The sequence below is a fragment of the Myotis nattereri genome, assembly GCF_964212035.1.
Source record: "Myotis nattereri genome assembly, chromosome: 9".
Lineage (NCBI taxonomy): Eukaryota > Metazoa > Chordata > Mammalia > Chiroptera > Vespertilionidae > Myotis > Myotis nattereri.
Genome location: NC_138084.1, coordinates 19,785,838 through 19,928,580, shown reverse-complemented (window position 1 = coordinate 19,928,580; position 142,743 = coordinate 19,785,838). Strand labels below are relative to the sequence as shown.

The 142,743-nt window shown below is 40.6% G+C and overlaps 5 protein-coding genes and 1 pseudogene across 9 annotated transcripts; 5 read left to right on the top strand and 1 right to left on the bottom strand.

The window, feature by feature from the left end:
- The first annotated feature begins 11,862 nt into the window (after positions 1–11,862).
- On the top strand, positions 11,863–23,629 carry LOC308525273 (glycine N-phenylacetyltransferase-like). Its single transcript, XM_081100067.1, has 5 exons — positions 11,863–11,943; positions 15,731–15,838; positions 20,004–20,130; positions 20,865–21,036; positions 22,522–23,629. Exons 1-5 carry the CDS (start codon positions 11,866–11,868, stop codon positions 22,922–22,924), a joined length of 888 nt encoding a protein of 295 aa, XP_080956193.1. The 5' UTR covers positions 11,863–11,865; the 3' UTR covers positions 22,925–23,629.
- Positions 23,630–29,006: 5,377 nt separating this feature from the next.
- LOC308525243 (glycine N-acyltransferase-like) lies at positions 29,007–52,787 on the top strand. 2 transcript variants are annotated; one of them, XM_081100034.1, is made up of 8 exons: positions 29,012–29,107; positions 29,440–29,729; positions 32,832–32,968; positions 34,065–34,160; positions 46,845–46,952; positions 48,364–48,490; positions 51,312–51,483; positions 51,696–52,787. In XM_081100034.1, the coding sequence occupies exons 4-8, from the start codon at positions 34,083–34,085 to the stop codon at positions 52,096–52,098; spliced, it is 888 nt and encodes a 295-aa protein (XP_080956160.1). In that variant the 5' UTR covers positions 29,012–29,107; positions 29,440–29,729; positions 32,832–32,968; positions 34,065–34,082; the 3' UTR covers positions 52,099–52,787. The 2 variants fall into 2 exon arrangements, with proteins under 2 accessions (XP_080956159.1, XP_080956160.1); XM_081100033.1 differs by lacking the exon at positions 32,832–32,968 and having other exon boundaries at positions 29,007–29,107.
- A 15,239-nt stretch (positions 52,788–68,026) lies between these two features.
- On the top strand, positions 68,027–78,116 carry GLYAT (glycine-N-acyltransferase; the record flags this gene model as incomplete). The annotated part of the gene is made up of 4 exons (XM_081100045.1): positions 68,027–68,104; positions 71,676–71,783; positions 75,989–76,115; positions 77,941–78,116. 4 exons carry the CDS (start codon positions 68,027–68,029, stop codon positions 78,114–78,116), a joined length of 489 nt encoding a protein of 162 aa, XP_080956171.1.
- An 11,350-nt stretch (positions 78,117–89,466) lies between these two features.
- On the top strand, positions 89,467–142,283 carry LOC308525181 (glycine N-acyltransferase-like; the record flags this gene model as incomplete). Of its 3 annotated transcripts, XM_081099966.1 has the most annotated exons (6): positions 89,467–89,622; positions 94,228–94,323; positions 95,423–95,530; positions 99,490–99,616; positions 101,191–101,362; positions 101,575–101,977. In XM_081099966.1, the coding sequence occupies 6 exons, from the start codon at positions 89,467–89,469 to the stop codon at positions 101,975–101,977; spliced, it is 1,062 nt and encodes a 353-aa protein (XP_080956092.1). The 3 variants fall into 3 exon arrangements, with proteins under 3 accessions (XP_080956092.1, XP_080956093.1, XP_080956094.1); XM_081099967.1 differs by lacking the exons at positions 89,467–89,622; positions 101,575–101,977 and adding an exon at positions 141,138–141,540 and having other exon boundaries at positions 94,246–94,323; XM_081099968.1 differs by lacking the exons at positions 89,467–89,622; positions 94,228–94,323; positions 95,423–95,530; ... (1 more) ...; positions 101,191–101,362; positions 101,575–101,977 and adding exons at positions 128,827–128,907; positions 129,943–130,050; positions 136,942–137,068; positions 138,861–139,032; positions 141,138–142,283.
- On the bottom strand, positions 127,066–128,216 carry LOC308524676 (large ribosomal subunit protein eL6-like; annotated as a pseudogene). Its single transcript has 2 exons — positions 128,139–128,216; positions 127,066–127,894 (listed from the first exon to the last, which is right to left on the bottom strand). The product of its transcript is annotated as a large ribosomal subunit protein eL6-like (transcript).
- Positions 134,157–135,773, top strand: LOC308525174 (histone deacetylase 2-like; the record flags this gene model as incomplete). Its single annotated transcript, XM_081099958.1, has 1 exon — positions 134,157–135,773. One exon carries the CDS (start codon positions 134,157–134,159, stop codon positions 135,621–135,623), a length of 1,467 nt encoding a protein of 488 aa, XP_080956084.1. The 3' UTR covers positions 135,624–135,773.
- Positions 142,284–142,743: the final 460 nt, after the last annotated feature.

Here is a 142,743-nt window from a genome sequence, read left to right as displayed (position 1 = left end):
GAAGTATGTGTTCCTGATCATTGTCATAGTTTCCTTATATGGAATTAGAAAGAATGATAGTTTTATTTTATTTTGTGGAATTCAATTTTAAAGGAAATAGCCTAAATGAAGTGCATACCACTGTATAGCTTAGAAGATTAAAACTGTTTATTAAACCATCTTCTTGTTTGTGTCTGGAATAATTACTTTAGAGCAATATTAGATTCTAGAAAACAGCATTCTTTTGTTGACTATGAACCATCATGTAATTCTTCCCCTGTATCCTCCCCATTTTAGAAAAGTCTCCCAGGTAGTCAGCAGGCTTAGTTTATAATCCTTTAGCCAATCAACTTTGACTTGCCCTACAAATGGAATTGAACAAGGCTCAGGTACTTACTCCAATGCCTGCAAGGTTTGGGTTGGCTTAATAGCTTCTCTTAGAGGAGTTCCAACACCAGATATTGAACTCAGATATATGAAGTTTTTATAGACCTTTTTGGAACTCCTTCTAGTGTCCCTAATTCCAGATAATACAAAACCTAGAAAATAACTCAAGTCTTATTCTTTCAGGCAACACATGGTAAATGATGCATGGAAATTGCTTTCCTTGCCTTTAACCTCTTGACCCTAGCTAATAATTATTAAAAGAAGAGGACCAGACTCCAAAACACTAACTGTGGCTAAAAATGTACCAAATTGTTAGATTAATACTATTTAGGTTCAAGGAACAATGATCAACTTGAGTATTCTGAGCAAAACCAAAATGTTTCATTTATATGCATGAAAAACAGTAGGTCCCCAAAGGAGTCACTCAACCCTTAATGCCTAGACTGTACTTCCTGCCTCTCCCAGGAGTGGAACTTTGACCCAATCAGTCTGGAATTTCTTAGTCAGCACTAGTGACTACTCCATAATACCCTCTGCCTTCCATTAAGGGAAGGCAGGGGAGGGTAAAAGTAGGTTTACAGTTGTTACACAAATAAATACAATAATTAATAAATAATAATTAAGAATAAACTCTGCTTTGCATATGCACAACTGTAAACCTACTTTTCCCAGCTCCTGTATAAAGAGATATATGCCACAACTTCTGTAGCCATTCACCAATTGATAAACACTTAGGTTGCTTCTAGTCTTGGCTATTGTAAATAATGCTGCTATGCATGTGGGGTACAAATATCTCTTTGATGAAGTGTTTTCACTCCCCTGACTGGGCTGGGATTGGGGTGGGGCATGGAAGACCAGCCTCTATGGCTGTATTGCTCTTTGATAACTCAAATCAGACCAACCTGTGCCCCTGTGAGTTCCCCTGTCAGATAGCTCCTTGTCTTGGCTCTGCACATGAGCAAAATGCTACTACTTGAGCCCTGTAGACAGGAACTCAGACTGCCCAGATCCCAGTGCTACCTATTGCAATCCCTGCCCACTACTCTATCACAATCAGATTCTCAGTGGTTAAGACCACAGATTCCCTGGCAATCCCCATGGGGCAAGATTGGAGAGGGGCTCCACAACGGTAGGGGCACAGAAGGTCATCCCTGGGTCCAAGCTAGTCACAAACTCTATTTACTTATAATGAAGCTGCACCAAAGTATTGCTAAATAGAAAACAACTCCACCCTTAGGTAAGGAGAGAATTTATTTGAAAGGATTATTGTAAGAGGAGAAAGGAAAGGGGGCTGTGATGATAGGGAGGGGGAACTATTTCAACATGGAGAACCCCAGACCATCTGAAAAGTCAAGCAGAAATGACTGTTCTTTTGTAAAGAGGATTAAGCCAGGTACATGGGTCTTCCCACTGCCAATTTCAGCCCAGGCCAAATGTGGGTCAAAGTTCAGTTCTAAGCAGAGGATAGAAGTTTAAGTTTGGTTAAGTCCACTAACACTTTGCTAACACATCAGAACTTTGTTCTGGTCGATTGGTGGCGTTGAACAGTCAAGCTAACCATTTATGAGGTGACAGAAACAGCTAGAGCTCTGCCAGAGCACTGCTGCTCGGAGTCCATATACTCTTCTGAATTCTGCAGTGCAGGTTCCTTCTCAAATCCTGCCCATTGCACTAACTGTTGGGTCCAAGCCCCTCTGCCAGGAGCTAGGCCTTCTGGAACACCAGGTCTTAGATGGAGAAGCCATGAGAAGTTGTGGGTGTATAAGAATGAGTCTTTATTGCAGGAGCTAGTGGCCATATAGCCATCAGACAAAACAGTTCTTTACAGCAAAGTTCCATATAGGTCTCCACACATCAGCTGATAAACCAAATACATCTTTCCTACAAAAGCACTATCCTCTTCTGTGCCCACAGCTATTATCTGAGCAGCCACATGCTGCCCCTAGATTCACCACTTCACATAGTAGTAGCACCTGAGCTCTCTGCCTCAACAGCTTCTCCAGCCTCTCCAGCCTTACATAGTAGCTACACCAGTCTGTGCCTACCTCAGCTTCTCCAGCACGCTCTAGCTGGTCATTACCATGTATTGTACCATTTAAACAAAAGAGGCCTTTAGCCAACAATGACGTCAATCATTTGGGCTATAGAAAGGCATGCGTTCACAGTATACCATGAGCTCACTGTGGCCTTGCACCTGCTTATGGTATCTTAGGTTTGAACATTTTGATTAAGATTCCCATGTTCAGAGTGGCCTTGGCCATTCTGGCATACTAACAACAAGGTCTTGACTATCTGGGGTCTCTGGTGTGGTTCCCACATTTAGAGGTAAGTCTAAACAGGGCTAGAGAGAAGCCTGAAAGGAAGGGAGGAATGCAAGAGAGGCAGGATGGATACAGCTCAGAGAATGTTTTTCCCTGAATTCAGCCTCTTCTTGGTAGGGACTAAGAATGGGGTTATATGCTGACTCATTCCAGGGGAAGGAGAGAAACTGAACTCAAGTTTGGTTAACAAGCAGTTTGTTCTGAAATGTCAGTGGGGATTCACAGTTAGCTAATCATTCATGAGACAAACACTGGAAATTTGGAGCATCAGCATCTGGCTTTATTAGAGGTAAACAAGGAGGACAACCATGTGTCTTAAGTCAGATGGGGGAAGGCTGGTTCCTTGCAGTGAGCCATTTCAGGAATGCATCAGCCAGAGAATTGCATCTACTGAAATACGCTTTGACCTCAGTCTTTTGGCTAGCTTTGAGAATTAGCTCTATAAGTCTTTTTGCTTTAATTATTTGAAGGGTACTGTTGAAGATTTTAACTGCTATGTAATGATTCTGAATATGGCTGCATGAGAGAAGTGCTGGAGGGAATGTGGAGCACATGGAAAGCCCCTCCACTGCTATAGGAACATAAACTAGTGCAGCCACTTTAGGAAAACACTTTGGCAGTTTCTTATGAAGCTCAACATACGTGTGACTGTGCACATGCACGTCTATGCATTTACCTAGGAGGAACAAAAACGTATGTTCAAATATTTGTACATGAATGTTCACAGCAGCTTTAGTTATAATCATTAAATATGAGAAACAACACAAATATATTTTAACAAGTGACCAGATAAGCAAATTTTGGTAGATCCTTGCAATGGAATACTATTCAGCAATATAAATAAATGAACTGTTAATATAGATAACAATTTGAACTATTCTCAAAGGCATTTTACTAGTGAAAGAATAGACTCAAAAAGATTCATACTAAATAATTAATGATTGTTAGGAGCTGGGAATAAGAGAAATATGGATTGCAAGGGACATTAGTAAACTCTGGGGTATTCAAATTGACTATTATTATTATGTTACAAGTTACATAAATATGTACATTTTTAAAAACTCATCAAGTGTCCACTTAAAATTGGTAAATGTTATTGTATGTAAATTATATCTCAATTAAGTTGAACAACTTAATTTTCTGTATAAAAATAGTCTGAAAAAATTAAATATATAATTTAGACCTCATATTTCCATAAGATGTTCTAAATACCAAAATACTAGGAGCAGGATTAAATAATTTTAAATATTTTTCAGATGGCTTTAACACATAGTTGAGTCTGGAAAATGTTTTACTACAGCATTTGTTTGTCTTCTATATAAGGGTTCTTTTATTTATTTTTATTTTTCGGCTCTAGAAGCAAGAAAAGATATGCTTTATTTAAGTTAAAGTGATAGCAATAATAAAAATGGTTGACACATACTGATTACTACTCCATGCCAGGAACTCTTTAGATGTAAAATTGAATGTCTCATTTACCATGAGCCAGATTGCATGGAGACACTCAATAGACATTTTGGATGATAGTGTGGAAACTGTTGCTTCTACTAATGATAATAATAGACAGGATACTAATAATTATAATAATTAATTGAGTGCTTACTATGTCCCCAGCACTGTTCTAAGAACCTTACATGTATTCATTTATTTAATTGTTCAACTACTCTATGGGGCAGTTGCTATAGTCATTGTCATTTATAGAAGAGAAAACCAAGGCAGAGAAGAGTTAAAGTAAATTGCCCAAAGGCATATAGCTTCTAATTGGCAAAGTGAGGCTTGTCATGAATTAAAGTTAATCTCAAAGGATGCTCATTCATGCTTAGAGCATATATTTGTTCATCTCAGTAAATCCTTAATTATTGGAAAAGTGGATAATGTAAAAATCAAAATGAAAATTTAAAAATATTTTTTAAAGATTAAAATATATGAAAAATAATTTTAGAAAGAGGCACCTGTGCTTTCTGCCAGATGTATTCTTCCTTAGAGTTAATGAGGAGTTTAGTGAATGGGCACCAATGAAATGGCTGGGATAAAGTCCAGGCCATTAGCTAGAACTGCCTATTAGTTCTGTTTTGTGTCTTAGTATGTCTTTTAGCACTTCTCATTCCTTGATGCTTCTTGATCCCCTCTTTAGGATAAGGTACCTGCCAAGATGTTCCAATTACAAGACCCACGAATGCTGCAGATGCTAGAGAAATCCTTGAGGAAATTCCTCCCTGAGTCCCTAAAGGTGAGAGTGGAACCTTCTAGGGAAAAAAGGAATAGCAACTGCCTATGAAAAATGTGGAAAAGAGAATAAGCATTCACTGAGCCCCTGTTCTGTGCCAGGCATTCACTCATCTTGCATCTCACATAGTTCACATCATCTTGCTGCCAGGCAGGTATATTATATCCATGTAACCAAAGAGAATCTGGAGGCTCAGTTCTATGACTTGACCAAGATCACACAAGTTGTGAGTGGCAACACTATGATTTGAACACACTATGATCTTTGCTATGTGATGACCCAAGACCATTCCCTTCGGCCCTTCTAAGAACTATGTCAGAGAGCAATGCAAGGGTTTCCTGAATTGCAAAGTTGTCTGAAACTAACTCATTAGTGTTCTAATCATTCTTTCCAAAAATCAAATGAGTGGTGAAACATTAACCATTATGATTCTTCTTTGCAAGTAATAATGGGTCTATTTTTATTTTATCAAACTCAAATGAATTATATCTAATTTTAGATTATATAGATATTTAGTTTTAGAAATGGAACAATGGTCTCGTACCATAGAGATATTCTTTGTTTTTTGTTCGTGTTTTATTTTTTTTTCAATAATACATGTTGCAAAAGGACTAGAATATTTCCAAGTGCCTATGCCTGCCTGATCACCCCTAACTGCCCTCCCTTGCCAGCCTGATCTCACCCTCAACTTCCCTCCCCTGCTGGCCTGATCTCACCCCCAACTGCCCTCCCCTGCCAGCCTGGTTGCCCCCAACTGCCCTCCCCTGCCAGCCTGATCTCACCTCTAATTGTTCTCCCCTGCTGGCCTGATCGCCCCTAACTGCCTCTTCCTGCCTGATCACCCCTAACTGCCCTCCACTGCCAGCCTGATCTCACCCCCAATGGTCCTCCCCTGCCAGCCTGATCTCACCCCCAACTGCCCTCCCCTGCCAGCCTGGTTGCCCCCAATTGCCCTCCACTGCCAGCCTGAACTCACCCCCAATGGTCCTCCCCTGCCAGCCTGATCTCACCCCCAACTGCCCTCCCCTGCCGGCCGGATCACCCCTAACTGACCTCCCCTGCTGGCCTGATCTCCCCCCAACTGGCCTCCCCTCCGGTCCAATTTTGTTCTGATTGGTCAGTTTCTATGCCAGTCAGCTTCAAAAGCTCTACCTCCTAGGCAGCCATTGGATCCTCACAGTTCACCCATATTTGGTTCTGATTGGTTTGTTTCTATGCCAATCAGTGTCTCTGGGCCTATCTTTGGGCCTGATCAGAGAGGCAGGGCTGATCAGCTGCCCATGCGGAGGCCTGGAGAGAAAGAGAAAGAGAGGCGCGGCTCCTGGCAAAGTCCGGAGAGAAAGAGAGAGGCAATGGCTGATCAACGGATGCTGCAGATCAGACCCTGCCTTTCTCTCCCGGCCTCTCTCCGGGCCCAATCCTCAGCCCCCTTGGCAGTCAGTGCTGAGTCACTGTGCCCGCACCGGCAGCAGTCAGTGCTGGGTCACCAGGGCAACCCAGCACTGACTGCAGGACTGACTTCTGGTGTTCTGTCCAGCCTTCAGTCAGTCGTTACAGACCCTGGGTTTTCATATATTAGGATTATAAAGTCATTAAAATGATTATATAAGATTTGTGTTTCTGGACATTAAAATATGACCATTGTATAGTATGTGTATGTGTGTGTGGAAGGGCATAAATGTTAGACAAATGTATATTAGGTAATTTCATTATGAAAGCATTCTTGACAACTGTAAAAACAACCCGGAGAGGTTAAGAAACTAGTTTAAGATACAAGGGAAGGGGTAGAGGCCCTGGAACCTTCTGAGTGACGGAGTGACTGAGTGCAGGTGATGGCTGAAGGAGAGAGAGGACTGGGGGTCTGACTTCCAGGACTGGGCACAGGAGGGTCCCATTCTTTTGTTGTAATCAACTTTTGTGAGATACAGACCCTACTGGGACCTAGGAGTTCACTGTGTTGATAGTGACCGAATACTTCCATATTTCTTTGTCCTTGGAGAAAGAGTAATAAATGATTGTAATGACTTTAATCCAGGAGATAAGATTGAGAATTAATACTCTAAGAGGGACAAGACTCCTAAAAAGGGCAGAAAAAAATGCAAACATGTTCTGTACTGGTCCATGGACTGAGGGAGCACTCAAGCTTTTTGTACTTTCTCTGTTTTTACTTTCGCTACCCTGTCCCAGTTCCTTGAATTAGTTACTCTTGTTGACGCCATAATGAAACACTCTACTAATGTGGTAAACAAGGATAAGCGTGATGAGGACAAGATGGAGACAGCGCCAAACTTCCCTCCTTCGTTGTCTCACACAGTGGCATTGATATTCAAACGATCACTTCTATGAATCCCACCTTTCTTTTCTGAGGATGGTAGATCAAGGGTTAACGTGGGACCGTGAGCACATTGGAGTGAAGAGGCTCTGGGTTTAAATTCTACCTAACTCAGCCACCCTGAGCCTCAGTTAACTTCTCTACGAACGTGAGACTAAGAAGTGCCCACATTGAGTCATATTTAGGATGCTTATCTGCAGCCTCGGATTGGGCAGTGGTGAGAGCACAGCTTATACTAAAAAGCTTCAGTAACACCATTCAAGTGATATTCTGGTCTCCATACGTGTAAGAAAATAGATCTGATTTTGCAAATCAGATCTTATCCATATCTTTCCTACTACCTTGCTCTTATTACAGGTACTTGAAATGGGAAGGGAAAGAAGAAGGTATAGTCTACACAATCTGACCCTCCTTCTAGCATCAGCCTGGCAGTCTTGCACACGTTGCAGAGACATGGCAAGGCCCGTGGGGGCAAAGAGCAACCTGGCATTTGGTGGGGGTAGCTCAGATGGCACACTGTCAGCCTCTGAACCTTGCAGAGCCAGCTCCTTCACCCTGAACCCAGAGAAGAAGAGCGGGATTTCATGAGAGCTGACACCAGACGATTTTGCTTTGTGCACTGTCCACCTTACAAGCCTCAGCTCAGCAATTTCTGGAATGCACTCTGTTAGATCCTGTTGAACAGCCTGCATTAAGAGGTAATTGCATCATGGGGAAGTCTTCCATTCTTATTTATCTCTGGGGACACCTGTGAAGATTGGTGTGGAGACAACTCTCCAGGTAAGGACTCATGCTCCTCTCCTCCCCCCAAAAACATAATCATTGTTTTGTGATCCTCTCCACTTACATGACACAAACCTAAATGTCATATTGTGTTATGTTCAGAAATACCTTGTGCCTTAGGATAAGAAATAACTTCAACTTCAGTAATATACATCTAGCACCTGCTCTGTAACAGGCAACTTGTTAGGCACTGAAAAATTTCTTACAGATTTGAATAGATAAATGAATGAATGAAGAGAATTTTGGGCACTTTCTGGAAGTAGGTGAATGGAACACTTAATATGGGAGACACTGAAAACATGACCATATTTAATCCTCCTGGTTATATTATAAATTCTTTTGTGTTTTTTTCAATGGATTTTAGTTGCATCATACATTAATCAAAAAAAATGTACAAATTGACCCTTTTAATTTATTTCATTTTTTCCATCACCATTTATACTCTCTAAGCCAAGCAGGTCAAACTTGCGGTCCGTGGCCCACAATGAATATTTTTGTGGCCCAGCCAATATAATGGTATATAAGTAATGTTTTAATAAAAACTTCATAACTTAATTTTTACAATATCTTGTTATACATAATTATTAATAATGAGCTACAATGTCCGCTAATGACTGATTACTATAATCATGTTGCATTCATTTCCCTTACGTGCCTTACACGCAGGTGCACCATTTCTCTCCACTAATACTAGCAGCAAATATTCTAGCAGCCGATTGCCACATCATTAGGCTTAGACTGACTTGTTTGGTGTGCGCAACAGGAAATATTTTGCTTTCAGAGAACAAGAAAAATAGATTTATTTGCGTTACGCTTATTAATTTGTGCAGTTAGTATCTGGTAAGTTAATGTTCAAGAAAAAAGATTAATTTTTATTAAAATGTCCTATTATCTTATGTTAATGATTACTCATTTATTTCAGCCCTTTGTATTCAGCATGTCTCTATCGAAATAAACCTACATTTATATGAAAATTGAAGCTTTTGTTTTTTTGCAGCCCACATAAACTTCAACCTTGTTTATTTGGCCCGTGTTAGCCTTTGAGTTTGATAGGCTTGCTCTAAGCCCTCTTTCACCTCCACTCACCCCATCCACTGTTGTCCATGTCCGTGAATTTTCTCTCTCTCATTTTTTTTTGGGGGGGGGAGGGTGGTTCGATCCCTCCAACACTCCCAACACTCTCCCCCATACCAGAGCTGTCAGCCTGCTCTCTATCTATGAGCGAGCCTCCTTGGAATTCCTGTCTCCTCTTGATTAGTTCGACCTGCTTGTGCACAGGATATGTTGAGGAGAATACAGAAAAGTTAATGTGCCAGTGTGTGTTTCTTGGCATCTAGAAGGGTTCAGGAATCTGGAGAAGGGGCTGCTGTAAATTATTAAAGAGTCTAGAGACGAAACATAATTTTGGAAGGCATTTTGGGGAGCCAGAGAAGACTTAGCTAAAGAAACCAAGTCCTCTGTCTCTCTGGATCCCTTGCTTTTTATTAATACAAATTGTCCTAAGGCAAAGTAGATATACAGATCAAAGGCAAGGTTTAGTGCACAGAATCCATTGTCAGATTGGGGGAACTGCCTACCTATGGCTGTTCAGGTGTTTGGCCACTAGGAGGCAATAAAATGTAGATTAAAATGCCCTCAGCTGTCAGGCAGTAAGCAATCATCTATGCAGATCTTTAGGTGTGGGGAAATACCCTTAGCCATTTCCAGCAGGCAATCCTTAAGGTTCCATCAACCTTTTTTTTTTTAATATATTTTTATTGATTTCAGAGAGGAAGGGAGAGGGAGAGAGATATAGAAACATCAATGATGAGAGAGAGAATCATTGATCAACTGCCTCCTGCCCACCCCTGACTGGGGATCGAGCCTGCAACCCAGGCATGTGCCCCTGACCAGAATCGAACCTGGGACCCTTCAGTCCTCAGGCCAACGCTCTATCCACTGAGTCAAACTGGCTAGGGCTCCATCAACCTTTTGATGAAACGTCTCGCATTTATGACATGCTGGAATTAGCTTCCGGCATTAATGGAAGTTTAAAAGTCAATAAAGTGGTGGGACAACCTGATGACAGAGCCACGTCCTTGAACATGGGACCCAGGGGGAGGCTCTCCACCTCACACTCTGCTGCCTGAAGATTCCACAGCGTGCTTCACGGGTTCTATTAAGAAATCAGCTCACCTGTTGGGGGAGGAAACAGATCAAAGTACACTCTTCCAGATCACTATACTCAGAGGACATATTTCACCTTCTGGAATAATCTGCTGCTTCCTGTCTTTCCCTGAGGATCTCTGCAGAGACTGAATGAGAGAACAGCTTTGCAGGTGAGAACAAGGGAGAATCATTGCTCTGGGACCCCTCGTCTCCTTTTGCTTCCCCTCTGTAGGGGAGTGATTCAGAATGCTACTGCTGGGTGTGCGTGAACATTTCAGAATTCATTAGTAATCAGAATTTTGCAGGGAAAAATAAAGCACCTCCGTTTGAGGAACCTGCATCAGGAACCTACAGTGTATAGGGCAGTACCCTAGTTCTGTGAGAAATTCTTGACTGACTAAAGCCAGGCTTTTGCTCTGAATTGGTAAATAAATGCGAAAAAAAAAAAAAAACAACACAAGAGTTTTCCATTGGTAGATAAGTAACAGAAAATGTAATAGCCCCTAGGAAGGAATATGCTGATTCAGGTGACATTTATATAGCACAGTTTGTACATGTATCATGCAAATGTTATTTTTTTAAATCCTGGGTAACATTCTAAAGGTAGTCAGGTTTTTTCCCCCTTGGATAAATAATGACTAGGAAAATTACGTTCCCTGCTTAGAGCTTCGAAAGGACAATGTAGATTCTGGTACCAGGACTATAATTCAGATGAGATCAATTATTAACTGAAGGGCATAAAAATAAATGTAATTTTAATAATCTCAGATGAACTGTCATTTTTCCACCCTTTTTATGTTAATTTAAAGTTATCCCATATGGCACCATATATATCATAAACTTCATGTGAATGGGTCTTAGAGTAGGAAAATAATGGTAAGTCATACCTGATTTACCATGTGCCAGATTCCGTGGATTCTCCCCCATTTAAACCACATCACAATTTCTTGTGTAGAAAAAGAGTCACTCAATAGACTTTTTGGATGACAGTGTGGTTAAATGTTGCTTCTACTAATGATAATAATCAACAGGATACTGATTATAATTATTAATTGAGTGCTTACTATGTCCCAGACATTCTTCTAAGAACCTTACATGTACTGATTTATTTAACTGTTCAGTTACTCTGTGGTGCAGGTACTATAGTCATTGTCATTTATAGAGGAGAAAACCAAGGCACAGAGAAATTAAGTAACTTGCCCTATGGCATATAGCTTCTAATTGGCAAAGTCAGGCTGGCTTGTCATGAATGGAAACTTAATCTCGAAGGATGGTCATTCATGCTTAGAGAATATATTTCTTAATCTCTGTGGATCATTAATTACTAGAGTGCTGTATGATGTAAAAATCAAAATAATATTTTCAGAAATATTTTTTTATTATTGTCTACAGTTTTACATATGTTGTCTCTTTCCCCAATTGATACCTCCCCCCTCCCCAGCCATTCCCATCCCTGGAAAAATAACTTCAGAAAGAGGCACCTATGCTTTTTGCCAGACTTATCCTTCCTTAGAGTTGGTGAGGAGTTGAATGAATGGGGCACCAATGCAATTACTGGGATAAAGGCCAGACCATTAGCTAGAACTGCTTACTGTGTCTTCTTTATGCCTTTGTACTAGTATGTATTCTAGCACTTCTCATTCTTTGATGTTTCTTGATCCCCTCTTTAGGATAAGGTACCTGCCAAGATGTTCCAATTACAAGACCCACGAATGCTGCAGATGCTAGAGAAATCCTTGAGGAAATTCCTCCCTGAGTCCCTAAAGGTGAGAGTGGAGCCTTCTAGGGAAAAAAGGAATAGTGACTGCCTATGAAATATGTGGGAAAGAGAATAAGCATTCACTGAGCCCCTGTTCTGTGCCAGGCATTCACTCATCTGGCATCTCACATAGTTCACATCATCTTGCTGCCAGGCAGGTATATTATATCCATGTAACCAAAGAGAATCTGGAGGCTCAGTTCTATGACTTGACCAAGACCACACAAGTAGTGAATGGCAACACTATGATTTGAACGCACTATGATCTTTGCTATGTGATGACCCAAAACCATTCCCTTCGGCCCTTCTAAGAACTATGTCAGAGAGAAATGCAAGTGTTTCCAGAATTGCAAAGCTGGCTGTAACTAACTCATTAGGGTTCTAATCATTCTTTCTGAAAATCAAATGAGTAGTGAAACATTAACCATTATGATTCTTCTTTGCAATTAATAACAGATCAAGTTGTATTTTGTCAAACACAGATGAATTAGGTTTAGTTTGGGGTGACACAAACATTTTAGTTTTAGAAATGGATCGATGACCTTGTACCGTAGAGAGCTTTGTGTTTTTTGGCAATAGCATATGTTACAAAAGGACTAGAATATTACCAAGGATAAAAAATGCCATTGCATTATAATGAAGGTACGTATTTACTAAAAAAAAAAACAAAAAAAATGCTAAAATGTATACACCTAACAACAGAGGCTCAAAGTACCTGAAGTAAAAACTGATGGAACTGAAAGAAAAAATAGGTAAACCCGCAGATATAATTTTGTTTCTTTTTTTAATTGAAGTTCTTTATTGTTTAAAGTATTACATGAGTCTTTTCCCCCACTGACCTCTCCCTGGCCACTCCCACCACCACCCCCAGCACATGCCCTCACCCCCCTACTGTCTGTGTCCATTAATTGTGCTCATAACCCACAGATATAATTTAAGACCCCAACGCTTCTCCCTCAATAATGTTAAGAATAAATATAAAACCTGTAAGAATAGAGAAGAGCTGAACAATACTATGAGCCAACTTAAACTGACTTTTATGGAATACTTTCCTCAACAACAGTAGAATACATATTACTTTTTAAAGCACATTGAACATTTACAAAAATAGGCCATATTTTTAAGAATTTTAAAAGATTAGAAATTATATCCAGTATGTCCTAAACAATATGGAATTAAACTTAAAATTTAACAAAACCTGAGAAGTATCTGGAAAATATCTACACTTAGAAATTATACAATACACTTCTAAATAAATCATGCTTTAATGTCCCAGATAAGTTTTAAAATACTTTATTTGAGAGAAAAGGAAAGTACAACATCTATAAAGTTCTGGGATGCAACGAACGCAGTGATAAGTGGAAATATATAGCATTCAGTGCTTGTTCTATAAGAGAATAATGGTCTCAAATCAATCTTTCAAGTTTTCACCTTAAAAACTAGCAAAAGTAGAGTAAATTAATACCAAAACAAATAGAATTAAAGAAATTATAAAAGATAAGAGTGAAATCAATGAATGTGGGGAGAGAAGAGCAATTAAGAAAATCAATGACTTCAAAATTTTGTTCTTTGAGAAGATTAATAAACAAACTGACCAAGAAATTAAGAAAGAAGACAATTTACCCACATAAAGAATGAAATAGGGGACACTACTACAAACCCAATAGACATTACAAGGATATATAAGAACATACTATTATCAGAACTAGGCCCATAATTTTTACAATTTATGGCCTGTGAAAAGCACAAATTACCTATCACTGACTTATCACTTAATATGGAAATCTTTTATAGACTAAGCCACAGGCACTTAGTATAAATCTAAATCACTGATTGTTCTGACTAACATAGGATAGGGTAACTGTGGAGAAGGCAGGATCTAGAGTCAGACTGTTGTGATTCCACAATTTACTGTTTCAGGGAAACATTGCAGAAGTTAAACATCTATGATTCTCAGTGTTCTTGGATGTAAAATGAGTAAAACCAGAAAGTCTATATTTTTTGATGGCTGTTTCTCAATCTTTACCAGGGTTACCAAATAAAACATGATAAAATTAATATCCAACTCTTCTTGAAGAGTTACTATCAGGAGTTACAGCAAGTATTTTACATAAACTGAAAGGTCATACTTGAATCATACTGCCTCTCAATTAATTCCCAGGCTTGAACCAGATTACAAACCTAGACCCCTTGAATGAAGGGAAAAGTGGGTGCCCTTGAAAAAGAAATCACTACACTGTCAAAAATATGACCATTGTGTGCCACATCCAGCATGGCAAGAATTCAAGATCTGGAGAAGGGGCCATTCACAAATGAAAACACTAGACAAGAAATAGGAATTTAGAAGGCATGGGGGCCAGGCAGAAACTTCCCTCTAGAGGAGAAGCTCCCCAAAGCCCTGGACCTGTTAGCTTTTATTAAATTTTAGATACACATCTTGCCCTCAGTTAGGCATGGCAATCTGGTAGCAAACAGACTATCTCAAAGGTCAGTAAACATTAGTAAAGATTTACTTTGAGACTATTGGTCAGGAAATTGCTTCGAGCCACCACTCTCAAGGCAGAACAATCAGGGCATAGGTTTAGGCCTTGCTAAAACTCAAGGTTCATCAGCCTTCCAAGTTCCTTGTTGCACTTTCATGATAGTGTTTGACAATGGATGGTTTCCTGCAATTGTGCCCTGGCTGGGTGGCTCAGTTGCCTGGAGCATTGTCTCATACACCAAAAGGTTGCAGGATCAATTCCGTATCAGGGCACACACACAGGTTGCAAGTTAAATCCCCATTCTGGGTGTGTACAGGAGGCAACCGATCACTGTTACTTCTCACATCCATGTTTCTCTCTCCCTTCCTCTCTCTATAAAATCAACAAACACATATCCTCTGGTATGGACTTAAAAAAAGGAAAGAAAATATGATAATTGTGTAGTGTGTACTAGAGGCCCAGTGCACAAAATTCATGCATGGGGAGTTGTCCTCTCAGCCCAGCCTGCACCCTCTCTAATCTGGGACCCCTTGGGGGATGTCCGACTGCCTGTTTACGCCTGATCCTGGCAATCGGGCCTAAACCGGCAGTTGGACATCCCTCTCACAATCCAGGATTCCCTCCTCTGGCTGGTTGCAGGTACCCAGGACCTGGGCTTCCCTCCCTCTGGCTGGCCATAGGCACCCAGGACCCAGGCCGGCTTCTCCTGGGCTGGCCAAAGGTGCCTTGGACTGTGGGGCAGACGGCTTGTCCTTCTCCCGGGCCTCAGCCTGGCTGGTCCCCATTCCTCTCTCTTGAGCTCATTTGGGCCTGGCTGGTCCCATTCCTCTCTCCCCAGTGTTGAGCGTCTCAGCAGTTATGGTGTGGTAGCATGAGGGTGTGATGATACGAGGGCATGATGACCATTTGCATATTAGCTCTTTATTATATAGGATAGATGTGTGTATGGAAGAAGATAGATGTTAAATAAATATAAATTAGGTAATTTCATTATTCAAAAATTGGGTGTGACTATGCAAATAAGTGGAATAAAATGAAAAAATATGTCACAAAATTCTACAGTGTGATAGTGAATGATTTTTAATTAATTTATTTTATATATCTAGATATTTGACTACATAATTATCCTCAGGGCTCGACCCAAAAATCTATTTCTATTGGAGTAATAAAGTAAAACCTGAAGACTGTTTGAAGTAAGTGCCCTACCAATTACTTATCCTGATTTCATAGAAATAATCTTTATCCTGGTAAAACAGGGCACTGGTCATCCCTTCCTAATAAGCTAACCCTCACTTTCTCATGACGCTACAGGTTTATGGGACTGTCTTCCACATGAACCAAGGAAACATGTTCAAGCTAAAGGCCCTGGTGGACAAGTGGCCTGATTTTAATACAGTAGTTGTCCGCCCTCCGGAGCAGGTAAGGTGCCACATGTGAAATGCATGCACTTCAGTTTGCTATACTGCATGTGTCTACAATGCACATGGCAATGTAGACCCAGGGGACAGAGAAATAAATCACAATGCTGTTGAAAAGTTCCTTGTCCTCAAGGAGTTTACAGCCTGAAGGAAAATATAGGTAAGCAAATAAATGACAATATGGTGTGAAAATGTATGAAAACACTCATGAACATACAAGTAACAGAAGCAACACTGGATAAGAAGTGATTCAAGCCTAGATGTCAGGGTATGGAAGGAGACGAAGGGAATCTTCCTGGTAACCATTTCACCCAAACTGGATTTTGAAGATAAATAGGTTTTTGACAGCTTGACAAGAACAGAAGCAGAGAAAATAACACTGAAAAATAGGTTATTTAAATATGAAGAATGTTAGGGAAATGTAAAGAACAAATTGCAATGCCTGCATTTGGCGATACATTTTCAGTACCAGTTTTTAAACAATATCTCAAACTCATATATGACAATCCTATAGCTAACATCATACTAAACAGGAAAATCTGAAAGCATTTCCTTTAAGATCAGAAATAAGACAAAAATGTCCACTTTCACCACTCTTACTCAACATGGTACTAGAAGTCCTGGCTACAGCAATCAGGCACAAAAAATAAATAAATAAAAATAAAGGAGAAGAAGAAATATATGGATCCAAATTGGAAAGGAAGAAGTATAATTGTCATTATTTGCAGATGACATTATAATTTATATAGAAAACCCTAAATATTTTTTTAAAATTTAAATTCTTTATTGTTTAAAATATTACATAAATCTCCTTTTGCCCCATTGACCTTTCCCTGCCCAATCCCACTGCTCAGTAATGCCCTCGCGCCCCCCACTCCCATCTGTGTCCATTGGTTATGCTCATACAAGTCCTTTGGTCTATCTCTTACCCCCTCACCTCGCCCCCCACCCATCTTCCCTCATAGGTTGGATAGTCTGTTCAATGCTTCTATGACTCTGGTTCTATTTTTGTTCATCAGTTTATGTTGTTCATTATATTCCACAAATGAGTGAGGTCATGTGATATTTATCTTTCTCTGCCTGGCTTATTTCGCTTAGCATAATGCTCTCCAGTTCCATCCATGCTGTTGCAAATGGTAAGAATTCCTTCTTTTTTACAGCAGCGTAGTATTTACAGGGAACTCATACAACTTAATAAAAGGAAGATAAACAATCCAAACAAAAAATGGGCCACAGACCTAAGTAGACACTTTTCAAAAGAAGACATACAGAAGGCCAAGAGACATATGAAAACATGCTCAAAGTCACTAATTATCCAAGAGATGCAAATCAAAACAACAATGAGGTACCATCTGACACCTGTCAGAATGGCTATCATCAACAAATCAACAAATGACAAGTGCTGGCAAGAATGCGGAGAAAAAGGAACGCTCTTGCACTGCTGGTGGAAATGTAGACTGCTGCAGCCACTGTGGAGAACAGTATGGCATTTCCTCAAAAAATTAAAAATGGAACTGCCATTTGACCCAGTGATCCCACTTCTAGGAATATATCTCAAGAAATCAGAAACACCAATCAGAAAAGATATATGCATCCCTATGTTCATAGCAGCACAGTTTACCATAGCTAAGATTTGGAAACATCCTAAGTGTCCATCAGCAGATGAGTGGATAAGAAAATGGTGGTACATCTTCACAATGGAATACTATGCTGCTGTAAAAAGGAAATCCTAAACATTTTACACACACACACACACACACACACACACACACAGACAGACAAGTACTAGAACTCTCTCCCTTCTTCTCTCTCTCCAAATTAATGAAAACATATCCTCAGATAAGGATTAAAAATAAATATACATAAAATAAAAATAAATTCAACTTGGTCCTGGCATATAAACAAATACATCAATCAAAGGGACAGAATAGAGAGCCCAGAAATAGAACTCAACACATATACAAAAAGACCAATCTGATTTAAAAAAAAGGGGGTGGGGGTGGGGACAGCAGGCCTGAATAGACACTTCTCCAAAGATGGCATAGAGATGGCCAATAGACATATAAAAAATGTGCAATGTCACTAACCATTAGAGAAATGCAAATTAAAACCGTAATGACATATCACCTCACACCTGTCAGGATGTCTCTTATCAAGAAATCAGCAAACAATAAGTGTTGGCAAGTATGTGGAGCAAAGGGAATCATTTGGTGGGAATGCAAATTGATGCAGCCATTATGGAAAATTGTATGAAGTTTCCTCAAAAAATTAAAAATGGAACTAAGCAGAGAAAATAACACTGAAAAATAGGTTATTTTTATTACCCAGAGATTCCATTTCTGGGCATATATCTGAAAAAATCTAAATTGCTAATTTCAAACAATACATATGCACTCCTGTTTATTGCAGTGTTATTTGCAATAGTCAAGATATGGAATCAACCCAAGTGCCTATCAATAGATGAGTGGGTATAAAAGTGGTGGTACATATATACAATGGAATATTATTCAGCCATAAAAAATAATGAAATCTTACCATTTGTGACAGCATGGATGGACCTAGAGAGTATTATACTAAGTGAAATAAGTCATAAGTAATTCAGAAGAAGACAAATACCATATGATTTCACTTATATGTGGAAATGAAAGAGCCAAATAGGTGAGCAAACAGTGTATAAACAGACTCATAGATACAGAGAACAGACTGATGGTTGCCAGAGGGGAGGGATGTGTGAGAACTTGGTGAAAAAGGTGAATGTATCAAGAAGTACAGATTAGTAGTCACAAAATAGTCGTGTGGATATAAAGTACAGCATAGGGAATAGAGTCCATAATATTGTAATAACTATGTTGCTGCCAGGTGGGTACTGAAAACATCAGGGGACCACTTTGTAAAGTATATGATTACCTAAGCACTATGCTGTACATCTGAAACTAATACAAAATAATACTGAATGTAAACTGCCATCCTATATAATAAAGAGCTAATATGCTCATTAGACCAGAGGGCGGAACGACCTTCCGGAGCTACCAGTGGGCAGGGGGCGGGGCTGCAGGGCCAGGAGGCAGCAGGCAGGGCTGCAAGGGCTGAGGCAGCTGGGACTGTGAAGGCCTACCCTTGCACATATTTCATGCATTGGGCCTCTAGTTAATAAATAAATTTAAGAAGAGAAAAAATAAAATTACCCAATCTAAGTACTTCATACATTTCATATACAAGTATGTTATAAAGCATATCAGAAAATATAAAGCAAAAACTTATGCATGCAAGAATATATAACTATATAATATCATTTTAATATAAAATATTTACAAATAAAATGTAAATGTATAGTGCTTTTCAGAAAATACCAAACTAGACAGCATACAAAATGAAGATATTTAGCTTAGTTGAAATTTAAATATGAAAAAATGTTTATTTTTTAAATTGATCTTAAAAGCATAGATTGTCCTTGTATTAATGCAGTGGATTTCTGTATAACACTTTTTGGCCATTCTACCTTTGTTGAGTTGTTGTTCTCTAACTCCTTCCTTCATTTTCCAATAATTCCATTTCTTATATATTAATTTTGAGAATATACTTTTGAATAAATTTTGCATATCAATTTTGTTGGAAATGTAAATTATTTTTTAAATAATAGTGCATTGTGGTTTGCATTTCAAAGACATTGAGCCTCTATAATTTGTATAGCATTATCATACGTATGTGAGAATGCTAATTTGTTTAGCATTGTTTCCCTCATCTGTGTCAATTTTAATGTTGTCATGTTCATAATCCATTTGTTCTGAGACTCTTTAAAATGGAGTAAGATTTATTCTTGCAATGGAAACTTGCCTTTGATAAGAGTACTTTATTTTTCCCAAGGATTCCAGAATTACAGAAGAATTCTTTCTAAAGCAGTACATGTTTCATTGATTCAAACTTGTAATGCAAGATATAAATATCCAGTTCAGCAACTTTTTCTTAATCAGAAATTGAATAATTGAGTAAATACATAATGTGGTTTTATGATGTAAGCAATACACAGATATTGATAGCATGTTAAGAAAAATATCAATATTGAAGTTTGTAAAGTAGTAAAGTAGTATAATGAAAATCCTAAACTCAGGTATTCCAGTCCCTTGTTATAAACCATTTGATTTATCTCACATTACTCAATGAAACAGGAGATGACAGATGACTTTGATCATTATACCAATACCTACCAAATCTATTCCAAGGATCCCAAGGACTGTCAAGAATTCCTTGGCACATCAGACGTCATCAATTGGAAGCAACATTTACAGATCCAAAGTAAGTTAAAAACCTGGGATGTGTGTTAGCTGCTGGGACAGCTAATGTCTATACCTGGTGGATCACTTTTCATCCCAAGAATATTCATCTATTACATTTATTCCTTCTACCAAACCCTAGACACTCAACTTGATGTTCATTTCTTGTATCAGCTGCCACCACCTTTTTCTTCAGGGTGGTAGAATTCAAACTGCAAATTATGGGGTTCATATAGGGAAATGTAAGTAAACTCCTTGTTAGCTGAGGATATATTTTTGCAGTCATATTCTGGATCCCACAGGGTGATTAGGTATAAGAGCAGAGCTACCCCTATGGCCTCCATCCCCAGAATAAGAATGATAGCATCTTGTGCCATAAAGCACATCCCAGGTGACAAGGACAACTGTCATGCTTATGATCATACCCTCTAGAGTCAGGCTCCCTAGGGTGGCATCCTTGCTCTGCAGGTTAGTTTCTTTGTGATCTTGAGCAAGTGATGTAACTAGTCCATTATTCAGATTTTTTTGGATATAAAAAGAAGTGAGGATACTAAAAGTATGTATAACATAGGGTCAATGTAAGGATAAAATGTGGTACTAGACCAATACCTGGGCATGTTGTATGTGCCTATGCAAGCTTGGCTACTATTCTTAACTATCACTTCTCCTTTGATTTCACAGTCATAGAGTCAGGATTTCTAGTATTACCTCTGTTTTGTAGCATTTCACTTGTCTCCTTACTTTACCCCCCTCTAGGTTCACAGTCCAGCCTGGATGAGAAAATACGCAATCTTGCAGCCATAAAACAGGTCAAAGTCAAGCAATCCCAATGCATCCTCTATATGATGCCCAAGACAGCCAGAAGACTGCTCCCTTCCCTGCCAGAGGCAAACAACTTTACTCTTAAAACTGGCAAACCCAAATTCATGTGAGTTTGAAAAAAAGATGCTCTCACTACTCACATCTTTCACTACTTTCCTTCCTACATTCACTCTTGCCTCCCTACAATTCATTTCCAGTACTATGTCAAACAGGAGTGGTGAAAGTGGGCATTCCTGTCTTGTTCCTGTTCTTAGGCGAAATGGTTTTAGTTTTGGCCCATTGAATATGATGTTGGCTGTAGGTTTGTCAAATAAGGCTTTTATTATGTTGAGGTATGATCCTTCTATTCCCACCTTGCTGAGAGTTTTTATCAAAAATGGGTGTTGGATTTTGTCAAATGCCTTTTCTGCATTGATTGATATGATTATGTGATTTTTGTCTCTCTGTTTGTTTATGTGATATGTCAGGTTTATTGATTTGCAGATATTGTACCATCCTTGCATCCCTGGAATAAATCCCACTTGGTCATGGTGTATGATCTTTCTAATGTAATGCTGCATCCAACTTGTTAGAATTTTGTTGAGTATTTTACCATCTATGTTCATCAGGGATATTGACCTATAATTCTCTTTCTTTGTAGTGTCTTTATCTGGTTTTGGAATTAGGATAATGCTGGCCTCATAAAAAGAGGTTGAAAGTGTTCCTTCTTCTTGGATTTTTTGGAATAGTTTGAGTAGGGTAGGTGTTAGTTCTTCTTTGAATGTTTGGTAAAACTCCCTTGTGAAGCTATCCAAAATAGGGCTTTTGTTTGCTGGGAGATTTTTGATTACTGCTTTTATTTCATTAGTAGTTATTGGCTTATTCAGATTTTCTTCTTCCTTATTCAGTTTTGGAAGACTGTTTTCTATGAATTTTTCCATTTCATTCACATTGTCCAGCTTGTTGGCAAAAAGTTGTTCATAGTATTTTCTTACCATTCTTTGTATTTCTGTGATGTCAATTGTTACTTCACCACTTGCATTTGTTATTTTATTTATTTGAGTCCTCTCTCTTTGTGTCTTGGTGAGTCTGGCTAAAGGTTCATCGATCTTGTTTATCTTTTGAAAGAACCAGCTCTTGATTTCATTGATTATTTTTGTGGTGTGTGTGTGTGTGTGTGTGTGTGTGTATGTGTGTGTGTGTGTGTGTTGTCTCTATGTCATTTATTTCTACTCTAATCTTCATTACTTTCTTCCTTTTAGTTGCTTTGGGGATTTTCTTGTTGTTCTCTTTATAATTCTTTAATGTGTAGGGTTAAATAGTCTATTATTAATTTTTCTGGGGTTTTTTTTGAGGTAGGCCTATAATGCTATGAACTTCCCTCTCAGAACTGCTTTTACTAAGGATGCTCTTAATATCCCTATTTTATGAAGAAATAAATGGAGACAGAGAGACATTATGTTGCCCGCTAAAGATCGCACAGCTAAGTCAGATTTTGCATCCATGCATGCTGGCTATAGATGCATTACCCAGAGATAATTTTGAGGAAAATAAATATAATCCTACACAGTGTGTGTGATATTACAGGCTGTTCATCTCTCTTTTCTAACAGTAATGAAGAGCTGTTTAAACTCTCCTCCCTGGATGTTACCCATGCTACCCTGGTGGATAAATTCTGGCATTTTGGTGGCAATGAGAGAAGCCAGAGATTCATCAAGCGCTGTATTCAGACCTTCCCCTCCTTCTGTCTTCTGGGGCCTGAGGGAAGCCCTGTGTGCTGGAACCTGATGGACCAGACAGGAGAGATACGAATGGGGGCCACCCTGCCTGAGTACCGGGGCCAGGGTCTAATATCCCATATGTTGTTTGTCACTACTCAGGCTTTGGATAAACTTGGCTTTCCTGTATATAACCATACAGACAAAGCCAACAGTATCATACAGAAAGCCAGTCATAATCTGCACCATGTCCGCTTGCCCTGTGACTGGAACCAGTGGCAATGTGTGCCTCTTTGAAGCAGCCCTGAACACAAGACAGTGTTAAGTGGGTTGGTCCTACAGCAGGAGAAACATGTGGATGGATGCAAAGAAAAAAGGAATGATGATCAGCAATAAAGCAGTTCATGTTTTGTGAGCTCTGTAGAAGCAGTGTGGGTGGCCCAGAGGACTGACACAGTCCCGGCTCATGAATTTCCTCTGGGTCCAGCAGACCTGGAATAGACAGAACTTGCTGTAGTGAACCCTGATCTTGTTCTGTTTCCTACACTTCTGGATCTCAGTGATACTCTTTATTAAACTGCACACTGCCCTAACACTTCTCCTGGTCTCCTATCTCCATGTGGATTGTTGTTGTCAATGGGGAAATTGGACAGGTACATTGCAAAAAAAAAGAAAGTAGGCCTTCTTTATACCCTACACAAGAATAAACTCAAAATGGATCAAAGATCTAAATGTTATACCTGAAACCACAAAAATCCTAGAAGAAAACATAGGCAATAATATCTTGGACATTTCTCATAGCATTATATTTTCTGATATATCTCCTAGGGCAAGGGAAACAAAAGAGAAAAGTAAATGTGACTATATAAAACTTAAAAGTTTTGGACAACAAAGGAAACCATCAGCAAAAGGTAAAGACAACCCACTGAATAAGAGAACTTATTTGTGTATACATCTGATAAGAGGTTAATATCCAAAATTTGTAAAGAACTTATAAAACTCAACACCAATCAAACAATCTAGTTAAGAAATAAGCAAAGGACCTGAACAGGCACTTCTCCAAAGAGGATAAGCATGGCCATTAGATATATGAAAAGATACTCTACATTACTAATCACCAGAGAAATGCAAATTAAAACCACAATGGGATATCACCTCACCCCTGTCAGAATGGCTATTATCAAAAATCAGCAAATAACACATTTTGGTGAAGATGTGGATAAAGGCAAACCCTTGTGCACTTTTGAAGGGAATGCAGATTAATGCAGCCATTTTGAAAAGCAGTATGGAGTAAGCTCAAAAAATTAAAAATGGAACTGCTTCATGACCCAAGATTTCACTTCCAGGAATATATCTGAAGAAACTGAAAACACTAATTTTTTAAAATAAATCTTTATTGTTGAAAGTCTTACATATGTCTCATTTTTCCCCCCATTGACACCATCTAGCCCACCACTACCCTCCTCCCGAGGCCTTCACCACCCTATTGTCTGTGTCCATAGGTTATGCATATATGCATACAAAATCTTCAGTTGATTACCTCCCACCCACGCACATTCTCCCTTCTTCCCTCCAAGATTCTGCACTCTATTCTATGCTTCCATGTCTCTGGATCCGCTATGTTCATCAGTTTATTTTGTTAATTATATTCCACATATGAGTGAGATCATGTGATACTTGTCTTTCTCTGACTGACTTATTTCACTTAGCATGATACTGTCCAGGTCCCTCCATGCTATCTCAAAGGGTAAGAAATTCTTTTTTTCTACTGCTGCATAGTATTCCATGGTATAAATGTACCATGGTTTTTTTATCCACTCATTAACTGATGGGCATCTACTGATCTTAGTTATTGTAAATTGTGCTACTATGAACATAGGAGTGCATACATTCTCTGAAACACTAATTTGAAAGAATATATGCACCTTTCTTTTTATTATAGCACTATTTACAATAGCCAAGATTTGGAAGCAGCCCAAGTACCCATTAGTAGATGAGTGAATAAAAAAAGCTATGTTACACACAATAGAATACTACTTAGCCATAAAAAAAGAAAGAAATCTTACCTTTTGCAACAGAATGGATGGACCTGGAGAATATTATTGTAAGTAAAATAATTCAATCAGAGAAAACACATATCATAAGATTCCACTTAAAGGTGGATTTTAATGAACAAAATAAACTAACAAACAAAATAGAAACAGACTCATAGCTGTCAGAGGAGAAGCAGTAGGGAGGCTGGGTAAAACAGGTAAAGGACTTAAGCCAAAAAAAAAAAATTTCATAGACAGAAAACAATATAGCCATTCCCAGAAGGAAATGTGGATAGGGAAACCTAGAGAGGGTTAATGGGAGATAAATGATGATGGAAAAAGACATAGAGACACAACGTAGAATAGTGAACAAACAATACAATATATAGATAATGTATTTAGATTTGTACACCAAAAACTTATACAATTTTATTAACTAGCATAACCCCAATAAATTCAATAAAAAATAAAATTAAAAATAATAATGAATCTTAACAAATATTTAAGTGTTTAGCACAGTATTGTTATCTATATGCACAATGTTGTACAACAGATCTCTGGAACTTTTTCATCTTGCATAACAGACATATTTTGCCCTTTAAGCAAGTCATTATGCTTCCCCCTCCCCAGCTCCCAGTAAGTACCACTCTATCCTCATCTTCTATGAGCATCATTACTTTAGATACCCCATTTAAATGGAATCCTACATTCTTTGTCCTTCTGTGACTGGCTTATTTATTTAGCATAATGTCCTGAAGTTTCACCTATATTGTCACATATGGCAGGATTTTCCTCTTTTTCAAAGACTGAATAATATTCATTTATATATATATATATATATATATATATATATATATATATATATATATATATACTAGAGGCCCAGTGCACAAAAATTTGTGCAATCGGGGGCGGACGGGGGTCCCTCAGCCCGGCCTGTGCCCTCTCGCAGTCTGGGACCCCTCGGGAGATAATGATCTGCTGGATTAGGCCTGCTCCCAAGTGGCAGAGGGCAGGCCCACTCCCTAAGTGCAGCCCCTGGTCGGGCTCAGAGCAGGGCCAATTGGGGAGTTGGGGTGCCACCCCCTGTCATGCACAGAGCAGGGAGATTGGGAAGTTGTGATACCACCCTCAGTCACGTTCAAGGTAGGGCCGATTGGGGGGTTGGGGCACCGTCCCCTGTCACACTCAAGGCAGGGCCGATGGGGAGGTCATGGCTCTACCCCGTCACACACAGAGCAGGGCCCGTGGGGGGGGGGGGGGTTGGGGAGCTCCCCCTATCAGGCACAGAGCAGGGCTGATCAGGGGGTTGGGGCACCTTCCCCTGTCACAAACAGAGCAGGGTAGATAGGGAGATTGTGGCCCTGCCCCCTGTCACACACAGAGTCGCAGGGCAATCAGGGGGTTTGGGTGCTGCCCCCTGTCACGCTGATCCCAGTGCCAGGAAGCCTCACGGCTCCACTGATCCTGGTGCTGGGAGGCATATTACCCTTTTACTATATAGGGTAGAGGCCTGGTGCATGGGTGGGGCCGGCTGGTTTGCCCTGAAGGGTGTCCTGGATCAGGGTGGGGGTCCCCACTGGGGTGCCTGGCCAGCCTGGGTGAGGGGATGATGGCTGTTTGCAGCTGGTCACACACCATTCAGGGTAGGGATCCCCACTGTGGTGCCTGGTCAGTCTGGGTGAGGGGCTGAGGGCTGTTTTCAGGCTGGGGGTGACTGAAGCTCCCAACTGCTCCTTTTTTTCTTTTTTTTCTTTTTTATTCTGGGCCAGCTTTAGCTTTGAGGCTTGGCTCCAACTCTTAGGCCTCCGCGGCTGAAAGTAGGTTTCTGGCCTTTGCTTACAATGTTGCGAGTCTGCTGGCTGAAGTCCGGTGGTATTTGTTACATAGTTTCTTAAACTGCAGGCTCAGAGGCCTGCAGCCGCAGGCGGGGAACGTTGGAGTCCTCCGTCACTGAAGTAAGCAAGCCTCATGTCAGTTTCAAGCTGCCTGGCTGACGGCCGCCATCTTGGCTGACAGTTAATTTGCATATCTCGCTGATTAGCCAATGAAAAGTGTAGCGGTCGTACGCCAATTACCATGTTTCTCTTTTATTAGTGTAGATATATCAGTAGACCACATTTTCTTGATCAAGTCATCTGTTGAGAGACACTTAGGTTGCTTCCACTTCTTGGCTATTGTGAATAAGGCTGCAATGAACATGAGAGTGAAGAAAGCTATTCAAGGTCCTGATTTCAATTCCTGTGAATACATTCCCAGAAGTGGGATAGCTGGGTAATAAGATAGGTGTACTTTTTTGTCTGGAATTCTCATATTGATTATAACAGTAGCTACACTATTTTACATTCCTATCACTAGTGCACAAAAGTCCCAATTTCTCCATATCTTTCTCACACTTGTTTGTTTCTGCCCTCCCCCCCCAAAACTGAGCACAGGAAGAATTCAAAACCCTACCAAGTATTATTATTTACTGCTCTTCATATATACAGAAAAAGAGCACGAAAGATGAAAAAGTCTATCCAAGGTCACATCGTAGGTAAGTAATGCAGTCAGGATCTCAATCCTGTTAGTTTGGCCCCGTTGTTATCTCTCTGAGCCACTATGCTAGGCTGCTTCTATCATCATGGCCAGCACCTCACTCCATTACCCAGGGAAAAACACAGAGATGAAGACTGACACCAGAGCTCCTGAACCCCTTTCCTTGTACCTTATCCCAAAGAATGTAAGAAAATTTATATTCATTACTTCATATAACACAGCGAGGATGAAAGCACAGAGTCAAGGAAGAGCAGAATGACGCTTGGTTATCTGGTACGAAAGCACTCTTGACAGCTGGGGAAACAACCTGGAGAGGTTGAGAAACTAGTTTAAGATACAAGGCTTGGGGGTAGAGGCCCTGGAATCTTCTGAGTGACTGAGTGCAGGTGATGGCTGAAGGAGAGAGAGGACTAGGAGTCTGACTTCAGGTACTGGGCACAGAAGGATCCCACTCTTTTGCTGTAATCAACTTTAGTGAGAAACAGACACTACTTGGGGCTAAGGGGCCCACTCTATTGATAGTGACAGAATAGTTTCATTGGCCTTTGGCTTTAGAGAAAGAGTAATAAATGATCATAATGACTTTAACCCAGGAGATAAGATTGAAAATTAATAGTCTAGGAGGGACGAGACTCCTAGAAAGGGCAGAAAAAATATATGCAAACCTGTGTTGTGCTGATCCATGGACTGAAGGAGCACTCAAGCTCTTCTTTCTCTCTGGACACCAGTTACACCTGTCTCTGCTCCTCTAATTAGAGTTACTCTTGTTGCCTCCACACTGAAACTAATGTGCAAGCAAGGATTAATGTGACCAGGACAAGACAGAGATAGTGCCCAACTTCCCTTGTTAGTTGATTCGCACAGTGGCTTTGATATTCAAAATATCACTTCTATGAATTCCCCTTTCTTTTCTGAGAGTGGTAGAGCAAGAGTTAATGTGAGGCAGTGAGCACATTGGAGTGAAGAGTCTCTGCGTTTAAATTCTATCTAATTCAGCCATATTGAGCCTCCGTGTTCTTCTTTATAAAAGTGAGACTAAGCCCAGCCAGTATGGCTCCGTGGTTGAGTGTCTACCCATGAACCAGGAGGTAACTGTAAGATTCCCGGTCAGGGCACAAACCTAGGTTGTGGGCTTGATCCCCGGTGGGGTGTGTGCAGGAGTCAGCCAATCAGTGATTCTCATCATTGATGTTTCTATCTTTCTCTCCCTTTCCCTTTCTCTCTCTCTCTCTCAAATCAATTAAAATAACTTTTTTTTACACACACACAAAAAAAGTGAAACTAAGAAGTGCCTATATTGAGTCATATTTAGGATGCTTATCTGAAGCTTCAGAATGGTCAGTGGAGATGGCAGTGCTTACACTAAAAAAGGAGAGTTCTAACAGTTTTAGTCACTCCATACATGTGATATTCTGTTCTGCATATGTGTAAGAAAATAGATCAGATTCTATAAATCAGATCTCATCTATATCTTTCCTACAATCTTGCTCTTATTGAAAATGAGAAGAGAAGAAAGCATTGTCTACACAGTCTTACTCTCCTACCAGTATCTGGCCTGGTAGTTTCACACACATTGTAGTGTCATAGCAGGGCCTGTGGGGGCAAAGAGCAACCTGGCATTTGGTGGGGGTAGCTCAGCCTCTGAATCTTGCAGAGCCAGCTCCTTCACCCTGAACCCAGAGAGGAAGGGTTGGATTTCATGAGAGCTGACACCATAAGATTTTGCTTTGTGCACTGTCCACCTTGCAAGCCTCAGCTCAGCAATTTCTGGAGGAGACATACTTAAATGCACTCTGTTAGATCCTGTTGAACTGCCTGCATTAAAATGTAATTGCATTATTGAGAAGTCTTCCATTCTCATTTGTCTCTGGGGACACCTGTGAAGATTGGTGTGGAGACAGCTCCCCAGGTAAGAACTTGTGCTTCTCTTCTCCCCAACAAAAGATAGGCATTGATTTTGAAATCCTCTCCACTTAAGTGACACAAATCAAAATGCTCCTATTGTGTTATGTTCAGTAACTCCATATACCAAAGGAAAATACATGTGGCACCTACTCTGTAAAAGCAACTTGTTAGGCACTATGAACATTTTCCTGCAGGTTTCTGATCTGAACTGATAAATGAATGAGGAGAGAGTTTGGCACATTCTGGGAGCAGGTGGATGAGTAAAGCACTTCTGCTGGAGACACAGCAAACATCACTATATCTAATCCTCCTGGTTATAACTTTTTTGTTTAAAAGTTTAAAGGTCAGTAAAGTGTTGACACAACCTGATGATAGAGCCACGTCCTTGAACATAGGACCCAGGGGGAGGTTCTCCATCTCACACTCTGCTGCCTGAAGATTCCACAGCGTGCTACACGGGTTCTATTAAGAACCTCAGCTCACCTGTTGGGGGAGGAATCAGATCAAAGTACACTTTTCAAGATCACTATACTCAGAGGACATATTTCACCTTCTGGAATAATCTGCTGCTTCCTGTCTTTCCCTGAGGATCTCTGCAGAGACTGAATGAGAGAACAGCTTTGCAGGTGAGAACAAGGGAGAATCATTGCTCTGGGACCCCTCGTCTCCTTTTGCTTCCCCTCTGTAGGGGAATGATTCAGAATGCTACTGCTGGGTGTGCATGAAAATTTCTGGTTCATTTGTGTTGAGAATTCTGCAGGGGAAAAGAAAACATTTCCATTTGAGGAACCTGTATTAGGAACCTAGGGTGTATAGGGCAGTACCCTAGTTCTGTGAGAAATTCTTGACTGACTAAAGTCAGGTTTTTGCTTTGGATTGGTAAATAAATGTGAGAAGAATTGGGAACTTGCCATTGGTTGCGCAGAAAATGTAACAGCCCTTGGGAAGGAATATGCTGATTCAGGTGACATTTATATAGCAGTTTGTAGACATACTATACAAACGTTATCTTCTTTAATCCTTGGTAACATTCTAAGATAATCAGCTTTTTTTCCCTTGGATAAATAATGACTAGAAAAATTAATTTCCCTGCTTAACATTTCAAAAGGAGAAGGTATAGTCTAGTGCAAGGACTAAAATGCAGATGAGATTAATTGCTAACTTAAAATCATAGATAATAAATGTAATGTTAGTAATCTCAGCTGAACAGTAATTTTCCTAACTTTTTCATGTTCGTTTTAAGACTCTCCTATTTGGCACCATAAATATCATAACTTTCATGTGAATGGGTCTTAGAGTAGTAAAATAATGATGGTCATTCCTTATGTAAATTATCTTTATAAAGAGAAACAAATTGTGTGCGGTACTTTCCCATCTATCAATATTAATTCACAAAAGTTCATGGACATCAGAAGTAGAACAAGGGTGAACCTTAAATGGTCATTAAAGTAGGTAGATAAATGAATCTAGACAGCAGTGACTTTCTCCTGATATCTACAGGGGTTTGCAAATCCAAGTTTTAACACAATTGGAGCCTCATAAGAATACTTTTCTCCATAGTTCCTAACAGAGAGAGTTAGCCTATACTTCCCAGGAATATGGCAACTAACACCATCCTCCTCCCCAGTTCTCCCGTGAGAACCCTATAAACTTCCACTTAGAAGTAATGGCTCCCTCTTTCATAGAGTTTAGGCAAAACTCTTGATTTTCCTTGTCCACCATTTTTAGTCAGCATGCTTGATCCAATCATCTTGAGAATCCCAGTTTGATGCAGTAAATCAAAACAGACAAATGCTCTTCATATTATGTAGTAATATACACTATATACACCTCACCCTTAGGTTTAAGGACGGGATAAGGTTCAAGAAGAGGTAAGGATTGGGGATACGCTAAGTTAATCAGTTTTTAATATAATTTAATTATAAAATTGAAAAGAAAAATTATTTCTGTTTCAGACCACATCAAAATGTCCCCCATAAAAAAGGCTGTATCAAAATGCCATCAAATCCACAGCACATATATGAAGTAATTTAGGGTCATTTTCTTTAGTTATGTACCTGTCTTATTTCCTTTATTAGTTTATGAGTTCTTAAAAGGTAGTTTGTTCAAGTTTCTTCTAAGCTCACAGTTGCTCAGATTATTGATCAGAGTTGTGTGTTTCAGTCAGGGTTCAAAGATAAGCGTAAGTAGATGTGTCACAGGATTCAGCCATCTGCACGTCTGTGTGGTAGTTCAGCAATTTTGGTAGGCTGTTTCTTCCCATATGCTGCTGAAGACTGAATTACTAGAAGAGGTAGTTGGGAAAGAGAAATTAATTTAAAGTGGAAGAGAATAAGAACAAGCTAAACCCACAGCACAAGCTGGCCCTCACAGGAACAGAGACCTCGTCAATTCTTGCTGACTTTGACCTTGGGAGAATGGGTACCCTGCAGAAGCCAGGCTCCTTCATTAGGGAGCTGAACACCGCGCAGCTGATGACAGTGAAGGTGAAGGCAAACCCAGGGGACAGTGAAACCCTTGCCAGCCCAGCCACTGCCTCATGTCTCCAAGTCAGCTACAAAAAGCCTGTGGCTCCATCCTGCCTTCCAAGTCCCCCATAGAATCCCATAAAATCCAAAGGGAATTCCAGGAAATATAGTCCAGCCAAGCTGAAGTACACCTTACAAAGCCACAAGGGTAAAGTTCTCAATCAATAGTATGGTGATTACCAGAGGGAATTGGGGTGGCACAGGTGGAAGAGGTTAATGGGGGATAAATAATGTTGGAAGGAGACTAGACTTTGGATGGTGAGCGGATGTGCAGATGATGTATTGCAGAACTGCACAGTTGAAACCTACATAATTGTATTGACCAACGTAACCCTAATAAATTCAATAAAAAGTCTCAATCAGTGTTTACGGAGTGAATGAATAAATAAACAGGTTAATACTTAGATTCCCAGGCTAGTCACAAGTCCATTTACTTATAATGAAGCTGGGCCAAAGTATTGCTAAATAGAAAACAACTCTAGACTTAGGTAAGGAGAGAATTTATTTGAAAGGATTATTGCAAGAAGGAGAAAGGGGACTGTTATAATAGGGAGGGAGACTAGTTCAACAGGGAGAACCCCAGAACTTCTTTTGTAAAAAGGAGTAAGCAAGACACATGGAGTATTTTTCTGCCAAGAGTGGTCTTCTGCTGCCAATGCTGGACCCAGGCTGAGTGTGGGTCAAAGTTCAGTCCTGTGTAGAGGAGAGAGGCTTAAAGTTTAGTTAAATCCGCTAACACTTTGTTAGCACATCAGAACTTTGTCCTGGTAGATAGGTTTGCTAACCATTTACGAGGGAAGTGTAAACAGGTCTAGAGAGAATCCCCAAGGAAGCGAGAAATGCAAAAGAGGCAGGATGCATATAGCTCAGAGAACGTTTTACCCTGAGTTCAGCCTCTTCTTGGTAGGGACTAAGAATGGGGTTATATGCTGACTCAGTCCAGGGGAAGGAGAGAAAATGAACTCAAGTTTGGTTAACAAGCAGTTTGTTCTGAAATGTCAGTGGGGATTCACAGTTAGCTAATCATTCATGAGACAAACACTGGGAATTTGGAGCATCAGCATCTGGCTTTATTAGAGGTAAACAAGGAGGACAACCATGTGTCTTAAGTCAGATGGGGGAAGGCTGGTTCCTTGCAGTGAGCCATTTCAGAAATGCAAATTTGGTGGAAGAAATTCTTTAATCATTCATGTTTTCCAGGATAACAGGACTTGGGTAAAATTCAAAATTGTCCATCTGCCAAAGAATTGCATCTACTGAAATACACTTTGACCCCAGCATTTTGGCCAGCTTTGAGAATTAGCTCTACAAGTCTTCTTGCTTTACATATTTGAAAGGTATTGTTGAGGATTTACTGTATGTAAATTATATCTCAATTAAGTTGAACAACAGTAATAAAAATAGCCCAGAGAACATTTAAAAAAATATATAATTATACATCTCTTATTCCCTTAAGAACTTCTAAATAATAATATACCAGAACCAGGATTAAGTAATTTTAATTTTTTCAGATGGCTCTAACACATAGTTGAGTTTGGAAAATGTTTCATTACATCATTGATTTGTCTCCTATATATGGGCTCTTTAATTTTTTTTTTTATTTTTTTTTTTTTGCTCTAGAAGCAAGAAAGATATATGCTTTATTTAAGTTAAAGTGATAACAATAATAAAAATGGCTGACACATACTGAATACTACTCCATGCCAGGCACCCTGTAAAGATTTAAAATTAAATGTCTCGTTTACCATATGCCAGATTCCATGAATTCCCCCCCCATTTAAACCTCATCACAAATTCTTGTGTAGAAAAAGAGTCATTCAATAGACTTTTTGGCTGACAGTGTGGTTAAATGTTGCTTCTACTAATGATAATAATCATTATCATTAGTATAATCAGGATACTGATTATAATCATTAATTGAGTGCTTACCATGTCCCAGACACTGTTCTAAGAAGCTTACATGTACTGATTTATTTAACTGTTCAGTCACTCTGTGGTGCAGGTACTATAGTCATTGTCATTTATAGAGGAGAAAACCAAGGCACAGAGGGATTAAGTAACTCGCCCTATGGCATATAGCTTCTAATGGAAGCTTAATCTCGAAGGATGGTCATTCATGCTTAGAGAATATACGTCTTAATCTCTGTGAATCCTTAATTATTGGAATGCTGGATGATGTAAAAATCAAAATAATAATTTCAGAAATATTTTTTAAAGTTTAAAAACAGTACAAATAATTTCAGAAAGAGGCATCTGTGCTTTCTGCCAGACTTATCCTTCCTTAGAGTTGGTGAAGAGTTAGTGAATGGGCACCAGTGAAATGACTGGGATAAAGGCCAGACCATTAGTTAGAACGCCTCTTCTGTCTGCTTTGTGTCTCTATATGTCTTCTAGCACTTCTCATTCCTTGATGTTTCTTGATCCCCTCTTTAGGATAAGGTACCTGCCAAGATGTTCCAAGTGCAAGGCCCACAATTGCTACAGATGCTAGAGAAATCCTTGAGGAAATTCCTCCCTGAGTCCCTAAAGGTGAGAGTGGAACCTTCTAGGGGAAAAAAAGGAATAGTGACTGCCTATGAAAAAGGTGGGAAAGAGAATTAGCATTCACTGAGCACCTGTTCTATGCCAGGCACTCACTCATCTTACATCTCACATAGTTCACATCATCTTGCTGCCAGGCAGGTATATTATATCCATGTAACCAAAGAGGATCTGGAGGCTCAGTTATATGGCTTGACCAAAACCACACCAGTATTGAGTGGCAACGCTATGATATAAACCCACTGTGATCTTTGCTATGTGATGACCCAAGATCATTCCCTGTGCCCTTCTAAGAGTAATGTCAGATAGCAATGGAAGTGTTTCCAGAATTTCAAAATTGGCTGTAACTAACACATTCATGTTTAAATTATTTTTTCTAAACAATCAAGTAACTGATGAAAGGTTAACCATTATGATTCTTCTTTGAAATTAGTAACAGATCAATTTCTATTTTGTCAATCCCAAATGTATTATGTTCAATTTGAGGTGACACAGAAATTTAGTTTTAGAAATGGAACATGATCTTTTACCAGAGAGAGGGTTTTTTTGGTTGTTTATTTATTTATTATTTTTTGCAATAATATATCTTGCAAAGGGACTAGAATATTACCAGTGATAAATGTCATTGCATTATGATCACGCTATCAATTCACCAAAAAGAAAAAAAATGCTAAAATGTATACAGAGACTCAGAGTACATGAAGTAAAAACTAATGGAACTGAAAGAAGAAATAGGGAAACCCACAGATGTAATTTAAGACTCCAACACTCCCCTCTCAATAATTTAGAGAATAGACATAAAACCTGTAAGGATATGGAAGAGCTGAACAATACTATGAGCCAACTTGAACTAACTGATATTTATGGAATACTTCCCTCAACAACAGTGGAATACATATTATTTTTAAATGCACATTGGACATTTGCCAAGATAGATGATATTTAAAAACATTTTTTAAAGAATTGAAATAATATAAAGTATATCCTTGAACAATATGAAATTAAACTTAAAATTTAACAAAACTTGAGAAGTATCTGGAAAATGCCTACATATTTAGAAATTATACAATACACTTCTAAATAAATCATGCTTCAGTGTCATACAAAAAATTAGAAAATACTTTATTGGAATGAAAATGGAAATACACCATCTCTAGTTCTGGGATGCAATTTAAGCAAGGATAAGTGGGAAATATATAGCATTCAGTACTTGTACTATAAAAGAATAATGTTCTCAAATCCATGTTTTAAGCTTTCACCTTTAAAACTAGCAAAAAAAAAATGAGTAAATTAACTCTAAAGCAAACAAAATTAAGGAAATTATAAAAGACTAGGGGCCCGGTGCATGAAATTCATGCACGGGGGGGGGGGGTCCCCTCAGCCCAGCCTGCCCCCTCTCACATACTGGGAGCCCTCAGGGGATGTCCTACTGATGGCTTAGGCCCGCTCCCTGACCCCCCTTGGGGAGTGGGCCTAAGCCACAGTCTTGCCTCTCTTTGTGGGAGGCAACCGGGCTGATCAGGGGAAGGCACCAGCCCCATCACCCCGCTGCTGCAGCCACTGCCAGTCACCACAGCCACCAAGGTGTTTTCATCAACACGGACTCCAGTCCCTTCACCATGAAAAATATGACAACTTTCTTTAGGCATTTTCAAGATGTGTCTTTCTTTTTTTTAAAATTTCTTTATTGGTAAAGGTATTACAAATGTGTCCTCATCCCCCCATTGACCCCCAACCTCCCCCCCAACTCATGTTCTCATCCCCCTGTTGTCCATGTCCATTGGTTTGGCTTATATGCATGCATACATGTCCTTTGGTTGATCTCTTCCCCTTACCCCCACACTCCCCTATTTTCCCTCTGGGGATTGATAGTTTGATCGCGGTTTCTCTGTCTTTGGATCTGTCCCTGTTCATCAGTCTATGTAGTTCTCTATATTCCACAAATGAGATCATGTAGTATTTATCTTTCTCTGACTGGCTTATTTCACTTAGCATAATGCTCTCCAGTTCCATTCATGCTGTTGCAAATGGCAAGAGTTCCTTCATTTTTACCGCAGCGTAGTATTCCATTGTGTAGATGTACCACAGTTTATTAATTCACTCATCTGCTGATGAGCACTTAGGCTGTTTCCAAATCTTAGCTACGGTGAATTGTGCTGCTATGAACATAGGGGTGCATATATCTTTTCTGATTGGCGTTTCTGGCTTCTTGGGATATATTCCTAGAAGTGGGATCACTGGGTCAAATGGGAGTTCCATTTTTAGTTTTTTGAGGAAACTCCATACTGTTTTCCACAGGGGCTGCACCAGTCTGCATTCCACCAGCAGTGAAGAAGGGTTCCTTTTTCTCCACATCCTCTCCAACACTTGTTGTTTGTTGATTTGTTGATGATAGCCATTCTGGCAGGTGTGAGATGATACCGCATTGTTGTTTTGATTTGCATCTCTCGTATAATTAGTGACTTGGAGCATGTTTTCATATGTCTTTCAGCCTTCTGTATGTCCTCTTTCTAAAGTGTCTATCTAGGTCCGTTGCCCATTTTTTGATTGGGTTATTTATCTTCCTATTGTTAAGTTGCATGAGTTCCCTGTAAATGTTGGAGATTAAATCCTTATCGGTGATATCATTGGCAAATATGTTCTCCCATGCAGTGGGCCTTCTTGTTGTTTTGTTGATGGTTTCCTTTGCTGTGCAAAAGCTTTTTATTTTGATGTAGTCCCATTTGTTTATTTTCTCTTTAGTTTCCATTGCCGTAGGAGCATTATCAGAGAAGAAATTCTTTCGGCATATGTTTGCGATTTCGCTGCCTGTGGATTTGTCTAGTATTTTTATGGTTTCCTGTCTTACGTTGAAGTCTTTTGTCCATTTTGAGTTTATTTTATGTGTATGGTATAAGTTGGTGGTCTAGTTTCATCTTTTTGCATGTATCTGTCCAATTTTCCCAACACCATTTATTGAAGAGACTGTCTTCACTCCATTGTATGCTCTTGCCTCCTTTGTCAAATATTAATTGGGCATAGTGGTTTGGGTCGATTTCTGGGTTCTCTATTCTATTCCATTGGTCTATATGTCTGTTCTTGTGCCAGTACCAGGCAGTTTTGAGAACAGTGGCTTTGTAATACAGCTTGATATCTAGTATTGGGATTCCACCTACTTTGTCCTTCTTTCTCAGGATTGCTGCAACTATTCAAGGTCTTTTTTTATTCCAGATGAATTTTTGGAGCGTTCGTTCTAGATCTGTGAAATATGCTGTTGGTAATCTAATGGGGATTGCATTGAATCTATAGATTTCTTTGGATAATATGGACATTTTGATGATGTTGATTCTACCAATCAATGAACATGGTATGTTCTTCCATCTGTTTATGTCTTCCTCTATCTCTTTTTTCAGTGTCCTATAGTTTTTCGCATATAAGTCTATTACCACCTTAGTTATATTTATTCCTAGGTATCTTAATTTTTTTGGTGGGATGGTAAATGGGATTGCTTTTTTAGTCTCACTTTCTGTAAGTTCACTATTAGTGTAAAGAAATGCCATAGATTTCTTGACATTAATTTTGTATCCTGCTACATTGCCAAATTCATTTATTAAGTCTAATAATTTTTTGATGGAGTCTTTAGGGTTCTCTATGTACAGTATCATGTCATCTGCGAATAAGGACAGTTTTACTTCTTCTTTTCCAATTTGGATGCCTTTTATTTCTTCTTCTTGTCTGATTGCAACGGCTAGTACTTCCAGTACTATTTTGAACAGGAGTGGTGAGAGGGGGCATCCCTGTCTTGTTCCTGTTATTAGGCGAAATGGTTTTAGTTTTTGCTCTTTGATTATGATGTTGGCTCTGGGTTTGTCATATATGGCTTTTATTATGTTGAGGTATGATCCTTCTATTCCTATCTTGCTGAGAGTTTTTATCAAGAAAGGGTGTTGGATTTTGTCAAATGCTTCTTCTGCATCAATTGATATGACTATGAGGTTTTTATCTCTCAATTTGTTTATGTGATGTGTCAGGTTTATTGATTTGCGGATATTGTACCATCCTTGCATCCCTGGGGTAAATCCAACTTGGTCATGGTGTATGATCTTTCTGATGTACTGCTGGATCCGATTTGCTAGGATTTTGTTGAGGATTTTGGCATCTATGTTCATGAGGGATATTGGCTTATAATTCTCTTTCATTGTGTTGTCTTTGTCTGGTTTTGGTATTAGGGTGATGCTGGCTTCATAGAATGAGCTTCGAAGTGTTCCTTCCTCTTGAATTTTTTGTAGCAGTCTGAGGAGGATAGGTTTTAGTTCTTCCTTGAATGTTTGGTAAAACTCCCCTGTGAAGCCATCTGGCCCCGGGCTTTTGTTTGCTGGAAGCTTTTTGATTACTGCTTCAATTTCTTCCATAGTTATTGGCCTATTGAGATTTTTAGATTCTTCCTGATTAAGTTTTGGAAGGTTGTATTTTTCTAGGAATATGTCCATTTCCTCCAGGTTGTCTAGTTTGTTGGAGTAGAGTTGTCCATAGTATTTTTTAACAATCATTTGTATTTCTGTGGGGTCTATTGTTATTTCGCCTCTTTCATTTCTGTTTTTGTTTATTGGTGTCCTCTCTCTTTGTTTCTTGGTGAGCCTGGCTAGAGGTTCATCAATCTTGTTTATCCTTTCAAAGAACCAGCTCTTGGTTTTGTTGATATTTTGTATTGTTTTTTTGGTCTCTATGTCATTTATCTCTGCTCTGATCTTTATTATTTCTTTCCTTCTGCTTAGACTGGGCTTTTCTTGTTGCTCTCTTTCTAACTCTTTGAGTTGTAGGGTTAGGTAATTTATTATCATTGTTTCTTGTTTCTTGCAGTAGGCTTGTAGAGCTATGAACTTCCCTCTCAAGACTGCTTTTGCTGTATCCCATAGGTTTTGGATTGTTGTGTTTCCATTGTTGCTTGTTGCCATGATGTTTTTTATTTCTTCTTTGATCTCTCTGGTAACCCAGTCATTGTTTAATAGCATGCTATTTAGTCTCCATGTGTTTGATTTTTTTGGATTGTTTTTATTGTAGTTGATTTCCAGTTTTATGCCATTGTGATCTGAGAAGATGCTTGATATGATTTCTATCTTCTTGAATTTGAAGAGACTTTGTCTGTGACCCAATATATGGTCTAACTTTGAAAATAACCCATGTGCACTTGAGAAGAATGTATATTCTGTGGCTTTGGGATGAAATGTTCTGAAGATGTCAATTAATTCCATCTGATCTAGTAAGTCATTTAAGATTGATGTTTCTTTGCTGATTTTTTGTTTAGAGGATTTGTCCAATGGTGATAGTGGGGTGTTAAAGTCCCCTACTATGATTGTATTGCTGTTAATCTCTCCCTTGATCCCCTCCAGAAGTTTTCTTATGTATTTGGGTGTTCCTATATTGGGTGCGTATATGTTTACCAGAGTTATTTCTTCTTGTTGGATTGCTCCCTTTAGTATTATGAAGTGGCCTTCCTTATCTCTTTTTATGTCCTGCACTTTGAGATCTAATTTTTCAGATATAAGTATTGCTACCCCAGCTTTTTTTTTTCACTTCCATTCACCTGAAAAACCTTTTACCATCCCTTCACCATCAGTCTGTGTGCGTCTTTTTTTCTGAGGTGGGTTTCCTGTAGACAGCAGATATATGGATCATGTTTTCTTATCCACTCAGTTACCCTATGTCTTTTGATTGGGGCATTTAATCCATTTACATTTAAAGTTATTATTGATAGATACTTGTTTGTCGCCATTTTTATTCTTTACCCCTGTGTTCCTTCTTCATTTCCTATTTTTTCTTTTACAGCAGACCCTTTAGCATTTATTGCATTGCTGGTTTGGTGGTAATGAATTCCCGTAGTCCTTTTTTGTCTGTGAAGCTCCTGATTTCACCCTCAGTTTTGATTGATAGCTTTGCTGGCTACAGTATTCTTGGATTCAGACCCTTCCTTTGCATGACTTTGTATATTTCATTCCATTCCCTTCTTGCCTGACGCGTTTCTGTTGAGAAATCAGTCGCTAGCCTGATGGGGGATCCTTTGTAGGTAACTTTCTCTCTCTCTCTGGCCACTTTTAAGATTCTTGCTTTGTCGTTAGTGTTTGCCAATTTAATTATAATGTGCCTTGGTGTTGGTCTTTTGTGGTTCATTTTGTTTGGGACTCTGTAAGCTTCTTGGATTTGTGTGAGCTTTTTCTTCCTTATATCAGGGAAGTTTTCTGTCATTATTTTTTCAAACAGGTTTTCTATTTCTTGCTCAGTTTCCTCTCCTTCTGGCCCCCCTATTATGTGGATGTTGTTTCGTTTTGTGTTGTCCCAAAGTTCTCTTAGGATCTCCTCCTGCTTTTTAATTTTTTTTTCTAGAAGCTTCTCTGCTTAGGTATTTTTTCCTACCTTGTTTTCTAGCTCACTGATGTGGTTGTCTGCTTCTTCTAGTCTACTGTTGATGCTTTCTATTGAGTTCTTTATAGAAGTGATGTCATTTTTCATTTCTTCTTGGTTCTTCTTCATTTCCTCTTGGTTCTTACACATATTGTTGAATTTATCTTCCATTCTTTTCATCCACCTTATGACCATTTCTCTGAATTCTTTCTCTGACAGGTTGCTTGCCTCCATTGCCTCCATTTTGTTTACTTCCTTTTCTGGTGATGCCTGTTTTTCTTTCATATGCGGGCTGTTTCTTTGTCTCCCCATGATCTCTCTTTTCCAGGTGTTTGGTTATGTAGTTCTCTCTCTGCTGCATTCATTTAAAGGCATAAAATGCAACACAACAAGGCACAAAGCACAAGGCACTGAACACAAATGTATTCACGAATCTAATAACCCCAAATAAAGGTGACGACCAGATGAAAGAGAATTAGGGGATAAGGAAGAAAGAAGAGAAAAAGAAAAAAGAGGTAAAAAAAGAAAAAAAGGAGTGCAAAAATGAAATTGGGAAAAGGAAAAAAAAGTAAGAGAGAAAAGAAAGAGAATGAAATAGAAGAGGGGAAGAAACTATTTATATGTGGAGAAAACTCCAATAGAACAGCCACTAATCCCAACAAATTCCAGCAACAGGATGCAAACTACAAACAACAATTGATATCAAGTGAGGCAGGGAAAGCAGGAGCAAAAAAATAAATAAATAAAATAACCGGAAAAGAAAAATGAAAAACAAAAACAGAAAAATAGAAAGAAAAAGAAAAACAATCTTGCAAACAAGCATAAAAAAACCCAATATACTGAGCAATCAAGTAAACAACAACCAAATGACAGAGAGAGAGAAAAAATGTGGATAGTGAAGAAAGAGAAGAGAGAGGTGTATATGGATTTAGAGCGTGGGATTGGAAATTAGATATATAAGTAGTGTGAAATTTTAACAGGGGGTAAAAAGAAGGAATAGGGAAAATCTAAAGCAGGAATAGGGTAAGAGAAACAGGACAACGAAAGGGGAAAAGTGAGGAGGAGAGTTTTGGTGTAAAGGTAAAGTTGAGGTAGAGTAAAATGATGCTAAAGGAAAGATGAAAATAGAATTTAGAACACTAATCCCAAAATAAGATAAAGAAAAAATATAATGACACTTTTTAAAAAAGTAAAATGGTAGTAGTAATAATACTGGTTAAAAATAAAAATGTAGTAATTAAAAAGGTAAAATCAGGTGATGAAAAAAGAAAAAAAAATTAGTTTCTTAAGTAAAAGGTGAAAAAAATAAAATAAATAAAAATGTGCAGTAGTGAAGGTCCTTCAGTTCCTCTACTCTTCTGTTTGACACGCCTTAGTCCTGTCAGGTATTCAGGAGAGTGTTGAAGTTCCCTGCGATACACTGATCCTCCGTGTTGTAAACCACAGTCATGATTTTAAAGCAGGCCGTATTTGTTTCCCAGACTACCTTTATTTGTGTTTGCAGAAGAGTCAGTTTGTGGTTCAGCCTCTGGGTGGCAGTGTTTCTGGATTGACCTCTGAGGCTATAAGTCCTCTCTAGCCAGTAGTTTGGGAGAGGTGTTTTATTGTTACTCCCAGCTCTGATTCCCAGGTTCCACAAAAACAACTTTTCCCTGCAGTCTCTGCGAGTGACCCCAATTGGGCAGTCCTTTCCGTGAGGAGGAGCAGGGCTCCTCTGAGTCCACGTATTCGTGCTGCTTTAGATCCAGTGTTTCTGGGTCAGTAGCCGATTCCTGGATGCCATGGTTGCAGGGTCTCTGGATGTATACGCTTCCGAAAACAGCCATTCAAGATCTCAAGATGTGTATTTCATAGGATATTATTAAAAATAATTAATTATTATTTTTTATCCTCACCTGAGGATATGTTTCCATTGATTTTTAGAGAATGTGGAAGAGAAAGGGACAGAGAGAAACATCAAAGTGAAAGGAACTCTTTGATTGGTTGCCTCCTGCATGAGCACTGACCTGGGCCCCAGCCAGGGAAGAGCCTACAACCTAGGTACATGCCCTTGGTCAGAATTGAACCCAGACCCTGTGGTAGGCAGGCCGAGGCATTATCTACTGAGCCAAACCAGCAAGGGCAGGATATGATATTTCTTAGCCCCTTCAGCAGCAGACCTTCGTTTTTTTTCTCCAGGAGTGAGGTGGAAAAACCCTACATCACCTTCTTGGATTCTTATTACCCAAGTTACTAAGAATATTACCAGTGGCATACAGGTAATGAGTGGTCAGAAAAGGTGTTTCCTCTGTAGTTCACACCAATCACCGGCTCGGCCCCTACCCAGGCCTAAGGCCTTAGGGCAGGCATTAGGCCTTGGCAGGGGACTCCCAGCCCCTTGTGATTTCCAACTCTGCCCCTTCCCAAGCCTCAAGCCTCTGGCTGGGGTGTTAGGCCTGGGCAAGGGCCCCCCAGCCCGCTCCGATAGCAGGCTCTGCCTCTGCCCAGGCCAGAGGAGCATTAGGCCTGGACCGGGAACCCCCAGCCCACTCTGATCACCTACCCAGGCCTCAGGCCTCTGGCTGGGCGCTAGGCCTGGGCAGGGGACCCCCAACCCCCTCAGATAGCAGGCTCCGCCCCTGACCAGGCCAGAGGGGCGTTAGGCCTGGGCAGGGGACCTCCAGCCCTCTCCGATGGCCCTCTCCACCTCTGCCCAGGCCTCAGGCCTCTGGCCAGGGCATTAGGCCTGGACAGGGGACCCCCAGCCCACTCCAATCACCTACCCAGGCCTCAAGCCTCTGGCTGGGGCGTTAAGCCTGGGCAGGGGACCCCCAGCCTGCTCCAATCACAGGCTCCGCCCCTGCCCAGGCCTCAGGCTTCTGGTGGGGTGTTAGGCCTGGGAAGGGGACCCCCAGCCCCAAGCGATTGCCAGCTCCACCCCTTCCCAGGTCTCAGGCCTCTGGCCAGGGTGATTGCTGGCTCCGCCTCCCCGGGTGGCATCTGGCGCTGCCCGCCCTGCCTCCCCGGTCCCCGATCTGCAGCCCGGATCCTATGGGCGGTGTCTAATGCTGTCCGCCCCACCTTCAGTATGCAAATTTAATGGCCATCTTTGTTGGGTTAATTTGCATACTCTTCTGATTGGCTGGCGGGCATAGCGAAGGTAGAGTCAATTAGCATCTTTGTCTTTTATTAGTGTACATTAGGTGTAACTATGTAAGTAAGTGGAATAAAATGGAAAGCTATGTCACTAAATTCTACATTGTGAACGTGAATAATTTTTAATTAATTTATTTTATATATCTGTATACTTGACTATATTTTTATAATGTTCCTGTGATTTAACCCCAAAATCTATTTCCATTGGAGTAATAAAGTAGGCAGTTTGAAGCAGGTGCCCTACCAGTTACTTACCCTAATTTCATAAAAATAATTCTTTTTATTTTTTTGTAATTTTTTAAATTAAATCTTTATTGTTCAGATTATTACAGTTGCTCCTCTTTTTTCCCCCCATAGCTCCCCTCCACCTGGTTCCCACCCCACCCTCTGCCCTTACCACCCCCCCCACTGTCCTCATCCATAAGTGTATGATTTTTGTCCAGTTTCTTCCCACACCCCTCACACCCCTTACCCCCCTGAGAATAGTCAGTCCACTCCCTTTCTATGCCCCTGATTCTATTATATTCACCACTTTATTCTTTATTCTGTTCATAAGATTATTTATTCACTTGATTTTTAGATTCACTTGTTGATAGATGTGTATTTGCTGTTCATAATTTTTATCTTTACCTTTTTCCTCTTCTTCCTCTTCTTAAAGTGTTGTAAATGTTTCCCTCCATGTCCCACATGGTTCAGGGTTCAGGATCTGGAAGAGGAGTCTCACACAAATGAAAGAGAAAAGACAAGAGATAATTTGGGAATATTGGGGGGCCAGGCGGGTAAGTCCAAGTCAAGAGGAAGGACTTCCACCGGTGCTCAGGCCGCACCAACCATTTTATAGTCAGAGGTAAACAAGGTAGTGGTTACCATAGTTACACTGTTCTTCTGAGTTTCACTTGTTTTGACCATAGTTACACTTCCTGCACTTCCCTCAGCCCATTAGCTTCCCAGATAAGATCTAGGGAGTGTTATAAGGTCAAGCCTAATTATGCTAAGAGGACTGTGCCCTCTAAGCTGGAACTTGTTTGTGACTTTGCCAACAGGTCAGTCTGAGGCGTAACCCTATATTGGCTCCCCACAGTAAAGGATACCTTTCAGCATTTCATATAATACGGGCTGGGTGGTGATGAACTCCTTTAGCTTTTTCTTGTCTGTGAAGCTCTTTATCTGACCTTCAATTCTAAATGTTAGCTTTGCTGGGTAAAGTAATCTTGGTTGTAGGTTCTTGCTATTCATCACTTTGAATATTTCTTGCCACTCCCTTATGGCCTGCATAGTTTCTGTTGAGAAATCAGCTGACAGTCATATGGGCACTCCCTTGTAGATAACTGACTGTTTTTCTCTTCCTGCTTTTAAGACTCTCTCTTTGTCTTTTGCTCTTGGTATTTTAATGATGATGTGTCTTGGTGTGGTCCTCTTTGGATTCCTTTTGTTTGGGGTTCTCTGTGTTTCCTGGACTTGTAAGTCTATTTCTTTCACCAGGTAGGGGAAGTTTTCTGTCATTATTTCTTCAAATAGGTTTTCAATATCTTTCTCTCTCTCTTCTTCAGGCACCCCCATAATTCAGATGTTGGTACGCTTGAAGTTGTCCCAGAGGCTCCTTACACTATCTTCATATTTTTGGATTCTTTTTTCTTTTCATTTTTCCAGTTTGTTGTTTTTTGCTTCTTCGTATTTCAAATCTTTGACTTGATTCCTGCAATCTTCTAGTCTGCTGTTGGAACTCTGTATAATATTCTTTATTTCAGTCAGTGTATGCTTAGTTTCTAGTTGTTTCTTTTACATAACCTCAAGGGTCTCACTAGACTTATTGAGGGTCTCACTAAATTTATCAGTGGTTTCTAGAAAATTCTTGAAAAACCTTACAAGTGTGGTTTTGAACTCTATATCCAGTAGTTTGCTTTCCTCCATTTCTGTCATTTGTGACCTGATTCTTTGTCTCCACTTTTTTTATGCTTCCTTGTGTTGATAGAGTGGCTTTCTGTGCTAGGTGTCCTATAGGGCCCAGTTTCTCAGCATCCCCAATTGCCTGAGGTGGACACTCTTGGTGCACCCCTTTGTGGGCTGTGTGCACAGTCTTGTTGTAGTTAAGCCTTGATTGTTGTAGGTATCACTGGGAGGAATTGACCTCCAGGCCAATTGGCTGTGAGAATCAGCTGTGTCTGCAGTAGGAGAACTTCTGTGTTGGAGACACCCTTCTGGGGCAAGACTTGCTTCAGTGGGGCTTTGGTGCTCACTGAGTCTGCCCCCTGAGTGTGTCCCTTATGGAGCTGAGGAGTTGTAATCTGGATGGTCACATTCTGACCACTGGGTACACTGTCTCTTGGAGCTCTAAGGAGGTGCTAATTTAGCCTCTGCCTGAGGCTACCTCGCAGGAGCTATGGAGAGATCTGCAGATTCCTCTTCTTTGTTTGGGGTTTGGAGGTGACCAGATGAGGCCCAGCTGTGAAGCAATGCAAGCTTCTGTGGGGCCTTGGGACTTCTTTTGGAAGTTCTGGGTCTCTCTGACCCAGATGCAGTTTGTTAGGTAATTTTCAGATGGTAAAGGGCCAGGCCTTTCATATGACAAGCCTCTGGGCACAGCTTGGGTGGGGTGAGGTCTTAGGGAATCAACAAGGTGGAGCAAACAGCTATGGCTGATCCTAAGAGGCCCCACGTCTCAGTGTCCTGGTAATCGCTGCAAGCACCTCTGAGAGAAAGCCGCCCTGAAGTTCTGACCGATGCCAGACAGTCCAGTTTCTCCCCGTATGAGTCTGTGTCCCCAGAGACTCGCCCAGAACTGGAGTTCAGAGCAATCAGGAGCTTGAGACTCCCTCTCGATTGAAAAAGACAACCGCGTCCTCAGTTGCCAGCCCTTTCCACATGCGCTTCCGTACCTCTGCACTTTACTTCCGCACCTCCTCTGAGTCTCAGTGGGCTTTTCTCTTTCCTTCTAGTTGTAGAATTTCCACTCAGCCAGCCTTCCTGTGGTTCTGGATGATGTCCGTTTTGTCTTTTAGTTGTATTTTTGAAGTGGTTGTGCAAGGCAGCAATTTCCAGTGTTTACCTATGCCGCCATCTTGGTTTCTCTCCATAGAAATAATTCTTATCCTGATCAAACAGGGCACTGGGCCATCTCTTCCTAATAAGCTGACCTTCTCACTTTCTCATCATGTACAGGTTTATGGGACTGTTTTCCACATGAACCAGGGAAACCCATTCAAGCTAAAGGCCCTGGTGGACAAGTGGCCTGATTTTAATACAGTGGTTGTCCGCCCTCAGGAACAGGTAGGATGCCAGATGTGGAATCATACACTTGTATTTGCTATATGTGCCTACAATGCACATGGCAATGTAGAACCAAGGAACAGAGAAATAAATCACAGTGATGGTGAAAAAATCCTCATCCTCAAGTAGCTCACCTTCTGGAGGAAAAGGTGGCTAAGCAAGTAAATTACAATTTGATAAGAAGTGTGTAACAACAGATGATGCACAACATACAGAAATAGCACAGACAGAAGCTGATTGAACTGTGGAGGTTGAAGATGGAGGGCACAGGAAAAGCTTGGAGGCACATCTTAGTGGAACTTTACCTGAACTATATTTTGTAGATAATTATATTTTTTTTAGGCTGAGAAGGAAAAGAGGACATAGAAAGGGCAGGACAATGAGTTGGGGTGATTCTAAAAAGTAAATTCATAATACTAGAATTTCCATATACATTTTGGGAAAACATTTAAAAATTAGTGCAACTCAATATCAAAAACAAAAATTATAAGTTCACTTTAAAACAAACATCCAGTGAAATGATCAATTTATAACAAATACAAGTAGTATATCTTTCAGACAAATAAAAATTACTTCTAAAGCCACTAAGTTAGACAATATATAAAATGAATAAATTTATGTTAATAACAAAAACTGAACTGACATAAAATTATAAAATAAATTAAATAATTATAACTTTTATCTTAAATATGTTAGTGGTATCATTGCTTACTGAGTGTATGTTGTACATTTTCTAACTATATATAAAAAAAAAAGAAAGGCTGTTTAATTCTGCACTAGTCCTGGTAATATTTTCCTGTGCCTCCTTCTTTTAACAATCTCATCTGTTTTTTAATAATTTTAGGGGACCTTTCTAAGTAAGCAGTTTCTTTGTTCTTCTAGAACTACAATGAGTATAAGCATAGTATTGTTTTAAGAATGCATTTCTAATCAGATTTCATCTTCTTTGGCTTCATTAAATATAGATGGAGATTTTAATCCAGAGTAATCTACAACCAAATTTGAAACTGTCATGTTCATAGTTTTTGTGTTCTGCAACTGTTTCAAATGTAGCAAAATTTATTCTTGCAATAGAAGCTTTCCTTGTCAACTGTTTGTCGATCATCCTGAGGAGGAGGATGGAAATACAGAAGAATGCTGTCTAAGTAGTTATGTCTTTGTTTAATTTGATATTTTAATGCAATATATGGGTAAAAATGGTATTGTTCTGAAATTTTACATCATAAATTGAATACTTGAGTCTCTCATCTTGATCACACGATTTAAATGATTCAGAAATAATTGTAATGCATCAATAAAAATACCAATATTTTAGTACTTAAATATATCACATTGTAAAGGAATAAAAAAAAGTATTGCAATCATGAACTACATGGAATTTACTTTATTTCCTGATCACCAATGACAACAGGAGATGGTTGATAACTGGGATCATTACACCAATACTTACCAAATCTACTCCAAGGACCCCAAGAACTGTCAGGAATTGCTTGGCTCACCAGAAGTCATCAATTGGAAACAGCATTTGCAGATCCAAAGTAAGTAAGAAGAGTAGGAAGTGTACTGACTCACTTCTCTGCCCTGATAATTTCCACTATGACTCTTATCTTTCTCCATACTTCAGACCGTCAGCCGGCTGTCAGTTTTTTTACTTAGCTGTGAATATACCTGTAATGGGGGAAAACACCCTCAAACTTGCAAACAATGGGCTTCATACAGGAAACAACATAACTCTTTGATAGCCAAGAATTTATGCCATATTTGCAGACATATCCAGAATTGCCTAGGGCCAGTGGTCAGCAAACTCATTAGTCAACAGAGCCAAATATCAACAGTACAATGATTGAAATTTTTTTGAGAGCCAAATTTTTTAAACTTAAACTATATAGGTAGGTACATTGTTATTAACTTAATTAGGGTACTCCTAAGACTTAGGAAGAGCCACACTCAAAGGGCCAAAGAGCCGCATGTGGCTCGCGAGCCACAGTTTGCTGACCATGGGCCTAGGCTGATTGGGTGCCAGAGCAGAGCTCTCCTCAGGTCCCAGGGCTTTCCATGCCTGGAATAAGAATGACAAGTTCTGCCTTAAAGCACCTCTTGGTCATTAAGGAAACCGTCATGGTTATGAGCATGCCATCCAGAATCACACTCCCTAGGACGGCATTTGTCTGTCACTTGCTATATCATCTTAGCCACATGACATATGTTCCCTGAGATAATATATAAAAACTAGAGGCCCGGTGCACAAAAATTTGTGCACTTGGGGGTGGGGGGGAGTCCCTCAGCCCAGCCTGGGACCTCTCGGGGGATGACCACCTGCTGGCTTAGGCCTGCTCCCAGGGGGATTGGGCCTAAACTAGCAATCAGACATCCCTCTGGCAGCCCAGCAGCCCTCGGAGGATGTCCACTTGCCAGTGGGGAGAAGACCTAAGCTGCAGTCGGACATCCTTAGCGCTGCTGAGGAGGCAGGAGAGGCTGCCACCACCACCGCTGTACTGGCAGCCATCAGCCTGGCTTGTGGCTGAGCAGAGCTCCCCCCTGTGAAAGTGCATTGACCACCAGAGGGCAGCTCCTGCACTGAGCGTCTGCCCCCTGCTGTTCAGTGTGTGTCATAGTGACCAGTCATTCGCAGTCTTTCTGCTGTTAGGGTCAGTTTGCATATTACCCTTTTACTATATAGGATAGAGGCCTGGTGCATGGGGGTAGGGGGGGGGGCTGGTTTGCCTTGAAGGGTGTCCCGAATCAGGGTGAGGGTCACCACTGGGGTGCCTGGCCAGTCTGGGTGAGGGGCTGAGTGCTGTTTTCAGGCTGGCCGGTGACTGAAGCTCCCAGCCTCTCCTTCTTTTCTTTTTTATTTTTATTCTGGGATTTACTTACCTTCTATAATTGAAACTCTGTTGCCATCACTGGCGCTCCCAGCTCTGAGACCGTGCTGGCTGAAAGCAGGTATCTGGGGTTTGTTTGGCTTCTATAGTTGAAACTTTGCTGCTTTTGGAGCTGTTGCTTTTGGAGCTGAGAGCCGGGCCGTGGCAGGCGGGGAACCTTGGCTCACTCCATCACTGGAGCAAGCAAGCCTCCTGCTTGCTTCAGCTGTGTGGCTGCCGGCCGCCTTCTTTGTTGGCAGTTAGTTTGCATATCTTGCTGATTATCCAATTGGAAGCATAGCAGGGGTACTGTTAATTACCCTTTTTGTCTTTTATTAGATAGGATGAGGATAATGGTAGCTAAAGCACAAGGGAATTGCACCTGATCTTAGCCAAAAGGCCGAGAAGCGATGGGAATTGAAAAGATTAGGTGAAATGTTGAATAGGAATTGCTTAGCACAGTGGTCGGCAAACTGCAGATCACGAGACACATGCAGCTCTTTGTCCCCTTGAGTGTGGCTCTTCCACAAAATACTGACTTCTGCGCATGGGCCACACAAAGTTTCAATCGCACTATACATGCGCGCCCGCACGTGGTATTTTATGGAAGAGCCAAACTCAAGCGGCCAAAGAGCTGCATGTGGCTCACGAGCAGCAGTTTACTGACCACTGGCTTAGCACAATACTTGGATATGTCAATTGACTTGGACTGCAAAGCAAACCTCATAATTCTGTGAATCAACATTTGGGCTGGGCTTTGCAAGACAGTTCTTCTGCTGGTTTCACCCAGATTTACTCATGTGGCTGCAGGGTATTAATGGATGGACTCTGAGCTGGTTGCTCTAGCATAGTCTCACTCACATGCCTAAATGACAGTTCTGGCTATTGGTGCTGGCCACCTTAGTGACAGCATGCTAGGAGCACAAGTCCTCAGCTGACTACCCTAATCCTATCCATATGGTGTTGGTCTCAATGAAACCAGGAGCACAAAGAAAGCCCATGGTGCAAGTCCTCTTTAGCCTCTCCCTACATCGAATTTACTCTTTTCCATTGGCAAAAGCAAGCCATATGGTCAAGGTCAGATGCAATGGAGGAGGGGACTATTCCAGGGAAAAGATACAAAGAGACATGGGCACATTGTGGGTTATTCCTGCAACAATCTACCATACTATGAACAGAGTAAGCACACAAGAGATGTTGGCTACTACTGTTTTTATAATGCCTCTCCTGTGATTATGAAAACAATATGTTCATGTAGCCCAGAAAACTTGGTCTGTCTTGGCATTGCCACGAATGGTATGACCATGGTTGGGAATGAATCTCTGAGCATGTCCATTGCACAAATCCTGACTACGTGATGACCCATCACACATTGGCAGTACCAAGCCAGAACATAGGTTTTTAGACTGTAAATGTAGACATTTACCACTCTACTGGACAGCTTCACCATAAAAAATACTGAAATAATTGCATGACTCCTCTAAACCCCATCTAGGTTCCCAGTCCAACCTGAATGAGGTGATACAAAATCTCGCAGCCAGCAAATCCTTCAAAGTCAAGCACACAGAGCGCATTCTCTATGTGGTGGCTGACACTGTAAAGAAGCTAATTCCTTCTCTGTTTGATGTAAAGAACTTACCACCTGGTGGTGGCAAACCCAAGGCCATGTAAGTTTGAGAAAAGTCATGGGACTACTCACACCTCCCATTCCTGAAGTAGCCTCCCAACTTCTCTTCCTGCTTTCACTCCTGCTTCCCTACGGTCAATATTCTTCAAAGCAGCCAAATCATTGTTTTCAGAAATGTATCATAGACAATAGAGGCAAGAACAGATATAATAAGTACTCATGGACTTTACTTTTCTCTTGGAACTTCCATAGCAATCAAGAAATGTTTAAACTCTCATCCCTGGATGTTACCCATGCTGCCCTGGTGAATAAATTCTGGCATTTTGGTGGCAATGAGAAGAGCCAGAGATTCATCGAGCGCTGTATCCAGACGTTCCCCACGTTCTGTCTGCTGGGGCCTGAGGGGAACCCTGTGTGCTGGGACCTGATGGACCAGACAGGAGAGATACGGATGGCAGGCACCCTGCCTGAGTACCGGAAGCAGGGCCTCATCTCCTATGTCATCTATATCCAGACCCAGGCTCTTAACAACCTTGGCTTCCCCATATATTCTCACACTGACAAGAATAACAAAATAATGCAGAAAATGAGTTACAATCTGCATCATATCCGCATGCCCTGTACCTGGAACCAGTGGTACTGTGTGCCTCTGTGATGCCGTCCTACAAACAAGTATCAGATGGTCCCCAACATGTGGCTGGAACAATGGGTGGGTGGGCAGAGAGAAAAAATAAATTGTACATAATTGTAATTATCAGTAAAGTCGTGAGCTCTGGGGAGGCAGTGTGAATGTTCAATACCATGGTCCCTGCACTCAAGTCACTGCTGGCTTCCCTTAGATGTATCAGGTTGAAGCAGCCCCAGGCACTCCACATGGTTTAGTTCCCCCACGCTTCCGGGGATCTCCATGGCACTCTCATCAGCTGCATGCTGCCCAGAATGGCTTCTCCTAGAACTCCTAGTGTGTGGATCTATAGAGCCTTGCCAGATTATCCAGAGAGAGGTAATACTAGTTTCTGAGCATTATGACTTACTCTTCTCTCTTTCTATGGCCTTTCTCTTAATGATTAGCAAGTGCACTCAGCTCAGTAGGTCTGTAGAGATTATCCTCTCCTCTGCTGCTTTCTCGATACATTAAAGGATTATACACTAATATGTATGAAATACTAGGTTAAACATAGTGTACTTGATATGGCAGGGAGTTTTGATGAAAAAGACTAACTTATATTAGCCTGACTCCTCCTCACTCCCACACCAGAGAAAATGATTCAATGTTGCTTCTAACAGCAGAGCTTTCTAAATCCACCCAAACCCAAACAATAAAGAGATTTTGTGTTTGATTGTACAAGTTGAAGTGAAGTGGTTTGTGATGGGAAGAGCCTGGATTGGTTTTATGGAGAGTGGGAAGACCCAGACCCAGGGAGGTGGCTATTTATTGAGAAGTTTAAGGGGAGGGCAGTACATCATGGTACCTATTGTTTCACTTGACCTTGGCACATTGTTTCAGGATGCCTAAATTCTATGCAGTGCAGACAATGGTCTCATGGGAAAGTCTGGTTGGTGGTGTGGAGAAATTTTTGTCTTTGTTGGATCAGGGTATTTGGGAGAGTTTCCTGCCCCAACATTTCAACAGAGACAGCACTAAACCTTGGCACTGGGACCCAAATAGAAAACTGGACTGAAGATAGTCATCTGGATTAAGAACCTGTTTGCTTTCAGTCCAACTACAACTAGAATTAGGCTGTAGAATTGAGGATGAAAGCCCCACAAACAGAGAAACCAATGTATGAGGTTTAATTTCTTATCCACTCAAAAGAGTGGTGGCTCAGGTTAGAGAAGGGATTCTCAACCTTGGTACAATGGGCATTATAGAGTGGACAATTTTTTTCTCATGGGACCATCCTTTGTATTTATAGGATATGGAGTAGGATTCCTGCTCACTACCCACTGGATGTGAGTAACACTTTCCATTCCAGTTATGACAACTAAAAATGTCTCCAGCTCTTGATAACCTCCCCGGGTGGCAAAATCAGCTTCAGTTGAGAGCCACTGGTTTAGGAGTTGAGGTTCTCTCACTTGAGGATGCATCTGAATCACTTAGGGGGATTGTTAATACAAATAGTGGGCCTCACCCCTAGATTTTCTGATTCAGTGGATTTGGGGTAGATTTCCAGATTTACATTTCTAACAAGTTTCCTGATGCTGCTGGTCCAGGAGCCATAGAACTATAGATGAAAATTAATATTGCACACTTCTTAGATATATTGTTTTGCCTTAATAGTTATAATGTAAATTTTTAAAAATAAGTTTTTATTAATTTCATAGAGGAAGGGAGAGGGAGAGAGAAATAGAAATTTCAATGATGAGAAAGAATCATTGATCAGCTGCTTCCTGTATGTCCCCTACTGGGGATCAAGTCTGCAACCTAGGTATGTGCCCTGACCAGAATTGAACCTGGGACCCTTTAGTCACCAGGCCGACAATCTATCCATTGAGCCAAACTGGCTAGGGTAACATAAATTTTTTTTTAATTGATATGTCATATTTCATAAAATTATTTTTTTAATTAAATAGACATTCAATACTTTATATTCACTGCAGCTATATATTACTAGAGGCACAATGCACAAAAGTTTGTGCACTTGGGTGTCCATCAGCCCGGCCTATACCCTCTTGCAGTCTAGGACCCCTTGGGGGATGTCCAACTGACAGCTTAGGCCTTTTCCCCAGGGGATCGGGCCTAAGCTCTCAGTCAGACATCCCTCTGGCAGCCTGGGAGTCCTCAGGGGATGTCTGACTATGGCTTTGGCCAGCTCCTTTGCGGCTGTCTCTGTGGAAGGACCAGGCCCACGCTGCTGCCTCTCCCACCATCTCTGTGAAAGGGGGGGTGCCAGGCCCACCATAGCTGACTGGGCAGCACAGGCTCGCTGGCCCTGCCCCTTGCCCACTGGTTGTTCTGGCAGGTCATTCCAGAAGGTTGTCCTACCATCTGGTCTAATTAGAATATTAGCTCTTTATTATATAGGATAGCAGTTAGGTAGTTATATAATTTACAACATGATTTCCCCAATAAGTTTAGTTCCTACGTAGTTATTACAATACTAGAGGCCTGATGCCCAAAATTTGTGAAAAGGGCTTGGCCCTCACAGCTCCAGCTTCATTTGGAAGATCATCTGGATGGTCGTTCTGCTGTTTGGTCAAATTAGCATATTAGCTCTTTATTATATAGGATTATTGACTATACTAGAGGCCCAGTGCATGACATTCGTGCACTGGGTAGGGGGTTCCTCAGCCCAGCCTGCACGCTCTTGCAGTTTTGGATCCATTGGGGGATGCCCGATTGGTCCTTAGCGCTGCCGCAGAGGCAGGAGAGGCTACCACCACCGCCGCTGCATTTGTCAGCCGTGAGCCTGGTTTCTGGCTGAGTGGGGCTCCTCCTATGAGAGCACACTGACCACCAGGGGAGAACTCCTGCATTGAGTGTCTGCCCCCTGGTGGTCAGTGCATGTCATAGAGACTTGTTGTTCCACTGTTCGGTCAATTTGCATATTAGGGTTTTAAGATATAGGACTTAGAGGCCCAGGGCATAAAATTCGTGCACTGGAGGGGGGGTTCCCTCAGCCCGGCCTGCACCCACTCGCAATCTGGAACCCCTCAAGGGATGTCCACCTACTGGCTTAAGCCCATTCCTTGTGGGGAATGGGCTTAAGCCAGCAGTTGGAAATTCCTCTCACAGTCCGGGACCCCTCGCTCCTTACCGCCCACCTGCTTGCTGCTCCTTACCACTCAGCTCACTGCTCCTTAGCACTGCCATGGAGGCAGGAGAGGCTCCCGCCACTGCCACTGCACTTGCCAGCCGTGAGCCCTATTTTTCTGTGTAGTTGTCTGTGGGCCAACTGCTTTCTTCCTTCTCATTTAGGGTTAGCAGAATATGAGCGTAGAGCACACTGTCGTGGAATGCAGAGAGCTTCCTGGAGCTGAAGGGAGTGGCTGGGCCCATGGGGTGAGAGGTGGACACAGAGGACATTATTTCACCCAATTGTGGGGCTGGCTGGACAGCCTTCATCTGCCTGACCCCACCCAGGCAGGGATCGAGCAGGGTGTCTGCCTCTCCATTCTCCATCCTTCCATCTGTGACATCTTGTCACCCTTTCCAGGCCTCCCCCAAAGTGAGTTCAGCTCAATCCCTGAATGTAAAAGGGCATGGAAGGTGTGATGTGAATGATACCACATCCCCCAGGGTTCGGGCTCTGGAAGAGGGGCTGCATGCAAATGAAAGATACAAGACAAGAAATAATAATTTGGAAATTGGGGGGGCCAGGCAGGAGCCCATGCAAAGAGGAAGGGCTCCACTTGGGCTCTGGCCTTGACATCCTTTTATTCAGTTTGTGATACACCTATAGCCCTCAGGCAGGCAATTTCCAGTAACAGACAGACTATCTTATCAGTAAGGATTTACATGACTATCTGGTGGGGAAGTTGCTTCAGCTACCATTGTCTGGACTAAACAGTTGGTGCAGAGCTGTGACCTTTGCCAGGGCTCAAGGATCACCAGCATTCCGGGCTCCTTGTCCACACTTCTATTCTAGAGAAGACAAAAGGTGGCTTCCCACAGCGGGGCTCCACTCCAGTGCCCCCTGATTCCCAGCGACAGGACCTGGTCTCAGGACGGTGGCCACAGCTGCAGAACAGAGATATGTTTCAAGAAAAGTTGGGAATGCAGAATTTTGTATGAGCCCCTATTCCAAAAGGTGGCAGTTTATTCACATTGTGGCAAAGACACCTTCAAGAGTGTTAACGTAAAAAACCATTGAAACCTGTAAAGAATTTTTGTGAGTTTATTTGAGCCAAACTGTCGACATATGCCGGGAAGCAGAACCTCAATGAATTGAGATAGTGCTCCGGAGAATGGCAGGGTTACATTCGTATTTATACATGAAATTCATTGGTGACAGATTGAAGGAGGTGGGATTAAGCGAAGCGGGGGGGGGGAAACCTCTGTGATAGGATAAAAGGTAAAATGATGGACACATACTTAGGTGGGTGCAGGATCAATCAACATGATAATGAAGGAATTTGTAGTATCTGCCCTGGCGCCCAGGACATTTGGTTATGCCCCAGGGGTTCCAGAAAAAGGGAAGTTACAAGTTACCCAGACACTTCAAAGGAATGTTATCTTAGAGGCAAAAAGGCAAATGGGCTCAGTAAGGATCAAAGTTGATCTTGTCAGTGAAGATACTGGCCTAGGACATAACTGCCCACCATAACTGCTTTTAGTCAAAGTTTAATTTCAGACCATCCTTTGTGGTTATTTTAGGTCTCTGAGTCTGCTAGGCTGCCACGCAGGCCTTCCCTGAGCTTGTCAGGTCAGCGTGTGGCCCCTTTTGTCCACACATCCCCCTTTTGGTCATAAATCAGTCCAAAGGATGCATTGATGACCAACCTTTTGGTTGGATAATGGAGTCCCACGGTGCTAGGAAGGCTCATTCCTAGGATGTCTCAGTGTCAGCATGTCTTGCTGAACAGGTGGACCACTGGGGATGGAGCAAGACCATAACCTTAGATGGCATTTAAGGTCGAATTATTATTATTTAAAAAAGGGCAGGTAAATGGGAGGCAGTCAGGTCCTATACGTCCTGGTTAAAAAGTATTCTGGATCATTTCTAATTTTTGAGCCATCATGATCCGAGTCTTTTTGCTGTTTGTCTTAAGTTTTGCTTTTCTGCATCCAGTATAACATTTACATACCATGAACACAAAAATCACAAAGGTATTGATTACATACCAGGGTTTGGAATGAGGAACCTGGTTCGCAAAAAAAACACCAAAAAAACAAAACAGTTTACAGAAGCAGAATTATAGTTCTGGGTCTCGGGGTCACTGAATTGACAGAAACACCTTATCCAGAGCCCTCGGGTCTTGAGACCACTGAGTTGCCAGGAATTTATTAAATTTAGAGTAATTGCACTGCCCTGGCCTTGGGACCACTGAGTCAACTGGAATGCATTATCTGTGGTCACTAAAATGACCTAGGATAATTGCGCTGTCCTGTTTCCCAGGTACAGAAGAACGTGCTTTCCAAAACCAGTAAGATAACAATCAATGGGATGGTCATTCAATCGCATGGGATGATGTATACAATTCAGAAAATCAAAATAATTTTTCCACTGTTAAGCAAAGCAAATAGGTACCATACTTCATTCCCCACTGGTTTTATTTACATGAGTCAAATCATGGACTTATCTTTACTAGTTAGGGGATTGTACTGCCCCCTAACTACAAGTAGTTAGACTGAATTAATTTTTCTAAACTGCCAGTTTGGCACATTTAATTTTCATTTACTCACCCCACTTATTTTAGGGGCATTCTCTATTCTGTTCCTGCTCTTCTGTCCCCTTGTGCATCTAGCCCCACTTGTCCCTGGACTTTCTCACTGGCTAGAAAAAAAAAATGTTCTTACAGTTACCAAGTGCCCTAGTGCCACGGTCCCCATTAGTACTGTCCTCACTGAAGTCCAGTTCCACTCTTGCGGACGTCGAGCCTCCTCCTGGCTCTCACGGGTGAGGCCGCTGGCTGCCGGGATCAAGGCCATTTCCTGGTGCAGGAGCTAGGAGTGGTGTAGCCAGGTCTGCAGGCGACAGTGTATAGTCCTTTCCAAGTTGGGGTGAGTCCTTGGGTTGTGAACTTCTTTACCCACACCGAGTCCCCAGGCTGGAAAGGATGTACAGAGTCCGAGATGGCATTCGCAGGGCATCTCGAACAAGCTTATGGGTGGCTTGTAATTTCTGTAAGAGATCATGTCCAAGAAAGGGGTACAGGCATTATGGCAAATACAGGAATTTATGAACAACCTGGTGGCCGCCTAACTGACATCAACGGGGGCGGCAGAACATTTTGCAGCTGTGGTCCTGGTAGCTCCAATAATGGTGACTTCCTGTCCTGAGAGGGGAGCTACCTTCTGAGTAACTACCGAGTGCTCTGCTCCTGTATCAACCATAAAGTTCACAGTCTGGCCCCCGATTTTCATTTCGACCATCGGCTCATGGGGGCCCATTTGGAAAGAGCCCAGTCTGTCCCAGTCAGAGTCAGCTGTTGCCAGTCCGAGGAGGCCTGCCTCAGGCGGCTCTGGCCGATAGCGCCTGGGTGGTTTGGATGGCCTTGCCAGCTTCTTCTGGCCTGCTCCTGCCCTGCCTGCCTCTTCACTCCTGCCACCAAACCTTACTCTGTCCCTTCTTACACACGCAGAACCAGACCAAAGGCAGCAAGTTTTGAGCAATTTTAAAATTCTTTAACATACATTCTAAAAGAACTAATCAAAATAAGGCTTATTTTCTAACTTCATTTGTCCTTGGGTGTGGACAGCAAATGACACTAATCAGATTGACATAAATGATTTAACCTTTGTTTAGGGAGGCAAATGCAAATTATTTACTCCCAAGTGTCCTTGGTTTAAGGAAGATAGGATTTCTGCTCAGTTTCCCTATTTTACTTATCCCAGCTTACTGGCCTGTCATGCATTCAACTTTCTTTTAACATTTCTCTTTTCCTTCTCATTACATACAAAACCTTCATAAATTTCACACTTTCAAATTAGCCTTCAAACCTTCTTTCTATGTCCTTCAAAAATGCATAACCATGCCTCAGACCTTCCATTAAGTATTTCTCTTTACCTTCCTCCATCACACCTAAGCCATACTTTCCAGCTAGTTAGAACTCTTAGCCTTAATTTTTAGGTGACATGTAAATAATTAACATTCCTCAGATTAGCAATACATTCATTTTTTTTTTTAAGAGACACAAACAGAAATTTCACTAGCTAAATAATTTTAAACAACAAAGACATATTTAAACAATAAAGACAGATAACATTCCCCATTAAAAACTTTGAATCACCACGGCTAGCAGTATCAGTTTGTGAGTATACAGGCCTTTTTGATGTCATCTTGGGATAGCTGTCTGCCTCCGTGGTCAGCAACTTCTCATCCTTGAAAGTGGAGAGAGTCTTTTATTTGGTGTCCTTTCCAACACACCAAATCTCCTGGTTGTAAGCCATGATCTTTGAAATCTTCGTCGCCCGGGAGTGCACTGTGAAATGAATCTGTTACCAATTTTGTTAGTTCCTACAATGCAGAATATCTGCTCTTTACTTTTCCTTATACTTGGGAAACAAAAGATTTAAAAGTCAACAATATTTTAAACAGTCATAAGAATAATTATCCTTAATTCATTTAGTCCCATAGTTATTTTTGTTTATCCCGATTATTTGCCAGTAGGTTTTGAATTCAGTTATTCCTTGAATTTCTATAAATCTTCATCCAGTTCAAAAATATGACCTGCTTACAAACCTGCAATTTAGATTAAGTCAGAGTCCTTTTCATGGGTTTTTCTAAACATATAATATACCTACAAATGCATCAGAATAAAGCTGTCCACAAATGACAAAATTTAAAAGTAGCATGGTTATAGATTTGATAAAAACTTTGCTTTTAACCTTCCAAGACAACAATTTTTGGTAAGTAATAATCCCTGTAAGATGACATAGAGAATATAAAATTTGTATACCTTTAGACTCAATTAGGATTTCAGCACATAAAGAATAAATAATATGTAGGATTTTAAAATGAGGCACATGGCTTATCAATATTATGTATTATGTCACTTCAAAATACCTAGACATAAGTTTTTATCGTTTGATTCAGTAAACTTTAAGGTCTCAAGTTCCCAGCAGCTCTGGAAAACCATACCTGAGGCTGGCAAACAGGGCTGGCCCAGCCCTTGACTTTAAAACGACCATTTTTCTCTGGGGAAAGTCAAGAAGCAAATTTGTAGCTACATAATTTCTTGAGATTCAAATCCAATTATTATTATTAAGGCATTTACTTTGGCAAATTTTTGTAACAGAGACAATTTTACTGAATTTTCTTTTGGAGGCTTGTTGCTAGAACAAGCCTGCATTTCTTCCCTGGGTAAAATTCGCCATTTTCTTTAGGAAATAATCAGTCTTGGGTTTTATTCTGTACCTTGTGAAGAGAGTCCAGTTCAAAACTCTATCTAAATGTCCAAAAACAGGACAATTGCGCGCATTAGTTTTAAACCAGCTTTTCTCTTTACATGTGAACAGAAATACCAGATGCATTTTTAAATTTTGTAAAACTTTTCAAAGGAGATTTTAAATTAGAATACTTGGGGAGGAGGCATCTATACTGGATCACCATGTGTTCCCTTCTCCCCTTCCCCACATCCTGCTTTGGGGAAGTTTCAGCAAATGACTCAAATGGCGTATTTTTCCCAAAGTCATGATTAATAGAAAGATATTTTTAAATTTTTTCCTATTTCACTACAAAAAGACACAAAAACATCAACACTCTTATATAGGCACACAGAACACACTAAAAGTTTACACCAGAGAATGTCCAGCATCAAAAATTACCAAAGCAGTGTCTTTTGTCCCTGGTTCAGGAACTTCCCCTTTCTAGAATTTCAGTATAATCCCAATGGTCTATTCAAAAAACAAACAAACAATGGGCTAAAGGAAAAACAAGGTGTACACATTAATTAACTTCAGAATAGTTCTGAGACAGTCTCTAAAATTTTATTAATTTCCATCTTATTAGAATACATTTTTCCTGTGCTTTTCTCTAGAAGCTTCTCATTTCCAAATTAAGATATGCACTCATTCAGTTTAATTTCAGAGCCGGCATTTTCTAATTTCTGCATGCAAAATATTAACATAGGTACCCAAACAAACTGCATTTTAGCCATTTCTCAGTTAATATTTTAAAGTACTTGCAAGTAAAGGCTTCCTATCAGGAGTATTAAATGAGGGCTGGTGTCTCGGGAGTTTCTGGCCTTGGAGGCACAATTTCCCATGTTAATTTTATTATTATTGAATATCTGTAGTCTGAGCAAACTTTCTTGACATGTTATGCAGTGGGTCAAATGTGGCCTCAGTTTCTCTCCCGTCTGTCTAAAACCACAGGAAAGGTTTAGGGCCCGGGCAGACCAAGCCTTAAGGTGGCCCCCTAGTAAAGCCATTTATACAGCGAAGGTTTTCTTTTTTTGCTCACTCTCAGAAAGCCGTTTCAATTAAAAAGCCGAAATCAAACCCAGCCTCCCATTTTTTCCTCCAATCCTGCCTTACCCTGGGTTCTGCTCTGACCCCTTAACCTGGGGTCTTATCAACCCTGGTTCCACCTCGAGGATTTAAAACAGCTCAAATAAAGTCCGACCTTCGACCAAAGGAAGGGAAGGTTCTGGATCCAAGAGAAACTCACCCATGTTCACCCAATGGGCGGAGAACCGGCGGGCTCAATGGGCCCTTTGCTGGATCCTAGCACCGAGTCAAAGTCCAAGGGATGGTCCTGGGTGAGCTGCTTTGGAATCCTGCCGCGACTACGCCAATTAATGTTAACGTAAAAAAACCATTGAAACCTGTAAAGAATTTTTGTGAGTTTATTTGAGCCAAACTGTCGACATATGCCGGGAAGCAGAACCTAATGAATTGAGATAGTGCTCCCTAAATGTCTTACTAATATGTTGTTCATCTGAAACTAATATAATATTGTATGTCAGATGTAATTGAAAAATTAAGAATAAAGAAAATGTACTAATAAAATAAAAAATGTTCAGTACATTAGAAAATATGACAAAACAGCATTTAATTAGAAGAGCAATTTTTAAAAAAATTTGAACATACAATTAGTTCAGTAAGTTTAATCCACGGAGATTCTCACTTTCTATCTTTTAAAATGAGGTATAATTTACAAACACACAGATCTTATGTTACAATTCCGTGGGGTTGAAACAAGTTTACACTCATAAAACCTCTATCATTTTCAAAGAAAAAGAACAATATTATCACTTGTGATAGCACTTCATAAATGTTAGCATATTTAACTTAAAAATGAAAACACCAGCAATAGTGGGCACTATTATTCCCTACCTGTAGATGAGGAAACTGAAGCACAGAGATTAGACAACTGGACAAACACTAGTAAATGGATGCAACCTTGGGACACAAGCAGATTCCCAAACTTGTAGAACCAGCTTTCTGAATATGCCACCAAGAGGGAGGGACTGCCTCTGGAACCTACACCAGCTAACAGAAATTTCCTACCCCTCCCAGCCTTTAAAAGGGCAAGTCCTACATGAAGTGCTTCAGCTTAATGATTTCTATAGAAAATTTACCAAAACACGCTTTGCAAGTCTGAGCTGTGCATGCAAGGATAAAAGGGATTTCATATTCTGGGAAAGTCTGCTGCCTCCCATCTGTTCCTGGGGACCAGTCTGCGTGGAGTTCACCTTCCAGGTGAGAACTCATTTCACTGGAAAGAACCACTGCTTTGGGAAACCCACCCACCCCCTTCTCCCTTTTCTCCTACAGCAAATGACCTTGGTGGTTTCACAGAAGTGTTGAGTTTATTTAGTGATACTTGGACCATGGGAAAGGGAGTCTATTCCCTTTGAGAGAAAACGTTTCTGCACCTACTATGTACACAGCAGATGCGCAGTGGAAAAATTCTCAGGAGGACTAAGTCAGTTCTCCATTCTGAACGAATAAAAGTTACGAAGGGATTTTGGAAGTGGGTGGGTGAAGGGAGAGGTAATAACATTGGCAAGAAAGGATTCTTGGTCCAAGTAACATTAATTTAGCACCTAGTGTATAGAGATACTATGCAGACGTTATTTTGTATTTTGGGGGGGAAACAGTCTAAAGGAGGCAGCTTGTTCCTGGGATAAATGTTAACCAGGAGAATAAAGTACTCTATTAAAATCAGAGAGAAAATATTCACACCAGATGTACTATTCATTTAAATCGTGTGTGTGTATGTGTGTGTGTGGGGGGGGGGGGGGAGGAGCTAAGGAAGTAATTTAAAAGATTTTATCTATAGTGCTCTGACCATAAAATAGGTTTTTTAAATTTTAAAATATTGTTTACTATGTTTGCATATTATTTAAAGCTTAAAAATAAGCATTTCTTTTCATCCAGCAATTACACTTCTAAAAACTGTATCTTAAGAAAATAAACATGGATGCATATTAACAGAATCTGTTCAACAGAAAATTATTAACAAAAGAGAAACACAGTTAGCAACCCTAATGTCCAATAATAGGAGACTGGTTCAAAATATCTATGGTACATGCCTGCAATGAAATAATAAAAATAGAATATCTGTAATTTATAATAATGAAATATATATTAACTATATATAGATATTTTTTAACATTCATGTTCTAAAATATTTGATGACATGGATTCTGTCATTTTAAATTTAAAACAAGTTAGAAAATTATATATATATATAATGCCCTTATTTTTGTAAAAAATAAAACAATGTGTAAAAACAAATGGATACATAGTCTCAAGTTAATATGTATCCATATTAACTGGATATTGCAATTTTTATTTTCTTTATAAAATAGTTTTTAATATTTTATTTTCCCTTCTAAACTTTACTTTCTATATTCTTAAATTTCTCATGTATATTGCATATTGAATATGTATAAGCACAGTTTATATATTACAGTAATAAAAAACTATGTACTATTTTCTGTTCCACATTTTCTCCTTTTGTTTTAATACTGTCCCTTGTGCATGCCTGTGTTGTATCATAGTTCTTATGGTAATGGCTCCTTGCAGTTGCAATTTAATAACAGGTCATATTTATGTAACCTTATTCTAGTGACAAAAGAGATTGTGTCTTATTTTTTTCCTATTTGTTGATGTTGCTTTATAAAACTACTCTTTACAACTCATTTTCCTTGTTTGAGTTGTCCCTTTTGAAGACATTTCCAGTAAGGGGAAGACTGGGTCTAAAGCGCCTTCTTTGTGGACTTTGCCCACTGCCAAGGCTGAAAGCTCACATAAGCTGTTTTAGAGCCACTTCAAGTTTCAGAAAGGTCTAAGATGAATAAAATGTTCTCTCAAGTATGATGGAGGTTTCATAGGCTTATAATGTGTTAAATCTGTAGACTTGTTCACATTATGTGCTTTTAATTGTGCCCATTTAACTACTCAGTGCCCTAGCCAATTTGGCTCAGTGCCCTAGCCCCATGGACGGCAAACTGCGGCTCACGAGCCACATGCGGCTCTTTGGCCCCTTGAGTGTGGCTCTTCCTAAGCCTTAGGAGTACCCTAGTTAAGTTAATAACAATGTACCTACCTATATAGTTTAAGTTTAAAATATTTGGCTCTCAAAAGAAATTTCAATCTTTGTTCTGTTGATATTTGGCTCTGTTGACTAATGCGTTTGCCAACCACTGCGACCTCGCCGATTTGGCTCAGTGGATAGAGGTTGGCCTGTGGACTGAAAAGTCCCAGGTTTGGTTCAGGTCAAGGGCCCATGACTGGGTTGTGGGCTCAATCCCCAGAAGGGGGAGTGCGGGAGGCCTCTGATCAATGATTCTTTGTCATCCTTGATGTTTCTGTCTCTCTCTCCCTCTCCCTTCCTCTCAGAAATCAATAAAAATATAATTTAAAAATAATATAAATTACTCATCTTTAAAGTTGTTTTTAAAAGAGAAAACAAAAATCATAATAATGCCAGAAAAGACATTCCTCCCCCCCCCCCCCCCCCCCACTGAGAAGTAGTGTTAAGGGGGATAAAATGGCTATTATTTTCCCTCAAAGGACTGACAAGCAACTGAGGGTGTGGGACAGGACACATGCACATGGAAAAGTCAAGAACATTCACATGTGCAATTTCAAACCTGCTCAAATAGTAGGTGCCAAAGAGTAAATGAGATCTTTAGAACCAGAAATATTTTCCCATTGAAAACAACCACCACTGGTCCCATCTCTATCGTCTCTGTAGTTGATCATTCACAAAGGACATGTGTTTCTGGAAGGAAGGAAGGAAGGAAGGAAGGAAGGAAGGAAGGAAGGAAGGAAGGAAAGAAGGAAGGAAAGAAGGAAGGAAAGAAGGAAGGAAAGAAAGAAGGAAGAAAGAGAGGAGGGAGAGAGGGAGGGAGGAGGGGAGGGGAGGGGAGGGAAGGGAAGGGAAGGGAAGGGAAGGGAAGGGAAGGGAAGGGAAGGGAAGGGAAGGGAAGGGAGCCAACAACGTCCTGGCCTAAGGTCTGGGAAGCCAGAGTGCCTCAGCACTAAAGGGATGAGTACATCAAACAATATATTCTCTGCTTCCTTCAGGGAATGATGTTAATCATGACACATAAATACTATTCTGTGTCAGGCACTTACTAAGAAATTCCCATGGGCTTTTTCATTCCCTTGATGCCAGTGCCTGGATTACTCATTTAATCTCCACAAACTCTCTCAGTAAGTGTTGGTGTTATTCACATTGAAAACACTCACACTGTGAGCTAGGTTAAAGTTACACTGCATTTCTTAAATAAACAAACAAAAAAACAAAAAATAATCCAATAGGCTGAGCTAAAATACTCTGTGGTTAGCTGCCAGTAATGATATTAATAATAACAGTAATGAAAATAATAATTTTGAGTTATTATATGCTAGAAACTCTACTATGCACTTGATATGTATTAACTCATTTAACCATCACTATGATTTTCTTTTTATTTCCAAACCAACAAGGTGTTCAGTTAGGTTTTTGTAAGAAATTTCAGACACCAGTTTGTGAGGATAAAGCCAGTTGATGAGAATAAAACGCAGAAGGGAGGTAGCCTGGAGCTGAGGAACACCTTTAATTTTTGGCAAAAGTTGCAAGTCGATGGCTTTCTGATCAACCTTGTGCTGCTCTGTCCTCTCATATTCCTGTTTCTCTGTGTTGAGGAGCTCACCCTCCTGGTGACTGGGCAGGCGCTGCTCCTTCTTCCTGAAGTAAGCACCAGTGAGATGTTTGGGGATTTTCACCTCCCTCTGTGTTTGCTCTCACCAGTGCAGGGGGCTTTATCCTCACACACTGGTGTACTAAATTTCTTACAATAAAAACTAATTAAACACGGATATCGGTCTTGCTAGAGATGGTGATGATGAATTTCTGGTGTGTTCTATGCAGAGGAAACTGATTAAGGCACAGAGGTGCAGACATTAAGGCCCCTGCTCAGCTGCTTCAGGAAACCCACTCTCTTGACTCCGTGGTGCCTAGGGAGGACCGTCAGGATGGTCCCGGGAGTAATGTTGGCCCAGTTTTCTCACATGCAGACCGAAGGGCTTCTTGCTGTGGTTCAAGAGCTTTGGAGGCACATCTTCAGTGGGGTAATATCTAGGCATTTTGCAAAGTATAAGCACTTGGGCACCACCTTTATTGTCACTACCAACTGGGTTTGTGACAGCAGCAAGAACTTTCTCCGTTTTCATTTTAATCCAGGATTTAGCTACTGAATACTTCCACTCATGCATGGCCTTTAGGAATACATAGCCGACCAGGAATATCTGCCAATTCCTCTGACCAGGACAGGGTTTCACCTCTGTGGGGCTTCCTCTTCTTACACATATTACCTTGGGGTTACCCTTCTTGACCTTGTCACCAGCATCAGCCTTCTTGGCTCCAGGTTTCTTCTCCTTAGTATCCAGCTTCTCAGCTTCTTCAACCTCCATCTTGCAAGATGGGAAGGAGAGAATAATTTTCTAGGTAGAATCTGTTTTCATTAGGATTCATAAGTAAACCAAGAGGGAAGTAACTTTTCCAAGGCTATAGTTTGTTAGTGGTGGCACTCGGGACATCACTGACTGCAACCTAATCCCCAAAGATGCACTAGCATATTTAAAGAACATATTTGTTAACATAAATGTGTATTAAATAAAAATTCAGGGCAGTGTAAGAAAGGGTTCGCACAACCACTTCAAGAATACAACTAAAAGACAGAACGGGCATCATCTAGAACCACAGGAAGGCTGGCTGAGTGGAAATACTACAACTAGAAGGAAAGAGAAAAGCATACCGAGACTCAGAGGAGCTGTGGTGCGGAAGTTAAGTGCAGAGGTACGGAGGCGGACACGGAAAGGGCTGGCGGCTGAGGACACGGTTGGCTTTTTCAATCGGGAGGGAGTCTCAAGCTCCCGACTCCTCTGAACTCCAGTTCTGGGCGAGTCTCTGGGGACCCAGACTGATATGGGGAGAGGCTAGACTGTCTGGCATTGGTCGCATCTCGAGGGCGGCCTTCTCTCAGAGGTGCTTGCAGCGATTACCCGGACACTGAGACTTGGGGCCTCTTAGGGAAGGACTGACGCTCAGCCATAGCTGTTTGCTCCGCCCTATTGATTCCCTGTGTTCAAAATGTTCTTTTTGAACATTTTCAAAAAGAGAACCAAGTGCTTTCTGACAACCTCCTCCTTCCTTGGTGTTACTGAGGACGTCAGTGTGGGTAACACCAGTAGAAGGCACTGAAAAAGGTTCTGGACATTAGCATAGAACCTGCTACTCTTGTGCCTTGGTGTTGGTTTCATTTGAACTTTTATGGTGTGTCTCCTTCGCAGTAATGGTAGAAATTTAATTTGACTCTACTTTCTCTCCCCCCAAGGCAGTTATTTTAGAAGTGGGCAGACTTATCTTACCTGCTACCTTCTAAGATTCAGGTAAAGGTGTGTGGACCTAATTCCTATGGGTTCAACATTTTCTCATCCCATTTCTTGATCCTCCCTCTAGGCTAAAATACCTGCCAAGATGCTCCACTTGCAGGGTCCACAGATGCTGCAGATGCTAGAAAAATCCTTGAGGAAGAGCCTTCCTGAGTCCATAAAGGTGAGAGTGAGACAATCTCAGGGATAGAAAGGGTTGTGCATTCTTTTGATACAAGTGGGGAAGAGAATGACCTTTTAATGTTCAGCTATTTTGTGGTGGAAATTCACTCATGCTCCATCTCATTTACACTCATGTTCACATCACCTCTTTTGCAAGGGAAGTATATTATGAAACCTCTTTATACTATCTTTTCTACTTCATGTGAACAAATTAAAAGTTTAAGAAATAGCTATAGTGAATTTGGCTTAGTAGGTAAAGCGTTGGCCTAAGGACTGAAGGGTCCCTGGTTCTATTTTGGTCAAGGGCACTTCCTGGGTTGTGGGTGTGATCCCCACTGGGGGACATGCAGGAGGCAGCCAATCAATGATTCTCTTTCATCATTGATGTTTCTATCTCTCTCTCCCTCTCCCTTCCTCCCTGAAATTATTAAAAATATATTTAAAAAGAAAAGTTTAAGAAATAGGTTTGTTCATCCATGTCATAGAATGCTCTTAAGTCATTAAAATTATTTTTATTTATTGGAAAAGAAATATGAGTAGAATGTATTAAATCAATGGAGAAAAACATTTTAAAATCACATCTATCTGAAATTTTTCAGTTTGTAAAATTTCTTGTGTGTGTACATGAATAGTAGAAAATCTATAAAAGATTTCTTCAGAAACCAAGATGGCGGCATAGGTAAACACCGGAGATTGCTGCCTCACACAACCACTTCAAGAATACAACTAAAAGACAGAACGGGCATCATCCAGAACCACAGGAAGGCTGGCTGAGTGGAAATACTACAACTAGAAGGAAAGAGAAAAGCATAACGAGACTCAGAGGAGCTGTGGTGTGGAAGTTAAGTGCAGAGGTACGAAGGCAGATGCAGAAAGGGCTGGCGGCTGAGGACACGGTCGGCTTTTTCAATCTGGAGGGAGTCTCAAGCTCCTGGCTCCTCTAAACTCCAGTTCTGGGCGAGTCTCTGGGGACCCAGACTGATATGGGGAGAGGCTAGACTGTCTGGCATTGGTCGCATCTCAAGGGCAGCTTTCTCTCAGAGGTGCTTGCAGGGATTACCCGGACACTGAGACTCGGGGCCTCTTAGGGAAGGACTGACGATCAGCCATAGCTGTTTGCTCCGCCCTATTGATTCCCTGGGACCCCTCTCCACCAAAATTGTGCAGGCAGGCTTTTGCATATGAAAGACCTGGCCCTTTGCAATCTGAAAATTACCTAACAAACTTGTAGCTGGCCCAAGGCCCCAGGGCACCTTGCATTGCGGCACAGCTGAGCTCCTGCTGAGTAGCCTCAGGCAAAGGCTAGATTAGCACCTCCTGAGAGATCCAGGAGACAGTGTACCCAGTGGTCAGAGCGGGACCATCCAGATTGCAGCTCCTCGGACCCATAAGGGACACACTCAGGGAGCAGACTCAGTGAGCACCAAAGCCACATTGAAGCAAGTCTTGCCCCAGAAGGGTGTCTCCAGCACAGAAGTTCTCCCACTGCAGACACAGCTGATTCTCACAGCCAATTGGCCTGGAGGTCAATTCCTCCCAGTATTACCTACAACAATCAAGACTTAACTACAACAAGACTGTGCACAAAGCCCACAAGGGGGTGCACCAAGAGTGTCCACCTCGGATAATTGGGGAGGCTGAGCCACTGGGCCCTATAGGACACCTAGCACAGAAAGACACTCCATCAACACAGGGAAGCACAAAAAATGCGAAGACAAAGAAACAGGACACAAATGACAGAAATGGAGGGACGCAAACTACTGGATATAGAGTTCAAAACCACACTTATAAGGTTTTTCAAGAATTTTCTAGAAACCACCCATAAATTTAGTGAGACCCTGGAGGATATGAAAAAAGACCAACTAGAAATTAAGCATACACTGAGTGAAATAAAGAATAATATACAGAGATCCAACAGCAGAGAAGAGTATCCCAAGAATCAAGTCAAAGATTTGAAATACAAAGAAGCAAAAAATACTCAACCAGAAAAGCAAAAAGAAAAAAGAATCCAAAAATATGAAGATAGTGTAAGGAGCCTCTGGGACAACTTCAAGCACACCAACATCCGAATTATAGGGGTGCCAGAAGAAGAGAGAGAGCAAGATATTGAAAACCTATTTGAAGAAATAATGACAGAAAACTTCCCCTACCTGGTCAAAGAAATAGACTTACAAGTCCAGGAAGCGCAGAGAACCCCAAACAAAAGGAATCCAAAGAGGACCACACCAAAACATATCATAATTAAAATACCAAGAGCAGAAGACAAAGAGAGAATCTTAAAAGCAGCAAGAGAAAGACAGTTACTTACAAGGGAGTACCCATACGACTGTCAGCTGATTTCTCAACAGAAACTTTGTAGGCCAAAAGGGAGTGGCAAGAAATATTCAAAGTGATGAATACCAAGAACCTATAACCAAGATTACTTTATCCTGCAAAGCTATCATTCAGAATTGAAGGTCAGAAAAAGAGCTGCACAGATAAGGAAAAGCTAAAGGAGTTCATCACCACCAAACCAGTATTATATGAAATGCTGAAAGGTAAAGAAGAGGAAGAAGAAGAAGAAGAAGAAGAAGAAGAAGAAGAAGAAGAAGAAGAAGAAGAAGAAGAAGAAGGTGGAGGAGGAGGAGGAAGAGCTGGAGGAGGAGGAGGAGGAGGAGGAGGAGGAGGAGGAGGAGGAGAAGAAGAAGAAGGAGGAGAAGAAGAAGAAGAAGGGGAAGGGGAAGGGGAAGGGGAAGGGGAAGGGGAAGGAGAAGGGGAAGGAGAAGAAAAAGGTGAAGATACAAATTATGAACAACCAATACACATCTATCAACAAGTGAATCTAAAAATCAAGTGAATAAATAATCTGATGAACAGAATAAACTGGTGATTATAATAGAATGAGGGGCATAGAAAGGGAGTGGACTGACTATTCTTGGGGGGGAAAGGGGTGTGGGGGATGCAGGAAGAGACTGGACAAAAATCGTATACCTATGAATGAGGAGAGTGTGGGGTGGGGGGGGTAAGGTCAGAGGGTGGGGTGGGAACTGGGTGGAGGGGAGCTATGGAGGGAAAAAAGGAACAACTGTAATAATCTGAACAATAAAGATTTAATTTAAAAAAAAGATTTTTTCACCTTTTTAAAAATTGAGGTATAATTGACATACATTACATTAAATGTTTATTAAATTCTACAATGGGAGAGTTCATGATTTTTATTCACAAATTTTATTAGTCTGAATATTTTACATTGTGAATATATTTCTAAAAGATACATTGATTGAGACAAAACACTGAAACTTAAAATTGCTTGGCAGAAATACTCATCAGAGAGTATTTCATAGAAATATAAAATTTGATGATAAAATTTCATGATTTCATAGAAATAAACCTGTCCTGATCAAATAAGTTACTTTACCATTCTTTCCTAATACAGGGGTGGGAAAAGTAGTTTTACAGTTGTGAGTACGTGAAACAGAGTTAATAAAGCTATTGTAATAAGCATAACCTGCATTTTTCTCAGATAAACAACCATAAACCTACTTTTATCAACCCCTGTATATTGACCCTCCCAATTTCTTGTGATGCTGCAGGTGTATGGGACCATCTTCCACATGAACCAGGGAAACCCGTTCAAGCTAAAGGCTCTGGTGGACAAGTGGCCTGATTTTAATACAGTGGCTGTCTGTCCTCAGGAGCAGGTAAGGTGTCAGATATGGAATGAATGTGCATCTATGTATGTATTTGCTAGGTGTTTATCTGCACCTGGCAGTGTGGGAGACCTGGGCATATAGAAATGAATCCCTAGAATAGTAAACAGTCCCTGTCCTCGAAAATTCCACAGCCTGGAGGAGAATACAGATGAGTCCACAGATAATTTACAGCATGGTCTGAAATGTGCAGCAAGAGGAGAATTGAATGAAATGATTGTCTAACCACTATGCTGTGTATCTGAATCTAATCTATATAATAAAAGCCTAATATGCAAATTGAACAAACAACGCAAGGACTGGTGGAACAACTGGTCGCTATGATGCACACTGACCACCAGGGGGCAGATGCTCAAAGCAGGAGCTGCTCCCAACCTGCAGGCCCCAGGCAAGCCAAGGCAGGTGCAAGCGGGGGACCCCCTGATCACCCCACCAGTCGCCCCGCAGAGGGAGGCGGCCAGCAGCATTGGGGAGGTGGTGCTGACTGGCGAGCAGGCTACCGCTGCCCCCTGATCACCCCACCTGTTGCCCCACAGATCGGCCTTGATTGCCGGCCAGGCCTCGGGATCTTACCCATGCACGAATTTCATGCACCGGGCCTCTAGTATAAAATAATATTGAAGAGCAACTATAATTGGAAAATAAACTTTATTATGAAAAAAAGTAACAGGTGGGAAGCTGATTAAAATTATACAGGAGACATTTTCATACTCACTCATTGTTTAATTTATTTTCAAGACAGGACCCCAAATGGAATCCTGGTTATGCTGAACACCAAGCACCCTTCATTATTTCCTTTTTTTAATTTAAATTCTTTATTGTTTAAATATTACATAAGGCTCCTTTTCCCCTATTGACCTCTCCCCGGCCGCCCCCACCCCCAGCACATGACCTCTTCCCCTCCCCACCCGGTCTGTGTCTCTTGCATGCATATAAATCCTTTAGTTGATCTCTTAAGCCCTTACCCTCCAACTTCCCTCATAGGTAAAGTTTGTTCGATGCTTCTATGACTCTGGTTCAATTTTTGTTCCTCAGTTTATGTTGTTCATTGTATTCCACAAATGAGTGAGATCAGGTGATTTTTATCTTTCTCTGACTGGCTTATTTCACTTAGTATAATGCTCTCCAGTTCCATCCTTGCTGTTGCAAATAGTAAGAATTCCTACTTTTTTACAGCAGCGTAGTATTCCATTATTTCTGGCCTCTAGTTTATGGGAGGAGAGGCACCCAATGGAAGACTGTGCTAATGTAAGATTATATTGAGGGCATAGACAAAAGGCTGATATTTTGTTAAAGATATTAAAGCAACATTTCTCAGACTCGACATCTTTATTGGTGTGAATCAAACCCTAGTTCCATTTTTAACTCTTAACCTATGGAGAAAAATTATTTTCTATCTTTTAAAAATGTCAACCTTGAAACCACACCAACTCACTAGTGCTAACTCACAACTTCTTGTGATACTGCATCCCCCTTGAGCAGCTGAATGGTATTTTAACCAACTGTCATCAATAAAGTCAATAAAATAGGGCATTAAAAATAATTATATGTAGTAGAGGTTGCAGAGAAGGATCAGAAATGCTTCCTGGTGGAAAATTTACCAAAACTGCATGTCAATGATAAATAAGATTGTGTTTGTTTTTTTTATGGAGGGTCAGGACAGGATTTCATCCAAAGCAAACAAATTACAAATTGTGAGACATAATGTCTAAAACAACACAGCGATTTAGGGAATGTTAAGAGCAAAATGACATGATTGTAGTTGTTGGTTACATATTGTGATAATTTTTAAAAATTAATAAAATTAAATAGTTGAAATATTTCAAAACTAAAAATCCTATAAATAAAAGCCTAATATGCTAAGTGTCCAGTGGTACGTTCAACCAATCAAAGCATAATATGCTAATGATATGCTAAGGCCACTCAACCGCTTGCTATGACATGCACTGACCACCAGGGGGCAGATGTTCCAACTGGTAGGTTAGCTTGCTACTGGGGTCTGGACAGTTGGGACTGAGCGAGATGGACCAGACATGTCCTGGAGCCCTCCGGGGGTCCATCTCTGGCTGGTCAAGTTCCAGTGTCCCTCCCCGGCTCCAATCATGCACTGGTGGGGTCCTTCTGCCTGGCCTGCACCTTCTCACAATCCGCGACCCCTCCGGGGATGTTGGAGAGCTGGTTTTGGCCCGATCCCACAGGCCAGGCTGAGGGACCTCACTGGTGCACAAATGCATGCACCAGGCCTCTAGTTTATTAACATTAAAATATTAAACTTGTATATAACTTGTATAGAAGTAAAATTGGTAAAAAACAAAACAAACATATTTCACCAAATCAAATAATTTGGAAAAAAAGACTGTATTATTGATAACAACCTCAATGAGAAGTATTATTTGAGCTACTTTCAAAAACGCAGTTTTAAAAATAAAGTTTTCCATCTTATGAGACTTACTTGACATATAAGATTGTGTATGTTTAAGATGTGCAATGTGTATATTTGATACACACATGTATTGCAAAATGATCATTACCATGACACCTCCATCATGATACATAATGACTATTTCTTTCCTGTGGTGAAAATATTTAGGATTTTCTCTCTTAGCAGCTTTCAAGAAAGCCCACTGCATGGGAGCACATATTTGCCAATGTTATCACCGATAAGGGTTTAATCTCCAACATTTACAGGGAATTCATACAACTTAAAAAAAAGGAAGATAACAAGATGAACAAAAACAAATCCAGAGGCAGAGAAGCATCGATCAGACCATCAAACCTCAGAGGGAAGGTAGGGGAGGGTGGGGGTATGGGGGAGAGATCAACCAAAAGACTTATATGCAAGAATATAGGCCTAACCAATGGACACAGACAACAGGTTGGTGAGGGCATGAGTGGGGGCGTCAGGGGAGTAATGGGGGGATAAGTGTTAGGTCGGAGAGAGCCCAGGATCAGATACATGCAGACATGTGATGAGACAATGGACTTCCCCTGGAATTTCTCACAGATCAACGTGCCAGACACAGATACCGGCTTCTTCTCTCTTAATCCACATACCCCCACACAGATACTGACTTCTTTCTGAATACCCCCGCCCATTCCCTGCAGCAGAGAATTCCTCAGCTTATGCCCCCGCCCCTCACCCAACCACAGTATAAAAAAGCGCCCCCCTCCCTGTTGGTGTGAATCCACGTGCCCTGTCCTTGGGGTACGTGGGTCTCCTGGGGACGCAGAAATAAACCTTTTCCTTTCCTTTCTTTTCTGATTCACTGGACTCTCTATTTCTTGTGCCGCCTCCTGAGCCACCTAACCTAACAATAAGGACACATATGTAATATCTTAATCAATTAAGAAATTTAAAAAAGAGTATATAATACAGTATTACTAACTACAATCACCATGCTGTACATTAGATCCTCAGAATTTATTCATCTTATAACTTTTTTTTGTTTCATCATTCATAGGTGGGTATTCAAGTCTGCTACCTCCATCAATTTTGATAGAGACATGTTCAGAGCCCACATTTTGTAGAAATCTTTGGTCTACAGCAAGATTTATATTTTTGGCCAAAGATTTTCTCTGTCGGTTTACTCTCTACATGAGTTTTAAGTGCTAGCTAAATACTTCATTTGATTTTAGTTTTGAAAATGTTGCATCTTTATTTAGAAAATCATTATTGATGTTTAGAAAGTTCTGACAATTGCATCTGACTGTTCCTAAGAATTTGCATAGCATGGTAAAATGTGAACATTTCCCTAATCTGATTTGTTCAAATATCATAAGAGAACAAAAAGTGACTTTGTTTTTGTTTTGTTTTGCTTTGTTTTGCTTTTGTTTACTGAAGCCGTTGGAGCTAACACATTTACAACCATAACATGTACAAAAAGCATTTTACTAAAAGTCTGACTGTCCTATGCTTTTTGAAAGAAATGTTAAATTCTAAATGGGTCAATTTTGTTTGAAATTTTAAAGCAAGAGTTGAGTTCAGAATAGTTTTATTCAGGAAATTTTTAAATATGAATTGAATAAGGAAGCCCTTGACTTGACTTCATAAAATAAATAATTCCTCAATAAAAGTAATACACCAACAAAACACCTGATATTTAAAAATAACAGAGCATAATGGAACACGTACAACCGGTATGGCAATCACAAAATACAAATATTTTGGTTGATTCTGCCTTTCCCAATGCAAACAGGACATGGTAGATGACCTTGATCACTACACCAATACTTACCAAATCTACTCCAAGGACCCCAAGAACTGTCAGGAAGTGCTTGGCTCGCCAGATGTCATCAATTGGAAACAGCATTTGCAGATCCAAAGTAAGTAAGAGGAATGGGAAGTGTGTTGACTCACTTCTCTGTCCTCCCAATTTCCCGTATGATTCATATATTTCTCTATACAGTGGGGCCTTGACCTACGAGTGTCCCAACTAAAGAGTTTTTTTGAGATACGAGCCATCTCTCGGCCGATTTTTTTCTTTGAGTTGCAAGCTCAAAAAAATTCAGGTTACGAGCCAGCTTCTGATAACCCACCGCTAGTTGGCTCAGTGAACGTCACAGTGATTTGACATCCGAGTAATTTGAGTTATGAGCTCCATCATGGAACGAATTAAACTTGTAAGTCAAGGCCCCACTGTACTTCAGACCCTCAGCCTGCTATCAGTTTTTTACTCAGTTGTGAATATAACTGTAGTGGGGAAAAACACCCTCAAAGCTGGCAAAAAAAAAAAAGGGGGCTTCATATAGGAAACATAATTTTTTAATAGCCACGAATTTATTTTGCAAACATATCCAGAATCCCTTAGGTTGGTTGAGTGCCAGGGCAGAGCTTCCCCTAGGACAGCGGTTCTCAACCTGTGGGTCGCGAACCCTTTGGGGGACAACTGACCCTTTCACAGGGGTCGCCTAAGACGATCAGAAAACACATATACAATTACATATTGTTTTTGTGATTAATCACTATGCTTTAATTATGTTCAATTTGTAACAATGAAATTGGGGGTTACCACAACATGAGGAACTGTATTAAAGGGTCATGGCATTATGAAGGTTGAGAACCACTGCGCTAGGGCCTTCCATGCCAGGAATAAGAATGACAACTTGTGCCATAAAGTACCTCCTAGGTCATTAAGGAAACCGTATGGTTATGAGCATGTCATCCAGAATCACACTCCCTAGGATAGCATTTGTCTTTTACTTGCTATGTCATCTTAGCCACTTGAATTATCCTCACTGAGTAATATATAAAAACAAGGATAACAATGGTAGCTAAAGCACAAGGGTGTTGAGAAGATTAGATAACATATTGAATAGGAATTGCATAGCACAATAATACTTGGATGTGTCAATTAACTTGGACTGCAAAGCAAACCTCATAATTCTGTGAATGAACATTTGGACTGGGCTTTGCAAGACAGTTCTTCTGCTGGTTTCACCCAGATTTACTCATGTGGCTGCAGGGTGTTAATGAATGGACTATGCGCTAGTTGCTCTAGCATGGCCTCATTCACATGCCTGAATGACAGTTCTGGCTGTCGGTGCTGGCCACCTTGGTGACAGCATGATAGGAGCACAAGTCCTCAGCTGACTACCCTAATCCTATCCATATGGTGTTGGTCTCAAGGAAATCAGGAGCACAAAGAAAGCCCCTGGTGCAAGCCCTCTTTAGCCTCTCTCTGCATCAAGTGTACTCTTTTCCATTGGCAAAAGCAAGCCATATGACCAAGGTCAGATGCAGTGCAGGAGGGGACTATTCCAGGGAAAAGATACAAAGAGACATGGGCACATTGTGTGTTATTCCTGCAACAATCTACCATACTATGAACAGAGTAAGTGCACATGAGATGTTGGCTACTATAGTTTGTATAATGCCTCTCCTGTGATTATGAAAACAATATGTTCATGTAGCCCAGAAAAATAAGTTCCAGTCTTGGCATTGCACCAATGGTATAACTATGGTTGTGAATGAATCTTTGAGGACCTTCATTACACAAATCTTGACTACGTGATGCCCGATCACACGTTGGCAGTACCAAGCCAGAACATAGGTTTTTAGACTGTAAATGTAGACATGTACCACTCTACTGGACAGCTTCTCCATAAAATGCACTGAAATAGTTGCATGTCTCCTCAAAATCCCATCTAGGTTCCCAGTCCAACCTGAATGAGGTGATACAAAATCTCGCAGCCAGCAAATCCTTCAAAGTCAAGCACACAGAGCGCTTTCTCTATGTGGTGGCTGACACTGTAAAGAAGCTAATTCCTTCTCTGTTTGATGTAAAGAACTTACCACCTGGTGGTGGCAAACCCAAGGCCATGTAAGTTTGAGAAAAGTCATGGGACTACTCACACCTCCCATTCCTGAAGTAGCCTCCCAACTTCTCTTCCTGCTTTCATTCCTGCCCCACTACAGTCAATATTCTTCAAAGCAGCCCAAATCATCATTTTCATGAATGTGTTATAGACAATAGGGACAAGAACAGATATAATAAGTACTCATGGACTTTACTTTTCTCTTGGAACCTCCATAGCAATCAAGAAATGCTTAAACTCTCATCCCTGGATGTTACCCATGCTGCCCTGGTGAATAAATTCTGGCATTTTGGTGGCAATGAGAAGAGCCAGAGATTCATCGAGCGCTGTATCCAGACGTTCCCCACGTTCTGTCTGCTGGGGCCTGAGGGGAACCCTGTGTCCTGGAACCTGATGGACCAGACAGGAGAGGTACGCATGGCAGGCAACCTGCCTGAGTACCGGAAGCAGGGCCTCATCTCCTATGTCATGTATCACCAGGCCAAGGCTCTTAACAACCTTGGCTTCCCCATATATTGTCACACTGACAAGAATAACAAAATAAGGCAGAAAATGAGTTACAATCTGCATTATATCCACATGCCCTATACCTGGAACCAGTGGTACTGTGTGCCTCTGTGATGCCATCCTACAAACAAGTATCACATGGTCCCCAACATGTGGCTGGAGCAATGGGTAGGTGGGTAGAGAAAGAATAAATGGTACATAATTGTAATTATCAGTAAAGTAGTGGGCTCTGGGGAGGCAGTGTGAATGTTCAATACCATGGTCCCTGCACTCAAGTCACTGCTGGCTTCCCTTAGATGTATCAGGTTGAAGCAGCCTCAGGCACTCCACATGGTTTAGTTCCCCCACACTTCCGGGGATCTCCATGACACTCTCATCAGCTGCATGCTGCCCAGAATGGCTTCTCCTAGAACTCCTAGTGTGTGGATATATAGAGCCGTGCCAGATTTTCCAGAGAGAGGTAATAGTTTCTGAGCATTATGACTTACTCTTCTCTCTTTCTATGGTCTTTCTCCTAATGATCAGCAAGTGCACTCTGCTCAGTAGGTCTGTAGAGATTATCCTCTCCTCTGATTACTGCTTTCTCAATACATTAAAGGATTACACACTAATATGTATGAAATACTAGGTTAAACATAGTGTACTTGATATGGCAGGGAGAGTTTCGATGAAAAAGACTAACTTATATTAGCCTGTCCCCTCCTCACTCCTACACCAGGGAAAATGATTCACTGTTGCTTCTAACAGCAGAACTTTTCTAAATCTACCCAAACCCCAAACAATAAAGAGATTTTGTGTTTGATTGTACAAGTTGAAGTGAAGTGGTTTGTGATGGGAAGAGCCTGGTTTGGGTTTATGGAGAGTGGGAAGACCCAGACCCAGGGAGGTGGCTATTTATTGAGAAGAGAGAAGGTTAGGGGAGGGCAGTACATCGTGGTACCTACTGTTTCACTTGACCTTGGCACATTGTTTCAGGATGCCTAAATTCTATGCAGACCAGACAATAGTCTCATGGGAAAGTCTGGTTGGTGGTGTTGAGCAATTTTTGTCCTGGTTGGATCAGGGTATTTGGGAGAGTTTCCTGCCCCAACATTTCAACAGGAACAGCACTAAACCTTGGCACTAGGCAACAAAGAGAGCACTGGACTGAACATAGTCATCTGGATTAAGAACCTGTGTGCTTTTGGTCCATCTACAACTAGAATTAGGCTGTGGAATTGAAGATGAAGGCCCCACAGAGAAACCAATGTGTGAGGTTTAATTTCTTCTCCACTCAAAAGAGTGGTGGCTCAGGTTAGAGAAGGGATTCTCAACCTTGGTACAATGGGCATTATAGAGTGGACAATTCTTTGTTAAGCGGCATCCTGTGCATTTATAGGATATGGAGCGGGATCCCCAACCCACTGGATGTCAGTAACACATGCCATTCCAGTTATGACAACTAAAAATGTCTCCAGCTCTTGATAACCTGCCCGGGTAGCAAAATCAACTTCAGTTGAGAACCACTGGTTTAGGAGTTTAGGTTCTTTCTCTTGAGGATGCATCTGAATCATTTAGGGGGATTGTTAATATAGATAGTGGGCTTCACCCCTAGATTTTCTGATTCAGTAGATTTGGGGTAGATTCCCAGATTTACATTTCTAACAAGTTTCCTGATGCTGCTGGTCCAGGAGGCATAGAACTATAGATGAAAATTAGTATTGCACACTTCTTAGATATATTGTTTTGCCTTAGTAGTTATAATGTAAATTTTTAAAAATAAATTTTTATTGATTTCAGAGAGGAAGGGAGAGGGAGAGAGAAATAGAAACATTAATGATGAGAAAGAACCACTGATCGACTGCTTCCTGCATGCCCCCTACTGTGGATTGAGCCTGGAACTTGGGCATGTGCCCTTGACAGGAATTGAACCCAGGACTGTTAGTTCCCAGGCCAACACTCTATCCATTGAGCCAAACTAGCCAGGGCAATGTAAATTTTTTTCTAATTGATATGTCATATTTCATAAAATCATTTTTTTTCTGTTAAATAGACATTCAATATTTCATATTCATATTCACTGCAGCTATATATTACTAGAGGCCCAGTGCACAAAAATGCATTCACTCAGGGGTCCCTCAGTCCAGCCTACACCCTCTTGCAGTCTGGGACCCTTTGGGGGATGTCTGACTGACGGCTTAGGCCCACACCCCAGGGAATCGGGCCTAAGCTGTCAGTCAGACATCCCTCTGGCAGCCTGGGAGACCTCAGGGGATGTCCAACTGTGGTTTAGGCCAGCTTCTTTGCAGCTCACTCTGCGGAAGGCACAGTGCCAGGACCGGGCCCCTGCCGTCGCCTCTCCCATCGCTTCTGCAGGGAGGGTCGGGGGGGGAGGTGCCAGGACCATTGTGGCTAGCTTGGCAGTGCAGGCTCGCTGGACCTGACCCCACCCACTGGTTGTTCTGGCAGGTCATTCCAGAAGGTTTAATTATAATACTAGCTCTTTATTATATAGGATAGTAGTTAGATAGTTATATAATTTACAACATGGTTTCCCCAATAAATTTAGTTCCTACCTCGCTCCATACATAGTTATTACAATATTAGAGGCCCGATGCACAAAATTTGTGCAAGGGGCTCGGCCCTCACATCTGCGGCTTTGTTCACAAGGTCGTCCAGATGGTCGTTCTGCTGTTTGGTCTAATTAGCATATTAGCTCTTTATTATATAGGATTATTGACTATACTAGAGGCCCAGTGCACAAATGTTGCACTGGGCCTCTAGTATTAATGGAGGGGCCCCTCAGCCCAGCCTCCACCCTCCTGCAGTTTGGGACTCCACAGGGGATGGCCAATTGGTCCTTAGCACTGCCATGGAGGCAGGAGGGGCTCCTGCCACTGCCGCTGCACACGCTGCCATGAACCTGGCTTCTGGCTGAGTGGTGCTCCCCCTGTGGGAGCGCACTGACCACCAGGGGTCAGCTCCTGTGATGAGCATCTGCCCCCTGGTGGTCAGTGTATTTCATAGAGACCGGTCGCTCCACCGTTGGGTCAATTTGATTATTAGGGTTTTATTATATAGGACTAGAGCCCTGGTGCATGAAATTCATGCTCTGTAGGGGGAGTCCCTCAGCCCAGCCTGCACCCTTTCACAGTACCGGGCCCCTCCCTCCTTACCGCCCTCCTGCTTGCTGCTCCTTACCACTCAGCTCACTGCTCCTTAGTACTGCCACTACGCTCACCAGCCATGAGCCCTGTCTTTCTGTGTAGTTGTCTGTGGGCCAACTGCTTTCTTCCTTCTCATTTAGGGTGAGCAGCATGTGAGGGCAGAGAGCACTGTCATGGAACGCAGAGGGCAGCCCAGAGCTGAGGGGAGTGGCCAGACCCACGGGGTGAAAGGTGGGCACAGAGTATACTATCTCACCCAATTGTGGGGCAGGCTGGCCAGTCTTCATCAGCCTGACCCCACCCAGGCAGGACTGAGCAGGGTGTCCGCCTCTCCATTCTCCATCCTTCCATCTGTGACACCTGTCTCCCTTGCCATCCTTCCCCAAAGTGAGTTCAGCTCAATCCCTGAGTGTAAAAGGGCACGGGGGGGGGGGGGGTGGGCTCCACTCCAGTGCTCCCTGATTCCCAGCGACAGGACCTGGTCTCAGGATGGTGGCCACAGCTGCAGAACATAGATCTGTTTCAAGAAAAGTTGGGAATGCAGACTTTCCTATGAGCCTCTATTCCAAAAGGTGTCAGTTTATTTACATTGTGGCAAATACACCTTCAAGTAGGTAAAGTCAGGGCCAAAGTGGGCCATTTCCTCATCCAATCTCTCTGAGGCGTGTGGACAGAACCAAGTCTCAGCTCTTAGCAGATCACTTCCGGGGTTTTTTTTAAGCCTAAAGGACAGTAGTCTGTCTTCATTCTTGTTCTTTGGGATTTTTTCATCCTCAGATAAAAGGATACATACAGTGGGGCAATCCTCTCGAAATACAATATTCCAGTTGCATCTATGTGACCACAACAACACCACTCAGAGGGAGCGAGCCGACAGATCCGAAGCAGGGAATTCTGAAAACCAAAGCAATAACAGAGATGCTAAGCCTTTTTCCTTCACATGTCTGACACCCCTCTTCAGGTGGCCTGCAGGCCGGGCACCTGCTGGACCTTTACTACTTGATGTCCTGGAGGGCTTCCCTGGGCCCTGCTAGGCGGTGTGTAGGTCTGCCTGGGCACGGGGGGATTCGCCCCCCCCTCCCTCAGCCACTCGTGATACAGCTCCTGCACATGGGCGCTGGTCTCCGGGGGCCACACCGGGATGGCAGTGTAGATGCCTTCCATCTGCTGCAGCACTGCCCTGTCTGCACGCCCGTCATCTGCCTAGGCCTGGCCCCTGCAGCTTAGGCATCCCTGGCGCAGGCCAGGCTGCCTCTCTATAGCTTCAGTACCACTTTCAGATGTTCCAAAAGCTATAAGCAGCCCCAAAGCATAGCAGAACCTCTCCGTCCCTTTCAAGGGTGACCTCCTGGAAGTCTTTGTTCCTCAGGCTGTGGTAGGTGAGCACCACCACATCCTCGTTGAACAGCTCCTTGGCCATGTGCCTGAAGATGTGGCCAGGTACCCGTCAGAGCTGGCAACCTCGTGGAGCCTTCTCTTCCTCCTCCTTCATGTCTCCAAACAGAGTCATGAAACGTCATTTGAGGCAAGGTCACTTTGCTCCATTATCTGGACAATTTCACCTGAGGTTAACACACTGTCAGCACTCCAGGAACTATGCAAAGCTGTGGGAACATCTTCTCAAAGGGCCTCCAGTTTCTTGTCATAACACCGGCCACAATGACTTGGAAAATCTTGTCTGGGGACAGGTTCTACTACCTGATGAAGTAATCCTTCACCAGTGAGCCCATGATCTGCTGGTGAGATTTGGCCTTGATGGGGTGATCCAGCTGGGGTAGGCGGAGGTCAGCATGGGTAGCCGGGGCTCTTCCTCATGGTGCTGGCAGTACCAACGGACAAATTCCTTTTGACTCTCTAGGACTAGGAAGCTGAAGTCCGCAGCTATCTTCATATCAAAGACAGTGAGCCCCAAGGCTTTTGAGGAAGCCTCAGGGCCTTCTGGATGCATCAGGGACACTAAGGCTGAATGTAGCAGCAAAATAAGGCAGAGTCTGAAGACACGTGACACTGCCAGCGCCTTGTGCTGTGAGGTATCACATCTCTTATTAAGGTTCAGGATATGGAAGAAGTCCATGGTATCCTGCTGAGAAACTTGGACTTTCTCCTCTGCGGTCACACACCAAGCAGTCGCTCAGAAACATGTTGGCATCGGCCAACTTACGGAATTCTCTCTTCTCTCCCTTCTCCTGAGCCGGACTCCGAACATTGACTGCGGCATTCTCTTGGTCATCGGTTTTGGATTTTTTTTACTACATTCCTTCCGTGTGCAGTGCTCACCCTTCGCCTGGAGCGGGGCAGGTGGTGGCCAACTCGAGTGACCTGGAAGGATCACAGGGAGAGCAGTCAGCGTTGGTTGCCTCTGGCACTGCTGGCTGTATCATTTCTTCCTTGTGGGGCGTTTAGGGAGGGGAAGCAGCCACAGTTCCATAGGCTAAGTTCCAGGAGGCCACAGCACTGTCGGGATTGTGCTGGCGGCACTGGTCCCTTGGTGCCTACCCTGTCCTCTGGAGATTGAACCTGCAGGACTACTAAGGGAGCCAGTCCCCAGTTCCAGCCTGCCTCCACCACTGATTGATCAGAGCCTGCGGGACCCTGGTTCCCCCTCTAGGCAACCCCTGATCAATCGGAGCCTGAGGGCCAGGGGGATGAACTGGTCATTTGGTTGTCCTGGTTGTCACGGCCATGGGCTTTTTATATATATAGATTCCCTATACTATACTTTACATCCTCATGACTATGTTGTAACTGCCAATTTGTACTTCTCAATTCCTTCACCTTTTCCACTTCCCTTCTGACACCCTCCCATCGGACAAACATCAGTTTGTTCTCTGTATCTATGAGTCTGTTTTATTATGTTTGCTCATTTATTTTGTTCTTTAGATGCCACATAAAGGTGAAATTGTGTGGTATTTGCCTTTCTCTATCTAACTTACTTCACTTAGCCTAATATTTCTAGGTCCACCAAAAAAAAATTCTCAAAACTCACATAAACATTGTCATTAAACAGTGCAATAGATAGATACCAAACTACCATTTTACAACTTTGTCATGATACCTGACAACTAGAGAGCACCTGAAATTCTTTTTTAATAAATGGAAAATAATCTTCAGCTATTGAGTGTTGTGTAGTGGAAAAGTGCAGACCTTTGAGTGATAAGTCTTGCCCATCATGTATATTCAACTGGGTTGTTTGAGATCTGACCTAATGGATCTTTGCTATTCAGAGTGACATCTCTACTGTCCTCATGGCCCCACATTTAAGGGCACATTTTCTGTCTATGCTGCTCAGCACCAGCCTAGCTCTACAACTACTTGTCATGAGCCGTCTTCATACCACCCCAAGGTAAGTTGCATACACAATCTGGCATTCTTCAAAGTGCTTTCCGAGCTAAGCTGCAGACCTCCACACATGAAAGCTGCCATTTGTTTTTAGATTTTAGTGCCTTTGTCAAGAGCAGGAAGAATTACAGTGGACAAGATAAGACACCCCCCTCCCCCCCACACACACACACACTCCAAGAAGTACCTGTGGTCAGTGAGAAAGAAGAGGCTGATGACACTGAAATAGGGAGAAGGACCTCAGGGTCAGATAAAAGAAAGCACACTCCACTCATGACACCAGCACAAAAGAGGAGATCTCATGGCAATTATGAAATCAATAAAATATATTGTGGAACACAGCAGGCAAAGTGAGGGTGGAGTTGAATGTGTTATTGTTGAACTTTTAAGGATTTGGAATTTTACAGAATAAAGGCCCAAATTTTTTTTTAAAAAAAATGCCTTTTATTGTGGATAGGATTAATTGATTTTCACATTTTTCAATGATCCAATAAATAAGTTAATAATACCATATTGTCTGTATGTAATTGTGGACTCATAATGCCTCACAGAGTTGCTGTATTTCAACTACAGTCATAACTCTCCATTATTGCAACTTTCACCAATAGAACCCTCTATTCTGTTGATTCTTAAATTCTTTGGACATGACCTCATTAATGTTTGAAAGATTTTTTGATTTCATACACATAAAATGCTTCAAATTTATTTTATATCTCCCTGCAGGAAACCAGAATCAATTATTTCTTCAAGAAGTCATAGTTATTTTTACTGGAAAAAAAAATAGTGTCAGAGATAAGGATGTCTGTATCTTAAAATTTTCAAATGTAGAATGAGAATAGCACTACCTACCAACATTGACTTGTTAAAATAATTCAACAAGATAATTCATATAAATTTCCCTGCTCAGTGTCTGGTCCACAATAAATGTTACCTCCCCTTATTATTATCACTGAAATGGAAAAAATATGAAACAGATTCTCTGATTATTCCAATTCTTCAAGAATTGGTGAGGAATTCATTGATCTATGGTTAATCTAGTTACTGTAGAAAAGGCTCAGGCCATTCACCTAGGACATTCACTTTTTATTTCCCTCTCAACTCCTCTCACATCTTTAATATTTCTTAGTCTTCCTTGAACTGGAGGTCCCAGCCAAGTTGCTTCTTTTACAAAGCTCATGGATGCTAACTTTACTAGGAAGTTCTTTTAAAGGAACAATCCAATGTCCTTAAAGATGAAGATAAGATATTTTATGGGAGCCCTAACCGGTTTGGCTCAGGGGATAGAGCGTCGACCTGCGGACTGAAGGGTCCCAGGTTCGATTCCAGTCAAGGGCATGTACCTGGGTTGCGGGCACATCCCCAGTAGGGGGTGTGCAGGAGGCAGCTGATCCATGTTTCTCTCTCATCGATGTTTCTAACTCTCTATCCCTTTCCCTTCCTCTCTGTACAAAAAATGAATAAAATATATTTTTTTTAAAAAAAGCTATTTTGTGGGAAACAAGATGGCTTTGCAGTCTTTAGTACATATCTTTGGTTATCTTTCAGCATGCTGAGTGCCTTATTGTTTGATGTACATGATAGAAAAATACCCAGAATACCTCAGGATTTACCCTCATGTCCATCTAAAGACTTAAAATTTCTGGACCCCAAGTCTACCTAACATAGATAAATTGTCTCTGTTAAGTTTCTTATTTGTTTTAATATGAAGGATTTCCTGCCTGGAGTAAATAATAGTGCTCTATCAAGAGCTTTTGTAAGGCCCGGCAGGCATGGCTCAGGGCACATGCCAGTGTTGCGGCCTCGATCCCTGGTGAAAAGCATGCAGGACACAGCTCATCGATGATTCTCTCTTATTATTGATGATTCCATCTCTTTCTCTCTCCCTCCCTCTCTTGCATATAGATATAGATATAGATATACACATACATATACATATACATATACATATACATATACATATACATATACGTATACGTATACGTATACGTATACGTATACATATATAGGTAGATATATATTATATCTATATCTATATATTAAAGAGCTTTTATAAGGAAAAGAGAACACACTGCATGGGAAAGTGACTTGTGACTGCGACATGTGGTGGAACTACAGACTATTGTTTTAGTATGCCCAAATCTAGTGCACCAGCTAATGTGGTAACAAGGAAGACCTAGAGGTCAGGAGTGTGTTTACATTTGGGTATAGTTCAGACACTCAGTGGAAAATACATTAGCATGCTATGTTTTTATTTTCCATTTCAAAAATGCAGATAAAATATATGCACTTGTAAAAATAGATATAAAGAGGATTGTATAAGTTCATGTTAGAGAATTGGCTCAAGATTGCATGTGGAATCTAGTTATCATCAGTCTAATCCTGATTTGGTGATTAAATTAACATCAATAAGAGCCAGGGAAGAGAAGAATTCATTAACACTTCAGTTGTGTTGGGGAATTCCAACAAGCTGGAGAGTGAAGATCAGGAATAGGGAGAAATGAAACTGCAAGAATCCACCACCTATAATACATGTGGAGTGTCTGCTAGGAGGGCACAAGGGGGAGATTCAGCCTAGAGTCAACACATAAGTTGGAGGAAACCCAACTCAGGCCTGTTATTGATCAGAGCTAGAATACCCAAAGCTTGGACGTTGACCCTTGATTCCATTCTGGTTTTTGCTAAGCACTTTGCTAGTGTGAGGCACTGAAGAGAGACACTGGGGACGGGAAGGAACAAAGAGTTTCTGACCCTTGGAAGATCAGGGGGGTCTTACACAAAGATGGCAAACTATTGTCATGTCTTGCAATGTGTCCCATCCCATCTTCCCAAAATACCAGGAACATGCAACTGTCATTGTTTTAGGTGTGGAGAGGAACTCTCAAACTCAAAGATAAAATGGAAACCAGGAATGACTAAAGAATTGACAAGGAAAAGAGAGGCATCAGACTCAACCTGTGGCTGAATTCACACCTACTGAAGGAGAAATAGAACAAAGAGAAGACTCTCAAGTATTTCCTGCTACAGGCATATGAAAGAATCACTTAGAGATTTTGGAAATTAAATATTGGAACTTCAGTAAAAAATCTCAGTAGATGGACTGAGTAGCAAAGTGGACACTGCTGACAGATAATTAGAAAGCTGGATGATCTAGTAGATAATAACACAAAATGAAAACCGGATGGGAAATATGAAAGAAAAGACAAGAGAACTGAACAACACGAACCAGTTTAAACATCCACCTAAATGGCATTCCAGAAAGTGAGAACAGTACAAATGGAGTGATAAAAATAATTTAAAAGTAGGAAAAGGAAAGGAAAGGCAGAAGTAGCAGAAGAAGCAGAAAATTTTCCAAAAGTGAAGAATATCTTAAGATTGAAAGAATGTACTTCAGACTGATTGTGAAAAGAACTCATTAGACATATTACTGTATAATATCAGAGCACCAGGGATGAAGACAAGATCCTACTAGTTCCAGAGAGAGGGAATAGATGGGTTATGGTCAGAAGACTAAGAATCACACTGACTTCAGACTTCTCACCAGCAGCTCCAGGTACCTAGTAAACAGATAAGTGATAGAAAAGTTATTAGGTTTTAGGCCAACACACATAAAGGAAGGCAAAACCTTGGGAATAAAGTACAGCATAGGTAATATAGTCAATGAGTTGTATTTATTATGTTTGATATCAGATGGGTGCTAGACTGATCGGCGTGATGACTTCGTAAAACATTATATAAATGTCTTACTAATGTGTTGTTCACCTGAAAATAATATAATATTGTATGGCAAATGTAATTGAAAATTTAAGAATAAATAAAATGTGCTAATAAAATAAAAATGTTAAATACATTAGAAAATATGATAAAACAGCATTTAATTAGAAGAACAAGTTTTTTAAAAATTTGGACATACAGTAACTCGGTAAGTTCAATACACAGAGATTCTCACTTTCTATCTTTTAAAATGAGGTATAATTTACAAACACACAGATCTTAAGTTACAATTCCGTTGGGTTGAAACAAGTTTACACTTATGGAACCTATATCATTTTCAAAGAAATAGAACAATATTATCACTTCTGATAGCACTTCATAAATGTTAGCTTATATTACTTAAAAACAAAAACACAAGTAAGAGTGGGTACTATTATTCACCCTTCCTATAGATGAGGAAACTGAAGCACAAAGATTAGACAACTGGACAAATACTAGTAAATGGATGCAACCCTGGGACACAAGCAGATTACCAAACCTGTAGAACCAGCTTTCTGAATATATCACCAAGAGGGAGGGACTGCCTCTGGAACCTACACCAGCTAACAGAAATTTCCTACCCCTCCCAGCCTTTAAAAGGGCAAGTCCTGCATTAAATGCTTCAGCTTAATGATTTCTATAGAAAATTTACCAAAACACGCTTTGCAGGTCTGAGCTGTGCATGCAAGGATAAAGGGGATTTTATATTCTGGAAAAGTCTGCTGCCTCCCATCTGTTCCTGGGGACCAGTCTGCGTGGAGTTCACCTTCCAGGTGAGAACTCATTTCACTGGAAAGAACCATTGCTTTGTGACACCCACCATTCTCCCTTTTCTCCTACAACAACTGATCTTGCTGGGAAAAATCAAATGACTTTATTGGTATTAGAGAAAAAGTGTTGAGCTTATTTAGTGATACTTTGGCCATGGGAAAAGGAATCTTTTCCATTTGAGAGACAACATTTCTGTACCTACTATGTACAGAGCAGATCTATGGTGGAAAAATTCTCAGGAGGACTAAATCAGTTCTCCATTCTGAAAAAAGAAATGTAACGAAGGGATTTTGGAAGCTAGTGGGAGAAGGGAGAGGTAATAACATTGGCAAGAAAGGATTCTTGGTCCAAGTAACATTTATTTAGCACCAAGTGTATAGAGATACTATGCAGATGTTGTTTTGTTTTGGGGGGAAACAGTCTAAAGGAGATAGCTTGTTCCTTGAATAAATGTTAACCAGGAGAATAAAGTACTCTGTTAAAATCAGAGAGAAAATATTCAGACCAGATGTACAGTTCATTTAAATCATGTGGGTGGGTGTGCAGGGCTGGGGGTAATTTAGCAGATATTATCTATAATGCTCTGACCATAAAATAGGTTTTTTAAATTTTAAAATTTTGTTTAATATATTTGAATATTATTGAAATCTTAAAAATAAGCCTTTCTTTTCTTCCAGCAATTACACTTCTAAAACCTTTATCTTAAGAAAATAAACATGGATGCATATTTACAGAATCTGTTCAACAGAAAATTATTAACAATAGAGAAAAAGAACCCTAATTAGTTAGCAACTCTAATGTTCAACAGTAGGAGACTGGTTCGAAATCTGTATGGTACATGCATACAATGAAATAATAAAATATAAAATCTATTATTTATATTAATGAAATATATATTCACTATATATAAATACTTTTTAACATTCATTTTCTAAACATATTTGATGACATGGATTATGTCATTTTAAATTTAAAAATGGGTTACCAAATATATATATATATATATATATATACATATATATATATATACATATATATATATATATATATATGTCATGCCCTTATTTTTGTAAAAAATAAAACAATGTGTAAAAACAAATGGATACATATTCTCAAGTTAATATGTATCCATATTAACTGGATAGTGGAATTTTTCTTTATAAAATAGTTTTTATTATTTTATTTTCCCTTCTAAATTTTATTTTCTATATTCTTAAAATTCCCATGCATATTATATATTGAATTATATAAACACAGATACATATTATAATTAAAAACCATGTACTATTTTCTGTTCCACATTTTCTCCTTTTGTTTTAATACTGTCCCTTGTGCATGCCTGTGTTGTATCATAGTTCTTATGGTAATGGCTCCTTGCAGTTGCAATTTAATAACAGGTCATATTTATGTAACCTTATTCTAGTGACAAAAGAGATTGTGTCTTATTTTTTTCCTATTTGTTGATGTTGCTTTATAAAACTACTCTTTACAACTCATTTTCCTTGTTTGAGTTGTCCCTTTTGAAGACATTTCCAGTAAGGGGAAGACTGGGTCTAAAGCGCCTTCTTTGTGGACTTTGCCCACTGCCAAGGCTGAAAGCTCACATAAGCTGTTTTAGAGCCACTAAAGTTTCAGAAACGTTAAAGATGAAGAAAATGTTCTCTCTCTTAAGTATGATGGAGGTTTCATGGACTTATAATGTGTTAAATCTATAGACTTGTTCACATTATATGCTTTCAGTTATGTCCATTTAAATTACTCAGTGCCCTCGCTGGTTTGGCTCAGTGGATAGAGGTTGGCCTGCGGACTGAAGAGTCCCAGGTTTGATTCAGGTCAAGGGCCCATGACTGGGTTGTGGGCTCCATCCACACTAGGGGGCGTGCGGGAGGCCTCTGATCAATGATTCTTTGTCATCCTTGATGTTTCTGTCTCTCTCTCCCTTCCTCTCGGAAATCAATAAAAATATAATTTACAAAATAAAATAAATTACTGAGCTTTAAAGTTGTTTTTAAAAGAGAAAACAAAAATCATAATAATGCCAGAAAAGACATTCCTCCCCCCCCCCCCCCCCCCCCCCCCACTGAGAAGTAGTGTTAAGGGGGATAAAATGGCTATTATTTTCCCTCAAAGGACTGACAAGCAACTGAGGGTGTGGGACAGGACACATGCACATGGAAAAGTCAAGAGCATTCACAAGTGCAATTTCAAACCTGCTCAAACAGCAGGTGCCAAAGAGTAAATGAGATCTTTAGATCCAGAAACATTTTAGAACCATTGAAAACAACCACCACTGGTCCCATCTCTATAGTCTCTGTAGCCGATCATCCAAAAGGACATATGTTTCTTAAACAAGAAAGGAAGGAAGGAAGGAAGGAAGGAAGGAAGGAAGGAAGGAAGGAAGGAAGGAAGGAAGGGAGGGAGGGAGGGAGGGAAAAGAAAAGAAAAGAAAAGAAAAGAAAAGAAAAGAAAAGAAAAGAAAAGAAAAGAAAAGAAAAGAAAAGAAAAGAAAAGAAAAGAAAAGAAAGCCAGCAACATCCTGGCCTAAGGTCTGGGTAGCCAGAGTGCCTCAGCACTAATGGGCTGAATACATCAAACAATCTTTTCTCTGCTTCCTTCAGGGAATGATGATAATCATGATACACAAATACTATTGTGTGCCAGAAACTTACTAAGAAATTCTCTTTGGCTTTTTTACTCACTTGGTGCCAGTGCCTGGATTACTCATTTAATCCTCACAAACTGTCTCTCACGTAAGTGTTGGTGTTATTCTCAGGACACTATTCACACTGAAAGCTTTCACACTGTGGGCTAGGTTAAAGTTACACTACATTTCTTTTAAAAAAAACAACAACACACACACACACACACAATCAAATGGGCTGAGCTGAAATATTGTGTGGTAAGCTGCCAGTAATGATATTAATAATAACAGTAATAAAATAATAATTTTGAGTTATTATATGCTAGAAACTCTACTATGCACTTAATATGTATTAACTCACTTAACCATCACTATGATTTTCTTTCTATTTCTAAACCAACAAAGCATCCATTTAGGTTTTGGTAAGAAATTTTGGACACCAGTTTGTGAGGGTAAAGGCAGTTGGGGAGAGCAAACACAGAGGGAGGTAGCCTGGAGCTGAGGAACACCTTTAATTTTTGGCTGAAGTTGCAAGTCCATGGCTTTCTGATCAACCTTGTGCTGCTCTGTCCTCTCATATTCCTGTTTCTCTGTGTTGAGGAGCTCACCCTCCTGGTGACTGGGCAGGCGCTGCTCTTTCTTGCTGAAGTGAGCACCAGTGAGATGTTTGGGATTTTCCCCTCCCTCTGTGTTTGCTCTCACCAGTGGGCTTTATCCTCACACACTGGTGTACTAAATTTCTTACAAAAAAACTAATTAAACACTGATATCGGTCTTGGTAGAGGTGCCGGTGATGAATTTCTGGTGTGTTCTATGCAGAGGAAACTGATTAAGGCACAGAGGTGCAGACATTAAGGCCCCTGCTCAGCTGCTTCAGGAAACCCACTCTCTTGCCTCCGTGGTGCCCAGGAGTATGATAGAATGGTCCCAGGGGTGATGTTGGCCTACAGTTTTCTCACATGCTGACCGAAGGGCTGCTTGTTGTGGCTCAACAGCTTTGGAGGCACATCTTCAGTGGGGCAGTATCTAGGCATTTTGCAAAGTGTAAGCACTTGGGCACCACCTTTCTTGTCACTACCAGCTGGGTTTCTGACAGCAGCAAGAACTTTCTCCTCTTTCGTTTCAATCCAGGATTTAGCTACTGAATACTTCCACTTGTGCATGGCCTTTAGGAATACATAGCCGACCAGGAATATCTGCCAATTCCTCCGACCAGGACAGGGTTTCACCTCTGTGGGGCTTCCTCTTCTTACACATATTACCTTGGGGTTACCTTTCTTGACCTTGTCACCAGCATCAGCCTTCTTGGCTCCAGGTTTCTCTTCCTTAGTATCCAGCTCCTCAGCTTCTTCAACCTCCATCTTGCAAGATGGGAAGGAGAGAATAATTTTCTAGGTAGAATCTGTTTTCATTAGGATTCATGAGTAAACCATGGAACCAAGAGGGTAAGTAACTTCTCCAGGACTACAGAGTTTGTTAGTGGTGGCACTGGGGACATCGCTGACTGCAACCTAATCCCCAAAATGCACTGCATATTGAAAGAGCATATTTGTTAACATAAATGTGTATTAAATAAAAATTCAGGGCAGTGTAAGAAAGGGAAGTGACCATTTTCAAAAACAGAACCAAGTGCTTTCTGCCATCCACCTCCTTCCTGGCCATTACTGAGGACGTCAGTGTGGGTAACATCAATAGAGGGCACCGAAGAAGGTCCTGGACATCAGCATAGAACCTGCTACTCCAGTGTCTCGGTGGTGGTTCCACCTGAACTTTTATGGTGCTCTCCTGCGTTGTAATGGTAGAAATCTAGTGTGACTCTACTTTCTCTCCCCCCAAGGCAGTTATTTTAGAAGTGGGCAGACTTATCTTACCTGTTACCTTCTAAGATTCAGGTAAAGGTGTGTGGATCTAATTCCTATGGGTTCAACATTTTCTCATCCTGACTGTTTCTTGATTTTCCCTCTAGGCTAAAATACCTGCCAAGATGCTCCACTTGCAGGGTCCACAGATGCTGCAGATGCTAGAAAAATCCTTGAGGAAGAGCCTTCCTGAGTCCTTAAAGGTGAGAGTGAGACAACCTCAGGGAGAGAAAGAGTTGTGTATTCTTTTGATAGAAGTGGGGAGGGGGAATGATCTTTTAATGAGCAGCTATTTTGTGGTGGAAATTCACTTATGCTCCATCTCATTTACACTCATGTTCACATCACCTTTTTTACAAGGGAAGTATATTATGAAACTTCTTTGTACTATCTTTGCTACTTCATGTGAACAAATTAAAAGTTTAAGAAATAGCTATAATTGATTTGGCTTAGTAGGTAAGCGTTGGCCATAGGACTGAAGGGTCCCTGGTTCTATTCTGGTCAAGGGCACCTGCCTGGGTTGTGGGCTTGATCCCCAGTTGGGGGCATACAGGAGTCAGCCAATCAATGATTCTCTCTCATCATTGATGTTTCGCTCTCTTTCCTTCTCCCTTCCTCCCTGAAATTAATAAAAATATATTAAAAAGAAAAGTTTAAGAAATAAGGTTTGTTCATCCATGTCATAGAATGCTCTAAAGTCATTAAAATTATTTTTATTTATTGGAAAAGAAATATGACTAGAATGTATTAATTCAATGGAGAGAAACATTTTGAAATTACATTTATCTGAAATTTTTCATTTTGTAAAATTTCTTGTGCATGTACATGAGTAGTAGGAAATCTATTAAAATATTTTTTCACCTTTTTAAAAATCGAGATATAATTGACATATATTACATTAAATGTTTGTTAAATTCTACAATGGGAGAGTTCATGATTTTTATTCATAAATTTTATTAGTCTGAATATTTTACAATATGAATATATTTCTAAAAGATACATTTATTGAGGCAAAACACTAAAACTTAAAAGTGCTTGGCAGAAATACTCACTGGAGACCTTTCAATGATAAAATTCAATGATTTCATAGAAATAAACCTGTCCTGATCAAACAAGTTACTTCAACATCCTTTCATAATATAGAGTTGGGGGAAAGTAGTTTTACAGTTGTGAGTACATGAAACAGAGTTAATAAAGCTATTATAATAAACATAACCTGCACTTTTTTTCAGATAAACAATTGTAAACCTACTTTTACCAACCCCTGTACATTGACCCTCCCACTTTCTTGTGATGCTGCAGGTGTATGGGACCATTTTCCACATGAACCAGGGAAACCCTTTCAAGCTGAAGGCTCTGGTGGACAAGTGGCCTGATTTTAATACAGTAGTTGTCCGTCCTCAGGAGCAAGTAAGATGTCAGATATGAAATGAATGCGCATCTATGCATGTATTTGCTATGTGTTTATCTGGACCTGGCAGTGTGGGAGACCTGGGCATATAGAAATGAATCCCAGGAATAGTAAACAGTCTCAGTCCTTGAAAATTCCACAGCTTGGAAGAGAATTCAGATGAGTCCATAGATAAATTACAGCGTGGTCAGAAATGTGCAGCAAGAGGAGAATTGAATGAAATGATTGTCTAACCACTCTGCTGTACACCTGAAACTAATCTACACTAATAAAAGAGAAACATGCCAATTGGTGTCACTCCACTACTCCCAGCAGCCAATCAGAGCAACTATGCAAATGAACCCAGCAAAGATGGCAGTTAATTTGCATAAGCAGGAGCAGAGTGAAGACTGAAGACTGAAGACTGAAGAGGCTTGGATTCTCTGCTACGGCTGGACCAAAGGCCTGGGTCCCCGGCGCCAGAGGAAAACTGGTTCCAGGAGCCAGGGGAAGGAAGGCCTATTGTGTGAATCTCCGTGCAACGGGCTTCTAGTCTATATAATAAAAGCCTAATATGTAAATTGCCGAATGGCAGAATGACCGGTGGAATGAACGGTCGCTATGATTCACACTGACCACCAGGGGGCAGACGCTCAATGCACTGGCACCCGCCAAGGTGGGTGCCATGGGGGCCCCATGATCACCCCACCGGTCGCCCCGTAGAGGGAGGCGACCGGTGGTGGTGGAGGGGGGGCAGGCTGGTGAGTGGGCTGACACCACCCCCCTATCGCCCCACCAGTTGCCCCACAGATCAGCCCTGATCACCCGCCAAGCCTAAGGACCCTACCCATGCACAAATTTCATGCACCGGACCTCTAGTATAAAATAATATACTATAATTGAAAAATAAACTTTATTATAAAAAGAAATAACACAGGTGGAAAGCTGATTAAAATTATATAGGAGGCATTTTCATACTCACTCATTGTTTTAATTTGTTTTTAAGACAGGACCCCAAACAGCATCCTGGTTATACTAAACACCAAGCACCCTTCATTATTTCCTTTTTTTAAATGAAATTATTGTTTAAAATATTACATAAGTCTCCTTTAACCCCATTGACCTCTCCCCGGCTGCCTCCACCCCCAACACCTGACCTTTTCCCTGCCCCGCTCTCTGCCCCCCGCCAGTCTGTGTCAATTAGTTTTGCTCATTTGCATGCATATAAGTCCTTTCGTTGATCTCTTACCCCCTCACCCTCCACCTTCCCTCATAGGTTGGACAGTTTGTTCAATGCTCCTATGACTCTGGTTCTATTTTGTTCCTCAGTTTATGTTGTTCATTATATTCCACAAATGATTGAGATCATGTGATTTTTATCTTTCTCTGACTGGCTTATTTCACTTAGTATAATGCTCTCCAGTTCCATCCAATGCTGTTGCAAATGGTAAGAATTCCTTTTTTACAGTAGCATAGTATTCCATTATTTCTTCCCTCTAGTTTATGGGAGGAGAGGCACCCAATGGAAGATTGTGCTAATGTAAGATTATGTTGATGGCATAGACAAAAGGCTAATCTTCTGTTAAAAATATTAAAGCAACATTTCTCAGATTCGACATCTTTATTGGTGTGAATCAAACCCTAGTTCCATTGTTAACTCTTAACCTATGGAGAAAAATTATGTTCTATCTTTTAAAAATATCAACCTTGAACCACACCAACTCACTAGTGCTAACTCACAACTTCTCCTTGTGGTACTGCATTCCCATTGAGAGGCTGAATGGTATTTTAACCAACTGTCATCAATAAAGTCAATAAAATAGGGCATTTAAAAAATTATATCGCCAAGACCGGTTTGGCTCAGCGGATAGAGCGTCGGCCTGCGGACTGAAAGGTCCCAGGTTCAATTCTGGTCAAGGGCATGTACCTTGGTTGCGGGCACATCCCCAGTGGGAAGTGTGCAGGAGGCAGCTGGTCGATGTTTCTCTCTCATCGATGTTTCTGACTCTCTATCTCTCTCCCTTCCTCTCTGTAAAAAATCAATAAAAATATATTAAAAAAAAAAAAATTATATGTAGTAGAGGTTGCAGGGAAAAGACCAGAAATGCTTCCTGGTGGAAAATTTACCAAAACTGTATGTCAAGGATAAATAAGATTTTTTTTTTATAGAGGGTCAGGACAGGACTTCATCCAAAGCAAACAAATTACAAATTGTGAGACATAATGTCTAAAACAACACAGAGAATTAGGAAATGTTAGAGCAAAATGACATGATTGTAGTTGTTGGTTACATATTGTGATAATTTTTAAAAGTTAAAGAAATTAAATAGTTAAAATATTTTAAAACTAAAAATCCTATATAATAAAAAGCCTAATATGCTAAGTGTCCTGTCGTCCGGTCTTTGGTTCAACCAATCAAAGTGTAATATGCTAATGATATGCTAAGACTGCTCAACCACTCACTATGACATGCACTGACCACCAGGGGGCAGATGTTCCAACTGGTAGGTTAGCTTGCTGCTGGGGTCCAGCTGATTGGGACTGAGTGAGATGGACCAGACACGCCCTGGAGCCCTCCCACAGTCCCTCTCTGGCTGGCCAACCTCCTGTGTCCCTCCCCACCCCCAATCATGCACCAGCGGGGTCCCTCAGTCTTGCCTGCACCCTCTCACAATCCGGAACCACTAGGGGGATGTTAGAGAGCTGGTTATGTCCCGATCCCACAAGCCAGGCTGAGGAACATCACTGGTGCACGAATTCATGCACCGGGCCTCTAGTTTATTAACATTAAAATATTGAACTTGTATATAACTTGTATAGAAGTAAAACTGGTAAAAGAAAAATAGTTCACCAAATTAAATAATTTGGAAAAAAAAAGACTGTATTATTGATAAAAAACCTCAATGAGAAGTATTATTTGAGCTACTTTCAAAAACACAGTTTTAAAAATAAAGTTTTCCATCTTATGAGAGTTAATTGACATAATTGTGTACGTTTCAGATGTACAATGTGTATGTTTGATACACACATGTATTGCAAAATGATGATTACCATGGTTGTAGTTGACACCTCCATCATGTTACATATTGATTATTTCTTTTATGTAGTGAAAATATTTAAGATTTTCTTCTTAGTAGCTTTCAAGAACATATAATACAGTATTACTAACTAGAATCACCATGCTGTACATCAGATCCTCAAACTTATTCATCTTTTAACTTTTTTTTGTTTCATCATTCATAGGTGGGTTTTCAAGTCTGTTACCCCCATCAGTTTTGACAGAGACATGTTCAGAGCCCACATTTTGTAGAAATCTTTGGTCTACAGCAAGATTTATACTTTTGGCCAAAGATTTTCACTGATGGTTTACTCTCTACTTCAGTTTTGCAAATGTTAGCTAAATACTTTATTTGATTTTAGTTTTGAAAATGTTGCATCTTTATTTAGAAAATCATTATTGATGTTTAGAAAGTTCTGACAATTGCATCTGACTGTTCCTAAGAATTTGCATAGCATGGTAAAATGTGAACATTTCCCTAATCTGATTTGTTCAAATATCATAAGAGAACAAAAATTAATTTTTTTTTGTTTTGTTTTGCTTTGTTTTGCTTTTGTTTACTGATGCCGTTGGAGCTAACACATTTACAACCATAACATGTACAAAAAGCATTTTACTAAAAGTCTGACTGTCCTATGCTTTTTGAAAGAAATGTTAAATTCTAAATGGGTCATTTTGGTTTGAAATTTTAAAGCAAGAGCTGAGTTCAGAATAGTATTATTCAGGAAATTTTTAAATATGAATTGAATAAGGAAGTCCTTGACTTGACTTCATAAAATAAATAATTCCTCAATAAAAGTAATACACCAACAAAACACCTGATATTTAAAAATAACAGAGCATAATGGAACACGTACAACCGGTATGGCAATCACAAAATACAAATATTTTGGTTGATTCTGCCTTTCCCAATGCAAACAGGACATGGTAGATGACCTTGATCACTACACCAATACTTACCAAATCTACTCCAAGGACCCCAAGAACTGTCACGAAGTGCTTGGCTCACCAGAAGTCATCAATTGGAAACAGCATTTGCAGATCCAAAGTAAGTAAGAGGAATGGGAAGTGTGCTGACTCACTTCTCTGTCCTCACAATTTCCCATATGATTCATATCTTTCTCCATACTTCAGACCCTCAGCCTGCTATAAGTTATTTTACTCAGCTGTGAATATAAATGTAATGGGGAAAAACACCCTCAAAGCTTGCAAAAAATGAGCTTAGTATAGGAAACATAATTTTTTGATAGCCACAAATTTATTTTGCAGACATATCCAGAATCCCTTAGGTTGATTGAGTGCCAGGGCAGAGCTTCCCCTAGGGCAGCCATGGGCAAACTATGGCCCGCGGGCCGGATCCAGCCCGTTTGAAATGAATAAAACTAAAAAAAAAAAACAAGACCGTACCCTTTTATGTAATGATGTTTACTTTGAATTTATATTAGTTCACACAAACACTCCATCCATGCTTTTGTTCCGGCCCTCCGGTCCAGTTTAAGAACCCATTGTGGCCCTTGAGTCAAAAAGTTTGCCCACCCCTGCCCTAGGGCCTTCCATGCCAGGAATAAGAATGAGAACTCGTGCCATAAAGTACCATCTACGTCATTAAGGAAATCGCATGGTTATGAGCATGTCATCCAGAATCACACTCCCTAGGATAGCATTTGTCTTTTACTTGCTATGTTATCTTAACCACTTGAATTATCCTCACTGCGATCATATATAAAAATGAGGATAACAATGGTAGCTAAAGCCCAAGGGTGTTGAAAAGATTAGATAACATGTTGAATAGGAATTGCTTAGCACAATACCTGGATGTGTCAATTAACTTGGACTGCAAAGCAAACCTCATAATTCTGTGAATGAACATTTGGGCTGGGCTTTGCAAGACAGTTCTTCTGCTGGTTTCACCCAGATTTACTCATGTGGCTGCAGGGTGTTAATGGATGGACTATGGGCTAGTTGCTCTAGCATGGCCTCACTCACATGCCTGAATGACAGTTCTGGCTGTCGGTGCTGGCCACCTTGGTGACAGCATGATAGGAGCACAAGTCCTCAGCTGACTACCCTAATCCTATCCATATGGTGTTGGTCTCAAGGAAATCAGGAGCACAAAGAAAGCCCCTAGTGCAAGCCCTCTTTAGCCTCTCTCTGCATCAAGTGTACTCTTTCCCATTGGCAAAAGCAAGCCATATGGCCAAGGTCAGATGCATTACAGGAGGGGAATATTCCAGGGAAAAGACACAAAGAGATATGGGCACATTGTGGGTTATCCCTGCAACAATCTACCATACTATGAACAGAGTAAGTGCACATGAGATGTTGGCTACTATAGTTTGTATAATGTCTCTCCTGTGATTATGAAAACAATACAGTCATGTAGCCCAGAAAATTTGGTTCCAGTCTTGGCATTGCCACAAATTGTATGACCATGGTTGTGAATAAATCTCTGAGGATGTTCATTGCACAAATCTTGACTACATGATGCTCTATCACACATTGGCAGTACCAAACCACAACATAGGTTTTTAGACTGTAAATGTAGACATGTACCACTCTACTGGAAAGCTTCTCCATAAAATGCACTGAAATAGTTGCATGCCTCCTTAAAACCCCATCTAGGTTCCCAGTCCAACCTGAATGAGGTGATACAAAATCTCGCAGCCAGCAAATCCTTCAAAGTCAAGCACACAGAGCGCTTTCTCTATGCGGAACTTGACACTGTAAAGAAACTGATTCCTTCTCTGTTTGATGTAAAGAACTTACCACCTGGTGATGGCAAACCCAAGGCCATGTAAGTTTGAGATATGTCACTGCATACTCACACCTCCCATTCCTGAAGTACCCTCCAAACTTCTCTTCCTGCTTTCACTCCTGCCCCACTACAGTCAATATTCTTCAAAGCAGCCCAATTCAAAGTTTTCAGAAATGTATTATAGATAGTAAGGACAAGAACAGATATAATAAGTACTCATGGACTTTACTTTTCTCTTGGAACCTCCATAGAAATCAAGAAATGCTTAAACTCTCATCCCTGGATGTTATCCATGCTGCCCTGGTGAATAAATTCTGGCATTTTGGTGGCAATGGGAGGAGCCAGAGATTCATCAAGCGCTGTATCCAGACGTTCCCCACGTTCTGTCTGCTGGGGCCTGAGGGGAACCCTGTGTGCTGGGACCTGATGGACCAGACAGGAGAGATACGGATGGCAGGCACCCTGCCTGAGTACCGGAAGCAGGGCCTCATCTCCTATGTCGTGTATCACCAGGCCAAGGCTCTTAACAACCTTGGCTTCCCCATATATTCTCACACTGACAAGAATAACAAAATTATGCAGAAAATGAGTTACAATCTGCATTATATCCGCATGCCCTGTACCTGGAACCAGTGGTACTGTGTGCCTCTGTGATGCTGTTCTACAAACAAGTGTCAGATGGGCCCCAACATGTGGCTGGAGCAATGGGTGGGTGGGCAGAGAGAAAGAATAAATTGTACATAATTGTAATTATCAGTAAAGCAGTGGGCTCTGGGGAGGCAGTGTGAATGTTCAATACCATGGTCCCTGCACTCAAGTCACTGCTGGCTTCCCTTAGATGTATCAGGTTGAAGCAGCCCCAGGCACTCCACATGGTTTAGTTCCCCCATGCTTCCGGAGATCTCCATGACACTCTCATCAGCTGCATGCTGCCCAGAATGGCTTCTCCTAGAACTCGTAGTATGTGGATCTGTAGAGCCTTGCCAGATTTTCCAGAGAGAGGTAATAGTTTTTGAGCATTATGACTTACTCTTCTCTCTTTCTATGGTCTTTCTCCTAATGATCAGCAAGTGCACTCTGCTCAGTAGGTCTGTAGAGATTATCCTCTCCTCTGATTACTGCTTTCTCAATACATTAAAGGATTACACACTAATATGTATGAAATACTAGGTTAAACATAGTGTACTTGATATGGCAGGGAGGGTTTCGATGAAAAAGACTAACTTATATTAGCCTGTCCCCTCCTCACTCCCACACCAGGAAAAATGATTCACTGTTGCTTCTAACAGCAGAGCTTTCTAAATCTACCCAAACCCCAAACAATAAAGAGATTTTGTGTTTGATTGTACAAGTTGAAGTGAAGTGGTTTGTGATGGGAAGAGCCTGGGTTGGGTTTATGGAGAGTGGGAAGACCCAGACCCAGGGAGGGGGCTATTTATTGAGAAGAGTGAAGTTTAGGTGGAGGCAGTACATCATGGTACCTATTGTTTCACTTGACCTTGGCACATTATTTCAGGATGCCTAAATTCTATGCAGACCCGACAATAGTCTCATGGGAAAGTCTGGTTGGTGGTGTTGAGCAATTTTTGTCCTGGTTGGATCAGGGTATTTGGGAGAGTTTCCTGCCCCAACATTTCAACAGGAACAGCACTAAACCTTGGCACTGGACAACAAAGAGAGCACTGGACTGAAGATAGTCACCTTAATTAAGAATCTGTGTGGCCAAAACCAGTTTGGCTCAGTGGATAGAGTGTCGGCCTGTGGACTGAAAGGTCCCAGGTTCGATTCCGGTCAAGGGCATGTACCTGGGTTGCGGGCATATCCCCACTGGGAGATGTGCAGGAGGCAGCTGATCAATGTTTCTCTCTCATCGATGTTTCTAACTCTCTATCTCTCTCCCTTCCTCTCTGTAAAATATCAATAAAATATATTTAAAAAAAAAAAAGAATCTGTGTGCTTTTGGTTCATCTATAACTAGAATTAGGCTGTGGAATTGAAGATGAAGGCCCCACAAACAGAGAAACCAATGAGCAAGGTTTAATTTCTAGTTCCGTCAAGAGAGTGGAGGCTCGGTTTAGAGGAGGGATTCTCAACCTTGGTAATATGGGCGTTATAGAGTGGACAATTTTTTCTTCTCAGGCCATCTTGTGCATTTATACAATACTAGTAGCACATTGCGCAATATTGCGCAGTATGCTGCCCACTGCTTCCTCGGGACCTGGCAGGAACTGCAGTGCACCGCCGGGAGCTGCGCTGCTTCCACCAGAGCCAGGAGAGAGCCGGGCTGATTCCGTGGGAGGCGGAGGGAGTCACGCCACTTCGGCTGGAGCATGGAGGGACTCGTGCAGATTCCGTGGGAGGCGGAATGGACCCGCGCTGCTTCTGCAGGAGGCAGGCCCGCAGTCTCCTCTCTGGGCCTGCGCTCAGCTGCAGAGGCTGAAGGCCAGCCCCCTGTCCCTGTCAGTGTCTGTTCTGGCTGCGTCCAAGCCTTCGTGGGCCCGGGCGGGAGCTGCCTCCAAACCTTTGCGATCAGAATCACCAGCCACAGGCAAGGCGGCTCCTGGGTCCTGGGGTGCCGCCTTGCCTGTGGCCTGGCTTTCTGATCGCGATCACCAATTGGGGGCGGGCAAAGGCGCCCTGGTTCTCCAATCTAGGGCCAGGGGGCAGGGCACCCAGCTCTTGCCTGCCGCCTGGGTTTCCAATCACCATTCTTCCATCTTTCCCCTTTTGCCTCCCATTATTGTGCCTACCTATGCAAATTAACCACCATCTTTCTTGGCAGTTAATTTGCATATCACCCTGATTAACCAATGAGAAGCGTAGCAAAGGTACAGTCAATTACCCTGTTTGTCTTTTATTAGATAGGATGGAGCAAGATTCCTGCCCTCCAACCAGTAATATTCTCCATTCTAGTTATGACAATTAAAAATGTCTCCTGTTCTTGTAATCTCCTGTGGGCAAAATCACCGGTAGTTGAGAACCACTGGTTTAAGAGTAGAAGTTCTGCCACTTGAGGATGCATCCTAGTCACTAATACAGACTGTGGGCCTTGTGCCTAGATTTTCTGATTCAGTAGATTTAGGGTAGGCTCCCAGATTTACATTTTTAACAAGTTTCCCAGTGATCCTGATGTTGCTGGTCCAAGAACCATATTTTAAAAACCATTGGTAGAGAAATAAGAGAACATGTCTTATTTTCTAGAACTATAGATGAAAATTCATATTACATACTTCTTAAATATATTGTTTTACCTTAGTAGTTATCATGTAAATTTTTCTTTTAATTCATTTGTAATATTTCATATATTTTTTTCAATTAAGTTGACATTCAATATTATTTTATGTTAGCTTTAGGTGTATAGCATAGTTGTTATACATTTATGTAACTTACAGCATGATTTCCCCAATAAGTCTAGTACTCACATTATTCCATATATAGTTATTACAATATTATTGACTATGTTCCCTATGCTATACTTTTCATTCCCATGACTATGTTGTCATTGCCAATTTGTACTTCTCAATTCCTTCACCTTTTCCACCTAGCCTCCTGACTCCCTCCCATCTGATAACCATCAGTTTGTTCATTTATTTTGTTTTTTAGATTCCACATACACGTGAAATTGTGTGGTATTTGCCTTTCTCTGTCTGACTTATTTCATTTAGCCTAATATCTCTAGGTCCCTCATAAAAAATTCTCAAAACTCATATATACGTTGTCATTAAACAGTGTAATAGAGAGTCATTAAACTACCCTTTTACAACTCTGCCATGAAACCTGACAACTGGAGAACACCTAAGATTCTTTTTCAATAAAGGGGAAAAAAAATCTTCACTATTGAGTGTTGTACAGTGGAAAAACACAGACCTTTCAGTACTAAAACTTGCCCATCATATATATTCAAGTGGGTTGTTTGAAACCTGACATGAAGGATCTTTTCTATTCCGAGTGACATCTTCACTGTTCTTCATGGCCCCATATCTAAGGGCACATTTTTTGTCTATGCTGCTCAGCACCAGGACAGCTCTCCAACTACTTGTCATAAGCCTTCTTCACACCATCCCAAAGTCAGTTGCATCCACAATCTGGCATTCTTCAAAGTGCTTTGAGAACTAAGTTGAAGACCTCCACATATGGAAGTTGCCTTTTGTTGTTGTTGTTTTTGGGGGGGTGGGGGTGGGGGTTACTGTCTTTGTCAATAGAAGGAAGGATTACATTCCTTATAGGTTAGCTAGACCCTACTATTGAGATGAATTAAGATTCTCCATAAATACTGTTGACTGGGGGGAAATGAACAACACAGCAGATTCAGCATTTAAGAGTTGTGCATTTCAAATAATTGTATTGCAAAAAGGGGAGAGGAAGTGTTAACCAACAGGTGGAGAAGAGGAATCCATAACCCAGCTCCTTAACACAACAAAATTAGCAGGTTTCATTTATATGAGTACAACTAAAACCCCTCCAAGAAGTGCCTGTGGTCAGCAAGGAGGAAGAGACTGGTGACATTGAAATAGGTAGAAGGACCTCAGGGTCAGGTAAAGAACAGCACACTCCACTCATGACAACCGCATGGGAAATGAGACATCATGACATTCATGAAACCAATAGGATATTTTGTGGAACACAGCAGGCAAAGTGAGCTTGGACTTGGTATTCATAAGGCAGCCAACTTTAAAGGGCTACTTGAAAGGGTTGCACTCAGAGGAGAACAAAGTGTTTGTTATACCGCAAACTGTTTAATTGTTCTCTTTGTTCCCCAATATGTAGTGCGATTTTATTACAGGTTGGCTGATTTGCTCATAAAATTTGTACTCTGAGGAGATGTGATCTATCTATTTATTCATATTTACTATGCATTAGTTTAAAAGCATGCTTTCTGGGGAGGTCTTGTTTACCACACTGCAGGGGATCCTCGAGGGAGGTGAACATGGTGACGGGTAGAGAGGGGGAGTCTTCCTGCTGCTGGTATGATCCTACCATGGATTCTGAGGTTCTTGATTCCACATATACAAAGACTCTTGGAAGACTTCACTCAGTCTTATGTGGATGATGCAGGGTAATGACTTCCTTTCTGGGCCATGGCTGCGACAGATGGTATCAAATGATGAATTGCATATGTGCTTAAAATTCCAGTGAATTCTATTATTTTGTTAACAAATAATTTTAAAAGTCTGTGATTTTAAAAATAATTCTCTTTAAGGACCCTTTAGAAATAGCATTTACTCCCATTTACATTATAAACAAAATTAATTCAGCACTTTAAAACTATAAATTTAACTTCTCTTTTAAGGACACCACTTTTTGGCAACAAATGAACTATTCTTAAATACTAAGTAATCCTTGTAATCTCGTACAATGACCATTTAAAAATTATAAAGTACATCTAAACTTTTGTTAGCTCTTCTAATATTTAAGCAAAACATGAAGAAGACTTCAACTGTAAAATTTCATAAGTCTAAAACAATTACCCTAATTAAGTCTTTTACATTGGGTTTAAATGCTATTATTCTAACAGGAAATTTATGTATTTGAACACCAAATATATATATTAAGTATATGAACACTAAATAGTCATTACTTCCTCTTTAATTAAAAGATATTTGTACTGGGAGAAACCAAGATGGCGGCATAGGTAAACACCGGAAATTGCTGCCTCGCACAACCACTTCAAGAATACAACTAAAAGACGGAACGGACATCATCCAGAACCACAGGAAGGCTGGCTGAGTGGAAATTCTACAACTAGAAGGAAAGAGAAAAGCATACCGAGACTCAGAAGAGGTGTGGTGCGCAAGTAAAGTGCAGAGGCACGGAAGCGCATGCGGAGAGGGCTGGCGGCTGAGGACACGGTTGTCTTTTTTATTCGAGAGGGAGTCTCAAGATCCCGACTGCTCTGAGCTCCAGTTCCGGGTGAGTCTCTGGGGACCCAGACTTATACGGGAGAAACTGGACTGTCTGGCATCAGTCGGAATGCGAGGGCAGCTTTTTCTCAAAGGTGCTTGCAGAGATTACCGGGACACTGAGAAGCAGGGCCTCTGAGGGCAGGACTGAGGAGCAGCCATAGCTGCTTGCTCCACCCTGTTGATCCCCTGGGACCCCGCCCTGCCCAAGCTGTCCGTGGAGCCTTTTGCATATGAAAGGCCTGGCCCTTTGCAATCTGAAAATTACCTAACAAACTTGTAGCTGGCCCAAGGCCCCACGGCAACTTGCATTGCTTCACAGCTGAGCTCTTGCTAGGTAGCCTCAGGCAGAGGCTAGATTAGCACCTCCTTAGAGATCCAGGAGCCAGTGTACCTGGTGGTCAGAGTGGGACCATCCAGATTGCAGCTCCTCGGACCCATAAGGGACACACTCAGGGGGCAGACTCAGTGAGCACCAAAGCCCCACTGAAGCAAGTCTTGCTCCGGAGGGGTGTCTCAAGAACAGAAGTTCCCCCACTGCAGACACAGCTGATTCTCACAGCCAATTGGCCTGGAGGTCAATTCCTCCCAGTGATACCTACAACAATCAAGGCTTAACTACAACAAGACTGTGCACAAAGCCCACAAGGGGGTGCACCAAGAGTGTCAACCTCAGGTAATTGGGGAGGCTGAACCACTGGGCCCTATAGGACACCTAGCACAGAAAGCCACTTTATCAACACAGGGAAGCACAAAAAATATGGAGACAAAGAAACAGGACACAAATGACAGAAATGGAGGAAAGCAAACTACTGGATATAGAGTTCAAAACCACACTTGTAAGGTTTTTCAAGAATTTTCTAGAAACCACCGATAAATTTAGTGAGACCTTCAATAAGTCTAGTGAGATTGCCGATAAACTTAATGAGACCCTCAAGAAATCTAGTGAGACCCTTGAGGTTGTGAAAAAGGACCAACTAGAAATTAAGCATACACTGACTGAAATAAAGAATATTATACAGACTCCTAAGAGCAGACTAGAGGATCACAAGAATCAAGTCAAAGATTTAAAATACAAAGAAGCAAAAAATACCCAACCGGAAAAGCAAAAAGAAAAAGAATCCAAAAATACGAAGATAGTGTAATGAGCCTCTGGGACAACTTCAAGCATACCAACATCCAAATTATAGGGGTGCCAGAAGATGAGAGAGAGCAAGATATTGAAAACCTATTTGAAGAAATAATGACAGAAAACTTCCCCTACCTGGTGAAAGAAATAGACTTACAAGTCCAGGAAACACAGAGAACCCCAAACAAAAGGAATCCAAAGAGGACCACACCAAGACACATCATAATTAAAATGCCAAGAGCAAAAGATAAAGAGAGAATCTTAAAAGCAGAAAGAGAAAGACAGTCAGTTACCTACAAGGGAGTACCCATACGACTGTCAGCTGATTTCTCAACAGAAACTTTGCAGGCCAGAAGGGAGTGGCAAGAAATATTCAAAGTGATGAATACCAAGAACCTACAACCAAGATTACTTTATCCAGCAATGCTATCATTCAGAATTGAAGGTCAGATAAAGAGCCTCACAGATAAGGAAAAGCTAAAGGAGTTCATCACCACCAAACCAGTATTAAATGAAATGCTGAAAGGTATCCTTTCAGAAGAGGAAGAAGAAGAAAAAGGTAAAGATAGAAATTATGAACAACAAATACACATCTATCAACAAGTGAATCTAAAAATCAAGTGAATAAATAATCTGATGAACAGAATAGACTGGTGATTATAATAGAATCAGGGGCATAGAAAGGGAGTGGACTGACTATTCTCAGGGGGAGAAACGGGTGTGAAGGATATGGGAAGAGACTAGACAAAAATCGTACACCTATGGATGAGGACGGGGGGGGGGGCGCGGTAAGGGCAGAGGGTGGGGTGGGAACCGGGTGGAGGGGAGCTATGGGGGGAAAAAAGAGGAACAACTGTAATAATCTAAACAATAAAGATTTAATTTAAAAAAATAAAAATAAAAAAATAAAAAATAATTTTAAAAAAGATATTTGTACTATGAATTTGACTCCCCTAAACAATTGTCCCCAGCCTGTGGTTAATTTGGTCCTCCAGAGTACATTTGAAAAGGTCAGGAGACATTTTGGTTATCACCACTTGGGGAGGTGGTGCTCCTGGCATTTAGTGGGTAAAAGGATGCTGCTAAACATCCTACAGTGCCAAGGCAGCTACTCGTAAAGAATTGTCTACAGTGTCAAGGTTGATAAGCACTGCTCTAAACATTTGTATATTCTATCTCTTACCTACATGAAAAGTATCTGTACCATCCCAATTTTTGGAAGTTATTTCCTATCAAAAAAGTAGTTAAGATATATTAATTTCTTTGCTTTTTTACATTTATTTTTGTTCATTTTTATTGAATTTATTTGGGTGACATTTATTAATAAAATTACATAGGTTTTAGATGTACAATTCTATAGTCCATCATATGTATACTGTATTGTTCACCAACTCAAGTCAAGAGGATCCCTAGTTTCCTTTTCAGAAAACTGATAGAACATGTTGGACAATGTTTTTAATATTATGTCAATAATTTCATAACTTCAAGGGTGAAGAAACAATTTAACCCATTTCCTTGAATTAGAGTTATATTCATGTCAATATTTTTTATTTGCTCACAGAAGTCTATAAGTTCCATCTTGGTTGGCAAATAATTGGGTTTTAGGGTTTTCAGATGCAAAACTATAAATTGGGATACCTTTGGATATGAGGGGTTTCTAAGACTTCAATAACTGAGAGACACTTCTGTTGTACCTTTAGGACATTATAACTCTGAAGGATATTTTAAATGATATCCTATTGAAATTTCCAGATTTCTAACAACACAGAGCAGGGTAATGATTAAACAACCAGCTCTGGACAGTTGACCTCCCCAAACCAGTTTTAAGTGCAATAGAGAAAATAAACCGTTGCTACTGGATAGAGAAGCCGTAAAGCCTCAGAGGCCAACCCAAAAACACTACCACCCAGAGGCTGAGCCACAAACTGACTCTTAGCTAAACACAAGGCAGTCTGGGACACAAATACGGCCTGCTTTAAAATCAGGACTGTGGTTTACAACACGTAGGAACAGTGTATCTCAGGGAAATTCAACATTCTCCTGAATACCTGGCAGGACTAAGGCGGGCCAGACTGACGAGTAGAAGAACCGAAGGACCTTCACTACTGCAAATTTTTTTTCTTTTTTCACCTTTTAACTAAGAAACCAATTTTTTCTTCTTCTTCTTTTTCCATCACCTGATTTTACCCTTTTAATTACTACATTTTCATTTTTAACCAGTATTATTACTGCTACCATTTTACCATTTTTTAAAGTGCCATTTTATTTTCTCTTTATTTTATTTTGGGATTAGTGTTCTCCATTGTATTTTCATCGTTCCTTTAGCAACAATTTTCCCTACCTCAATTTTACCTCTATCCTAAAACCCTCTCCCTCACTTTTCCCCTTTTGTTGTCCTGTTTCTCTTACCCTATTCCTGCTTTAGATTTTCCCTATTCCTTCTGTTTACCTCTTGTCAAAATTTCACCCTACTTATATATCCTATTTCCAATCCACTGCTCTAAATCCTTATTCACATATCCCTTATCTTTCTTCACTATCCAAAAATTTTTTTCTCTTCTTTTATCTTTCTATTGTTTTGTTGCTGTTTGCTTGATTGTTGAGTATATTTTTTGTTGTTTTTGTTGTTTGTTTGTTTGCTTGTTTTGTGTCTGTGTGTCTGTGTGTGTTTTTAGGACTGGTTGTGAGGCTGTTTTGTTTTTTCTTTTTATTTTTTTCTGCTGGTTTTCCCCCTCCCTCCACCCCACCTCCACCCCCCGGCGGTTATTTTTGTGCTTCTGTTTTCCCTTGCCTCTCTTGATATTATTGGTTGTTTCAAGTTTGCATTCATCTCCAGGGAGCTGTTGCTGGAATTTGTTGGGATTAGTGGCAGTTCTATAAGAGTTTTCTCCTCATATAAATAGTCTCTTCCCTTCTTCTACTTCATTCTCTCTTTTCACTCTTTTTTTTCTCTTTTTCCCCCCTCCTTTTTCCCAATTTCATTTTTACACTCCTTTTTTTTCCTACTTTTCTTTTCTTTTTTCTCTTTTATCTTTTTCTCTTCTTTCGTCCTTATCCCCTAATTCTCCTAATTCGGGTGGTCACCTTTATTTGGGGTTATTAATATCGTGAATATATTTGTGTTCAGTGCCTGGTACGTGGTGCCTTGTTGTGTTGTATTTTGTGCCTTTAAATCAACGCCGCAGATCCAAGCAACAGCAGCCTCCTGAGCACCACACACTCTGTCTGAGGAACAGCAGCTAAACGTGAAGCGTCCCCATACCAGCCAGAAGAGCCACCACAGCTGTGAACAGCACCCAACAGAGGAGCTGCTGCCAACTGAGGAGCAGCTGCTACTGCAACCGCCCGAAGAGCAACCACAGCCCAAGGAGCCACTGCCACCCAGGGAGCAGCCACTGAACTACTCAACGTCTACATATGTCAGTGAGATCAAACATGGGTAGACAAAGAAACCCCCAAAGGAAAGAGAAGGAGGACTCGCCAGAAAAGCACCTAAGTGATACAGAGGCATGCAACATGACAGAAAAAGAATTCAGAATAAGGGTCCTAGAATGCATAAACTGGATGGAGGAAAAAATCAGCAACTTATGCAAGAAGCAAGAAGAAACAGATGAAAAAATCAATAACATATGCAAGAAGCTAGAAGAAACAGATGAAAAAATCAATAAATTATGTAAGAACCAAGAAGAAATGAAGAGTGATATAAAATAAAAAACACCATTGAAAGTATCAACAGTAGACTAGGAGAAGCAGAGGACTGAATTAGTGAATTAGAAGACAAGGAAGCAAAACACACCCAAACTGTACTGCAATTGGAGAAAAAAAAATTAAAAGACAGGAGGAGAGCCTAAGGGAACTTTGGGACAACATGAAATGAAACAACATATGAATAATAGGGGTGCCAGAACAACAGAAAGATGAACAAGGATTAGAAAACCTATTCGAAGAAATAATATCAGAAAACTTCCCTGAGGTGGGGAAGAAAAAAGTCACACAAGCCCAGAGAGTCCCAAACAAGGTGAACCTGAAAAGACCTACACCAAGACACATCATAATTACCATGGCAAACGTTCAGGACAAAGAGAGAATCTTACAGGCTGCAAGAGAGAGACGGAAAGTTACATACAAGGGATCTCCCATTAGATTATCAAATGATTTCTCAACAGAAACACACCAGGCCAGAAAAGAATGGACAGAAATTTACAAAGTGATGCAAAGCAAAGGACTGAATCTAAGAATACTCTATCCAGAAAGGCTATCATTCAAAATTGAAGGAGAAATAAGAAGCTTCACAGACAAACAAAAAAAAAGGCTAAGGGAGTTTATCACCACCAAGCCAGCAATGCAAGAAATGCTAAAGGAACTTGTGTAAAAAGAAGAAATAAAAAGCTCAGAAAGAAAACAGCCACACAAAAAAAGAAATGGCTACAAACAAGTACCTTTCAATAATAACTTTAAACGTAAACGGACTAAATGCTCCAACCAAAAGACATCGAGTGGCTGAATGGATAAAAAAACATGACCCATACATCTGCTGTCTACAAGAGACCCACCTCATCAGAAGGGACTCACACAGACTGAAAGTGAAGGGATGGAAAAATATCTTTCAGGCAAATGGAAAGGAAAAGACAGCTGGGGTAGCAATACTTATATCGGACAAAATACACCTCAAAGTGAAGGCCATAACAAGAGATAAGGAAGGCCACTTAATAATATTAAAGGGATCAATACAACAAGAAGATATAACCCTGGTAAACCTATATGCACCCAATGCAGGAGCACCCAAATTCATAAAAAAAACTCCTGAAAGATATCAAAGGAGAGATCGACAACAATACAATCATAGTAGGGGACTTTAATACACCACTGACATCACTGGATAAGTCCTCTAGACAAACAATCAGCAAAGAAACAGCAATCCTAAATGACTCACTAGATCAGATGGACTTAATAGACATCTTCAGAACACTTCACCCCAAAGCCACGTAATATACATTCTACTCAAGTGCTCATGGGACAGATTCAAAAATAGACCACATATTGGGTCACAAGCAAAGTATCCCCAAATTCAAGAAGATTGAAATCATAAAAAGCATCTTCTCAGACCACAATGGCATAATATTAAAAATAAACTACAATAAAAACAACCCCAAATACTCAAACACTTGGAAGTGGAATAGCATGCTATTAAATATTGATTGGGTTACCAATGAGATCAAAGAAGAAATTAAAAACATCCTGGAAACTAATGACAATGAAAACACAACAATCCAAAACCTATGGGACACAGTGAAAGCAGTCCTGAGAGGGAAGTTTATAGCTCTACAGGCCTATCTCAAAAAATAAAATAAAAACAAGAAAGAATGGTAGTAAATCATCTAATTCTACAACACAAAAAATTAGAAAGAGAGCAGCAAGAAAAGCCCAGAGTGAGCAGAAGGAAGGAGATAATAAAGATTAGAGCAGGAATAAATGACATAGAGACCAAAAAAACAATACAGAAAATCAATCATACCAAGAGCTGGTTCTTTGAAAGGATAAACAAGACTGACAAACCTCTAGCCAGACTCACCAAGAAGCAAAGAGAGAGGACCCAAATAAACAAAATCAGAAATGAAAGAGGCGAAATAACAACAGACCCCACAGAAATACAAAGGATTGTTAAAAAATACTATGGACAGCTCTACTCCAACAAACTAGACAAACTGGAGGAAATGGACAAATTCCTAGAAAAATACAACATTCCAAAACTCAATCAGGAAGAATCTAAAAATCTCAATAGGCCAATAACTATGGAGGAAGTCGAAGCAGTAATCAAAAAGCTTCCAGCAAACAAAAGCCCGGGGCCAGATGGCTTCACAGGGGAGTTTTACCAAACATTCAAGGAAGACCTAAAACCTATCCTCCTCAGACTATGTCAAAAGATCCAAGAGGACGGAACACTTCCCAGCTCATTCTATGAAGCCAACATCACCCTAATCCCAAAACCAGATAAAGACAATACAATGAAAGAGAATTATAGGTCTATATCCCTCATGAACATAGATGCCAAAATCCTCAACAAAATCTTAGCAAATCGGATCCAGCAGTACATCAGAAAGATCATACACCATGACCAAGTAGGATTTATCCCAGGGATGCAAGGATGGTACAATATCCGCAAATCAATAAACGTGATACATCACATAAACAAATTGAAAGAAAAAAACCACATGGTCATATCAACTGATGCAGAAAAAGCATTTGACAAAATCCAACACCCATTTTTGATAAAAACTCTCAGCAAGGCAGGAGTAGAAGGATCATACCTCAACATAATAAAAGACATATATGACAGGCCCACAGCCAACACCATACTCAATGGACATAAACTAACACCATTTCCCCCAAAAACAGGAACAAGACAGGGATGCCCCCTCTCACCACTCCTGTTCAACATAGTACTGGAAGTGTTAGCCACTGCAATTAGGCAAGAAGAAGAAATAAAAGGCATCCAAATTGGAAAAGAGGAAGTAAAACTGTCCTTATTTGCAGACGACATGATATTATACATACAAAACCCTAGAGACTCCATCAAAAAGCTACTAGACTTAATACATGAATTTGGCAATGTAGCAGGATACAAAATTAACCCCAAGAAATCTGAGGCATTTCTATACACCAATAGTGAACTTTCAGAAAGAGAGATTATAAAAACAATCCCATTTACCATCGCACCAAAAAAATTAGGCTACCTAGGAATAAACTTAACTAAAGAGGTAAAAGACCTCTACTCAGAAAACTACAGGACGTTGAAAAAAGATATAGAGGAAGACATAAACAGATGGAAGAACATACCATGTTCATGGATTGGTAGAACCAACATCATTAAAATGTCCATACTATCCAAAGCAATCTATAAATTCAATGCACTTCCCATTAAAATACCAACGGCATACTTCACAGATCTAGAACGAACTCTCCAAAAATTCATCTGGAATAAAAAAAGACCCCGAATAGCTGCAGCAATCCTGCGAAAGAACAAAGTAGGTGGGATCTCAATTCCAGATATCAAGATGTATTACAAAGCCACTGTTCTCAAAACTGCCTGGTACTGGCACAAGAACAGGCATATAGATCAATGGAACAGAATAGAGAGCCCAGAAATCGGCCCGAACCAATATGCTCAATTAATATTTGACAAAGGAGGCAAGAACATACAATGGAGCCAAGATAGTCTCTTCAATAAATGGTGTTGTGAAAGTTGGACAGATATATGGAAGAAAATGAAAGTAGATCACCAACTTACAACATACACAAAAATAAACTCAAAATGGATAAAGGACTTAAATGTATGACAGGAAACCGTAAAAATTCTAGAAGAATCCAAAGGCAACAAAATCTCAGACATATGCCAAAGCAATTTCTTCACTGGTACAGCTCCTAGGGCATTGGAAACTAAAGAGAAAATAAACAAATGGGACTACATCAAAATAAAAAGCTTCTGCACAGCAAAAGAAACCATCAACAAAACAATGAGAAAACCCACTGCGTGGGAAAACATATTTGCCAATGTCATATCTGATAAGGGCCTAATCTCCAAAATTTATAGGGAACTCATACAACTTAACAAAAGGAAGATAAACAATCCAATCAAAAAATGGGCAAATGACCTAAATAGACACCTTTCAAAAGAGGACATTCAGAAAGCCAAGAGACATATGAAAACATGCTCAAAGTCACTAATCATCCGAGAGATGCAAATCAAAACAACAATGAGGTACCATCTCACACCTGTCAGACTGTCTATCATCAACAAACGACAAGTGCTGGAGAGGATGTGGAGAAAAGGAACACTCGTGCACTGCTGGTGGGAATGCAGACTGGTGCAGCCACTATGGAAGACAGTATGGAGTTTCCTCAAAAAACTAAAAATGGAACTTCCATTTGACCCTGTGATCCCACTTCTAGGAATATATCCCAAGAAACCAGAAACACCAATCAGAAAGGATATATGCACCCCTATGTTCATAGCAGCACAATTCACCATAGCTAAGATCTGGAAACAGCCTAAGTGCCCATCAGTAGATGAATGGATTAGAAAACCGTGGTACATCTACACGATGGAATACTATGCTGCTGTAAAAAAGAAGGAACTCTTACCATTTGCTACGGCATGGATGGAACTGGAGAGCATTATGCTAAGTGAAATAAACCAGTCAATGAAGGAAAAATACCACATGATCTCACTCATTCATGGATAATAGAGACCATTATAAACTTTTGAACAATAATAGATACAGAGGCAGAGCTGCCTCAAACAGATTGTCAAACTGCAGTGGGAAGGCCGGGGAGGGGGGTAAGAGATCAACCAAAGGACTTGTATGCATGCATATAAGCATAACCAATGGACATAAGACACTGGGGGGTAGGGGAGGCCAGGGGATTGTTAAGGGCGGGGAAAAAAAGGACACATATGTAATACCCTTTGTAATACTTTAAGCAATAAATAAAAAAAGAAAGAAATTTCCAGATTTCTTATTGCTTTGAAGTTTTTGTGTACAACCTATGAATTTTTTTTTAAAATGCCTCCTTAGCTCAGCCAGCATGGCTCAGTAGTTAAACATCGACCCATGAACCAGGAGTTCACAGTTCAATTCCAGGTCAGGGCACATGCCCAGATTGCGGGCTCAATCCCCAGTGTGGGGCATGCAAGAGACAGTTGATCAATGATTATCTCTCATCATTGATGTTTCTATCTCTCTCTCCCTTTTCCTTCCTCTCTGAAATCAATTTTTAAAAAATATTTTTAATGCCTCCTTAACCAGGTCAGGTGATCAAAATTAATACCGCCAATAATGTGTCTCTAGATGTGATTCCCTGAGGAATAAACAACATCATTAATACAATATTTTACCCAAAAATGCATGATCTGAATCTAGTCATAAGGCAAAAATTATACAAACACTTCAAAAAATATAAAACAAACCAAAATTGAGGGCCTTCCAACAATACAATACAACTGGCATGTACATGTAAAAATTCTAAATATCGTGAAAGAAAAAGAAAGGTTGAAGAATTATCTCAGAAAAAAAAATGAACCTAAAAAAGCTGACAGCTAAAAGCAATTTGAGATTCTGGAATGAATGCTAGATCAGAAATAAAAATTCTATAGAAGATATTTTTGCTATAATTGGCAAAGTTACTTTATGGCCTGTGTATTAGCTACCAATAGTAGAAAAATGTTAAATTTATATTGTGGTTAGTGTGATGTGAATGTCCCTGTACCTTCCATGATCCATGATGAAATATTTGGGACAAATGATCAAATAGCTGCAACTTACAAAAACATTTAAATGCATGTATAAACAAATATAGCAAACTAAAATCAGTGAATATTGGAGAAGAGTTTAATGTATTATTGTTGCAATTTTGAGGATTTGTAATTTTATAAAATAAAGGTCCAAATTTTTAAAATGCCTTATGTTGTGACTAGGATTAATTGATTGTCACATTTTTCAATGATCCAATAATAAGTTAATAATATCACATTGTCTGTGTGTAATTGTGGACTCATAATGCCTCATAGAGTTGATGTATTTCAATGACAGTCATAGCTCTCCATTATTGTAACTTTCACCAATAGAACCCCCTCTTCTGTTGATTCATAAATTCTTTGGACATGAACTCATTAATGTTTGAAAGCTTTCTTGCTTTCTGACACATAAAATGGTTAAAATTTACTTTATATCTGTCTGCAGGAAACCAGAATCAATTATTTCCTCAAAAAGTCTCAGTTACTTTTATTGAAAAAAAAATAATATTAGAGATCAGGATGTCTGTATCTTAAGATTTTCATATGTAGAATGAGAAGAATAGCACTATCTACTAACATTGACTTGTTAAAATAATTAAACAAGATAATTCATATAAAATACAGTGCCCCATGTCTGGTCTACAATATTGTTCAACAAATGTTACTTATCCTTATTATTAGTACTGAAATGAAAAAATATGAAACAAATTTTCTGATTATTCCCATTCTTCAAGAATTGGTGAGGAATTCATTGATCTAAGGTTAATCTAGTTGCTTTAGAAAAGGCTCACGCCATTCTCCTAGGACATTCATTTTTTATTTCCCTCCTCTCACATCTTTAATATTTCTTATTCTTCCTTGATATGGAGTTCTCAGCCAAGTTGTTCTTTTAAAACACACACACACACACACACACACACACACGCACGCACACACACGTGATATATATATATCAAATATATATATTTGATATCAGAGAGGAAGGGAGAGGAAAAGAGAGATAGAAACATCAATGATGAGAGAATCATTGATTGGCTGCCTCCTGCATGCCTCCTACTAGGGATTGAGCCCACAACCTGTGCATGTGCCCTTGACCAGAATCAAATCCCGGACCCTTCAGTCTGCAGGCCCATGCTTTATCTACTGAGCCAAACTGCCAAGGGCCACGTTGCTTCTTTTACAAAGCTCATGGATGTTAACAGTATTACAGAATTCTTTTAAAGCAGCAATCCAGTGTCCTTAAAGATGAAGATAAGATATTTTATGGAAAACGAGATGATTTTGCAGTCTTTCATGCATATCTTTGGTATCTTTCAGCATGCTGAGTGTCTTACTGTTTGATGTAGGTGGTAGAGAAATATCTAGGATACCCCAGGATTTACCCTCATGTCCACCTAAAACAGTGGTTCTCAACCTTCCTAATGCCACGACCCTTTAATACAGTTCCTCATGTTGTGGTGACCCCCAATGATAAAATTATTTTCGTTGCTACTTCATAACTGTAATTTTGCTACTGTTATGAATTGTAATGTAAATATCTGATATGCAGGATGTATTTTCTTTTTTCTTTTTTTTAATTAAATCTTTATTGTTCAGATTATTACATTTGTTCTTCTTTTTTCCCCCCATAACTCCCCTCCTCCCAGTTCCACCCCACCCTCCGCCCTCACTCCCCACCCACTGTCCTCATCCATAGGTGCACGATTTTTGTCCAGTCTCTTCCCGCATCTCCCACACCCCTTTCCCCCCCAAGAATAGTCAGTCCATTCCCTTTCTATGTCCCTGATTCTATTATGATCACCAGATTATGTGTTCACTTGATTCTTAGATTCACTTGTTGATAGATGCATGTTTGTTGTTCATAATTTGTATCTTTACCTTTTTCTTCCTCTTCCTCTTCTTAAAGGATACCTTTCAGCATTTCATATAATACTGGTTTGGTGGTGATGAACTCCTTTAGCTTTTCCTTATCTGTGAAGCTCTTTATCTGACCTTCAGTTCTGAATGATAGCTTTGCTGGATAAAGTAATCTTGGTTGTAGGTTCTTGGTATTCATCACTTTGAATATTTCTTGCCACTCCCTTCTGGCCTGCAAAGTTTCTGTTGAGAAATCAGCTGACAGTTGTATGGGTATTCCCTTGTAGGTAACTGAGATTTTTCTCTTGCTGCTTTTAGGATTTTCTCTTTGTCTTTTGCTCTTGGCATTTTAATTATGATGTGTCTTGGTGTGGTCCTCTTTGGATTCCTTTTGTTTGGGGTTCTCTGTGTTTCCTGGACCTGTAAGTCTATTTCTTTCACCAGGTGGGGGAAGTTTTCTGTCATTATTTCTTCAAATAGGTTTTCAATATCTTGCTCTCTCTCATCTTCTGGCACCCCTATAATTCTGATGTTGGTACGCTTGAAGCTGTCCCAGAGGCTCCTTACACTATCTTCGTATTTTCGGATTCTTTTTTCATTTTGCTTTTCCAGTTGGGTGTTTTTTGCTTCTTCGCATTTCGAATCTTTGACTTGATTCTTGCGCTCCTCTGGTCTGCTGTTGGGTGTCTGTACAATATTCTTTATTTCAGTCAGTGTATGCTTAATTTCTAGTTGATTTTTTATCACAGTATCGAGGGTCTCATTAGATTTCTTGAGGATCTCACTACATTTATCGGCGGTCTCACCAGTCTTTTTGAGAGCCTTACTAAGTTTATCGGCAGCTTCTAGACAGTTCTTGAGAGACCTTAAAAGTGTGGTTTTGAGCTCTATATCTTCCATTTCTGACATTTGCGTCCTGTTTCTTTGTCTCCACATTTTTTTATCTTTTCTTGGTGCACCCCCTAGTGGTCTTTGTGCGAAGTCTTGTTGTAGTTAAGCCTTGATTGTTGTCGGCAATAGTGGGGGTGATTTGACCTCCTCATAGCCTTAACTGGCTATGAGAGTCAGCTGTGTCTGCAGTGGGAGAGCTTCTGCGCTGGATCTCTAGGGCGGTGCTAATCTAGCCTTTGCCTGAGGCTATCCGGCAAATGGCTCTGCGCAGGGCTTGGGCAGGGCGGGTCCCCGGGGATCTACAGGGCGGGCTGGAGCGAGCAGTTATGGCTGCTCTCAGTCCCATCCCTAGTGGCTCTGCCTCACAGAGTCCCAGCAACCACTGCAAATCTCAGAGAGAAAGCTGCCTTCGAGTTCCGACCAAAGCCAGACAGTCCCGCTTCTCCCGTTTGAGTCTGGGTCCCTAGAGACTCGCCAGGATCTGGAGCTCAGAATCTGAAGCTCCCTCCTGGTTGAAAACAACAACCACACCCTCCGCCGCCAGCCCGCTCCTCACGCACTCCGCACCTGAGTATTTCACTTCAGCACTGTGCCTCCTCTGAGTCTGGGTATGATATTCTCTTTCCTCCTAGTTGTAGAATTTCCACTCAGCCAGCCTTCCTATGGTTCTGGATGATGTCCATTCCGTCTTTTAGGTGTACCCTTGAATTGGTTGTTCGAGGCAGCAATCTCCAGCGTTAACCTATGCCGCCATCTTGGTTTCTCCAGGATGTATTTTCATTGTTACAAATTGAACATAATTAAAGCATAGTGATTAATCACAAAAACAATATGTAATTATACATGTGTTTTCCGATGGTCTTAGGCGACCCCTGTGAAAGGGTTGTTCGACCCCCCAAAGGGGTCGCAACCCACAGGTTGAGAACCGCTGATCTAAAGACTTAAAGTCTTGCTCTAGTCAGTTTGGCTGAATGGATAGAGCATCGGCCTGTAGACTGAAGGGTTCCAGGTTCAATTCTGGTGAAGGGCACATGCTAGAATTACAGGCTTGATCCCCAGTAGGAGGCATGCAGAAGGCAATCAATCAATGACTCCCTCTCATCATTAATGTTTCTATCTCTCTCTCCACTCCCTTCTTCTCTAAAAGCAATAAAAATATATTTTTTAAAAAAAGACTTAAAGTCTCTAGACCCTGAGTCTACTTAACATAGGTCTATTGTCTCTAGTAACTTTCTTATTTGTTTTAATACCAAGTATTTCCTGCTTGGGGTAAATAACTGTGCTGTATTAAGAGCTTTTGTGAGGAAAAAAGAACACAGTGCATGTTGTGACTGCTACATGTTGTGTAACTACAGACTATTGTTTTAATAGACCTAAACTGAGTGTCCTGGGTAATGTGGTAACAAGGTGGGACTAAATGTCAGGAACGTGTCTGAATTCCAGGTGTGGTTCAGCCAATCAGTGGAGGATACCAGGCAAATCACATGCTATATTTTGATTTTCCATTTTTAAAATGCAGATAAAATATATGCACTTGAAAAAGAGATATAAAGAGGATTGTATACTTGCATGATAGAGAATTGGCTCAAGATTTCAGGTTGGAGCCTAGTTATCTTACCATCTGCCTAAGCCTCATTTAATGATTAAATCAATAAGAGCCAGGGAAGAGAATTCACTACTGCTTCAGATGTGTTCCGAAATTCTTACAAGCTGGAGAGTGAAGAGGATGAGGATTAGGGAGAAATGAAACTGCAAGAATCCACCACTTATAATACCTGTAAAATGCCTGCTAGGAAGTCAAAAGGGGGAGGATCAGCCCAGAGTCACAGACACACTAGTTGGAAGAAACCCAACTCAGGGCTATTATTAATCAGAGCTAGATTACCCAAAGCTTGGTACATTGACCCTTGATTCCATTCTAATTTTTGCTAAGCATTTTGCTAGTGTGAGGCAGTGAGGAGAGAAACTGGGAATAGGAAGGAATAGAGAGTTTCAGGCCCTTGGAATAACAGAAGATCTCACTCAAATGTGGCAAACAATTGTCACATCTTGCTATGTGTCCTATCCCATCTTCCCAAAATACCAGGCAAATGCAATTGTCATTTTTTAGGTGTGGAGAAGAACTCTCAAACTCAAAGATAAAATGGAAACCAGGAATGACTAAAGAATTCACAAGGAGCCCTAGCTGGTTTGGCTCAGTGGATGGAGCATCAGTCTGCAGACTCAAGGGTCACAGGTTTGATTCCGGTCAAGGGCATATGCCCAGCTTGCCGGCTCAATCTCCAGTAGGGTGCGTGCAGGAGGCAGCCAATCAATGATTTCTTCTCATCATTGATGTTTCTATCTCTCTCTTCCTCTCCCTTCTTCTCTGAAATCAATAAAAAATATATTTTTTAAAAAAAGAATTCACAAGGAAGAGAGAGGCATCAGACTCAACCTGTGGCTGAATCACACCTACTGAAGGAGAAATAGAACAAAGAGAAGACTCTCAAGAATGTCCTGCTACAGGCATATGAAAGAATCACTTAGGGATTTTAGAAATTAAATATTGGAATTTCAGTAAAAATCAGTAGACGGACTGAGCAGGAAAGTGGACACAGTTGACAGATAATTAGAAAGCTGGATGATCTAGCAGATCATAACACAAAATAAAGATCAGATAGGAAATATGAAAGAGAAGACAAGAGAATTGAACAACACTGACAAGTTTGAACATCCAAATGGCATTCCAAAAAGTGAGAACAGAACAAGTGGAGGATAAAAGTAATTTAAAAGGAGGGAAAGGGAAGAAAAAGCAGAAGTAACAGGAGAAGCAGAAAATTTTCCAAAAGTAAAGAATGTCTTAAGATTGAAAGAACACAGTTCAGACTAAATGTGAAAGAAACTTGTTAGACACATTACTGTGCAATTTCAAAGCCCCAGCGATGAAGACAAATTCTTACAAGTTCCAGAGAGAGGGAACAGACTCATTATGTCCAGAAGACTAAGAATCACACTGACTTCAGACTTCTCACCAGCAGCTCCAGGTACCTAGTAAACAAAGAAGCAATATCAAAGTTCCAGGTCTTGGGCCTATAAACATATAGGAAGGCAAAACACTGGGAACGAAGTGCAGCATAGGGATTATAGTCAATAATGTTGTATTAACTATGCTTGCTATCAGATGGGTAATAGACTGATCAGAGCAATAACTTTGTAAGTTATATAAATGTCCATCCACTATGTTGTTCACCTGAAACTAATATAATAGTGTATGCCAAATGTAACTGAAAAATTAAGAATAAAGAAAATGTGCTAACAAAATAAGAATGTTAAATACATTAGAAAATATGGCAAAACAGCATTTAATTAGAACAACAATTTTTTTAAAAATTTTGGACATACAATAACTCGGGAAGTTTAATACACAGAGAGTCTCTCTATCTTTTAAAATGAGGTATAATATACAAACACACAGATCTTAAGTTACAGTTCCCTAGGGTTGAAACAAGCTTATCTTCATGGAACCTAGATCCTTTAAAAAAAAAAATAGAACAATACTATCACTTCTGATAGCACTTCACAAATGTTAACTCATTTAACTTAAAAAAAAAAGAAGAAGAAAGAAAACACCAGAAACTAGTAAAAGTGGGTAGCATTATTCACTCTACCTTCAGGTGAGGAAACTGAAGCACAAAGACTAGACAACCGGGCAAAGACAAACAACTAGTAAATGGATCCAACCCTGGGACACAACCAGATTCCCAAATTTGGAGAACCAGCTCTCTGAGTATGCCACCCAGAGGGAACAATTGAATGCCTCTGGAACCCACACCAGCTTACAGAGCTCTCCACCCCCAGCTTTTCAAAGAGCAAGGTCCACATTAAGAGCTTCAGCTTAATGATTTCTGTAGAAAATTTACCAAAACATGCTTTGCAGGTCTGAGCTGTGCATGCAAGGATAAAGGGGATCTTTTAGTCTGAAAAAGTCTGCTGCCTCCCATCCGTTCCTGGGACCAGTCTGCGTGGAGTTCACCTTCCAGGTGAGAACTCATCTCACTGGAAAGAACCACTGCTTTGTGACCCCCCCCCCCCCCGCCTTCTCCCTTTTTTCCTACAAATGACGTTGGTGGTTTTAGAGAAGAAGTGTTAGCTTATTTAGTGATACTTGGACCATGGGAAAGGGAATCTGTTCCATTTGATAGACAATGTTTCTGCACCTACTATGTACACAGCAGATGCGCAGTGGAAAAATTCTCAGGAGGACTAAGTCAGTTCTCCATTCTGAATAAATAAGTTATGAAGGGATTTTGGAAGTGGGTGGGTGAAGGGAGAGGTAATAACATTGGCAAGAAAGGATTCTTGGTCCAAGTAACATTTATTTAGCACCTAGTGTATAGAGATATTATGCAGACATTATTTTGTATTTTGGGGGGGAAACGGTCTAAAGGAGGCAGCTTGTTCCTGGGATAAATGTTAACCAGGAGAGTAAAGTACTCTATTAAAATCAGAGAGAAAATATTCAGACCAGATGTACTGTTCATTTAAATCATGTGTGTGTGGGGGTGGGGGAGGATGGGGGCAGTAATTTAAAAGATTTTATCTATAATGCTCTGACCATAAATGGGCTTTTTAACTTTTAAAATTTTGTTTAATATATTTGAATATTATTTAAAGCTTAAAAATAAGCTTTTAATCCAGCAGTTCCACTTCCAAAAACTTTATCTTAAGGAAATAAACATGGATATATATTTACAGAATCTGTTCAACAGAAAATTATTAACAATAGAGAAAAACAGTTAGCAACCCTAATGTCCAACAATGGGAGACTGGTTCAAAATATGTATGGTGCATGCATACAATGGAATAATAAAATATAATCTATATTATTTATAATAATGAAATATATATTCACTATACAGAGATACTTTTTAACATTCATGTTCTAAAATATTTGATGACATGGATTATGTCATTTTAAATTTAGAAACAAGTTACAAAATTATATCTATATCATGCCCTTATTTTTGTAAAAAAAAAACAAAACAATGTGTAAAAACAAATGGCTACATATTCTCAAGGTAATATGTATCCATATTAACTGGATAGTGGAATTTTTCTTTCTTTATAAAATAGTTTTTAATATTTTATTTTCCCTTCTAAATTTTATTTTCTATATTCTTAAAATTCCCATGCATATTATATATTGAATTATATAAACACAGATATACACATTATAATTAAAAACTATGTACTATTTTCTGTTCCACATTTTCTCCTTCTGTTTTAATACTGTCCCTTGTGCATGCCTGTGTTGTATCATAGTTCTTATGGTAATGGCTCCTTGCAGTTGCAATACACTAACAGATCATAATTTATCTAACCTTATCCCAGTGTCTTATTTTTTCCTATTTGTTGATGTTGCTTTATAAAACTGCTCTCTACAACTCATTTTCCTTGTTTGGGTTGTTCCTATTGAAGACATTTCCAGTAAGGGGAAGACTGGGTCTAAAGCGCCTTCTTTGTGGACTTTGCCCACTGCCAAGGCTGAAAGCTCACATACTAGTGAGTTGTTTTAGACTAGAGTCACTAAAGTTTCAGAAATGTTGAGGATGAAGGAAATTTTCTCTCTCTTAAGTATGATGAAGGTTTCACGGGCTTATAATCTGTTAAATCTGTAGACTTGTTCACATTACATGCTTTTAATTATGTCCATTTAAATTACTCAGCATTGAAGCTGTTTCTAAAAGAGACAACAAAAATCATGATGCCAGCAAAGACTGTCCTCTTCCCAAACTCAGAAGTAGCCTTAGAGAGGATAAAATGGCTGGCAAGCAACTAAGGGTATGGGACAGGACACATGCACATGCAAAAGTCAAGAACATTGAGTTGTGCAAACAATTTTAACCCTGGTCAAACGGCAGGTGCCAAAGAGTAAATGAGATCTTTGGAACCAGAAATCTTTTCCCATTGAAAGCGACTACCACTGGTTCTATCTGTACAAGTCTCTGTAGCTGATCATTCCCACAGGACCTGTGCTTCTTGAAAGAATGAATGAAAGAAGGAAAGAAAGAAAGGAAGAAAGAAAGAAAGAAAGAAAGAAAGAAAGAAAGAAAGAAAGAAAGAAAGAAAGAAAGAAAGAAAGAAAGAAAGAAAGAAAAAGGAAGAAGAGAAAGAGAGAAAGAAAGAGAGAGAGAAAGAAAGAGAGAAAGAAAGGGAGAAAGAAAGGGAGAAAGAAAGAAACATTCTGGCCAGAGTTCTGGGAAACCAGAGTGCCTCAGCACTAAAGGGCTGAGTACATCAAACAATCTTTTCTCTGCTTCCTTCAGGGAATGATGATAATCATGACACACTATTGTGTGCCAGGCACTTACTAAGAAATTCCCATAGGCTTTTTTACTCACTTGGTGCCAGTGCCTGGATTACTCATTTAATCCCCACAAACTGTCTCTCACGTGAGTGTTGGTGTTATTCTCAGGACACTATTCACACTGAAAGCACTCACACTGTGGGCTCAGTTAAAGTTACACCCATTTCTTTAAAAAAAAAAAATCCAGTGGGCTGAACTGAAACACTGTGTGGTTAGCTGCCAGTAATGATATTAATAATAACAGTAATAAAATAATAATTTTGAGTTATATGCTAGAAACTCTACTATGCACTTAATATGTATTAACTCATTTAACCATCGCTATGATTTTCTTTTTATTTCTAAACCAACAAAGCATCCATTTAGGTTTTGGTAAGAAATTTTGGACACCAGTTTGTGAGGGTAAAGGCAGTTGGGGAGAGCAAACACAGAGGGAGGTAGCCTGGAGCTGAGGAACACCTTTGATTTTTGGCAGAAGTTGCAAGTCCATGGCTTTCTGGTCAACCTTGTGCTGCTCTGTCCTCTCATATTCCTGTTTCTCTGTGTTGAGGAGCTCACCCTCCTGGTGACTGGGCAGGCGCTGCTCCTCCTTCCTGAAGTAAGCACCAGTGAGATGTTTGGGGATTTTCACACCACTGGTTCCCGACTTGGTAGAGGTGGCGATGATGAATTTCTGGTGTGTTCTATGCAGAGGAACTTAATGATTAAGGCACAGAGTTGCAGACATTAAGGCCCCTGCTCAGCTGCTTCAGGAAAACCATTCTCTTGCCTCCGTGGTGCCCAGGGAGGATGATCAGAATGGTCCTGGGGTGAGGTTGGCCTACAGTTTTCTCACATGCTGACTGAAGGGCTTCTTGTCATGGCTCAACAGCTTTGGAGGCACATCTTCAGTGGGGTAGTATCTAGGCATTCTGCAAAGTGTAAGCACTTGGGTATCACGTTTTTTTGTCACTACCAACTGGTTTTGTGACAGCAGCAATAACTTTTTCATTTCAATCCAGGATTTAGCTACTGAATACTTCCACTCATGCATGGCCTTTCTGGAATATATAGCCGACCAGGAATATCTGCCAATTCCTCTGACCAAGATAGGGTTTTGGTTGTAGTGGGGCTTCCTCTTCTTACTCATCTTGACCTTGGGGTTACCTTTCTTTTTTTAAAATATATTTGTATTGATTTCAGAGGGGAAGGGAGAGGGAGAGAGGGAGAGATAGAAACATCAATGAGAGAGAATCATTGATTAACTGCCTCCTCCTACACACCCCCTACTGGGAATCGAGTCCACAACCAGGGCATGTGCTCTTGACTGGAATCAAAGCCGGAATCCTTGAGTCCACAGGCTGATGCCCTATCCACTGAGCCAAATCAGCTAGAGCAAGGGTTACCCTTCTAACCTTTTCTCCAGTATCAGCCTTCTTGGCTCTGGGTTTCTTCTCCTTAGTATCTTGCCTCTCAGCTTCTTCACCCACCATCTTGCAGATGGGAAAGAGGCAATAATTTTCTAGGTAGAGTCTGTTTTCATTAGGATTAATGAGTAAATTATGGAACCAAGAGGGTAGGTAACTTTTTGGAGATTACAGAGTTTGCTAGTGGTGGCATTGGGCTAATCATTGACTACAACCAGATCCCCAAAGACGCACTAGCATATTTACGTAACATGTTTGTTAAAATAAATGTGTATTAAATGAAAATGTAGTGTCAGAAGTGAAGGGAAAATTTTCAGAAGGAGAACCAGGTGCTTCCTGCCAATCTCCTCCTTCCTTGGCGTTACTGAGGACTTCAGTGTGGGTAACACCAATAGAGGGCACTGAAGAAGGTCATGGGCATTAGCATAGAACCTGCTACTCTTGTTTCTCCCTGGTAGTTCCTTCGGAACTTTTATGCTGTGTCTCCTTCCGAGTAAGACTTGAAATCTAGAGTGACTCTACTTTTTCTTCCCCGAAGGCGTTACTTTAGAAGAGGGCAGACTTATCTGTTACCTTCTGAGATTCAGGTAAAGGTGTGTGGATCTAGTTCCTATGGGTTCAGCATTTTTACATTCTGGCTGTTTGTTGATCCTCCCTCTAGGCTAAAATACCTGCCAAGATGCTCCACTTGCAGGGCCCACAAATGCTGCAGATGCTAGAAAAATCCTTGAGGAAGAGCCTCCCTGAGTCCTTAAAGGTGAGACTGGAACAATCTCAGGGAAACAAAGGGTGGCATCTTCCTGTGACAGAGTAGGAAAGAGAATGAGCTGTTATTAGGCATCTATTTTAAAAATATATATATATATATATTATTTCAGAGAAGAAGGGAGAGGGAGAGAGAGATAGAAACATCAATGATGAGAGTCATTATCAGCTGCCTCCTGCATGCCCCTTACTAGGGACTGAGCTGGCAACCAGGGCATGTGCCCTGACCTCGAATCAAACCATGACCTCCTGGTTCATAGGTCAACATGGAGCCACGCCAGCTGGGCAGGAATTCACTCATGCTACAGTTCATTTAGTTCACATCACCTCTTTGCAAGGGAGATATATTCTGGAACCTCTTTGTACTTTCTTTGCTACTTCATGTGAATAAATTAAAAGTTTTTAAAAAAATAAGGTTTGTTCATTCATGTCATAGAATGCTCTGAAGTCATTACAATTATTTTTATTTATTGGAAAAGAAATATGACTAGAATGTATTATATCACATCTATGTGATTTTTTAAATTTTACAAAATTTATTGTGCATGTGCATGAATAGTAGAAAATCTATTAAAAGATTTTTTCTCTTTTTTAAAAAATTGAGATATAGTTGATATACATTACATTAAATGTGTATTAAATTCTACAATGGGAGAGTTCATGATTTTTATTCATAAATTTTATTAGTCTGAATATTTTGCAATGTGATTATATTTCTAAAAGATACATTTATTGAGACAAAACATTAAAACTTAAAATTGCTTGGCAGAAATACTCAGAGACCTTTCAATGATAAAATTCCGTGAGTTCATAGAAATAAACCTGTCCTGATCAACCAAGTTACTTTAACATTCTTTCCTAATACAGGGGTGGGAAAAGTGGGTTTATAGTTGTGAGTACATGAAACAGAGTTAATAAAGCTATTGTAATAGTCATAACCTGCATGACTTTTTACAGATAAACAACCATAAACCTAATTTTACCAACCCCTGTACATTGACCCTCCCACTTTCTTGTGATGCTGCAGGTTTATGGGACCATCTTCCACATGAACCAGGGAAACCCGTTCAAGCTGAAGGCTCTGGTGGACAAGTGGCCTGATTTTAATACAGTAGTTGTCCGCCCACAGGAGCAGGTAAGGTGTCAGATATGGAATGAATGTGCATCTATGTATGTATTTGCTATGTGTTTATCTGGACCTGGCAGTGTGGGAGACCTGGGCATATAGAAATGAATCCCAGGAATAGTAAATAGTCCCTGTCCTCAAAAATTCCACAGCCTGGAAGAGAATACAAGTGAGTCCACAGATAAATTACAGCGTGGTCTGAAATGTGCAGCAACAGGAGAATTGAATCAAATGATTGTCTAACCACTCTGCTGTACACCTGAAACTAATATAAAATAATATTGAATATCAACTGTAATTGAAAAATAAACTTAAAAAAGAAGTAACACATGTGGAAAGCTGATTAAAACTATATATTTTAATATATTTTTATTGATTTCAGAGAGTAAGAGGGAGGGAGAGATATAGAAACATCAAAGATAAGAGAGAATCATTGATTGACTGCCTCTTGCATGCCCTTCACTGGGGATTGATTGCACAACCTGAGAATGTGCCCTGACTAGGAATGGAACCATGACCTCCTGGTTCATAGGTCAATGCTCAACCACTGAGCCACGCCGGCTGGGCTATATGGTACATTTTCATATTCATTGTTTTAATTTGTTTTCAAGACAGGACCCCAAACAGCATCCTGGTGATGCTGAAGACCAAGCACCTTTCATTATTTCTTGCATTTAGTTTATGGGAAGAGAGACACCCAATAGATGGTTTTGCTAATGTAAGATTATGTTGAGGACATAGACAAAAGCTGATCTTTTGTTCAAGATATTAAAGCAACATTTCTCAGATTGGACATCTTTATTGTTTTGAATCAAACACTTTTAACTCTTAGCTTATGGGAAAAAATTACTTCCTATCTTTTAAAAATACCAACCTTGAAACCACACCATTAGTCAACTCACTAGTGCTAACTCACAACTTCTTGTGATACTCTCTTCCCATTGAGAGGCTGCATGGTATTGTAACCAATTGCGATCAGTAAAGTCAATAAAATAGGGCATTTTAAAAAAACTATATATAGTAGAGGTTGCAGGGAACGGAGGAAAATTTACCAAAACTGCATGTTAAAGATAAATAAGATTTTTTTATAGAGGGTCAAGGCAGGACTTCATCCAAAGCAAACAAAATACCAAGTGAGCGGCAGAAGGTCTAAAATAACATCGTGAATTAGGGAAATTTAAAAGCAAAAGACATGGTTGGAGTTGTTATATATTGTGATAATTTTTTTAAATGAATGAAATTAAATAGTTAAAATATTTCAAAACTAAAAAATATATAATTATATTTTAATAAATTAGGCAATAATCTAAATTTATTAATATTAAACATTATTACTTATAAATTTCACCAAATTAAATAATTTGAAAAATAAAGACTTTGAATTATTGGTAGAAACCTAAATAAGAAATATTATTTGAGCAACTGTCAAAAATACAATCTTCTAAGATCTGTAAACAGCCTAAGTGTCCATCAGTAGATGAATGGATTAGAAAACTGTGGTACATCTACACGATGGATTACTATGCTGCTGTAAAAAAGAAGGAATTCTTACCATTTGCAACGGCACGGATGGAACTGGAGAGCATTGTGCTAAGTGAAATAAGCCAGTCAGTGAAGGAAAAATACCACATGATCTCACTCATTTATGGATAACAAAGACCATTATAAACTTATGAACAAAAATAGATACAGAGGCAGAGCAGCCTTGAACAGACTGTCAAACTACAGCAGGAAGGCCGGGGAGGGTTCGGGGGGGGGGGGGGGGGGGGGTAAGAGGTCAACCAAAGGACTTGTATGCATTCATATAAGCATAACCAATGGACATAAGACACTGGGGGGTAGGAGAGGCCAGGGGATTATCAAGGGCGGGTAAAAAAGGGAGATATATGTAATACTCTTTGTAATACTTTAAGCAATAAAACAATAAAAGAAAAAAAAATACAATCTTGCCCTAGCTGATTTGGCTCAATGATTACAGTCTCGACCCAGAGACTGAAGGGTCGTGAGTTGGATTCCAATCAAGGACACATACATCTGTTTCAGGCTCAGTCCCTGGCCTGCGTTGGAGACCGTGTGGGAGGCAACCACTTGATGTGTCTCTCACACATTGATGTTTTTCTCTCTGTCTCTCCTCCTCCTGTCCACTCACGCTAAAAATCAATGGAGGACTTTGAACAATAAAGATTTTAAAAATTAAATGGGGAAAAATCCTCAGGGGAGAATTGATGAAAAAAATATTTAAAATAAGGTTTTCCAGCTTTATGAGAGATAATTGACATCTAAACTTGTGTATGTTTAAGATGTACAATGTGTAGATTTGATACACACATATATTGCAAAATTATCACCACCATAGCTTTAGCTGACACCTCTATCCTGTCACATAATTACTGTTTCTTTTTTGTGGTGAAAATATTTAAGATTTTCTCTCTTAGCAGCTTTCAAGTATATATAATAAAATATTTACTAACTCTAATTATCATGCTGTACATCAGATCTTCAGAACTTACTCATCTTATAACTTTTCATTAGTTTCATCATTTATAGGTGGGTATTCTAAGTCTGTTATCTCCATCAATTTTGATAAAGACATGTTCACATGTTCTAAAAATCTTTGGACTAGAGCAAGATTTATTCCTCTGGCCAAAGATTTTGCTTGCAATTTTACTCTCTAGTTGAGTTTTATAAAGGTTAGAAAAATTATTTTATTTGAGGTGGAGAGGGGGCAATATTGCATCTTTATTTAGAAAATCATTATTGATGAGATTATCTTCTCACCATATTTTCTAATAGTTATTGCTGAGGAAACCAGTGTTTTGAGCTGAATAATGTGTTAGCTATATAAAAATGTATAAAATACTAGAGGCCTGGAATGTAGTTTTTACATACCTGCTGGAGCCGGTCCATCCTTGTTGCTTGACACAGTCGCTGCAGGGAAGAAACATCTGCACAGCATGTTTCAAGGGACCTGGCATATATGGCATACTGTTCTTAATATGTTTGCTCCCTCTCTTAGCGCTATGTGTTGTAAACAAGACCACCTCCCCAAGAAAGGTTGTTTCCCCAGGTGAGGATTTTTTCTCTGGAGTTAGGGATTAACAGGACTAAGGAAGTGAAACCCCCTAGTGTTACAGAAATCCCATGTACTACTTATGAAGAACTTGGACTAAGACTGTTGGCAATAAATTTGGGACTTGTTGGGCCCACATCCCCAGGGGTCTGCCCACCAGGTAAAGCACCAAAGCCTATACCCCTGGAGACCCACCGACACAGGGCAGTCCCAGGGAAGGCAAGCAGCGGGGCTGGGAGGACATAACCTTTACTGGGTGGGATAATCTCCTTCAGTCACTTCCTTGTAGCCTATCAGTAGAGCAGTGACCTTGGAATAGCCCTTATAATGGAACACAGAGATTAACCTAGACAGGATTAAACTCAACAGAACTAGATTAACAAACGCCCTAACCTTTGGAATAGAATTGTTAGGATTAAACTCAACAGAACTAGATTAACAAACACCCTAACCTTTGGAATAGAATTGTTAGGATTAAACTCAACAGAACTAGATTAACAAACGCCCTAACCTTTGGAATAGAATTGTTAGGATTAAACTCAACAGAACTAGATTAACAAACACCCTAACCTTTGGAATAGAATTGTTAGGATTAAACTCAACAGAACTAGATTAACAAACGCCCTAACCTTTGGAATAGAATTGTTAGGATTAAACTCAACAGAACTAGATTAACAAACACCCTAACCTTTGGAATAGAATGGATAGGATTAAAATCAACTGGTATAAATACAGATGTAACAGGACAATAAGAACCGAACCTGGCTAGAGAACCTCGCTATGCTGATCAACTGAACGCCGACTTCGTCCACACCTTTGGGAACCCCTCGACCTGCTGATGCTGGACCCCAACAATACCATTCTGTAAGTTTAAAAAATACATTTCTGGAGTTGGCACCGCGGCCTCCCCTGCTCTGCGCTCTCGGCCCCTCCACCTGGCTCTACAGAGCCCTTCCGGCACCCTCTCCTCGCTTGGGCTCGTCCTCCTGCCTCGAGTCAGCCTCCCCCACTTAAGCCACAGCCCTTTTCTCTCCCCGCGGAGCCCATGGCGTACAGTCAGGAAGGCGGCAAAAAGAAAGTCTGCTACTACTACGATGGTGATATTGGGAACTATTACTATGGACAAGGCCATCCTATGAAACCTCATAGAATCCGCATGACCCATAACTTGATGCTAAATTATGGCTTATATAGAAAAATGGAAATATATAGGCCCCATAAAGCCACTGCTGAAGAAATGACAAAATACCACAGTGATGAGTATATCAAATTTCTACATTCAATAAGACCAGATAACATGTCTGAGTATAGTAAGCAGATGCAGAGATTTAATGTTGGAGGAGATTGTCCAGTGTTTGATGGACTTTTTGAGTTTTGTCAGCTCTCAACTGGTGGCTCAGTTGCTGGAGCTGTGAGGTTAAACCGACAACAAACTGATATGGCCGTTAATTGGGCTGGAGGATTGCATCATGCTAAGAAATCAGAAGCATCAGGATTTTGTTATGTTAATGATATTGTGCTTGCCATCCTTGAATTACTAAAGTATCACCAAAGAGTCTTATATATTGATATTGATATCCATCACGGTGATGGTGTTGAAGAAGCTTTTTATACAACAGATCGTGTAATGACTGTATCATTCCATAAATACGGGGAATGCTTTCCAGGAACAGGAGACTTGAGGGATATTGGTGCAGGAAAAGGCAAATATTATGCTGTCAATTTTCCAATGAGAGATGGTATAGATGATGAATCTTATGGGCAAATATTTAAGCCTATCATCTCAAAAGTGATGGAGATGTATCAACCTAGTGCCGTGGTGCTCCAGTGTGGTGCAGACTCGCTATCTGGTGACAGACTTGGTTGCTTCAATCTGACAGTCAAAGGTCATGCTAAATGTGTAGAAGTTGTAAAAACTTTCAATTTACCATTACTGATGCTTGGGGGAGGTGGATACACAATTCTTAACGTTGCTCGCTGTTGGACATATGAGACTGCAGTTGCCCTTGATTGTGAGATTCCTAATGAATTGCCATATAATGATTACTTTGAGTATTTTGGACCAGACTTCAAACTGCATATTAGTCCTTCAAATATGACAAACCAGAACACTCCAGAATATATGGAAAAGATAAAACAGCATTTATTTGAAAATTTACGCATGTTGCCTCATGCACCTGGTGTCCAAATGCAAGCTATTCCAGAAGATGCTGTTCATGAAGACAATGGAGATGACGATGGAGAAGACCCAGACAAGAGAATTTCTATTCGAGCATCAGACAAACGGATAGCTTGTGATGAAGAATTCTCAGATTCAGAGGATGAAGGAGAAGGAGGTCGTAGAAATGTGGCTGATCATAAGAAAGGAGCAAAGAAAGCTAGAATTGAGGAAGACAAGACGGAAACAGAAGACAAAAAAGCTGATGTTAAGGAAGAAGATAAATCCAAGGATAATAGTGGTGAAAAAACAGATACCAAAGGAGCCAAATCAGAACAGCTCAGCAACCCTTGAATTTGAAAGTCTCCAATTTCAGAAAACATTAAAAAATAAGAAAATATTGGCAAGAAAAGTGTTTTCTTTTTGAAGACTTCTAGCTTCACTTTATACTACTTTGACATGGACTGTATTTATTTTCAAATGGCTTTTTTTCTTTGGTTTGTTTTTGTTCTTGGCAAGTTTTAGTGTGAGTTTCTAATTATGAAGCAACATTTCTTTTCTCCACCATGCTTTATGTGATAGTATTTAAAATTGAGTAAGTTATTATGTCAAAAACTGATCTATTAAAGAAGTAATTGGCCTTTCTGATGCCCTAACCAGTTTGGCTCAGTGGATAAAGCGTCAGCCTGTGGACTCAAGGGTCCCAGGTTCGATTCCGGTCAAGGGCATGTACCTTGGTTGCAGGCACATCCCCAGTGCAGGAGGCAGCTGATCAATATTTCTCTCTCATTGATGTTTCTAATTCTCTATCCCTCTCCCTTCCTCTTTGTAAAAAGAAAATCAATAAAATATATTTGCCCTAACTGGTTTGGCTCAGTGGATAAAGCATCGGCCTGCGGACTGAAGGGTCCCAGGTTCAATTCCGGTCAAGGGCATATACCTTGCTTGTGGGCACATCCCGAGTAGGGGCTGTGCAGGAGGCAGCTGATTGAGGTTTCTCTCTCTTTGATGTTTCTAATTATCCCTATTCCTTCCACTCTATAAAAAAAAAAAATCAATAAAATATATTTTTTTAAAAAAAGTAATTGGCCTTTCTGAAAAAAAAAAAAGCAAAAAAAGAAAGAAAGAAAATCATTATTGATGTTTAGAAATATCTGACCATTGTATCTGCCTGTTCCTAAGAATTTGCATAGCATGATACAATATGATTATTTCCCTATTCTGATTGGTTTTAAAAATCACAAGAAGGGAACACAAAGTATCTTTGCTTTGGGAGGGGTTTTGCTATTGTTTTCTACTGAAGCCATTGGAGTTAGCACATTTACTACAAGAGAATAAACTTGTACAAAAGACATTTTACTAGAAGTCTGACTCTCCTGTGCTTTTTGAAAGAAATGTTAAATTCTAAATGGATCATTTATGTTTGAAATTTTATAGTAATAGTTGATTTAGGAATAGTTTATCCAGGATATTTTTATTGTTAGTTGAATAAGGAAGTGCTTGAGTTGACTTAATAATATAAATCATTCTTCAATAAAGGTAATACACCAACAGGAAAACCTAATATTTTAGTACTTAAAAATACCATAGTATAATGGAACACTGACAACCATGTATGGCAATCACAAACTACAATTATTTTTGTTGATTCTACTTTTCCCAAACCAAACAGGAGATGGTAGATGACCTTGATCACTACACCAATACTTACCAAATCTATTCCAAGGACCCCAAGAACTGTCATGAATTCCTTGGCTCACCAGAAGTCATAAACTGGAAACAACATTTGCAGATTCAAAGTAAGGGGATTGGAATGTGTTCCAGTTGCTGGGATTTTCCATGTCTATACACTTTTCATTTTGAATAACACCCCTACATTCCACATATCTTTACTTCAAGCCCCATTAGTTATTAGTTACTAGAGGCCCAGAGCACAAAATTTGTGCATGGGAGAGTGTCCCCTCAGCCCAGCCTGCACTCTCTCCAATCCGGGACCCCTTGGGGGATGTCCAACTGCTGGTTTAGGCCCAATCCCGGAGATTGTGCCTATACTGGCAGTTGGACATCCCTCTCACAATCCTAGACTGCTGGTTCCTAATCGCTCACCTGCCTGCCTGCTTGGTTGCCCCTAACTGCCCCCCCCCCAGCCTGATTGCCCCTAACTGCCCCCTGCTGCCAGCCAGGTTGCCCCCAATTGCTTCCTCCTTGCTGGCCTGGTTGCTTCTAACTGCTCCCCACCACTGGCCTGGTTGCCCCCAACTTCCACCCCGCCAGCCTGGTCACCCCCAACTACATCCCCCCACCAGTCTGGTCGCCCCTCATGCCCCTCCCCCCACTGGCCTGGTCGCCCCACACAGCCTGCTATTCAGTTATTTGGTTGTCCCTCACTAACTCCCCTGCAGGCAGCCGTCTTGTGAGGGTGTGAGGGTTAATTTGCATATTACCTCTATTATATAGGAGGATGTAGTCTAGAGCAAGTAACAACCTGTCTGTGGATCAGTTTCCTCCTGGGTAAAGTGAGGATTATGATAGTATTTAAAATATAGAGCCTTTGAATGATTAAATCAGATATTGAATGAGAAGTGCTTGGCACCCTCTATGTCTGGTTTTATCATTTGGTTTTCAAACCATCCCAAAACAATGGCTTAAAACAGCAATAATTTATTAGCTCACAATTTGGTGTGGTAGCAATTTATATTTTAAAATATATTTTTATTTATTTCAGAGAGGAAAGGAGAGGGAGAGAGACAGAAATATCAATGATGAGAGAGAATGTGTTGAATGAGAATCATTGATTGTCTGACTCTTGCACACCTCCACTAGGGATAGAGCCTGCAACCTGAGCATATACCCAGACCAGGAATAGAACTGTGACCTCCTGGTTATAGGTTCAATCACTGAGTCATGCCAGTCAGGCATGAGGCAGCAATTTAGATGGGACTCATCTGGGTGATTCTTTGGCTAGCTCCCCCTAGATTCATCCATGCGGCTGCTATCCACAGGGGTTTGTCTATGAGCTGGTAGAACTAGTTAGACACCGCCCCAGGCCTGGCTATCGCTGGCTTTGCTTGTGCTGGCGGAAATGGATTGGGCAACATATAGAAGTCACAGAGTTTTCAAAGGCAGAAAGAGAAGGCAAGAAAAAGAAAGTAAAAAATAAAGAGATGGCAAGACTCAGTGCACCATCTCTTTTCAAGCTTCTTGTTAAATTACATTTACTATCGTTGCACTGGCTAAAGCAAGTTTCATGGTTAAGCTCAGAGTCATTTCAGGAGGAAAAATCAGGGTAGTGAGGAAAATACAACCCTCTCAAAACCATTGCAGCAACAACCTATGGCATTCAGTGCATAGGCTTGTTTGATACATTTTGGTTATCACGATTATACCTCATCAACTTTGATAGTCATGACTGTACTGTGTAGTCCCAATTTTTAATTTTAAAAATGTAGGAGTGATTTAGCCTCAATCCTATAGAGGCCATGTCATGATTGAACATGGGTTTTGAGGACTCTAAACCACAAACTTTCCAGCCCCTAGGCAACAGAGAAAGGAAGAGTGATACCTCATATTATTCCTCTTTTCTTCATCTAGGTTCACAATCCAACCTGGATGAGGTGATAGAAAATCTTGTAGCTGTTAAACTGAGTCAGGTCAAGCGAACACAATGCTTCCTCTATATGATCCTTCAGACAGCAAAGAAATTGGTTCCTTCCCTGCTGAATGAAAATAAGTTATCTCCAAGTGGGGGCACACATGATTCCATGTAAGTCTGAAGCTCGATGTATCTCTCAGGAGCCCGTGCATTCGTTTTCCAACTGCTGTGAAAAATGGCCTCAAAATGGGGTGGCTTGGAACCACAGAAATTTATTCTCTGAAGTCAATGTGTTGGCAAGCCATTGTTCTCTTCAAAGCCTCTAGGAGAGAGTCTTTCCTTGCCTCTTCCAGCTTCTGGTGGCTCTAAGGATTCTTTGGCTTGTGGCTGCATCACTCAAGTCTCTGGTGTTGTGCTCACATGACCTTCTCCTCTCTGTGTGTGTCTTCTCTTCTGTCTATTATAAGGACTGTCATTGGATTTAAGGTCCAGGATAATTTCATATTGAAACCTTTAATTTATTTACATCTGCAAACACCCTTTTTGAAATAAGGTCATGTTTTCAGGTTCCCAGTGGAAATACGTTTGAGTGGACACACCATTCAGCACATTATACCTCCCAACTTCTTTTCCAGTTTTTGCTTAGACTCCCTATAACCCATTTTCTACAAAGCACCCAAACTAATCTTTTAAAAAACAAAAATTAGAACATGTCCCTCTCCTCTTAAAAGACTCTAGTATTCCTGTCTCACCTTGAAATAATTCTGAACTCCTTCATGGTCCTATGAGAGCCAGCATCCATTTACCTTTTAGGCCTCATCTCCCTTGCTTACTCCCCCAGCAACACTGGTCTTCCTCCCGCTGTTGATCATTGAAAAATCAGGCCCTTTCAATCAGGTTTTCCCTCTACCTAAACTTTAGGCTCTAAAGTGTCTTTCCCTCCACCCCACCCTTTTTTACTCTCATGACTTCTCGGGACTTCTCAAATGTCACCTTACCATAGAGTCCTGGTTATACCATCCACCTGAAGTCACTTCCCAGTTATTTTCCACACATGACTCAGTTTTATATTTTTCATAGCACTGATGATTATTTGTAATTAGCTAACTTAGTTAACTTATATACTTATTTGATGTTTGAATTCTGCCCAACAATATTGCAACTGCAGACACCTTCTCCGTCTTGTTTAATGATAGAGCCTTAATAGCTATAACAGTGTCTGCTATGTAGTAGGCGCTTAACAAATACGTGTTTAGCAAATTTGCTTCACAGAACAGAAGATTTCCAATAAAGAGAACTTGGACCAATTATACATTTTTTTCCCATTGGTGCTTTACTGAACACTGAAGAGAATTAAAAAGTGATGGCAGAGATTTGATCTGGAGACACCCAAACCCTTGGCCCTCTCTGTGTTAATATGCTTAGAAAAGCTTTATTTGCATGGCATTACACATTCCACCTGAAAGATACCGCCAAATCTATCAACTCATTTGATTTTCTTGTCCATCCCATGAGATAGACAAGGAGGGAGATATTATCCATCTCCTGCCAGAAACCAGGTTCAGATGAAAATATCACTTGTTCAGGTCACATGGAAGGTCAAGCATAACTGGGCCTTGAGTATTCATCTTCTAGTTCTACATTGTGGGTTCTTTCCAAGACACTTGCTGAAGCCCCTAACACCATAGCAGAAGCCTTCAGACTTCAGTGTTCTGTACCTCAGGGGCTGCCTGCGCTCCACATCACTGCCCCTCCCTGGACTTGAGCTTCCCCACCAACATTCTAAGAGTCCATGATTCTCATCTCTTATTTTACCTATAGCTCGTTAACATGTGCATCAGGGCACTTGTTTAATTTCTTGAAAACATTTTACTTCTAGGTAAAATGAGAATAAGAATACCTACCCTACCTAGTTTTGGAGAGTGATGGCCAGGGCCAAATAAAACAATTGCAGCTAATCTCTGTGGGGTGCTCACTCTCTGACAGGTACTGGTTCGTTGATATCCATGGGCTCATGTAAGCCTCACGATGATTCTAGGAGGGAGGTGTCATTATCATCCCTAGTTATTAGATGACAAAATAAAGGAAATGAGGGATTAAATAATCAGCCCCAAATCACACAAGTAGTCAGTTGATGAACCTAGGCAGTGTGGCTGCAAAGCACAAACCCTTTAATGTATGCCTAATTGCCTCTTGACACTATCTGCGTGGAAACAAATATTATACTTCACAATACGTATGATATTTGGGCTGTTCTTTTCCCTTGTTCCCAATAGCAACCAAGAGATGTTTAAACTCTCATCCCTGGATGTCACACATGCTGTCCTGGTGAATAAATTCTGGCATTTCGGCGGCAATGAGAGGAGCCAGAGATTCATTGAGCGCTGTATCCAGACCTTCCCCTCCTTCTGTCTGCTGGGGCCCGAGGGGACCCCTGTGTCCTGGACCCTGATGGACCAGACAGGAGAGCTGCGGATGGCAGGCACTGTGCCTGAGTACCGAGGACACCGTCTCATCTTTCATGTCATCTGTGCCCAGATCCAGGCTCTGGAGAAACTTGGCTTCCCCATGTATTCCCACGTGGATAAAGCCAACCACAGCATGCAAAGACTGAATCTCAAAATCCAGAGTGTCCCTATGCCCTGTGACTGGAACCAGTGGCAATGTGTGCCTCTGTGACAAGACAGTGTTGGGTGGGCTGCTCTTGTAGCAGGAGGAGCATATGGATGAATGGACAGAAAGAATACATTGTCATCAGTGGTAATGAAGTGGTCTCTCAGGACAGGCTCAATCTTAATACTCCACCTTCCTAGGCTCCCCCTAGCTTCCTCCTTGGAAAGTTGCCCAGCCAGCATAGCTCCCATATTTCCAGGGTCTTCCTCACACTTCATATCAGTTGCATGTTTTCCTATGTTGTCCTTCTTGGAACTCTTGTTCATTGATTGACTCTTGCCAATTTGCCAGGAGGTGGTAATATTTGCTGAGTTCTATAATTTTTCCTTCTGGCTTTCTTTTTAATGTTGGCAGGAGAGTAAACTGTCTTTTCAGCTGGTCATCCTTCCCCAGGTCACATCTCAAGCCTTATATTATAACCACATGAAATATAACACACACACACATATCATATAACTTGAGGGTATTATGTAAATGAAATAAGTCAGATGGAGAAAGACAAATACTGTATAATATCATTCATGTGTGGAATATTAAAACAAATGAAACAAAACTCATGGACACAAACTGCAGATTGGTGGTTATCGGATGGAAAGGGGGTGGAAGGGCAAAACAGTAAATGGGATCAATTATATGGTGACAGAGGGAAACTAAACCTTTCGTGGTGAGCATGCTGTAGTGTATACAGATGTTGAATTATAATGTTGTACACATGACACTTACATAATGTTATAAACCAATGTTACTACAATTAAAAAAAGAGAGAGAGAGAATGAGTGCCCGGTGAGAATGCCGTGTGTTGGAATTCACACATACCATAAACATTTGCTGAGCACAGTGTTAGGCCCTGTGCTGGTTAACATACAACGGTGAACAAAACAGGTGATTCCTAACTGTACGGATCTAATAAATCAATCATCTAAGGGAAGAGATGGAGATCACAAGTACAGTCACATGAATATAGTCTTAGAAATTTGCAGTGCTATAAATAAAAAAGTGAAAGTAGCTACAAATTTGAATCTCACTTGACTTCAGGAGGTGGAAGAAGGCTCCTGTTAGAAAAAGAGGTGGAAGCATATGTTCTAAGTAGTGTTAGAAAAGAGATGGGATTTTAAGAGTCTTGCCCTAACCGGTTTGGCTCAGTGGATAGAGCGTCAGCCTGCGGACTGAAAGATCCCAGGTTCGATTCCAGTCAAGGGCATGTACCGT

Excerpts from the sequence above, each read along its gene's own strand:
- LOC308525243 (XM_081100033.1), top strand. The coding sequence starts at position 34,083 with ATGTTCCAAGTGCAAGGCCCACAATTGCTACAGATGCTAGAGAAATCC. Across the intron at positions 46,953-48,363 it reads TTGTCCGCCCTCAGGAACAG|GAGATGGTTGATAACTGGGA; the intron begins GTAGGATGCCAG and ends CAATGACAACAG. Across the intron at positions 48,491-51,311 it reads ACAGCATTTGCAGATCCAAA|GTTCCCAGTCCAACCTGAAT; the intron begins GTAAGTAAGAAG and ends AACCCCATCTAG.
- LOC308525273 (XM_081100067.1), top strand. The coding sequence starts at position 11,866 with ATGTTCCAATTACAAGACCCACGAATGCTGCAGATGCTAGAGAAATCC. Across the intron at positions 20,131-20,864 it reads GCAACATTTACAGATCCAAA|GTTCACAGTCCAGCCTGGAT; the intron begins GTAAGTTAAAAA and ends ACCCCCCTCTAG. Across the intron at positions 21,037-22,521 it reads ACTGGCAAACCCAAATTCAT|TAATGAAGAGCTGTTTAAAC; the intron begins GTGAGTTTGAAA and ends CTTTTCTAACAG.